The 103,111-nt window shown below is 38.0% G+C and overlaps 4 protein-coding genes and 1 pseudogene across 8 annotated transcripts; 2 read left to right on the top strand and 3 right to left on the bottom strand.

Moving 5' to 3' along the window:
* Positions 1-5,829: 5,829 nt before the first annotated feature.
* Positions 5,830-28,775, bottom strand: umodl1 (uromodulin-like 1). Its single transcript, XM_028465976.1, is given in 16 exon segments — positions 5,830-6,170; positions 9,113-9,197; positions 9,285-9,441; positions 11,155-11,391; positions 11,486-11,646; positions 11,739-12,429; positions 12,431-12,581; positions 12,704-12,841; positions 12,964-13,183; positions 16,838-16,950; positions 18,588-18,845; positions 18,916-19,182; positions 21,796-21,936; positions 24,099-24,282; positions 24,409-24,536; positions 28,685-28,775. Coding segments are annotated over 16 exon segments (3,207 nt in total). The 3' UTR covers positions 5,830-5,985.
* Positions 28,776-40,392: 11,617 nt separating this feature from the next.
* Positions 40,393-49,511, top strand: zbtb21 (zinc finger and BTB domain containing 21). Of its 2 annotated transcripts, none has more exons than XM_028467600.1 (2): positions 40,393-40,513; positions 45,676-49,511. In XM_028467600.1, the coding sequence occupies exons 1-2, from the start codon at positions 40,405-40,407 to the stop codon at positions 48,708-48,710; spliced, it is 3,144 nt and encodes a 1,047-aa protein (XP_028323401.1). In that variant the 5' UTR covers positions 40,393-40,404; the 3' UTR covers positions 48,711-49,511. The 2 variants fall into 2 exon arrangements, with proteins under 2 accessions (XP_028323401.1, XP_028323402.1); XM_028467601.1 differs by having other exon boundaries at positions 40,394-40,507.
* A 5,769-nt stretch (positions 49,512-55,280) lies between these two features.
* On the bottom strand, positions 55,281-58,426 carry atg101 (autophagy related 101). 2 transcript variants are annotated; one of them, XM_028466863.1, is made up of 3 exons: positions 58,266-58,426; positions 57,823-58,190; positions 55,281-55,841 (listed from the first exon to the last, which is right to left on the bottom strand). In XM_028466863.1, the coding sequence occupies exons 2-3, from the start codon at positions 58,072-58,074 to the stop codon at positions 55,437-55,439; spliced, it is 657 nt and encodes a 218-aa protein (XP_028322664.1). In that variant the 5' UTR covers positions 58,075-58,190; positions 58,266-58,426; the 3' UTR covers positions 55,281-55,436. The 2 variants fall into 2 exon arrangements, with proteins under 2 accessions (XP_028322664.1, XP_028322663.1); XM_028466862.1 differs by having other exon boundaries at positions 57,823-58,372.
* Positions 58,427-60,607: 2,181 nt separating this feature from the next.
* c2cd2 (C2 calcium dependent domain containing 2) lies at positions 60,608-101,207 on the top strand. Of its 3 annotated transcripts, none has more exons than XM_028467234.1 (13): positions 60,608-61,349; positions 61,578-61,673; positions 67,577-67,696; positions 76,981-77,082; positions 77,250-77,366; positions 83,246-83,354; positions 89,257-89,365; positions 90,608-90,672; positions 90,780-90,895; positions 91,005-91,167; positions 92,273-92,514; positions 92,723-92,990; positions 99,190-101,207. In XM_028467234.1, exons 1-13 carry the CDS (start codon positions 61,059-61,061, stop codon positions 99,405-99,407), a joined length of 2,016 nt encoding a protein of 671 aa, XP_028323035.1. In that variant the 5' UTR covers positions 60,608-61,058; the 3' UTR covers positions 99,408-101,207. The 3 variants fall into 3 exon arrangements, with proteins under 3 accessions (XP_028323035.1, XP_028323036.1, XP_028323037.1); XM_028467235.1 differs by having other exon boundaries at positions 77,250-77,360; XM_028467236.1 differs by having other exon boundaries at positions 61,055-61,383.
* Positions 64,770-64,887, bottom strand: LOC114476294 (uncharacterized; annotated as a pseudogene).
* Positions 101,208-103,111: the final 1,904 nt, after the last annotated feature.

Genomic DNA, 103,111 nt, shown 5'->3' on the forward strand with positions numbered 1-103,111 from the left:
GGCTCTATTGGGTTAAGGTCCAGTCATTGACTTGGCCAGTCTAAGACCTTCCACTTATTCCCCCTGATGAAGTCCTCGGGTCATTGTCTTGTTGCATGATGAAGCTTTTCCCGATTAGTTTGGATGCAATTTTCTGTAAATTGCCAAACAAAATGGTTTTGTAGACTTCAGAATTCATTCTGCTGCTACCATCATGAGTTACATCGCCAATAAAGCTAGTGCGTATGTTCCAGAAACAGCCATGCAAGCCCAAGCCATGACATTACCTCCACCATGCTTCACAGATGAGCTTGTGTGTTTTGGATCATAAGCAGATCCTTTCTTTCTCCATACTTTGGCCTTTCCATCACTTTGGTAGAGGTTCATCTTGGTCTCATCAGTCCATAAAACTTTGTTACAAAACGTTTGTAGCTCATGATTGTACTTCTTTGCAAAATCCATCTGGCCTTCTGATTCTTTTTGCTGATGAGTGGTTTGCATCTTGTGGTGTGGTCTAGAAGTGTGACAATACCCAGAGGTTCCCACCCCTAGTATGGTCTCTATATTTCTTCTCTTGAAGTCTTCTTCAAACAGTGGATTGTGATACCTTCGCCCCTGCCCTGTGGAGGTTGGCAGTGATGTCACTGACTGTTGTCTTTGGGTGATTCTTCACAGCTCTCACAATGATTTTGTCATCAACTGCTGTTGATACCCTTGGCCGACCTGTTCATGGTCTGCTGCTCAGTACACCAGTAGTTTCTTTCTTTTTCAGGACATTCCAAATTGTTGTATTGGCTATGCCCAATGTTTATGCAATAGCTCTGATCGTTTTCCCTCTTCTCTCAGCTTTTCTCCCACAGACATCTCTCTGGTGTTCATGTTTGCTTAACAGCAAATGCAGTTTTCACAGGTGAAACCCAAAGCCAGTAACAAAAACTATTTAATGTTTGAACAATCAATCTAAAAGGCAACACCTGAGCAAATACAAACACCCATCAGTCACATGTTCCAATACTTTTGCTCACTTGAAAAGTGGGTCGGTTCAAACAAAAGTTTCTCTGTCCTGAGTTGTTTAACACATCTCGATGTAAATACCATGAAATAAAAACTGGAATTGTGAACTTTTGTCCCATATTCATGTTTTAATCTGAAACCCAAATGTCTTCAGTATACAACAAAAACAAAGGAATTGACCTTGCCGTTCCAATACTTTTGGAGAGGACTGTAATTATTGTATTTCAGCAGTCTGCGTGGGTTCCATTCAACTGTATTAAGTTTTCTCTCTACCTACTAAAATCTAGTGATTTTATGTTTAGTGTTAGATTTTCTGCTCACTTGAAATTGTAATTTTAGTTATTCGGCAAATTAAAATTCAAAGTTCCCACTAAAGGACACGTGGTGGCCTAGTGGAATTTGAATTTGATTTTTTTTTTTTTTTTTTTAATTTGAAATACTTTATAAATCCCAGGGGGAAATTTGGGTTTTTAGAGACGTCAGAGTGGGGCTGCTTTTACTATGAAGGGAGCGTACCAGAGCAGTGTTGCGGTTTGGTGCCTTGCTCAAGGGCACCTCAGCAGTGCTCGAGAAGTGCCCTGGCACCTCTCCAGCTACTAGAACAACTTCCGTATTTTAGTTCCGCACTCGGACTTGAACCGGCGACCCTCCGGTTCCCAACCCACTGAGCTAGTGCCGCCCGTGGAGTTTGCATGTTCTCCCCATGCTTGTACCCCAGCTTGTACCCCAGCTTCCTCCTACAATATGTCAACTCAGAAATAAGTGTGGTAAAATTCTCATTATTACCTCCTTGGTGGATTTATTATTTTCACTGGTGTTTATTTATTTGTTTGTTTGTCTGTAAGCAGGATTACGCCAAAAGAAAAGATTTGGACAAATTTGAAACCAAAGATAGACCTTATGCCATGGAAGATTTTGTTAATTTTGGTGGAAAAAACAAACAAAGCATTTCTGGAAGTCATTTGTGATCATCCAATGAAAGATGGCTCATTAAACAAATCTACATGATTCACTCCTGACCTTCATTTGAGTCCCGGGTATAAAGCCGAGACAGAGATGAAAGCAGGGCTGAGAAACAAAGAAACAGCTGCTTCAAAGAAGCCATTTCCTCGTCTCCTTTCATGGCTGCTCTTTGCTTTGTACGCAACAACAAAACACGAGCATACTGACATTCCCCTCAGCCATTTGCATGTACATGTACTATATATACAGTATAGCTTGGGTTTAAATTATCAATATGTGGTCAGTGCTGCTCACTCACTACAATAACCTGATAGTCTAATGTATATATGGTATGAGTTTTCAAATTAATATTTCATCTTTTTGTGCATCAGGTATTTTCTATTATTCCACATTACAAAATAAGTAATTCAATTATTGTATATATGATTTGTGTGAATATCGTAATGCATCATATTGGCATTGGCCAACACAAGGTTGTAATTATTATATTGTATAACAAGTGGACATCGCTAATATTTGCATTCAGCTTTTGTGCTTTTAGAGTAAATGTGTTTTGTTGTCCTTAAGTGCATTGTTTTGAGTTATTTTGTGTACTTTTCTATATTTTTTTTTGTGTTTTTGGAGTCATTTTTTGTGTTTACTTTGGGGGCCAAATAACAGTAAACTAAGGGCCGGATGTAGCCCCCAGGAGCCAGTTGCCCATGTTTGCCTTAACATGTCAGGGTATGTTGGACACCACAATCACACTAAATAATAATGACAATGCATCACATTTATATAGCGCTTTTTTGGACACTCAAAGATGCTTTACAGAATTAAGGGATTATTCTTTCACTCCACACTTAGTGGTGGCAAACTACAATTGTAGCCACAGCTGCCCTGGGGCAGAATGACAGAGGTGAGGCTGCCAAACACCAACACTTACTCACACAAGGACACAATGACAGATACCACTGGGGTCACTGCCATCCCACTGTGGCCCCTGGAATTCTCAGTGGTCTCCCATCCACCTACTAACCAGACCTGCTTAGCTTCCCAGATCTAACGGGATCGGGCAATGACAGGCTGGTATGTCCACTAGCTTCTCAGTTCATCACAGTGACAGACACAAACCCCATCAACAAACAGTATTTGAATTGGCTGCAGCTGTGGAACGTGATTAATGGTCCCCTGTTGATAGTAAAAAGTGTTTATGTACCATGTGAGTACAAGTAGTCAAGTACTGCTTGTTTTGACCCACAAGGTTTATCATAGAGCTTTTATGTTATGTTATTAGTGATGACTTTGTGCACTTGTGTCAAATTCTGGCCCGAGAGCTTCCAATTTGGCTCGCAGGAGAAACTAAACATGACAGAGAAAACATGAAACATTGTCTCAGCCTCTCAAATACATAAATTCAAATGAAAATCCACAATAGTTGCAGGTCTCACAACCGTTTGCCTATCCTGACATTTTTAATCTGTAATTGTTGAAAGAACTTCCAAACTTTCCATGATTCAAAATTTCCATAAATCATATGGATATCGGTCATAGAATCAGGATATTTAAAGTGTAGATCCAGCAGGGACTGATATCAGTCACTATTGCTTGGATATGTCAGTGCTTTACATACTGTACATATCATTTATACATGGAAGTATAGAACACAATCATTTATAAATCAACACGTTTTCCCCGCCTAAAATCTGTGGCCTACTTGAGATCAAACTGCTCCGTATTTGTCGCCTGAGCTAAAATGAGTTTGACATGTGACTGTTGATATAGAAAATTATTGAGTTGGCTTTGGGTTTGGTGTGTTTGTATCTTAACATTAAAGACCATTACAGGACCAAGTGAGAAGAAAGGACGGAGCATCACTACATTTTCTAACCTTTGCTGCTAATATAAGATGTTCTGTTAAAACACAAGATGTTTAATTAGTAATGACCTGCGTGAGCCTTCAGAGCTCACCATCACACACAATAATAGTCAGAGCGTAAAGCACGATGGGGGTGTGTGGCCTGGATGGATAGAGGGAGACGAGGAGGTGGAGGAGGGGAAAGAGGAAGAACCAGGCAGACATGGATCATATTGCAACCATTAGTCTATGGAAAAAACTAATGATGTTCATATAGACTTCATCTTCAGCCTGAATCTCTTCATGTTTTCATGTTTTAAACATTTAAAACACAACTTTTGCTTTTGCGTTCTTTCATCCATTCTGAACAGCTAGTTGAAAATAATCATGGAAACAACAAATTCCATCATGACACAACGATATATTGTGTTCCTCAGCCGCGCTCGTTCCTCACTGTCTTTGATCTTTGCTATTCTCCCGCTTCTTCCTAGCATCAAACCCTCCCTCCATCTTAGCACTGTTACCATAGAGACAGGTTGCTAGGATGGCAGCGAGGCTGAATGGGTTAATTAGGAGGAGGAGGGAGCATAAGCCCGTCCTTCACTGCAGGTCCCCAGAGGCCATCTACAGTATGAGAGAGAAAAAGCCTCTCGTGTTCAGCATCCCCTCCTCAGCAGCAGAGCATCACCATCCATGAGCCTGCAGTCAACAGTGAGGGAATAAAACCCACTCTCCATCTTTGCTTCACTGACAAGACCATTGTCCTGACCCTTGTAAATGTGAAGCATGGAAAGTGTTTATTTACATGTTTCAGGTTTCCTTAGTGCAGGGGTTCTCAACCTTGGGATCAGGACCTCATTTGGGGTCGCGAGACACCTGGTCGCCAGATGCCTTCAAGAAACTGAACATTTTTAGCCATTTTTGCTTATTCTTACAATTTTTCTGCATCTACACCAAACTTGCCATATTTTAACCTATTTTGATTACTTTTTTTGCTATATTTTTGCTCTTTTTAGTGGATTTTTGTTACATTACTCCCATTTCTGCCACTTCTCCCTCTTATTTCAAAGCCTTTTATGCACATTTTTTCCACTTTCAAGACATTTCCGACATTTATAAACCCTTCCACACTTTTTCCACTTAAGGTCGCATGTGTTGACCCATTATTGTCACTTTTAAAAACCTCTTTTTGTTTTTTTTTTTGCCAAGTTAATCACATTCACAATTTGTCATGGCCCATTATTTGCCAGTTTAAACATAAAATATTGACAACTTTGACCCTTTTTTTTAACCACTTTTCTGTCCGTTTTGGCCACTCTAATTGCAGCTTTTAACCATGTAAAACCCACAGGGTTTTTAAATCCATTTCATCACACTTCACCACCTTTTCCACCATTTTTGATCACTTTTGAGCCATTTTATTTCTGATTCAAACAAGGATTTACATCTTTAATATACTATAGTGCAAATAATGAGAAATAAATGTGGTTATCACAGATTCATAGAACAATGGACCATCATTTTGCTGACTTTATGGATGGTCCCCAAAAATCTCTCCCCTTTATTTTTATAGATGGTCCTGTCTCATCATGACTGTTCTTCAATGTTCACGTCTGTGTTCAACCACCTTCAGCTAGAGTGGGGGTCACCACCATAGTGAATGACTGGTGGATTGTTTTTTACGATATTCCTACATGTCCCTGTTATAGATGTGACCCTTTTAAGGATTAGTAGTAGGTATAGAATATATAGTATTGTTGCATAACTCACACACAAAACCCAATGTATTAACTCTAAACATCCTTAGAAAATAACAGATGAAATAACAATGAAGCATGAATGATTTTACATGTGTGCTTAAGGAATATTTGATCAGTGAAAAGCACAATGTAACATATCAAATATTTAAAATGACAAAGTTACAAATGAGAAAAATTGACATTTTGTGTTATTTTGTACACTTTTATTGATACATACAGTCTCCATACAATAAAGCAGCAGTTATTTCTAAACTAAAATATATTTAAAAAGGCAGTTTATCTGTAAATACAACTGCATATATTGTACAATTGATTGTTTCTTGTGCAAATAAGTGCAGTGTGCTAAAAAAGATGTGCAGTAGTGACACCTAGCGGTAAAAGTGCTGCATTAGTCAAATCCAGAGTTTCTTGATCCAGCTGCTGATCAACTAATCAATCATACACAATGTAGGTGAAGTTCTGCGTTTTGGGTTTGTTGCTGAAGTTGTAGTGGCCGATGCGGTTCCTCTGGTAGAAGAAGAGGCAGACTAAGCCAACGATGAAGAGGATCATCAAGCCCACACCAAGACAAGAGAAGCCCACCACATAGGCAAGGTCAACGGTCTCCTCCAGGGGCTCTGCAGGAACAAGAAGAAACACAGCATTAGCACAACATTTAAACACATGCTAAACGGAAGGATAAGAGTCTGTGTTACACTTTGATGAATCTCGCCAACGTTGGCACGATGAATGAAGTTGCATTGGCAAGACGTATTATGGAGAGTGTTTGCTCATTGGTCAGACGTCGCGGAGACATCGGTATCTGGACGATGTTGGACGATAAATTAAAGATGCTCAGCGCACCCTCTCTGCAGTTTATTTGACCTTTATTTAGCTTGAATTATTCAATTATTATAAATATCTCCATATCCATAAAGAGAGACACAGTTCATGATCATAAAAGTATTTTCAGCAGCATAGCCAAAAGAGCCCCAGCACCAAAACAGCTTCATGGAAGTAACTTTTTACAGTTCTATAATTTTATAAGTGGTATCTCCGATTTGGGGGGAAAAACACACAAAATGACACATTCGGAGTAGAATGCTGATGCACGATCTGAGGCCGACATCGGTGAGAAGTATGCGTGCTATCTGGAAAGTAATGCTGCGGAATGAAAAGTGCGTGTGGAAATTCGTTTGAGCATAAATTCTATATCTCTAAAGCTCTAGTGCTCAGATTTGGAGTAAATTCCCCCATTTTGTTTTACAAGTGAACGAGTAGAATTCCACTGAAGTAAAAAGTGTCACTAGTAGAGGATTTTCAGATTTTTAAAACTCAAAACCGAGACAGTAATTTACGAAGAAGACGACAGATTTTCAAAAGTAACCATTTGCATATGGTTTTATTTGTAATGGAAAAAAAGGTCACATAAATTCCATTTCTTTTTTCTTCCTTTTGGATGAAATGTAATATGACAACGACTGAGCCAAATTCAAAGTGGCAAACAGTCAAAAAAAGCAACATTATAAGTTAACATAAAATTGTTTTCAATAATCCAAAAAAATTGTTTTTCTTTTTGGCACGTTGAAGGAGAAAGCATGAGAGTAATATTGTCAATGCCAATCGACCAATCAGCATCGAGTTTTGAGCTATTGAATTGGTTTTTATTGCGAGCGCTACCATGGCAACTGTGTAATTGACAGCTCACAGTGCACACACATCACATTTTTAAGCAAATGCACTGCTTTAGGGGTTCTTTTCTGTCAGCGGCAACAGACGTTCATTTCTTAAAGGGCCCGTGTTACGACAAATCAACTTTTCTGTGCTTTAAACATAATAAAGGTGCTATTAGGGCTTCATACACATGCCCAAAGTGCTTTATTCATTGATTCCCTCAATCGTTAGTTAGAGGGTGATTTGCTCCTTTCTTACTGCAGGGTGAGCCCAAACACCTCGCTCCAATTTGATGTCGCGTTCCCACTTTCATGACGAATTTGATGCGACACTGAGCTGGAGAAGCCGCGCCTCCAGGAAGCTCTCTGTCATGATTGACATGTAAACAGACACGCCCACAAAGGTGAGCATTTCAGTGTCTTTCGCGCAGTGCTACGTATGTATTTTCTACAGTCTATGTATGTACCGAACGCCCCGCCCTCACGCTATGTCTCATGTTGATAAAGCAACATGAGCTCAGCTATGGAGTGGGTGGGAGGAGGGCGGGCCGTCCTCTGACTCTACGTCACCATGCGGGGAGGAGGAAGTCAGTGTTCCGTCTATAGACACGCCCACTCATGAATATGCATAAGTAGGCCGCAAATCAGCCTGTTTGTGTAGAGTTGCTCAGAAAGTGACTTTTCAGAGGCTAAAACTCTGGAAAACAGGTGAGTTTGGTAAAATAAACCTCAAATACTATGTTTTTGGGGTTCTTAGAACAAATGGAGATGGGTGAAAAATAGCATGATATGGGACCTTTAATAAACGGGACAAATGGGACTGTGCTTGTGAAAAACTGGGACAAATCAATAGTTTGGGGAAAATTGACCGGGACAAGGGATGCAACTCTGACAATGGGGCAACTCTGACAATGGGGATGTCTGGTCACCCTAGGCTACACTAGTAAACTAGTGAAGTAAAAAGTGTTGCTGTTACATAGCCTTATATGCTAGTTAGGGGGCGGGGGAAATTCAGGCTAGTAATTGGTTTTCTAAATTATTACAACCAATCAGGGAGCTGGATTTTTCAGCGTCCCCTAAAGGGACATGCAAAAAGTGTATTAAAAAAATTAAAGTAAGAAAAAACAAAAACAAATCTATTGCAGGATCTTGCAAAACGAGCCCCAGAATTCAACCAGGATTCCAAGCTCTAAGTATTCTTTTTGACGACTTTGTCCCCTTAAACAAAGTGTCGTCTTTACTTCTCTGTCACTAAGATGAAAGCTGTGCCGACGAGCAAGCAAATCCTTAATATCTTTATATTTTGACCTGATTTCAAAGTAAAAATCAATAAACTGATTAATATCCTGCGCTGGCCCCGCCTGACGGCCATTGAGAGCTGGAGATAGGCTCTAGCAGACCCCCACGACCCTGAAAAAAAGGAGCAAGCGGGTCAGAAAATAGATGGATGGATATTCTGCACTGTGGATGACTCACTTGGGATGAACTCTGACTTGGAACCATCGGGGGGTGGGGCTCTTTTTCTTTATTTCAGTTTTTTTTTTTTTGTTGCAAGCCCTAGTTTTGCCAGATCGCACAAACATTATTTATTTATTTATTTATTTATTTTGCATGTCCCTTAAGGAGCTCTGTAGGATATTGAATGCACTATAGTACTAGTAAACAAATATTTTGTCTTACAGGTAGGTATTTGGAACTGTATCTATATCAGAACTATATCAGGTGACACAACCTGAATAACCCAATTAAATCACTTATTGCTACCTTTTCTCTAAAAGGCTACAAACCTTTTTCACCACATCTTTTTATTGATCTCTGACTTCATTTCATTTGCAAACATTCAAAAGATGCACTTTTGAGTTTTGCACCATTTTTTCTCTCTTTTTTTGTCTTTCCAAATACTTCACCTTCATCCTCCTTGTAAATAGGCCCTAAAGAGCCAAACGTTCTTCCAATAATCTTTCCTGAGCGTGCAGCTCTCTGTCCACAGTCCTGATGATGGAACACAGCAATCATCCAAATGTACAACAGCAAAGAGGTGTTTTCAGCTTGGGTTCAGATGAATGTGAAAGCACTCACAGGCAAACAGGTGTCCAACCCAGTCTGCAGGCAGATCTGGATCTGACAGTGCAGGTAGATCACATCCAGGCTGACGAAGGCGAATATCTGCACGGACACGCGGGCTGTGCTGGAGTTACCGTTCATGAGCACGTTGGTGAACACATTCAGAGCACAGCTATAGAGACACAGAGTGGAAATAATCCACCAATAAGGGACAAACAAAAGTTTCATCCATCTATCCATCAACCCATGTATGGACGCATTAAAACACACACATTCATGTCTGGATTGGTGCATAAAAAACTAAATACACTTTCTTGGATATTAGATTTGAAAAACAAATTCTATGACATGAGTAATGTTCAGATTAGAAAAGTAATTGTTTTTGTGAGAGAAATTTACATAATTCTGTGATTGTCAGTATTTGTTCATTAAGGGGTCTATTCTCCTGTCTGGACTTAAGCGCTCTTTTACACGCCTGCGGTTACATGCTTCTCTCCTACGCGTATTCTCCAGTTGAGGCTGCTGACACGCCCACCGCACTTAAGGTAGACCAAAAGCGCATATGTGTGAATGAAGGCGGGTTGAAGTTAAGGAGAAATCATGGAACATGGAGTTTTCCCAACGCTTGTAAATGTCATTGAAAACTGTGAAAATGATAAATGTTCACTTTTAATTTGAAACGCCTTCATTGATACAGGTTGATTTGATCAGATTATTGCAGTATGACTGAGTCATCATCATCATCATCATCATCATCATCATCATCATCATCATCATCGCTGTAAAGCATGACAGAGTTAGATGAGCTGGAGATATGAGGAAATAACCCGGCCGCAGAACGTCCTGCTTTAACAGAGGGATGTTTGCAGTGAAACAGAACTATTGGATTCCATAATACGCAGTTTTAAATATAAATAGTTTAAAGCGGCCTGAGCTGAGCCTCATTAAAATATGTGTGGGAACAGTTTATGATCCATCCTCATCCGCATATGACAACTTGTTTCACTCTGTAGTGGCTCAAACTGTGACTTTACATTGGACATAGTATGAAAATCGTTGAATCACTGTGACCAACGTGGACAGAAGTCTGCGACTGTCAGAGTTTTAATTAATCGCGCAGCAGCAGCTGAGTGATCACAGCTGCTGCTGCGTGACGCACGAGTCCGTGTGGTTTCAAATGTAACTACGTCCATATTTCTAGTGCAATATAATGTTTCACCTTATTGGGGCGGGTTAGAAGCGCGTAAGATGAAAAGGGCTTACGCACACTGGAGAATGCGCGTAAAGACAGGTGGGAATGGGAACACCCACATTTCAGGGCTCCACCCACAGTGCGTAACTGGGATGAAGGCGCACAGCGACTGACTTAAGTACAGGGAGAGAATAGCGAGCAGCCAAAAACAGCGCCGCTGCACAGCTTTTTGGACTTACGCACATGGGAGAATAGAGCCCTGATAGAATAGGGCGCAGCCAAAAACAGCCCTTTTTTTACTTAAGCGCATGGGAGAATAGCGCCCTAAATCATTTAAACCGAGAGTTAAAATTAGTTTGGAAAAATTACAGAAATTTCAAAAAGATGAAGCGTGAATACTTTATTTTTTGTGTCACTTTTCAGTGGAGTAGAGGTTATAATGCTACCTCCGAGTTTTGGAAAGTTTACCTACGGCATGCTCTCACTGTTGTGGCTTTTGACAGCAGTTTCCACTCTAAGTCCAACCACAAAAACACTACTGACTGTAAACAATTATTTTCAACTATGGAAACATGCAGTGCAGTAAACCCTCCAGGACCACCTCTCAATGTATCACCTTAGACAATCTGTAACTTCTAGTAATTCTTTCTTTCTTTCTTTGTGCGTGCGTGCGTTTGTGTGGCTGTAGCACACCTGTTCTCCAGGAAGGTGTAGCTGTTGGGGTCCAGGGCGTTTCGGCTGGCCGTGACCCAGCACTTGTCGATGACCAGTTTGATCAGCTCTAAGGAGGTGTTGAGACGGACATCCAGCACCACAGCCTCTTTGGAGGACAGGCTATAGTTTTGAGGTAGAGGCATCGTACCATTCATTAGCTGAACAATTACCTGGAATGACCCCAAACCAGTGATATTCTCTTCAATCATGGTATACCTGGAGAAAGAAAGAAGCCAAACTAACCATGATCATATTGTTATTGAACTACGAGGAAGGAAATATATTCATATTACAACAGTAGGACGTATACCCCATGGAGGCATAATCTGCAGAAACAATTATTTTCTTCATGAAAGTGCACATGATCGGGACCGCAAACTTTGCAAGGTTTGCTGTGGGAACCACTACTTTTCCATTTGCTGTGTTTGATTCAATGTACAGGTGCACAGAGGCCGTGTAGGAGGTTTTATTCTAAAAAAAATAAAAAGCATGTTGAAAATAGGTGAAATCACTCAATTGTTGATTTGATAATGGTGAATCAGAATAACAAACCTGTCACTGACCTGCACAAGGGTGGTGGTACACTCATCCAAGCCCACAGTCAGTTGGACATGAGAACCATTGCCTCCTTTGACTCCACACTCTGGGAGGCCCAAGTACAGAGCGCTCTCCTGAATGTTGGCCCTCACAAGGAAACTTCTGGCAACAGTCACAGTGATGGCAGCATCTCTGCACTCAACTGAAACGTCTCCCATCAAAAGTCTCAGTGAAGTAGTGCTGGGGACAAGAGGAGGACTGGTGGAGGTTGTGGTAGTTTTGGTGGTGCTAATTATCTGGCTTTTTGGCATCTTTGGAGTTTTTAATAGACTAATTGTAGTTGATGTAGCAGTGGTTGTTAAAGTACTGGTAGTAGTTGTGCCAGTGGTTGTTGGTGGACTAGAAATTGGTGAACCAGAGGTTGTTGGTGTATTAGTAGTTGTGCCAGTGGTTGTTTCAGGACTAGTAGTTGCACCAGTGGTTGTTGGTGGACTAGAAGTTGTTGAACCAGTAGTTGTTGTACCAGTAGTTGTCGGAGGACTAGTTGTTGTTGTTATTGTAACAGTGGTTGTTGTAGCACTAGTAGTTGTTGTACCAGTGGTTGTTGTATCACTAGTAGTTGTTGTACCAGTGATTGTCGGTGCACTGGTACTTGTACCTGTGTGAGGTGAGGCCTGTCTAGTAGCAATCGTGCTTGTTGAGACAGTCGTGCTTCTTGAGTCAGATGTAACCATTGGTAGGACAGCAATTTTGGTTGTTGTTGAATCCATTGGGGTTGTGGCTGCAGCAGCAGTTGTAATGGTTCCAACACCACTGCTTGTTGTTGTTGTTTGTGTTGTTTTGGTTGTGGTTGGTTGTGGTAGTAATTGCTACACAAGGAAAAATATATATATATGTATATATTAAAGACCTGAATGTTTTTGTTGTTAAGGCATAAAATGTTTTTTTTTTTTGTTTTTTTGTATATATTTCCGTTAGTAACAGACATTACCTTGACAAACTCGTCCAGGCCTTTCTGGGGTTTCGTCCATAAATCCACCCAGACATTCACAAGTGTACGATGCCCAGGTGTTAATACAGGTAGCTTCTTGGGAACAATCATTATTACCTGATTCACATTCATCAAAATCTAAAACAAATATCAGTCAGTCATAATGTTGTAAGTATTAAAGAAATATACACTGCCAAGTCATGCACTGGTGATGCAGAATTACATTGAGTTATAATATACTTATTGCTTAAGTTGGATACCATTTACTCTTGTGCTGTTTTCGTCCACTGTGTAATTCTCGCTGTTGATCAGGGACTCCAGCAACAGTGTGGACACATTTCTGATGCCCTGGCTTTGGTTTGGACTGTATATGAGGTTGAAGTTGACCATGACGCTTCCTGAAGAAAAGCCTGTGATCACAATAGTCATCTGCCCTGAATCCACCATGGTCTTCATATCCTGAGACAGGGAGCTGTAGATCTGTAGGGAAGATTTGGACGAATATTTAATTCAAAATAGTTCTTTAAGCTACACAAAGCTCCTATTATCCATTAACTATTACCCATTAGCACAGTCATGTAGACAAAAGCAGAATTGGGGTCAATTACACTTTTCAGTTACAATTACGTCTTCAATTGTCCATGTTCAATTACAACTCATTTACAATTACAGTGACATTTTTTTTCCAATTACTATTAAATTATAATAATTATTTTTTCCTTTGAAAGTCAGTTCTAATTACGGTTTCAATTACAAAAGTGGAATTACAATTAATTACAATTACTGAGCCTGGAATAAATAATAATTGACATTTTTTTCTAGAATGTTAATGCCAATTACGATTACAAACTCAATTATCTGAACTCAAAACATATTTTTCAATTACAATTACAATAGACCTTTTGCAAAACCCCGCCCACAAACAGTCATTGTACAATCAGACGTCCGAGCAACCGTTACTATGTAAGGCAGGTCCGACATGCTCAGAGCAGGCACAATGGTGTAGCGGTGTGCTCATGGCTTGTGCAAGTCAGATACCAGGTACCCCAAGAGTTTAGCTGGTTTGTCGTGCTCTTTCCATTCCCAAAGTCAAAAACACAATTGGAGCGATGTCTACAAAGGACTATAAAACTATAAAAATGTCTCAGGGATGTGTGTGTGTGTGTGTGTGTGTGTGTGTGTGTGTAGTATGGGAGACGTGTATGTTTTTAACGTTATCTCATCTTGTCTGCACTAATATGTGTTCAGCAAAATGACAATAATGCTTGATTTGATTTGATTTTGAATAAATAAGGTGTTGAAAGACATTACAGTGCATTGACATAACTATACATTAACGTACCTAGTGAAGGGTGGGGGGCGACGGCGACGACTGGGGTATAGAGGGTTTTCATCAACGTCACGTTCTGGACAGTAACCCGAATGCACGGCCATGTTAACGGTATACGAATGTAAACACTACATGTTGGAGGCACATGGAGAAAACCTCTGTGATGGATAAACCACACTAAAGCTTCTCAAAATACATTATAGATGCAAAGGCATACAGGGAAGTTCTTGGTCCGCAGGAAAGGGCACGCTTTTGGAAAAGTTACGCTTTATTGGTGGTGAAGATCCATACAAGTCGGCGTCCTCGTCTTGTATCAATGACAACCTGGAGAGTCTTCCGTCTATTATGTATCCAGATATTGTCACTACCTGGTTTTCTCACCAAGCCCATACACAGCGGAAGACCCTAAATCTTATGAAAGTTTGGAGGTCTATAATCAGATGGTGTGTGGATGGGTGATGGAGATGCAGTATCAAGTCATCAATGACAGATGTGTTGTGAAGGCCAAAGTAAGTAAAAGGTCAGACCTTTTACCTGGAATACAATGAGAAATACAGCACATTTTAGCTCTACATATTAAGAACTGTTGCTACTGTAACAGGCTATTAAATGTGATTATATTAAGTACATAATATTACATGCAGTAGCTTGATGTGAATTATTATCATCAAACTACAAAATTAGTTAAGAGCCGCTGCTATCAACAATTCACTTCGCTAACCACAAGCGCCTCCTTTCCTCTGATAACATTTGACATTGTTCTCCCTGATTTGTTACAACTTTTGGCAGTCTATAAAACTCCAAATGTTTTTCACAGTCTGACTGATTGGTACAGCCAAAAACACGGCAATAATTCACCATTTCCTCTCGAAATTCAGAATTTGCTTGTGTGCGTGAGGTTTGTTTACCTGCTGAATATCGCCAATATGGCGATTTCCGGGTTGATGTCGCGGTTGATGATGCGCCGTGCAAACCCTCTATACAGTTATTAGCAACTATCATATTACCATATTACTATCAATATTTCAGTCGACATCCTCCTGAAGCATACAACTCTCCCAATCTATATTAAAGCTGCACTACCTGAATTTTGAACAATGACAGAGGGGCGTGGCTGAATTTGAACCATAAATCCTGCCCCCCACTCTGATAATCCCTCCCAGTCTCCTCCTCTGGAAGTGCAAGAAGTAGTGCACGAGCGCTGAATGTGCACACACATAGGTTGACAGTCTGAAGTTGCATCCAAACATTTATTTTTTGTCTTCCTCTGATTTTCTCTTTTTGGGTTTTTTAGCAGTATATGCAGTAACAGTCCTGGTGGGTGTTCGGCAGCCATGCTTTGCTGAAAACAAATTTGCACTTTGCACACGCTTCCATATATATTGCGGCAGCCAATGAGGAGGTTCCTTCGTGGGCTCTGCTCACCCCTCCTTTTTCTAAATCCTGTGATTGGAGCTGGATGGGGTGACCGCCAAGACTTTGTCTTCTGGGGTTTTATTAACTGAAATACTTAATTTAAGGCACAGACAGCAAGCATTACTTTTACGAAATACTATATGATGCTTATGAAATTTTTTTTTATTAAAGAAAATAAATTGAGTATCTTATTAGCCTTGGATCACCTTTTGGTTCAGCTTGCTAGCTGATGTAACAGTTTGTTTTATTAAGATCCCCATTAACTGTGGTAACGCTCTTTTACTTTAAGTAAGATACAAACAATATAATATAAGACAACTTACCCAGCAGTGACTTCGGTAAAGTTAGAAAGATATTCACAGAAGTCAAGCACTTCAGGTGCATACATGTTTGTGATGTCTGTTAGAATAGAAAATGCTTATTGCAATGTACTCTACTTCATTAATGAATATTCTTTATTCTACATTTGATATTTTCAAAAAAACATATTTTTGGGGCTTGTTAGATTGCATGAAGTACATCTCTAAGATGGAAATGAAGTGTATCAAAGTATTTAACATCTCGATAATATAAGGTTTATACTCTTTTCAGCTAAGGTTAACTGTTTTCAATACATCACAGTGAAGAGCTTAAAAGCCTTCATTTTTGAGTCAGTATACCATTGAGATATATTTAAACTCAGGAGTCAAACAACAAGCTCCCTGTTTCACTGATTTATAGGTTGTCTTTTTCTCCAACTATTTCTAGAGTAAGGTAATTCCATATATGGTGATGAGCTAAGGTTAGAGATATAACCCTGTAGGATGACCTTTCTCTTGCCTATATAGGCACTAGCTTGCTGGGAAATGCTTTGGAGTTTTGCAGAGATTGCTGTGTTTGCAATGATCTGGCAAGCAGCTCTCAGCAGGTTTTGACACCCTGTGTTTGGACTCTAATTGTACAATAAATGTCATAATATTTGCAATTCAGTTGTCCCGCAGATTTCTTCCACACCACCTTTTTTGTCATCACCATCCACACCATCAGATGCAACATGCATGCTTTCACTTCGATTTATCCCTTCACAGCATATTGTAACCCCTTTTGCCTGGATCTGGAGGATATCGGGTAGGTATTGCTCCAAAAAGAGTCACTAACAAGCACCAGGAGACTTGTCCTAGCCATTAAAGACAAGACCAACTCAGGAAGTTGACGGACATAGCAAAAGTAAATAAGGGGGGTGGGGCTTTTGCGAAAGGTCCATTATGCCATCATTGAAATTAATTATCAATTATGTGTTTACAATTTTAATTGACCCCAACCCTGGACAGAGGTAAGCTACATATGTAGCTAAACCGGAATTTCATGAGAGATCCATGTCACCTCATAATCCATCCTAATCTAAATACCTCATCTATGATACTCTGGCTGAGGTCTTTATAGGCTGGGCTGTTGGGGTCCTGCAGGTCTGCTGTGAACTGGATGTTGGTAAGACGAGCGCTGACGTCAACAGTCTGAGCATCTAAAAAGAAAAGGATTTTTTCATAATGCAATCACATTTTCCAAACATAAAGTTTAAGATCATATATATCAATAAAGGGATTCCTGTCTTGGTCTCCCTTGAGCAGTTTAGTGTCAATTTATCCCTCATTTATCAAACGTGCGTTCGACCAAATTCATGCAAGCTTTGGTATTAATCAATTCTGACGTGATCGTACGCTACAATCAGATCTCACATCTGGTCTGACCTCGTGTACGCAAACCTGAGTGTGTGAATTTGTGGTGCAGCAAAGCATGTTAATGATGATTAAAGTCAGCCGCCGCATTTATCAACACCTGATCATTTGTGTGCTGGGATTGGTCAGTTACGAATGTACACAATGTGCACTCAGATCTGCACCCGTTTTCACACAAGGTTAATAAATGAGGGCCATTGTATGTATTATTTATGTAGTAAATGTATAATAGAAAATATTATTTTTAAACATGTTTCTAAAGTTTTGCAGCTTTATTTGTGACTCAAACAAACCCATATGGAGTTAATCAGCATAGCTGTCATGATTAATTATATTGTTCCTCAACAGGATAGGTAAGTGACAAATTTCCCTGTAGGGCTACATTGTATGTGACATTACATCAGTGGTTTACAACTTTTTGGTTGTGACCCCATTTTTAATATTACACATTTTTGGCATCTCCAGAGACTTATTTTTTCTTTCTAGAATTAGCTTTTAATAATGTTTGTTGTTGCCAGGATTAGTGCACAAAGTGACAAGCTGTGCCAGCGCAGATATTTTTATGCTGCATTTTATTTGAACTAGATTTATATTTGAGAAAGTGAAAGTATAAAATACAGTTTCTTAAAGGCACACTGTGTAACTTTTGGCCACTAGGGGCGCTAGACCTGTAACTTTCACACAAGCGTGCCTAGTGGCCACAAGCGCCGCAGCACAGTCAGTCAGTCGGGCCAGCCTCCACGCTTTGCACCCCAGCCCGATCGACCCAGCCCTTAGAACCAATCCTTATACCGAAGTTATGGATCTGACTTACCGACTTCCCTTACTAAAAAATCCATGTTTAACTGAACTATCACGGCAATTAGTGCACCATTAACCCAACACAAAACTACCATATTGTGCTCTTTAGGTTGTAAACAGAGGCTAGCTTGTTTCAGCTGCCCACAGTAATGGCGCTGGGTTGGGAAATGCCCGTATGTTGTGACTTAATGTGGGAGCTATGTATATCCGAGCCTGTGGTCACGTGACTGCCATGAAGTGAAACTTCTCCAGGCATTCTCCAGGTCACATGACCTGGCCAAAGACGGTCCGTCTCCTCCAACTGTCAAGTGCTGTATATTGGCCTGAGGAATCATTTAAAATAACTCTTTAGGTCAAAAAGTCAGCGGTGTGCCTTTAAGATTGTTTTGTGTGTGTGATGTTATAATTTGAAAAAGAATGATAATTAAAACATTTAAAAACTATTTTTAATTGTTCTTATAAATTATTAGACATATCAGGGGACCCCAATTGAATTACAGGCAACCCTATGGTTGAAACACAATGCATTACATTACGTTTTTTTAAGTGTGCAGCGGTTGGGGTACATGGCTTCAGGAAAAATGTCTGAAGGGGTACCCCAAACGGATGAATATTTTCTTACCTGTTTTTACTGATGTATTTAAGGCAATCCCTTGGTTTCCACAAGCAGAAGATGTGACTGAAACAATGTAAAGAAGCCCCAGCTTCAGTCCTGTCACCTCCGTCCTGCTCTGATTGGTTTTTACTGAAAAAACCACCTCCGAGCTGCTACTAACAACAACTTGGAAGGTTTGTTTCTCCGTGGACTGACTGATCCAGTAGACAGTGAAGGAGGTTCCCGTAACATTACCTGCCCAAAGGCTGCTGATGCTGGGAGGAACTGCAGATAGGAGTGAGATGATCATTTATCAGTGTGCTTGTCTCCACAATCTCCGGCCCTCTTTCCTTACCACATAAGGTTGTTGCTTCTGGCGGCTCCACAGATGAGCTCATGCTGCTATGAGGTGTTGAACTTGTCCACAGTGAAGCATCTGATGAATTATAAAGTGCAGAGCTTGTATTACTCAGAGCTGTAGTCATGTTGCTCCCAGTGGTGCTGAGGACCCCCATGGTGATGCTGCCTTCAGGGTCCTGTGTGGAGGTCGAGTCAGTGTAGGTGCTCATTGATGTGTAGATGGTTGACAGACGTTCTGTGGTGGTCCATACACTAACGTTGGCTAAAAACAAACATAAAATGAAATTAAAGACTTCTAATTTCAAAGATTATCCATCTGGCCACAGTGGTCTGATATGGGCGTTTTTAGCAGTTTTAAGACCTCATGTGATCTGACCTTGTATTGGGCTGATTTTTTTATTTATACTTGTTTCTGAAAGTTTTTCTCATTGCCTTAGAGGAGACTTTAACAGGTTTATCTCTCCTGTGTTTCCATTATAGGTGTTTGTTCATTGTTTTTCAGTTGTTTTTTTTTCTTTGAGGTGTTTTGTGGAGGTGTTTGGCTGGAAGACTTACTGTTTTTCCATATGTGTTTATTTTCAGCTTCAATCAAAAGTGAGAGACCCTCCAGACGTGGGCTAAAGTTTGGTGTTTTAACTCATTAAACGTTCCTTTCCCCTGGTAGGAATGAGTGTATGCTATAGGTTTGGGGTTGATGGTATTTTACACAGTCAGCATTATTGTTACTGCCTCTTATTGTTACATTAACAGTCAGTTGTCATTGGCTGTGGAGTTTATGAGCTTTTACTTATTTCGCTTCAACACATTTTAGTTCAATGCCTGAGGAATGGGTGGTTTTGGTTTAGCTTTATTGAGCTAGGAGTAATATACAACAAGAAATGCTATGTGTAGTTATTACTGCGAGAAAGATTTGTCACCTATGTCTATGAGGAACTCTCTTGCATACACGATACTAATGATAATCTAATTGGTGGTTAATTACTCGCAAAACACAGAAGATGAATACAAAAATAGACAAAATGACTGTAAGAACCTGTACAACAAAGCTGGATAAGTATAGCTTATCTCTCCGTTAGCAGGCTCACCTAACCCAGGGGTCTGCAACCTGCGGCTCTGGAGCCTCATGTGGCTCTTTGACTCTTTTTGCAATGGCTCCCTGAAGCTTTAAAAAAATATAATATAATAATTATTATTATTTCCTACTGGTGATTCATGACATTAACTTCAAATAAAATGATGATAGAAACAATTGGTTAACCAAAAATAAATCACATTGGGCAATAACTCTGCCACCTTCCTACTCCAACTCCTGCAACATCTACAGACCATCAACTTTCACTGCACCTGTGGCTAATCTTAAATTTTAAATCCCTTGTAAGACAATTTAAATAACAAAGACTATTCTGGAAGAAAATACAGGACTTTATTGCTTGATATGTTGCAAGAAATTAGCACGTGTTGATAGAGATTTTTTTTTAATTATTTATTCAGTTTGTATAGAATTGTATACGCTGTATTGTTTTCATTGAGAAGGTTTTTTTTTCAGCTCTGGAAGGATTTTAATCCAGGCGAGATTAGGCAAAATGGCTCCTTTAAGAATAAGGTTGCAGACCCCTGACCTAACCAACATTCACCATCATGGAGCAGCTGTACTATGAAGCAGGATATCAAAACGATCACTTCAGCCTGGCAATGTGCTTGCTCCAGTGACAGGGGTGGAGATTACAGCGTCTGACCAATCACAAACACGGAGAAACTGTGCAGACTTGAATAAAACTTGAAGGATAATTCTTTGAAAATATGAAGAATTAAAATCCATAATTCAGACCAAAAACAACACTGTTACTGCAGCATAAGCAGGAAGGAAGGAATGCTCAAATTAGTGAGATTATACAATATGAATTAATGGGAGAATTTAATCGGTCTGAAAGCTCCAACGCGTGCAGGCTTTATCAGCTGACTAATGTTGATCAGTCCATCAGATAAAAATCTATATATTTCCTATATGTCATCGAGTAAATGAAAGGATTGCATCAATCCATAAATATTCTCTCTCTCCTGTCATCTGTAAGATCAGATCCACGCAGTAACATGTCCACAGAATGATCCTCCTTTTATTGAGCAGGTCGTTTTCCAAGAGAACTTAATGGTCGGGAGGCGGGACTTTCATATGCGCTCACATCCTAGCCAGAACAGAATTTACTCCTAACCAGGTTAGATGTTCAGTCTAAGTTACCATGGTAATTTAGCCCCGTAAGAAGTTACTCAGTGTCGCAGTACAGCACACAGCGGAATAAATCCAGGAAGCTAACGGAATCAGTGGAAATCCAGCTTCATAGTGCAGGCTCAAGATGACTATAAAAAACAAAAGAAAGTGTCTATTCGTATGGTTGCCGTACGGACAACCCCCGGTGCTATTGTTACGTTTACCAAAGTACACGTACGTAGCGTCTTAGGGTTAGGGTTAGATTATAACTCTATAACTGGCCAATGAGGGGCACTGCATAGAATGTTGGTATAGTGATACGGCAACTGTACGGATAGCCATGCCAAAACAAAAACACAAAACAACAAAAGCAAAAAATAAAAATTTTTAAAATGCAAACAAAAATACATAAAATGGCTGGAAAATAAGAAACGACTATAAAGATATGAAAATTGACTCCTAAACCTCACAAAATAACAAAATGGAAATCACAAAATTACTCACACACAAAATGAGACAAAAACACACAAAATGAGACAAAAACACACAAAAAAAACAACAAAAACACACAAACCCCTTTATTTCCTGTTATTTCCTGTATTCCTGATCCACAGAGATATTTGAGGAACACACACACACACACACACACACACACGCACACAGTCTAACCTGAACAATTGGCGCCAGGGTTCTCAGGATCAACATCCAAGTATCCTTGAGGACACACACAGAGATAGGAGCCCATTGTGTTGTTACAGTCTGCCTGAGAGGAGCATGGGTTCAGAGCAGCGTGTGCACACTCATCGATATCTGTAAATGACAAAACAAGTACTTATGAATCAAAAAATATAAGATCATAGGAGCAAAACATTGCATTACTTATCCAAATGTCTTTTGTTTATTTTTACATCCAGGATAACAAAAAAATCAAGTTAGCTGCAGTTCAAACTAAACAAGAGCCTACAACATTTCTTCTTCAGACTTCCACAATTGTCATTTAAGACATCGACTTTGACTCAAATGACTTTTCACATTCATGTGTATGAGTTACATCATTATGGATATCTGTAATTACATTTTAACCTAACAGAATGAAAGTCAATTATCTATATTCATTGTGACTTTGCCTGGTCAAAATTTGAGCTCAAGATACCCTCAACTCAACTCAGGTAAAGATATTTATATTGTTTGGTTGAGATATCTGAAATTAAGTTTTGACTATAAAGCTGTTATCTTCAGCTTTCATTACACCAAGTCAATAAGTAATTACAGATATCTGTAATGACTTACCACATGCACACCAATGGAAAAAGTGATGTAATCTCTCCTGGTCAGAATGATGTTTAGGATTTCTGTAATGTTAATTCTGAATAGGCAAATTTACATATTAAATGTTGAAGATGGTAATTTTTTTATCAGATAGACATAGGCCTCATGGTTCAAAAAAAGATGTAAAAGGTTCAAATTACAGTGTATTTTTTTTAAGTCCACTGTAAACACTATCTTCTTGACATTGTCAGAAAAGTTTCACGCATTGCATCATGAGATGTGTCGTCCCGTAGACGGACGCATCAATGTAATACTTACTGTGATTTCATGTGTTTGAACCTAAAACTCTGCCAAAGTGACTTCCCAACACATTTCTGGTGATTCCACTGAAGGTTGTGGCAAAAAATAGGCAGATGTGAATTTTTAGTCTTCCCAAATAAGACAATAAAAGCAAACAAAAAGTGAAAAAAAAAAATCTAATATTTAAAAAAAAAAAACATAAAATGACCGACTACTGACAAATTGAGTCAGAAAGTGACAATAAGAGAAATCACAACAAAAAAAAAACACTCAGAACTCTGCACAGAAGACAAATTTGAGACAAAAACACACAAAACCCTTTATTATTTCCTGTATTAAAGCTCAGATTGGTTAATATTCTAAATGTTGATAATGTGGCCCCGGATCAGACTAGGCTTGGGGACAATTATAATTACAATCGCTAACTGATAAAAATTTACAATTATGATGTAATTGTAGTTGTAATTGTAATTTAAAAAAAATATGTAAATGTAATTGAGTTTAGATAATTTTCTTTTTGTAAATTTAATTGCCATGAAAATCCTATAAAAAAAAATTGTCAATTATAATCTAACGCAAAACTGGCGAACGATGTTATAGTTCTATGCATATGTAGTTAATTATGAAAAATATGTTTCATATCAAGCTTTCCCACATTTTACCATTTAAATTTTTTTTAAATCGAGGGGTATACTGCCACAAAAAAGGCTCAGAGACCCACACCAAAAATATGAAAACCTATATTTTCATTGATTAGGAAGCTGATTTACAACCCTGATTTAGGACCCATTATCATAAGAGATGCTAACAGAAAGCTAACACAAGAGGAAGGTTTAACTTTTATTGGGTTATTTATTCAGGCCTCAGTAATTGTATCATATTTTTGTGTCCCCTGATAAAAGTTGCCCCTCTCTCCCTTGTTTGGAGAAGAAAACACAAGACATCTGGATAAAAAATGAAGTTAAAACACTCCCATGCATCCATCTACAGGGACTTCACATCCCACAATGCATGCATGAAACTTTTCAGAAATTGTGAATAAACAGTGTTTACAGTAAAGATGGAAACTTCTGAGCAGCATTTTCAACCTTCTACATCTTTTTTTGAACTAATGATCTTTGATTAATCAATCTATGAGGCTTACACCACGTCTTTATGTGATAAAAATGAAAAAGTCGTCTCCAGCAGCTTTAAAACAGCTTGCTGGGTTATTTTTTCCTGCCCTTGCAGGAAACACAGATGACATCTCACACACAGAAGGGGACGGAGAAGGAAACTGTGGTACGACTGAGTCATTCTTTTACTGAACGCCGTGTTCTCTGCTTCATGAATCATCAGCAGAACTCAAGCAGATTGTCATTTCCGTAAAGAAGGAAAGCTAAGAAAAGCTTTGATGGCCGCACCTTGCACTGTCACATCTGACACCTCGTCTATGTGAGTGAGAAGAAGGTGCAGCCTCGCTGTGACATGTTGCAGAGACAGGGGAGGGCTGTAGGGCATCAGCAGCGAGGTGGCAGTCCTGTGGGGATGCACAGGCCACGAGCTGAGGTAATAGATCACAGACTCTGCCTGCATCGCTCCAGACACCTACAGTTATAATAAAGATTAAAACATAACTACTCACAGTAGATAGCGTCACTTTCATCCTCAGAAACAGATATTGGAGCTAAAAGTCGTTAACTTCATAAAGTTAAAGAGGAAATACGTTCTCACCATTGCATGAAGTAGCCTGAGATGATTCAATAATGATTCTTTCTCAGACACCAGCTGCTGGTATCCTGTCTTTACTGTTACTGTAGCATTCAGGCGACTTCCTCCTTTTTCAGATATAGATGTGATACCTGCATGTAAAATCAATTTAAGCATGAACATCATAAAACACTGGTGTAAGATGTCCAAAAATAGATATTTGGACATTTGAACAATAATGTCCACATATCTATTTTATGTAGTTTAGGAAAGCTTAGAGCCATGGTTCCCAAAGTGGGGTACGGGTACCCCCAGGGTTATGCAAATTATCATAGGGGTATGTGTATAGAAATTGAAAAACAGTGTGACAACATTGGAAACTAGAATATAAATCAGCCAGCAGTCAGGAGACTCCATGCATTGCCTCAAATGACACCTTGGCCTCTGTAAGACAACCCTCTGGTGGTGACAGAGAAACAATCTCATCAAAAAAGTGCAAATACTGTATAGTGAGAGCTAGCAAAACGTGCTGTCAAGAATTTGATGCACTTTGCTACTGTCAGTGTCTGATCCTTTCGCAGGGCCTGATCCTTTCTAATCTCTTCAGTGCTTATGCTAAACGCATTTACTTCCAGTCGGCCTATTTTACGGCAGTTCATGTACTATTTAAAGGGGCAGTATTATCAGAGCTGCCAAGCCTCACGCTATGAGTGTGACGGTCACGCAATTTGACGCATTCTCACACCACACGCCACACTTGACATTTCTCACGCTTATATTTCCCCATTCACTACTATTTTTATTTTTTTCATGATAATGAACTTTGATCTTCGCGGCTTGCCATAGCTCGAGTAACTCTGATTGACTGACAGAGATAACCAATCTCAGACCAATCCATGTCTCCTTGTGCCTAAATCTAACCAACCACGGCAGGCATCACACAATAATAAACCAATCAGAAACAACGTAAAGCGGGTCTTGATGGGCTGGTCTCTAACATCATTGAAATGCTCCAGTGCATGGACACACACAGTCAGCTGTGTTTGCGACTGTCTGTCAGAGGCTCAGTGCAGATGTCTGTCTATCCTGTAAAACTCTATCAGTTCTGAGTGTTGAAGCACTGAGAGATGTTTGAGGAAACACTGCATGTGTTTCTCTTCTATAACTAACTCTCTGTCGCTCCTCAGCAGAGATCTGCTGCTGCTGAAGATAACGGGGTGTTTCCACATTCTTAAAGACACAGTGTCCTGAATGTGATTTACTTTAAAAATGACTTTCAGCAACTCAGAGCAGCCCTGAAAAAAAGCAACACTACATAATTTAATCATATTTCAGCCTTAATGAAGGAAAAAGTCAAAAGACACAAAATGTTGTTATTGTGCTGCTAGTGATTAATAAAATGGTCTTTGTGGCATTTTTCTCCACTGACTTTGACCCATTATTGTTTTTCTTGTAAAACTATTGTATTGTATTGCCTAATGTAACCAAAGCAGTAACATTTTATCTAGTAAAGGATATGATTGTCTAAACTGTGTGAAATGGGGCGTTCAAACACTGCTTAAAGTAGGATTTTATTAATATGAGTGTGTTACCTCAATAACAAATAGAAATCACTAGACTGATATGCTGCCTTGTTATGTAGCGAGTAATGCTAATGCTAATTCTAATTGTAATTGAACATAGATAATTGAAGATGTAATTGTGACTGAAAAATGTAATTGACCCCAACCCTGCTTGGAACAAATTGGTTCGCTCAGCCAGCAGGACCATTGGCTGTACTTTGCTCACACATAAAGCTAGACTCTTAAATTGAGCATGACATACTGTTAATGACGCCTCAGGCCACCCTGCCTGGGCCATTTTTAAAATGCTTCATTCAGAGAAAAGGTATCGCTCTATCAAATGTTCTACTCCTCGCCATTTCGAACAGTTTCTTTCTACAATCTGTGACTCTAAACAAGGCACTTTATTTTAGAATGGAACTGTTATTGTACACTATTTTACCCTATAATATTTTATGTGCCATTGATTGTTTGTTTTTGTTATGAAATGTCTTTTTATATCTTTACAGTGCACTTTGAGCTGCTCGCACAGTTTTTCCAATGTGGTTTTTATACTGGAAATGGCTAATAAACTGAACTGAACTGAACTGAACCTCCTGTCTTCATTCAGGTGTGCCTAATCTTTTGATTATCCTTACTGTACTACTTAAGGTACTCAAACACAGAGTGTTTGTCAGTGTATTGTCTTTTATCAGGTCTATCCCTTCATGTCCCTGTCTCAGTGTTTCCACATTTAGTCGAGTTTGGAGTCTTTGCATTATTCTCTTGTTCCTACCGTTCATTGGAGGGACTTTTAAAATGCATCTCTTGGTTGGTCTCTATGACTGTTACCATGTTGGTTTTCTGCATCTAGAATTGTCGTCATTAAGCAGACTTTTAAGCTGCTTTCACACCGGTATTGTCCTGCACTCAGGCTTAATAGGCGGAGAAAGCTGATCATTTTATCACCTTGTTTTGGCTCGGTTTGCGTCCATATTGTACTTTTTTTATCTGGTCTAAACAGCCTCTGATACTGTTACATGAGCTATTCGCTTGGGGCACCATTACTGGAGTCGAGACTTCTCTGGGCAGACAAACAGAAATGTGAAGAAGAGGTTCTCATCTATTGGTCAAAGCAAGCGAGTAAGAGTGCCCAGAAAGTCTTGATGAGCATCTGTCAGATCTCAGATGTCAATGATTGTCTTCACCTCCTCGTTGCTCCAAGTTTGTTTAAGTCATTTCCAAAAAAAATGTGTTCTTGTTTTGCTTCTTTGCCAGTTCTCCTGCACACCCACAATGTCGTTCACTCTACGTCGTCTTTGACACGTCCTGTTTGGTCCGAGCCGAGAGTGTTTTATGTTCACAGAGCAACCGAATCGCTAGACTTTGATTGGAAATGCCCCAAATTTGGCCAAAATAAACATTCTAAATCTTACCTGCTTGTTTTTTTTTTACACAGGCCCGAACGCAGTAGACTTTCTGGCTCTAGGATTCACCAGTGTAAATGCTAGACCTGGACAATATATCAAGATTTCTATTTTGCCAATATAGAAAATTGCTTATAACAACATGCTTTTTTTATTTTACAAGTTATTTGGTATTAAAACACTCTTGTTTTAGGAGTCATTGTTTTCACTACTTCTCATAACAGCATGAAAAGCACAGTTAGATGGATTGCTGAGTGCATCATAACCCAGACCTTCTCCTAAACAAGCCACACTATCTATAGAACTCACTCACACATGATGTCCCTTATAGGAGAAAAAGCCAAAAATGGCACATATTGTGGAGCTGTTTGTTAATAAATGGGACTATGTTTGTCTTTAAAAAAATATTTCGATATATGTCGTATATCGCTATTTTGAGAAAAAATATCGAGATATGAGTTTTGGTCCATATCACCCAGCACTAGTGAAAGTCCGCTTACTTTACTCACATTGCCTGCCTGCCTCTTCTTTTCCTGCAATTGGGTTCTAGATTGTAGCTCTACCCTTCAACCATCTCTAACCCCTGACAAGTAGATTAATGTTCACTGATTAATTGACATACATTTAAGTTTTGCACCAGTTCATTGTTTTCTTTTGGGTCTTTTTTATTTACCAACTCTAAAGTTCTGAATTATTATTACAAAAATCAGAGTTTAAAAACGGATACTAACTTGTAGGATCAGTGCAGACGAAGCATTCTTGTATTTGGCAGCATCTCTGCCAGCCTGGACAGTCCACATCCAGCTCACACTCCTGTGAACTATGAGTGCATCCCTGAGCTGGTGGACAGGACCCTGGCTTTGTAGTGAACTCTCTGCTCCCGTTTACAGCTCCAATGAAAGAAGAAAACATTTTAGAAGCAGATATATATGTAGCAGTGCACTGAGCACTCGAGTTTCAAACACTGAAAGGTCACACTGGCTCGGTGTGTGTGTGTGTGATGTGACAAATACAGAGCTGTTTCTGTAGTGCAAATACATTTTCAACCTGTAGAACAGACATAGAAAATTGAGGGGCCCTTGGTCTAATATATAATAATTAAAGTTAATGTCCAAAATGAGAAAAAAATTGACAAAATTATATATAACACACAAAAAACTGTAAAAATACACATAATTTAGGCAAAAATGTACAGAATTTAAGCCAAATTATACAGAAAAAAGCAATACACAATGACTTCAAAGCATATACAAAGTTATCGAGAAATACACAAAAGAACAGCAAAACTACAATGTCCCATCTTTGTTGTAGATAAACAAAGGTTCCACTTACACAGAACGCAGTAACGGCCAGCTTGGACATAGCCATCGCAGCACCTGGTCACCTGCTCGGTCACTGTCTTGTACTCAGTCTGATGGACCATCTTGGAAACAGTGACTGTACATGTTGTCAAGGGGAGCCAGCCTCCACAAGACTTTGTCACAGTCTGAGAAACCACACGCACCACCAAGGAGCTCACATTTCTGCTTTGATTGCGAGTGCAGAGATGGAAGCCAGTGGGAGACAGTTGGTTTCCTACGATCAAAGAGTGGATTGATTGTTTGGTCTTATGTAGTACTCTGAGATATTTTATTTTAATAGAAAGAACTCAGTAAAGAAGTAGTACAATTTTTATTCATCCATATGAAAGAGTTTTGCATTTACTCAAATAAAATTACAAATAAAATACCTCTATATCTGCATTGATGTTTTTTTTTATTTTTTTAGTAACCAGATGAAGTTGAAATAACAGTACCTTATTGTTTATTTAATGCAATAATTACTATCATTTTGGAGGGAAGCAGTCCTTTATTTATTCATTTATTTATTGCTATTTCATTTTCAATAAATACTAAAATCCATTGGGCTGGAAGGTGGCCACTGTCTCACCAAGTTTTAAATCTGGAGACAAGACTCTACTACCAGTAGTGTCCAACGTGGTGGAAAAGTGGGTAGCCCAGCTGCTCAACCAACATCTCAGCCATGACCACTCCCCACTGCACTCCATGCAGTTTGGCTTCCACCAGTACCACAACACAGAAACAGCCAATTGTGCCTTTGTAGAAACTGTCAAATCCATGCTTGACAAAAACACCTGTGTTGGTGCTGTCTTTTTAGATTTGAAGAAGGCATTTGATACAGTCGACCTTCAAGCCCTTCTTTCTAAATTGACTCACTGTAGCTTGGCCGAGGAAACTCTTGAAAACAGTGTGTGAGTGTGGGTGCCACCGTGTCATCATTTCTAGAATGCCCTGCAGGGATCCCACAAGATTCTGTATTAGGACCTATACTTTTTTCTGTGTACATCCATGACCTGCCAAATGTTTGTCAAAATGTCCACTTTCAAATGTTCGCAGATGATGCTGTAGTTTTTACTCCTGCTAAAACAACTGAGGAGGCATCATCTACCCTCACAGCAGCCCTGATAGACATATAGCAGTGGCACACCAACTCATCCTTACAATTAAATGAAATGAAAACCGTGTCAATGATGTTCACAAAAAAAATTCTATTAAACTGGATTGGTCCAATGTGTTCCTTGGAGACTCTGAGCTTGACTTTGTTGAGGAGTTCAAGTATCTCTGGGTCACTCTGGATTCCACTGGAATCCAATGATACTTTCACACGTAGATTACTGTATTACAACCAGTCCATAAAAATTCTGGTTCAAAAGCTTTGATCATATCATTACTGCAATATTTCAGAAAAATATCAAATGCTCAATTTTCAAAATTTCATAAATTTCAAAAACTGTTGCCTTGTTTACAAAGGACTTCATGGTCTTGCTCCTCCCCCACTCTCTAACTACATTTAACCTAAAGCAGTGAGGGGTCTCCGCACCAGAGCCTCCTCCAGAGGAGATGTGGAGATTTGGACATTTGGAGAAAAACTGTACTGTCCATTAAAGGAGCTCAGTTTTGGAACAGCCTTCCAACAGACATAAGAGAATGCCCGACTTATAACTCTTTTAAAAAACAACTTAAACATCATCTTAAGGTAAATCAGTCCTGCACTCATTTTAATTAAAATGTAATTTGCATAGTTTTTATATTGTGTTTGTATTCTTGTATACTGTACATTGTGTGACCTGCCTCAGGACTACAGATCTAAATTAGCAGTTTTGCTATAATCTGGCATATTTACAATTTGTGTACAACTTGTATATGATTGTTTATTGATGTGCGTTGTCCCAATCAAATAAATAGATAATTACATAAATAAACCAATCAAATTAATAGATTAAACAGTGAAGTAAATATTCTTCTGTTATTTCAGGTAGTGGTTACACTTTTTGCTCTAATGTGCATAATTCCTCTTTAAAACATCTTTTAATAGTAATTCCTAGATTAGATGAAAGCTTAAGGTCTTGGCTTGAAATGTGCCTGCCTTTCAAACTGACAACATATTATAATACAAGGTACTAAACTATTGTTATATTCTTCTTATTATCTTTCAGTCAATTATTTTGGTTCCCCAATAAATCTACTTTATTTACCAATTTCCATAGCTGAAAAAGATGCTTTGTTTGAAAGATATTTGAATAATCAGAAGAATTACCAGTTTATTACCATTATCATTCTTAGCCAAATGTTTTATATTCTTAAATCAGCACCAAATTTGGTTTCTGTTATGAATGACTTCAAACTTTACCTGAAATAATTGAAAATAATCAAAAATATAAAAACACAACAAATATTTGATAATTCTATATCGTTCATAAATTAGTCCAAAACCATGTGCTTGGCTACTAAACTTCTCACTAATGACTTTTTGTATTTTACCTGCTATCATAAGGTATTTTTCTCCTTTAAAAGTCATTTTAGTTTTATATCTTATGCTTCTCTTTATTCCCTTTGTATGAAGGTATATCTATAGTGAATCCTCTTCAGTATCTGAATTGATTGATGTATTATTGATGTTGTACCGGTGTTGAAAATGCCATTTTTGTTAAATCAATAAAGCATTAAAAAAAAAAAAAAAAAAAAAAAAAATTTAAGCTTGCTATCTAAAAGTTGATTCAAATGAAAGCTAATACAATTGACTTTTTACAACCATTAGATTTATGTGGCTAATAATCTGCATGGTTTTAATAAAAAATTAAAAAAAACAATATCAACCTGAAACATTCCTCTGAATCAAAATTATCTCCCTAGCCCATTTTTTTGTTCTTTGTTTATGAAATGAACAAAGGGGGGGGGAGAAAATCATGATATCGGTTTGATGTAAAAAAAAATATCATCATAGCACCTTCTAATGTAGCATCAATAATTAATGTGAAAACCAAGCAGGTGAGACAATCATCCATAGTTTGCCCTTTATATAAAATATTTCATTATTAAAAACCTGTAAGAAAAAGCACTTCTTAAACAAAGCTAACAAAGAAGCTAACTAATCAAATGCGATAAGCCCTAATAGCTCAAGCATATCGCAAGAATTCAGTTCAGCTCAATTTAATCCATTCATTTGTGGATTTTGTTCAAATTACTAAAAAAGACAAGAAATTAAATGTATAAAAAAGAAATGATAATTTATTTGTGGTCAATATGGCTTCAAATGAGCTATAAAACTATTGGTAATGACATCCAAACCAGGTGAGGATGAGGCTTTAAAATGATCCAATGTGAACAAAACAGTAAACGCTCACCTTGATACGTGGCCTGTTGTTTCCCACAGAGAGCGAGCAGAACCACAGACAGACAGAAGGACACAGTCCACGCCATGTTCCACTGATCACAATCCACAGCAGATATTCATCCACCACATTGTGCCCACGTGGTTTTCCTTACAATGATTCTGTCCAAATATTCAGAATGAAAGACTAAAGACTCTGTGCGTCCATGGCTTCCTCCTCCCCTCCTTAACAGCAGTCCCTCATGACCTGAGAACTCATGGAAACCAACAGGAAAGCAATAACCGAAGGGCTTTCATTTGAAAATACGATACAAATACATTCATTCACTCAATGTTATAATGATATTTTAAACATGAATATGCTCTAATATTACTCATTCACATTGTAGTACTGATCATTTGAGTAAAACAATGGCACTTGTCATTTTTCTGTTGAGTTTCACTTATAAAGATTTAGCGGTACATGTTTGGTTTTTTTTATAAATACAAAGTTGGGTTTTATTAATTTCATAATTCATTGAATTTATTGAGTCAGAGTCAGTAAACATGTTTTTGATCGCAGGCAGAGAGAGATAACGAAGTGGAGGAGACCCAGTCCCCAATGGTGTGGTTTCCACACAGGTAACCATGACAGTTCCTGCTATGCAACATCAGCCTCAGCTTCCCACAATCCTCAATTCTATTATACAAAGCAATGGCAAGGCAAAGCAAATGTATTTGTATAGCGCATTTCATACACCAGGCAACTCAATGTGCTTTACATGATGAAAAAGTGCAACAGAAAACATTCAACAGCTTAAAAATCAACAAGAACATTAGAATCATCAGCAAAAACATTTAAAATCATCAACAAACACATTACATCAACGACAACCTGACCATAAATCTCCCTCTCAGTCATACACAGTAGAGAAAACAGGCACTGAGTTAATCTTATTTAATGAATATTTTACAATAAGCCACCCAGACTGTTTGAACTAACAGTTTGTTCTGCTTGGATGGAATAAATGTGTTTATAAAACAACAAACTCTTCTAATAGAGCTCATGCTATGTTAATGAGGTGTGAAATCAAACCTGATTAAACTTCCTTTACTTAGTGATAGGTGGGTTTACTCTGAGCCACTGTGCTGAAACTGATGCATGTCGATCGTCACACATGAAGTCACGCAAATGCACTTGTTTCTGCAGCCACAGCTCACTGCTTCCTCTGTGTGTTGCCATGTATGGTGAACTGAACTCCCCAGGGTGCAGAGCCTAATGATACCAATGTGCTGCTGTGCTAGAGTGGCTTTTGCTCACTCACACACGCCTAATTAGTTTCACTGGGCTTGGAGGAACGTGTAGGTACACGCACATCATATCTACACAATTAAACACACTAAAGACTATTTAATCTGTACTTGGATGACTTGTGTGTATTATCTCTACAAACCCGAACATGAAGTCCACTATCACTTTTAAAATACTGTTTTGGACTTACACATACTTTTATTGACAACACAAAACGTACGTACAAAGGATAACAATATTTCTGAGATTAGGCCCAAGAGCTCAGTAAATTATAATTATATTTGCAATAAAGGACAAGAAAAAAAGAATAAACATGCTTCAAGAATAATAAAGAATAAAACAGAGGCATAAGTAGCCTATCCAACAAAGCTTAAAGGGGCAGTATTATGAAAAAAAAAATCACTTTATAATGGTTTTGAAACAGTGATATACTGTACATTCCTTTAGACTCATTCAGAGGGTTAAAGTTGAAAAAACTTTTTTCTCCCTCCCTTGTTATTCCACATTTTATAAAAAGTCAGCTCCAAATGAGAAAGTTGGATTTTTGCCCCCTAATGAGTCATAAGGGGGAAACTCCTCCTCCTGACAACCCTGGCTCCTCCTACCCTACATAAGAATGTGACCTCCTCCCTCTCAAACTATCTCACAGATAAAAGAAACATAGCAAAGGCAGGTTGATATTACAGTTAATATCTTTACGTTCAGAATATAGATAATCCAGCACATAGATAAACCGAAGAGGGCTCAAATCAGTTTCACTTTTAGTAGCCGTTATACCACCTTGTATCGCCTTTATGGAATGATCAAACGTATTTGTGACCCAATGCGATGCAGCGGTCAGACAAAACAATGGACTATCATCTTAAATTGGCTATTCCTGTGGTCAGACTAGTAAGGAGGAGAAGGAAGACTGTTACAGTTTTTTCCAATTGCTAACACACTAAAATGACTTCCATAGCACAATTATTTTAACTGACACACAGAGAACAAAACCTTCTCTCAAGTTTCCAAAAGTCTTAACACATTTTCTGCTTTACACACATTCATGCAATTCAAAATGGCACTGAACACAGTTCTCTGCATAAGACACAACAATCTGACATAAAATCACGTTTGCAATATCAAAACACTGCCATTCAAAATGACACTACATGAGCTAATTAGCCAACATATGTCCCACCTGGCCAAACACCTGAATGCTTAATTGTTAACACTTCAATCAGGAAATAAACACTATAAAAAGACCACAGGTGAGCACCGCTTTCTTTTACAACAACAATGGAAGATGTTGCAGAGAGAGGAAGAGGAAGAGGGAGGATGAGAATGAGAGGGGGCTCAAGCTGGTTAGAGGAGTTAATGGCCAAAGAAGACAACATTAGTTGATCATGTCATCAACCATGGGCTGACAATGCGAGAAGCTGGACAGAGAGTGCAGCCCAACTTGAACCGTTTTACTGGTCATTTAGACTGGAGCACAGGTATGTAACCAAAATTTCTTTCACACTATGTAGTACACCCCATGTCAGTGCATCAGTTGGTGACACCAGTTTACTTCATGAATGGCTGATGTCATACACTAACTGTACAAGTTTCCTGTAAAATGTACTCTACTGTGGAGGAAATCGATTAAGGCTGCATTGTCCAAGCCCCATATATTTGGGGTTTTTTTTGTTTTTCTAGAAGACTGAGACGGATCTGGATAAGCATAATGCTTTTTTCCGTCGCCCTTTCCGGCATGCAAAAGGACAAAAAAAAAAAAAAAAAAAAAAAAAAACCAATGATGTGATTTTGCTCTGAATGTCAAAATGAATTTCTGTGATTGCAACCATGTCGGAAATGAACTGAATAAATAAATTAAAAAAAATAAATGCAACCATGGTGGAGAAAGGGGCCAAATGTTCACCGGGGTACAGGAAGCTACCATTGTAAACTTGGTTTTGGAAAATAATGAAATCAGATTACGTGAAATTCAAAGCCACATCATCCAAGACAACACCATACTCAACAACATTCAACGAGTCAGTCTGTCCACATTGGCTCGCATTCTCAAGTGAAACCAAATCAGACTGAAACAACTTTATAAGGTGCCTTTTGAGAGAAATTCTCAAAGAAACTAAGAGCGCAGACATGCATATGTGGATGGAAGTACAATATTGACTGCAGTACACTACAAGCAACATGTTTTCCAGTGTACTGGATAACACCATATTGACTTTTTGTTTTTTGTTTTCAGGGAATACTGGAAATCGATGCTCATGCAATCCCACATGAGTTCATCTTCATAAATGAGGCTCGCTTCAACCTAGCAAAGACCAGAAGAAGGGGAAGAAACATCACTGGCAACAGAGCCATTATAGATGTTCCTGACCAACGTGGTGGGAACACAATGTGCGCTGCCATCTCCAATATGCATGGTGTCCTCCACCGTCATGCCAACCTTGGACCATACAACACAGTCCATATTCTCACATTTCTGGACAGACTCCACATCATTCTCATCACACCAAAGCATATGAATGATGCAGACCGTCAAAGAAACCGGTATGTTGTAGTATGGGACAACGTGAGCTTTCATCGTGCAGCCCCAGTCCAAAATTGGTTTGCTGACCACCCACCATTTCATGTGCAATACCTCCCACCATAGAGTGCTTTACATTATGCCCAACAGTGAGTAGTTGGTTAGACAAACATCTGGTAATATGCATGACGTGTGTGCCACTTGGTCCAAAAGTTTGATTTTGACAATGCTATATGCAGTTTTGGTTGCAGTGCTTCGTTTTGCTGGCTATAGGAGGTATTTTGCAGTTTGGGTGTGTGGTTTTGTAAATTGTGTTAAGTATTTTGATAAAACCACACTAGTTTGCAAAATTGTGTTTTAGCAATTGGAAAAAACTGTAATGATTTACTGATGGTGCTGTGATAAACACACAAGCTGAAGCAACGCTGAAGTAGCGTGTGTGTTTACGTCTACTTATGCATATGCATGAAGGCCCAAAAAACTTTTCAGAGGGCTAAAACTCCAGAAAACGGCGAGTTTGGGAAAATAAACCTCAAATTCTATGTTGTTGGGGTTTTTAGAACAAATAGAAATGTGTGAAAAAATACATAATACAGGACCTTTAAAACTGATCCCCATCTTTTTTCAAAGATGTGAGTCTTCAGTTGTAGTTATGCTGTCAACTGTTCCATTGAGTATACCTGTCTGATATTTTGTATCCATTGTGAGACAGTAGGTGGTTCAGGTTTCAACCAGCAGGTTGTTATCATTTTTCTTGCAGTTCTTAGAAGGAGATGCAACAAAAACTTCTGATCATTGGAAAGATCATCCGGGAATATGTCCAGTAAAAACGTTAAAGGGTCCCGGGAAAGGTTCACTTTAAGGAGCTTTTCTTAGTCCTTTAACTTCAGTCCAAAGGTGTTGTACAGTGGGGCAATCCCAAAATATGTGTTTGATCACCCACAAGTTCACAGTTTCTCCACCACATACTGTTACCCCAGCTCCCATAACAAAAAGACTTTAGTCTTAGTTTAGAGTCCTGAAAAATCAGATTTTTGTCTTCCAGTAAAACTCCTTCGACATTTGACTCCCTGCCCCCTTATGACAGCCAGAGAAAACATTTTGCCAAGTATCATCGTCCAATGTGTTTTTGATATGTTTTGATGGTTGGATTTTAGTGTTTTGCATGATTTTATTATTTGTCTTGCTGTGTGTTGATGGTCTTGTTTTGACGCTGTAATCGACTTTAATTTTTTGACTTTTATTATTATGCACTTCCTGCCTAGCACAGAGTCATTATTAGTGAATTAATTACATCTGGCCTCCATGTCTCCACAGTAAGTCCACCACAGTTATTACTGAAAGGTTTTATTTTTTTTCACAACAAACTCTCTGCTTTTAATGTTAAAAGTGATGTGTGATTACAGAATTTCTCCTGGTCCTGGTCACACAGCCCTAAGCAGGCCAGATACCATTGTACACTGATAACATTAGCCAAGGTCTTTTCTCAGAAACTCTGTCATTGTTATGCTTAGTGCTGTCAGCAGCATACAAAACCCTGAAAGCACAAAACAATTACAGATTTATTGGGACACACACATATGGAAACCTCTGAATCCCAGGCCTGTGTGCCTCTAAAACCCTTTCACCTAAAAAAAACCCTGTGTCCGCATCTGACCAATAAACACTACAACTTCACTCCGTCTCATTCCATTCCTTGTTTCATTCAAAACCACCACAACAAAAAGTGTTTTCATGACAGGTCAGGACCAATTTATTGTTGCTTGGTGAGATCCAAACTTTAAACTACAGAGAAACACTGAGGCTGCATCCAAATAGTCTCTTCTATCTCCTTTCCTATCAACTTTTCCTTAACCCCGTGACATCATCCATGAAAGGTGTTAGGAGCCTTCCTAAAGGAGTTAGGGAAATGTGATCTTGTTGTTTTTACAATCAATCAAATGCACTTCCACGAGATGACGTAATAATCCAACGGCATTGAAGGTTAGTGACATCTGCCATGTTGAAAAAACAACAAATTTCTGAAAATGGACTACTAAAAACACCTTTTTAACACTTCCCCTGTGCCTCTAACCACTGATATAATCTCAAATATCACATGGTTTGAATTTAAATCACAGGAAAAGTGGCTACCAGGCTACGAGGAACAAAAGTGAAACTAAAAGAACATCACATTGAGAATGGTTGCTCACACCCACCTTCCACTCAGAAATCAACATTAGTCCAAAAGTATGATTTAAAAAAAATTGTTCCATTTATTCAAGATAAAGGCCTACATAATGTTGCAGGCATATGCATGTGCAACTGCACAAAGCATTCCTAGGTGAATGAAACATGTTGAATAAAACATAATGTGGCTAAAATGTCTCTGATCCCTTTTTCTTTAACCACAGAGTGCTCTGTTTTATGTCTTTGTGAGTTTCCTTGAATGAGCGGGTCCCTTTAAATGTTGACGCGGCAAGGAATTTTAGGACAGCATTATCTAATTTCCTTTGGCAAATGATGCATCAGTGTTTCCTAGGCTAAATTAGGTTATGAAGGAATCATTGAGCTTCATTTCCTTAGCTTTTAGAGAATTGGAACACTCCTTATCATGGCCGCCACTTAAAAACTCCCAGGGGTTAAGGAAAAGTGGATAGGAAAGGAGCTAGGAGGGACTATTTGGATGAACTCAAACACTTCCAGCTTGGTGAAGAGGGCTCACTAGCGCCTCTACTTCCTGAGGAGGCTGCAGCGTGCGGTTTGGGGGGGGGGCTCAGTCCTCAAGTCCTTCTACAGATGTGTGGTGGAGAGTGTCCTGTGCTTCTGCATCACTGTGTGCTGTGGAAGCTGCTCTGTGGTAGAGAAGAAGTCTCCGGAGAGAGTAGTGGAGGCCACATAGAAGACTGTGGGGAGCAGCCTACCCACCACCGTGGACATCTACTCCACTAGATGCAGGAAAAGGCTCTCCTGCATGGTGAAGGACCCCACTCACCCTGCACACAAATACTTAACCCCCTCCCCTCTGGATGACGGCGAGGGAGCATAAAAAGCAGGGCTCCCAGAGTGAGGAACTGCTTTTTTACTGAAGCTGTAGGACTACTGAACTCTGGTGGAGCTCTGTAGCCATGCAACCCTCACGTGCACATTGTGGGTCGCAATTTTTTTTTATTGCTGCTGCTGCTGCTGGGGTTCAGTTGTTTTGTATATTATTGTAATAATACTCTATATTTGTATATTTTTTTATATTTACTGGTGTTTTTCTATTGTATCTGTTTTTATTCTTTTATTCTTTACTCTATTTTTTATTTAAGGGCTTAACAGAGAACTTGGAGACTCTTTCATTATGTACATGTTCATACACATAACAATTAATAATCTTTGAATCAGAGAAACATCCATTTATTTATTTTTTTATCCAGTTAACATGATTCCTGTTGCAAAATGTCTATAGTGGAACTCAATGATGAACTTACCTGAGAAAAATCCTAATCTATTTAACCTCTATATCAGACATGGGCAACTTTTATCACTGCAGGGGCAACAAAAATGTGATTGTCTGATCTGAGGCCCACATTTTCAACATTATCAGCTTTTAGGATAGTGGTCAATCTGAGCATTCATACAGGAAATAGAGTTTGTCAGGGTTTTTCCAGGTCATGTTGTGAGTTTTTGTTGTCAATTTGTCCATTTTTTTCTTTCATTTTATATGTTTTTGTTGTAGTTTTGTGTGCTTTTGGAGTCATTTCTGCATTTACCTTAAGCATAAACCTTACAAGCTAGGCAGAGGTTCGCATATGGCCCTCTGTCCAATTTTGTGTGATCACTAACTGTAGAGAAATATTTGCAGAGCTCCAGTATTTCTATCACATGATAGCAGTCAATTTTAATCTCACTTTGTTGAAAGAACTTGTTTTTTTTTCCAAAATGTGGCTAATTTCCCCCAGGTAGTCCACAAAATTTACCTGAATTTACAATTTCAGGAATATCCTACAGGGTTTGATATACTCACATACTTTATCATTTTTACGTGGTAGTGCAAACGAGGGCACAATAATGTTGACTTTGCTCTTTTTTTTCCACCTAAAATCTGTGGCCCACTAAGGCTCAAACTGGCCCATATTTGGCCCCTTAAATAAAATTAGTTTCACATCCCTGAGTTACTCTTCACAGACAAATAAATAAATAAACAAATAAATAAATAAACCCCGACAAAAAGACTAACCTCCATGTTGGAAGTAATAGATAGCTTTAAAGTTAATACATTTGAACAAATTTATAATAAAAAATAAAACACAGCATTATAAAGAATTACTCACATGATTATACAAACAGCATAAATAAGAAATGTAAAGGCATACTGAAGACATATTTTAATAAATACAGATAATAAATACTTGTTCATTAAAATATTATTAGGAAATAGTTATATAGTTAATGGAATAAAACAATTTAGGAAAAAACATGTGGTATCTCTTTAAATTATCTTATGATTACGTCATGGTTTGCCCCGCCCTCTACCTCCACCCCAGCCTATTAGCGCACAGTGCACGTGACGAGCGTTCTTTTGGATGACCTCATCTCTGGTGTGGGATGACGTCAAATTCAAGATGGATGGGATCACGACCAGCGCGCACAAACCAGCACAACACTGAGCAAAGTCCCGCTGCGAGGCGGAGAGCCCGCGCCCGGCCCGGTGAGGGTAAGTCCGGCTTCACCGAGACACAAGTTAACGGTAACCGGAGCGGTCGTGAGGAGCGCGTGAAGCTGTTGAAGAAAAGCGTTACTCCTTTTCCTCCCTGACGTAACTCCGACAAGAGGAGGAGGAGGGCTAAAAAAAAACCCAGACCAGTTCCAACCTGTTTATGAACAGGAACTGTGCTACGTCTGTCCGGTGTTTTAAACAAATTAACAACACTTGTACCGGCAGCAGCAGCGGCGGCCGCGCTCTGCGTCCGGCTGCGTGTATTCTCAGACCGGGATTACGTGGAGGAGTCAGCGCTCAACTTCCTCTGTGTGTTGAAGGATCGGGTGTAGTTCAGATTAAAGCTGTGAGCTTGTTTACACAAGAGAATGTATCACGTCACGTCTCACAGATGATCCAATGTGTTAAAGCGCTCACTTTGTGTGTGTTCACTGTTCATCCCTGTAGGTTACTGCAATGACCCGCTGCTGCTGCTTTAAATGACACGTTGAGTTTATCATGAATGAATGAAGCTCCTGTGACTGACTGTCTGTAGGCGTTTATGTCCAATGTGCGTTAGAAAGCAGACACAACAATGTGTCATCCGGCTTTCAAAATAAACGTCCTAAAATTACCACCGCCAAGGAATATTTACTATTTAATAATCAAGTACTGTTTCCACTGCTGTATAACTTATTTGTTTGTCTGTTTGCAGAATTACGTTAAAAGTACTTCACGGATTTTAACACAGTTTAAATCAAAGCGCCATTGAAGATTCCATTATATTTTGAATGAAATCTAGATCAGTGTTTCTCAAATAGGGTTATGTGGAAAAATTATCGAATGCAAATATAGGGTTTTAGAATATTTATTTTTAGTTAAAAATGATATCCATAATAATTATGATGGAAATGATCTTGATTAGAACATGATAAAAACTATAGAAATAAATATATTCACGAGACACTAAATAGTTTCATTCCACTTAGTTACTATATTTATATATATATATATATATATATATATATATATCAGGGATGTAACGATTAATCGTAAGGCAGTTAAAAATCGATTCATAGGTATCACGGTTGACATGATACTTTGAAAATTGAATTGCAGTACTTTTTATAAAAGCAGAGGGCTATATATATATATATTTATATTCACACATTAAACCTGGATGTGTTAGAATAATAAGCTTTTGTTTTTCTGCTTTGGGTGATCTGGAAGCGAAAACAGAACAAATGTCATGTGATAATTAGAGTTAAATTCTCCTTCATTCATTCCTTCTGTGCTCCTCTACCTTTATTTAACTTGAAGCTCCAAACAGCTGAAAATATAACATTGATAAATACAACATCTCACTTTATAATGTGTGTTATCACTCATTCATTCCATCATTAAGCTCTATAGTTGTTTTTTACATAGTATTCTGAGAAAAATATTGTCGTCAGACAAAGGAGGGTACTTGGATTCAGAAATAAACAAAGCTACTTGAGCCAAAAAAGTTAGAGAACCACTGATTTAGATCAATACACTGATTCTGGATCAGTTAGAAAAAATAATTTAAAAATCTCTACCTCTCATCATTTGTAAAATTTCAAAAATTAATATCTCTGTAATTGACCCATCTTCATGAAATTTGGCTAAGTTATGTCGGGTTGGTACGTGAATTATCCCGAGTTGGTTTCATCCTGATTAGAACTGTATTGCACATTTCATTGGGACTTATTAAATAGGTATTTATTAATAGGTATTAAAATTTCTTCCAAGCCTTTAAAGTGTAAATTTGAATTGTACTGAGTGGGTCGTGGGCAGCTGTAAATTTACAGCTGCCCACGACCCACTCAGTACAATTCCGTGACCCACTTTTGGGTTCCGACCCACCAGTTGAGAAACACTGAATTAGAGGAATCAGAACATTATCATTTTTAGTTTGTATGCTTTCCTTGGGCTTGCTTATATTTTTCCTGGATGGAAGTTGACAACGTTTGGAAAAAAACACACACGTCAGTCAAACGTAGGATTGTAGATGTAGAAGTTGAACAGGTTTATAAAAATACATTTCTGGGCTTATTCATTAGTCAAATACTCAGTAGGAAACCACACACATATTATTGTTATGAACAAAATGTGTAACACTTCAGCAATTTTCCATAGAGCCAAAGTTCATTATATACTCTTTATTGTTTCTTAAGTGATACCTAACGTGTGGAGGTTTGGGGACACACTGATTAAAACTAACACTGAACACAAATTTAAATGACAAAATAAATGTATACTTAAATCCTTATAATATCTAGGTCCTACAAACACCAGATTATATACAGCAGTTAAACCTTTTATTCCCAACATGTATTCAGTCATAGATTGTTCAAAATTAGGGAGTTTAGAGGAAAAGCTTTCATCAACTAATGTAAGACTCCAACAAACTTCAAGCAGAGATATTTGTCAGTCAAAGACTTCATCAGTGGAATAGTTACATAAAAAATGTGCAGTTCACTCCCTGAATTTAAAACGGACCCTAAAAACATGTTGCTTGTAAGATATGGATATAAAATATGCAGAGTTGTTTTGAAGTCTTTATCTATTTAGACTTTTAGATTTTTTATTTTTTTGTTTCCTTTCATTTTCAATCAACTGCTTCAGCCCACACCTACTGGGGTTGGTGGACGGTTATTGTCTGCATTATCTGACATTTATGTCTGAGTCATATATTTAAACTTTCAATTCTGCCTATGGCATTGATGCAGCGCTGGCTGAGCAATACTGAATATGAAAACAGAAATTGTTTTTCGAGGTCAGTGTGTGCATTCGGTTTCGTTCTCAGCTGTAGTCTCACAGTTGTGTAATCGCTGTGCTTTTGGGCATGTATTACTGTAAATGACCGCCCCCACTATTTTAAATGAGGAATTGCTTTTTTAAACTAAAGTGAACCTCCAATAAAAAATAATGTAGATAAATAATTCAGTGAATTAGGAAAGTGATTTATTCCTCATGTTAATGTGTTTTGTTTTTGTGTAAATGCTTGGATGCAGAGCTGCCACTAACGGTTATTTTTGTAGTCGACTATCTATTGATAATTTTTTCAATTAGTTGACTCTTTTATGATTATTTTTCTGTTTTGAAGCACATATTTTGGACTGCTTTTTTAAAGCACCTGTGAACGTGTCCCTTTTGTACTGTGACAGCATGTTTTACAGAGAGGAATTAAAACAATGACATAAAACATGTTTTTGTAACGTCCATCCATCCATCCATCCATCTTCTCCCGCTTAGCCGTTTCCGGGTCGCGGGGGCAGCATCCTCAGTAGGGAGGCCCAGACTTCCCTCTCCCCGGCCACTTCCTCCAGCTCTTCCGGGGGGACCCCGAGACGTTCCCAGGCCAGCCGAGAGACATAGTCTCTCCAGCGTGTCCTGGGTCTTCCCCAACGTAGTTTATATATTTATCCATACCTGTCAAGTATCCCGTTTTGGCCAGGAAACTCCCGAATGTTACCCCTCTTTCTCGCCATCGTGCTGTATTAGTAGAAGTCAGCATGAAAAATCAGCCAATCACAAGCGCTATAAATACACGGCTTTCAAAAAGTCTTAAAGGATGTAAAGTCTGCAACAAATGTGTCTAATAAGTCATTAGTGAATACCAGAGAACCACATGAGTGAGCATGAGAAATTATACAAAAATATGTAATAAAATAAAATGTAAATGTCTGACTTAAAGACAAGCAACGTGAAATTAACAGTAAATATTAGGGGTGTTGAAAATAATCGATTCTGCAATATCACGTCGCGTGATTCTCGGATTGAATCTAAATGCATCTTTATCGATTTTTTAAATTTAAAATATATATACTGTATATACATATTTATTTTTTAACCTTTATTTAACCAGTAAAGTCTTTTCCACTGCAGGAGACATTGTAACTGCACAAAGAAGTGCACTGAAACCTGGGCATGTTGACCAGCTTGTGTTTTTTCAATAAAATCTAAAAAGAAAGTACTAACTTTCTGCATTTATTTTTCATTCTAGGCTTGTATCTCAGTTAAGTTGCACTAAAGTCAAAGTTGGTTTAAAAGCCACAGGCAGATTGTATGTTATTTCTTATTTTAAGTTGTTGGCACATGGCATGTTTTCATTTTCAATTCACTGCCTCAGCACAGTTGTGTAATCGCTGTGCCTTTGGGCAAGTATTGCTGTAAATAACCGCCCCCACTATTTTAAATGAGGAATTACTTTTTTAAACTAAAGTGAACCTCCAAAAAAAATTATGTAAATAAATACTTCAATGAATTAGGAAAGTGAGTTATTCCTCAGGTCTGTGTGTTTTGTTTTTGTGTAAATGCTTGGATGCAGAGCTGCAACTAACGGTTATTTTTGTATGTAGTGAGGTTTAAACCAATCACAGTTTCTTTTGAATCAAGTCCATAAAGTAATAATAATAATATCTTGTTTTAAAAAATCCTTACAGGTTAAGAAATGTCTAATTAATGTTATCCGAATCACATAGTTGATAATACATTAAAGAGGTTTACTGTTCAGAATAAACACTAGTATCAGCAGAATATGATATTTCAAAGCAGCGCTAACTCTCTGAGTGCAGAGTTAAACATGCTTTCAGACGTACACACAGACCTGATAAAACCTATTATTAATTAATACTTATTTGAATCACAGACTATCGGGTAACAAACACATTTGCATGTGATTAGAAATGAAAGATTGGGTAAATATCAGTAGTAGTGTACAAACCTGTTTATGTTTCAAGTGTCTGTGTATCTCCGTCGTGTTTTAATGATTGAGAGTTAAACTTCAGAGTTCACGATTAAACTGTTTTACTCGTTTGTTTTTGGTGAAAAGTTCTGAAGCTTTAGAAACTTTATGTTGCGTTAAGCTTCTTCTGTTTTCCCTCTCTCCGTCATTCTTCTAAACTGTTTAGTTGCTCAAAGGCAATGGGGCGACACTTACTCAATGTAAGGTACTGCAGCAGAAAGAAAGCAGGAAGCGGCCTCGGGCTGGTTTTTGTCAATAATTTACAAGATTAAACAACGCGTCGATGATACAAAATTTGCGTCGACAAATTTTTGTAGTCCACATAATCGATTATGTCAACTAATCATTGCAGCCATACTTGGATGTGTTGTTGTGTCATTGTTTAATATTTGGATTTCTTGTTTTCCAGCCATGGAGAGCCTCGTGCACTACAGTAACCCCTCCCATGCCCTTTCCATGCTAGGGGTTCTCAATGAGCAGAGGCTGCGGGGTCAGATGTGCGACGTGGTCCTGGTGGTGGCCGACCAGAAGTACCAGGCCCATAAGAGTGTTCTGGCTGCCAGCAGCGAGTATTTCCAGTCGCTTTTCACACAGATGAACACGGAGTCACTCAGAGTTGTTAACCTGGACTTCTGTGAGCCCGACGCCTTCGAGATCGTTTTGAATTACATTTACTCCTCCTCACTCTTTGTGGACAAAGGCAGTCTGGCAGCCATTCAGGAGCTGGGCTACAGCCTTGGAATCCCTTTCCTCACCAACATTGTGTCAGCAAGGCCGCACGCATCTTACTGTGTGTCAAGAAAAAGGCTCTCTGTGTCAGAGGAGGACGACAACGACGTCCACACAAGGAGCGTTATTGTCTGTCGGGTCCAAAACGACACAGAGCATCACTCTCGCTCCAATTATCCAAGAAAAACTTCAGTCAGGCCATCATCTCCTCTCTTAAAGGAAGACTTAGCCCCTCCTCCTTTGGAGTACAACTCTAATAATTCACTCAGGAATTCTGAGCCACGCTGGAAGTCACCAGAACAGAGCAAGCCCCCTGAAAGGTCATCTACTTATCCATACATCTCCATCCTAAAAGGGAATTCCTCTCTTGTGTCATGTGTCAGGCCCCAGCTGACGTCATCTGTATCCTTCAGCGATGTAGATGTGCAACACAGCCAGTTGCACTCTGATGCCGACCACGACATGAAAGAGGAGGCTGAGGAGCAGGAACCCAGCACTGATACCAAAGCACTCCTCCTGGGTCGGGCCAGTAAGCCAAGCCAGACCATTGACAGGAGTGGGCCTCTCATCAAAAGTCTGCTCCGAAGATCTTTATCCATGGACAGTCCCATTCCAGTCTTTTCACCCACTTTGGAGCTCAATCGAGAGCAATCTGTTGTTAAAATGGCATCAAAATCCAGTGAGACTGAAGTGTCAACACACAGCAATCCAACAAGAACATCTCCATTGGTTCTCAGGTCCAAGTGCCCCAGTAGGTGTGAAAAGGAATCTCAGGTGGAAAGAGACTTTGTGAAGGCTGAGCCCAGCAGTCCCCTCGCCGACCCCATGGACATGATCCGCATGACGGTCGCAGAGGCTCTGCCAGTCGACCTCAAAGATTTACAGGATAATTATGATCACGAGTTTAGATCTGACGTTGCTCCTCTGAGCAAAAGAAAAAACAGGCCAGACAACAGACGATACCCGTTCAAGAAGAGCAAAATATTCAAAGAACACACTTCTACCGCCCACGTGCCAGACACGCTGCCACTGCCTGAGAGCAAAGAGTTCACCGAGAGCAGCGAGGAGCCTCTGCAGAACAAGGTCTTTAAATGCTGGAACTGTTTGAAGGTTTTCCGCTCCAGCACCGGGCTACACCGTCACGTAAACATGTACCACAATCCAGAGAAGCCGTATGCTTGTGACATCTGCCACAAGCGCTTCCACACCAACTTCAAAGTGTGGACGCACTGCCAGACTCAGCATGGTGTCGTGCAGAACCCAGCTTCATCTGCGAGCTCGCCTGTGCTCGATGACAAGTTTCAGAAAAGGTTAATAGATATTGTGAGAGAAAGGGAAATTAAGAAAGCTTTGCTTTGGAAGCTGAAGAGGAACAAGCAGAGTCTGCAGTCTCCTGGGCTCAGCAAAAAGAGACTGAGGCCCAGTTTCATCTGTCCTTACTGTGGGAAGGTGTTTGTGTTCCAGTCGCAGTACAGGCAACATTTACGGAGCCATCCTGCAGACAAAGCTGAGCAGAACATGGAGCATGAATGGACAGAATGGGAACAGGATGGGATGATTGAACAGAAGAGCGCAGACAGTGAGGTCTACACCTGCAGGCTTTGTAACATGAAGCTACCCTCGCTCATTGAACACAGCGACCATGAGAGAGACTGTCAGCACTCCACCGTGTGCCCGTACTGCGGGCTGAGGTTCTCCAGTTCACTTGTCAAAAGGGACCACGAGGCTCATTGCAAGTACAAGAAGCTCACATGCCTGGAATGCATGCGGACTTTTAAAACCTCTTTCAGCATTTGGCGCCACCAGGTGGAGGTGCACAACCATAACATTATGAGCGTGAAAGACCAGATGCAGCTAAGACATCAGGAGAACAGTGACGAGGGATCCAAAATATTCAAGGAGGATTGTTTCTGTGACGAGCCGTTAGCCACCAGCAGCTCCAGAGAAAACCTGAACTACAGCGACTCTTCTGGTGCTCCCATGTACGATTCTGAGGACTCCTTGTCTTATGTGCCTGAGGACCTGAGCATGGCTCACCACGGCAAACTAGTGGTGAAAGAAGAGCCTTTGGAGGAAGCCGTGTGTGATGCAGAGGATGTCAAGTCTGGGCTGGAGGAGCCGGGTGTGTGGCCCTGTGAGAAATGTGGAAATCTGTTCAGCTCTCGCAAAGACCTGGAACGCCACCAGGAGCTGCTGTGCCACATCAAACCCTTTATCTGTCACATCTGCAACAAAGCTTACAGGACCAACTTCCGCCTTTGGAGCCACTTCCAGTCGCACATGCCGACTGCTAATGAACCAGGGGCCAAAGAGATCAGCAGGCAGCCGTCGCCACGCTCTCCATCACCTCCTCTGACCCCTCAGACATCAGAGCAGCCCACCCAGCAGGCCTCAGTGCTCAAGTCCACTCAGGCCGGACCCGTGGCCGTAGCGGTGGTGGAGGAGTCCAGCAGCCCAGAGCCATGCAGCTCCAACGCGAGCAAGACAAATCTGCCTGAGCTGGAGGAACAGGCCTGCAGCCACAGCCCTGTTTCAAGGTCCAACAGCGTGGACAACAACGCCAGCGGCCCTCAGGAACCAGATGCCCTCTTCTACCATGCGCCTTCTCTCTCCGTGCTCACGTTCAAGAGGCAGTACATGTGCAAACTATGCCACAGAACCTTCAAGACCGCCTTCAGTCTGTGGAGCCACGAGCAGAGCCACAGCCACAGTTAAACTTAAGCCCCGCCTCCAAACACGGGACAGTGAATGTATCGCTTCAGTGCTTGCCTTTGTTTGTTAGAGGTGTAAATGTGAATGTGCAATCAAGTGCTAGATTCCTCAGCGAGTCCAGATGATAATAGACGTGTTTTTTCTCAGTTGTCTTTTTGTATCTATTAACTAACGGAGAGAACCGGGTGCAGAGTTGTAGCCTTTAATAATTCATTGGACGTGTGACGACTGTGCGCGATGCGTTTTTCTCTTTGACGAAGTAAAAAGTGCTTTTCAAGTTTTTGAGTCTGCAGTTTAGTATATCATAAGTGCTTTAGTTTTTTCTATCAAATTCTATTAAGTATAGTTCATCCTTGAAAGATAGCATTGTTGACCTTGACAATGTACAAAATATGCACTTTGTTCACTAGATTCATTCTTTTATTGAATAACAAAATGAGCTCTACAGATGCAGGGATACATTTGACTAATTCAGGGTTCATGCTGCAGAAAATTGGCTTTAATAGTTTATTTATATTGCATATATATATACTGTCCCACACACCTCATACCAGGGTTGGAGTCAATTACATTTTTCAATTACCATTATGTCTTCAGTTATCGACAACATTATGATGACCGGCATTTTTTTCCAATTTCAATTACGATTAAAATTATGATTTTTCCCTTGAAAGGAAATTACACTTATTTTCTCAATTACTAAAGTTCAAATTCAATTACTCACAATTACCAAAACTGAAATAAACAAACCCATAAAACATAACCATCCTCTTGTATTAGCTTCTCTTATGATAACAGCTCAGTTTTGACCCATGGCTTAAATCAGCTGTAAAAAACAAAGACACAATATTATCTATCATCCAATTTGTTTCTCATCTCTTGGTTCCCTTGTCAGGCTTCCTTATCAATGAAAAATATTGGTATTAATATTTTTGATGTGGGCATCTAAGCACTTTTTTTTTGTCAAGAATGGTAAAATGATCCTGAAGAGAACAGACGGGTAGTGGGAAAAGTTGATATGAAACATATTTTGATAATTAACTACATACAGTGTGTGTGTAAGCCATAGAACTGTAACATTGTTCCCCAGTTTTGTGTTTAATTAAATTGTAATGGACAGTTTTTGTAGAATTTGTATGGCAATTACAAAATCAAATACCTGAACTCGTTTACAATTACAACAGCAACATGTTCTTTCAATTGTAATTGACCCCAACCCTACCTCATACACACACACACACACACACACACACACACACACACACACGTGAGTTGACTTCTATTTCAAATCATCTAAGAGTGCAGCGACAGTGTTAATGTGCTCAGGACAGAATCCTTCCAAACTGATCAAATAAGTAATTCCCTGAGCTTTAAAGCGTTTAGATGGCCTTATGCAACTTTAAGAAAAACTATCATTTAATGTGAAAGCACAAACGACTGATGAATCAGGCATTCATTCAGAAGTGATGAAGTCCCTGAAGGATCGAGTGAGAGGATGAATATTCAACTCCTGCTTCCTAAAGATTTGTCATGACAAACAATGTTTTGATTGTATCTCAGTGGTTTAACAATCGTATAACTGTACAAGTATATATTTCAGCTTTTGCTCGGTGGACTAGAAGTTTGTCAGACATTTTTTAGGATTGCTAATATATTTGGAAAGTACCGTAAGCGTCGGTGTGCTCCTTTAATCTGAGTGCGTTTCCCCCGTGAATGCAGAGATCGTATCGATATTAGTGCGCGTAAAACTCCTCAAAGTTTCAAAGACATGCTTAGACTCGTGTACACGGACGTATTTGTAATTGGAATTTTTGTACTAACTTTATTAGTGAACAGAAGTTTTATCTTTTTAGTATTCCTGTGCTCTTACTGCAAACATGGATATTTGTATCGGCAGTGGTCAGTTGCATTATTGTTGCTTTGGAAAATTTGCAACTGTTTTGTGTTTAGATTTTTCTACAGGTTTTTTTTTTGTGCTTTATTTCTGCAATAAAGAGCGACGATGGAGAATGTGTTTAATAATTTTTATTTTGTCTTTGCCAAACACTTGTGCTTTTGAAATCATGTTTAATCATAAACATTTTTATCTGTTAGATCATTTTATATTCCATATGAGACTAACAATATGACACATTACCAGGGTTGTGGTCAATTATATTTTTAATCACGTAATTGATAATAATTACAATTATGACGTTATAATTTTATATTTTTTAACTGTTAATGTAATTTAGTTGTAATTAACTTTGTAATTGGCATAGAAATTATGTAAAAACTAATTTACAATTTAATTAAACGCAAATCTAGGGAACTATGTTACAGTTCTGTCTTATGTAGTTTACAGATAAGTTATACAGTAATGAGACATGGTTAACAATTATTGAAATGTGTTTTATATGAACTTTCCCTCTCAGTTCTCTTAAACATAATTTTGCCAGTTCGTTTTTTAAGAATTTAAATCAAGGGCAGAAAATAGGCTACGACACCAACACCCAAAATATTAATACCAATATTTTCAATAATTAGGAAGCCGAACAAGGTAACGAAGAAATGACAAATTAGATAAATATTATTTTTTGTGTATGTTATAGCTGATTTAGGACATTGGTCTGATAACTGACCCGTTATCATAATAGATGCTAACACAATGGGAAGGTTACATTTAATGGGATTTTTTAATAAAGGCTCAGTAATTGCAATTGATGAATGTAATTGTAATTTATTTAAGAGCTAAAACATTAATTGTACATGGGGAAAAATGCTGGTGACCGTAATCGTAATTGAGTTGCAATTGAACATGGATAATTGAAGACGTAATTGTAATTGACCCCAACTTTGCACATTACTAACATTAATTTGAATTAAACTATTAAAAAAAAAACTGCTGGAGACGATAACTTTTCATCAGATAAAGACAAAGTGTAGCCAGGCGTGATACATTTATCAATCTATCTCTAATCTTCTCTCTCAAAGCACATTGCATTGTGGGACACGGAGTCCTGTAGATGGATACATAGAAGGGATTTTACTGTATTCTTAGTGTAATTTTTTGCGTTTGCCTCGGAAAATTCTGCTATATTTTACTCTAAATGACTATTTTTATACTTCATATAGACCTATATTTTACGCTAAATGTATATTTTTGTACTTCATATAGAGCTACAGTATATTTCTACTCTAAATGGATATTTCTATACTTCATATAGAGCTATATTTCTACTCTAAATGGATATTTCTATACTTCATATAGAGCTATATTTTACTCTAAATGGATATTTCTATACTTCATATGGAGCTATATTTTACTCTAAATGGATATTTCTATACTTCATATAGAGCTATATTTCTACTCTAAATGGATATTTCTATACTTCATATAGAGCTATATTTTACTCTAAATGTATATTTTTGTACTTCATATAGAGCTATATTTCTAGGAAAAATGACAGCTTTTAACAGATGAGAGACCAACACCTGAGCTACCAGACCTTCAGCAAAGGTCAGAAAGTTGTTTGCATTTTCCACAGTGAAAGGAAGGATTGGCTTCGTGAATGCGCCTCACTGAGGCTGTTCTGAGTAGTTGTTGTTGTCATTTTCTCTGTGTTTCTGTGTTTCCAACACAAACAACGGATGCGCTGCCGTGTCATGAGATATATCTTGTTAGGTGAGTATGGAGGCTATATTAAATAATTGTTTATGTTTCTTTAAGACTATAAGTTGAGAAAAGCTGGTAAAATGGGAATGGATGAAGCATTCATAACAAAACACTGAAGCTGTTTTACATGTGGTTCATTTATTAGGATTTAATAAACCCTGTCATTACATGTTTGTTACACACTGATTTCTCTTCATACACAAGATGAGCTGGAACATTCACACACGCACGCATGCACACACACACACATTGTTTTCCTGCTGGCACAAAAGTCAGGGGGATGTTTTTCAAGCTCAGGGCCACTGTGACAGTTCTTGCCTGGAATTAGGGAGTGAACTTTAGGGAAGTGATGACTTTTATTTGGAAAAATGGCAAATTGGAAATCCGGTTCTTTTCCTCTGTGTCAGGTCACACTCCTGGTGATGCTGTGAGATAAGAAGTGTCTAAAAATCAGGCACTAATCGTGTTTTCAGCACCTTTACAATAACTATAGAGCAGAGATGGGCCACTTGGAAATGTGAAGGTCTGATCCAGGGGCAGAGCTATAGGGGGGGTTGGGAGGCCGGTTCGCCCCCGGCCTGGGCCCCAGAGGGGCCCGGATAGGAGGAATGGACTTAAGGGAGCTGGGCCTCTACCAAGGCTCAGGGGAGCTGGAGAAAGAGGGCCCTCCCATGACTTGTGCCCAGAGGTGCACAGAGTAATTCTTCACCCATTATGCAGATTTATACAGGGGTTATATAAATGTATTTTGTGTGACGTATGCATACTAAATTAGGTGCATGCACGAGCAGGCTCGGTGTAAAACCACCGGAGGACTGCTGAGGCAATGGTGCACGGGAGCAGACGGAGCGCTATCTCAGTCTGGATCCAGTAAAAAGTGACCATAAAAAGCTGTAAATGGACTGATATGCAGACGTGGGACAGTGAGGAGGAGACTTTATGTAGAGATGGAAACTCATCCAGTGAAACTGATCAGAATACATGGAAACACACGGAAATCTTCGTTAACAGGAGTACAGCAGCCCGCCTACCTGCCCGTTCATAACAAGTAGTTATAAGCATCTAGAGACTTAATGCTTTTAGGTTTTCTTTCGTTTATACACTGGGTTTTTCTATCAGATATGTATGAATATCTGGCCAGTGAACATCTGGCCAGGAGCACACATCTGATCACCACTCGTTTTCAGGAATGCTGCATGGGTGCAACAATCGTTCACCTGTATTTAAAGTGAGTTTCCTTAAATAAGCGGCCGCGTCCTCAGGTGACAAGCTTTCTACATACTACAAAGGATAAGACTGAAATGAGAGTTTCAACATGGCTGCTGCTTGGTTCAAGGGTGTACAACGTCGGATTTGTTTGGACGCTCCACCACCACACCCCACCTGCTGAGTTAACAGGACTCAGTGATGATGTCATCAGTCTTACCTCTACAGTGATGATGTCATCAGTTAGAACATTAGAACATGGTCCTCTGCTGTGATGATGTCATCAGTTAGAACATCAGAACATTGGTTTTACCTCTACAGTGATGATGTCATCAGTCCTACCTCCACAGTGATGATGTCATCAGTCTTTACCTCTACAGTGATGATGTCATCAGTTAGAACATTGGAACATTGGTCCTATCTTTACAGTGATGATGTCATCAGTCCTACCTCCACAGTGATGACGTCCCACCTTCAAACACAACCTAATTTGGCCCTCCCACTTTTTTATAGCAATACATACTTACGGGCACTGTTCTAGTTTAGAATAATGAACAATCTGAGCTTTAATACAGGAGGAAAAAAATGTGTTTGTGATTTTTGAAGTCATTGTTTGAATTTTTGTGTTCGTTTATTATTTTTTATTTTGTGATTTTTGAGTCATTTTGTATATTTTTGTTCACATTTTGTGTAATTTATTGTCATTTTGTGTATTTCTGTTATTTTTGTAATAATTTCTTGTGTCCACAACCTTGAAAATAGGAGCAAGTGGATCAGAAAATGGGTGGATGGATGTACATTTTTCTGTTATTTTAGTGTATTTTTGTAGTTCTGTATTATTTCTGATATATTTGTGGCCATCTTGATTGTTTTTAAAGTAATTTTGACAATTTTACTTTTATTTTGTGTTTTTGTTGTCATTTTGTATATTTTTCTACACAAAATTAGTCTGGGGGTCACTAGTTGCCCATGACTGTGGGCAACTGGTCAAACTTTTTTGGCTGAAGTACCCTTTTCTGTTATTTCTGAATCCAGTACCCCCTTTGTCCGACTACAACATTTTACTCAAAATTCTGTGAAAAAACACCTATAGAGCATAATGATGGAATGAATGAGTGATAACACATTTTAAAGAATCTCATTTTGTAAATAAGTGAATGAAACAGTATTTAGTTCCTCCTGAATAGATTTATTTCTATAGTTTTCAGCATATCCTGTCACTCCCTCCTGATGACTGATCCTTGTATTTTCAGTGTGTCTTTGGTGTAATCATGTGTATTTTTATTATTCGCTATTTTTTTTCTCTTATTTTGTGTCTTTGTTGTCATCTTTGTGTGTTGCTGGTAACAGTATTTTTCTCTTTGTGTGTGTTTTTGGTGTCATTTTATTGTTGTTTGTCTGTTCTTTTTATTATTCAGTACATTTTTCTCTAATTTGTGTTTTTGTTGTCATTTTGTGAGTTGCTGGTAATATTTAGTATTATCATTTTTAACTAAAGATAAACACTATAAAACCCCATATTTTTTTAATGCTTTCATTTGTTAATTTTCCTCAATCTCTCTCTCTCAAGTACCCCCTGTAGTGCCATCGTGTATCCGGATAAGAGGATGGCTTATCAGCAACACATGTTTTTAAAGCATTGACTGATATACAAGTGTATTTATTTTTTGATGATCAAATTAAAGACTGATCAAGACAGTTTAAAAACAAAATCACATGAGAATAAAATACTTTAATAATTAAATGACAATGAACAATATTTAGAAGCGAGCTATACAGCAGTAGATGCATCAAAATCTTAGGAGGACAAACACAACATAATTGAGTCAGATTGTCTTTATAGTAGAATAAAGAGGTCAAACATGTGCTCACAGCGCCAACGTGTCCTTGATCAGCCGTCTCATGGTGGTGCTGACGGAGGTGCCCAGTGTGTCGGTGATCTGGTAGGAGATCTTGTAAAGATAAGGCTGGACATCTTTGAGGCTGGTGTCAAAAACATTGTCCACCTCAGACTGGGTGGGCATCTTTGGGAGGTACTCGTGGCGGTTTATGACCTCCACCACGTTGATCACCTTCTCCCCCAGCTTCTCCCCCACTTTCTCCAGGCAGATCTGCCTCTCCTGCTCATTGGCCAGGTTGACCACGTTGACCTTGATGCTCCACACCTCCCAGGGGATGCACTCGTCAGAGAACGGCCACCGGGACTTCTTCTTCTGGTAGAACTCCAAGGAGATCTGACCCATGCCGTCACTGCCCGAGTTGCTCAATGCGTCCTGTAATCACAATTGAGTTGTAATTGAGTTAAGATAATTGAGTTTGTAATTGTAATTGACTAAAAACTAGTGCAAATATGATGAACACCCTTAAACTGTGGTGAAGATCCAGTAATGAAAAATAACAAAAATGTGGAAAAACACCCACATTTCAGAGATAAGGTTATATAGTAAGGCATTAAATGGAGAAAAAAAAATCATCTTTTTTTCTGCTGAGACCATTTAAATAATTGGAAAAAAAAAATGAAATCTAGATGTACTGATAGAAAAAAGGCTGAGACGCCCACACCAAGAACATTAATACCATTAGTTTCATGGATAATTTGGTCTAACGCGATAACCAAGAGATGAGAAACAAAAGTGTATTTTACAGCTGATTTACATGGGTCAAAACTGACCCGTTTATCATAAGAGATGCTAACAGAAAGCTAACACAATTTTGTCACATTTTATGGGGTTATTCATTAAAGGCTCAGTAATTTGGCTAATTGAATTTGAATTTTAGTAATTGAGAACGTAATTACAATTGACTTTCAGGGGAAAAAAAATTATAATTTTAATTGTAATTGGAAAAAATGCTGGTCAGTCGTCACCGTGTATTGCCCCAACCCCGTTGACATATAACTTCAGCAATAAAGTAGAATACTTTTTGGCTCTATTACTCAACAGCAAATGCGTGTAAGTAAATGTTTAGACATGTTATATCGCGCTTTATCATAGACACTCAAAGTCGCTTTACAGAATTATGGTGTTATTCTTTCACTCCAGACTTAGTGGTGGTAAACTACTATTGTAGCCACAGCTACCCTGGGGCAGACTGACGGAGGCGAGGCTGCCATAGTGCGCCATCGGCCCCTCACACACACTACATTCATACTAGGCAATGTGGGTGAAGTGTCTTGCCCAAGGACACAATAACAGATTCATTATAAATATTATATTTTATGACAAACATGGACAACTGGTGGCCCCGGGGCTAATTTCATGTGGCCCCCCCAGAGTAAATGCAAATGTCTTCAAAAAACTCAAACAAAATTAAAAAAATAAATAAACAAAATGACAGCAGTAATACACACAGTTACACAAACAAAACTAACACAAATAAACAAAAATGACTTATAACACACAAAACGACAACAAAATTATACAGAATGACCAAAAAAAAACACAAAACAAAAATGAAAACAAACAAAACGTTAAAGAACACACTAAATAACAGAATTTACACAAAAAATACAGAAAAATGACTTATAACACAAAACAACAAAAGTATGCAGAATGACTCCAAAAACACGCAAAAACGTTAAACAGCAATGAAAACACAAAAAAGTTAAACGACAGAATTTACACAACAATGACTTACAACACACAAAAAACTAAATTATACAAAATGACAAAAAAAAAAACATTAAAAATGAAAATACACAAAAAGTTAACTCACAAATTGACAACAGAATGTCCACAAAAATGACTTATAACACACCAAAAAAAACAACAAAATTATACCAAAAACACAAAAAACGCCAAACGACAATGAAAATACACAAAAAGATAAACAATGAACAAACCAACAACAGAATGTACAGTACAATATACACAAAAATGACCACAGAATTACACAGAATGACTTCCAAAACACACAAAACAATGAAATTACACAAAAGGCCAGAGAAATAAACACAAAACCCTCAGTTTTTCCCCTATGTTAATGATCAGAGAGGTAATTATTCTAAACACTGAGAGGAATTGTGATAATGTGGCCCTTAGATCATATTGTGATGAAAGTTGTCCATCTCTGTTCTATGATATTATAACAAACATAAAATACAATATGATTTGCACAAGTGTGATCAAGTGTGATGTTTTACTTACTGACACTAAAACAAATGTACAATAGTCATTATTTCTAAGTTTTGATGCCAGGATGTTAGTGGTTTAAAGAACAAATGGAGGTGTTTGTGTTTTGAGAACCTGTAAATACCTTGAATTCATTCACAGCCTTCCTGATCATCCTGTCCAGCTCCTCTGAGGAAACCCTGACGAAGGTGAAGTCTATGAAGTCACAGTCTATGTCCAGGGTCCCCACAGTGCCTATGGAGTAGGTGCCCTCCTTCTTGTAGTGGAACTTGCCCGTGCTGCGGTGCAGTAGGACGGTGTGAAGTAAAGCCAGCATGGCCTCCTCCACCTGCCTGGCCTCCACAGTCACCTCCAGAACCTCCGAGCGACAATTCATTGTTCTGCGGGGTTTGTTGTTGTCATGTGAGGCAGAACAGCCGAGGTTGGGGAAGCTAATACGTGTTAGCACGAATGCGCAGGTTGACCAGGATTTGTAGTTTATCTCGATTAAATCTGTAGTGAAGGATATTTATTATAGTACAACTACCGAGAAACTAATTCGTTGATTAAAAAACAACAACATCCTACCTCCATGTGAGAGTTGAATAGAAAACAAATAAACCCTGTCCACGGTTAGAAGCTGGCTAAAAACAATGGCGATGCTCTGCGTTGCCAGGTAAGGCAAATAATTTCCCGTATGTAAAATGCTCAGGAAAAACTGAACTCTAGAAAATTCTGGCAGTTTAGTATGGAAGCATATTTCCACAAGGAGAAAAAGGCAAAAATGTTGGGAAAAAATATATATTAATGACTAGAAAAACAATGTGAGCGCAAACCTTTGCCAAGCAGCTCAAGCTCAGCCAACAAGCTACGGTCACAGTAACATAGTAAACTTAAAATTACCATGACTACCTGTCGAGCTGTGTTACCCGACTACCTGTCAACATTGAGCTGTGTTACCATGACTACCTGTCTGAGCCGTGTTACCCGACTACCTGTCAACATTGAGCTGTGTTACCATGACTACCTGTCTGAGCTGTGTTACCTTGACTACCTGTCAACATTGAGCTGTTTGACTCTGAGAGAACCTATGGCATCAACAACAAGAAGTTCCACAGTGTGGATGGGAAAATGAATGGGATATACAGTATATATATAGATATATATATATATATTTTTTTTTTTTTTTTTTTTTTCTCTTTAGGTAGCGAGAACATCACCAATATTTAATCACCTGTTCCTTGTCCCATTTAGCAATTTACTTGAAAATTTCATCCAAATCCATTCATAAATTTTCAAGTTGTCTTGCTAACAGTCTGACAGATAAACGGAGGGTAAAACATTACCTTAACGCTCTGTGCGTGGTGGAGGTAATAGTAATAATAATAATAATAATAATAATAATACATTCTTAAGACCTAAACTTATGACTTAGATATTAAGTCACAATTATAAAATAGCCAGTAAAAACAACCAACCTATGAATAGTAAAAATAAAAAAGTATCTAATAATGATGAGATACTAACAGTCGTATTTACAGGATACTATTTGATAATTATGACTTAGTAGCTTAGACTTGAATTATTATTTTACCATTCCTAGTTTGTTTTGTTTTTTGTTTTTTTGGGGGGTTTTTTACTGGCAGAAATGGGCTTCCATAGTTTAGCATTAAAATGGATGGATCAAAAAAAGTTATAGGAATAAATAAGCAAACAAAAGAAACACAAATGCAACGTATCACTTGGGGTTTATTTGTTGTTATAAACAACATGGAAAATTCTAGATAAAAGTGTGTTAATCTAGACCTCAAGAAATTGATTTTTATTGTTTTATTGAACTTTGATTCAATACAAAAAATACAGACAAAATTCGATATCAAATCAAATCAAAATGCAGACATCAGTTTGAGCAATTATAAAAATAAACAAGGGGTTTTCAAGAAAATGAAGAAACAAACAAACACATAAATAAGGGCTATCTAATATGTAAAATCAAATGAAATAGTAAAGCAAAGAAATGTATGTCTTTGACAAGTTTCAGAGATTTACTGAACAGTTTTAACTCATCCTTCCAGTTTAGTTTTAAAGTACCTGCACTTGAGAAAACGTAAATTTCCCACCAAAATCAAAGTGTTAATGGCAAATTCCAAGTTTCCATCATAAACAAAAATACCAAACCTAAAATCTTTCTCTTTAGACTACAAAGTAAACTGATTGTGTCTGCGTCCATATGAACGACAACTCATGTGTTTTTTAATAACGCACTGACCACATCTACTCTGTATGTGTTTAAATTTAAACATTAATAACGATTCTCAACTGGTGGGTCGGGACCCAAAAGTGTGTCACGTACAGCTGGTCAAAAATAAATAAATACTTAACGTCTCTCATGTTGGACTTGCCTTTTATTTTGAAAGAAACTTCTCTTTTGACAGGCATGCAGTGAAATGCATGTTGAACAGGAAAATATATAAATTCATCTTTTAAAAAATATTGTATGTGTTTTCAACAAGTTTTTTTTTATTTTGAAAAACTAAATTTTGTTGGTTGAATTCTAAAAAAATAAAATAAACAAAAAGTGGGGCAAAATGTGTGTCCCGGCGTGAGACCAGTTGAGAACCCTCAACCCAAATTACCTTTTGCCAGTAAAAGCAATTCCTTAATAACCTATTCGTGTTGTCACCCAACCTGGCAACACAACAACAGGCGATTACGACTCTGGGAATATCTACGTGAAGCCGCGGAGCACAAAAAGAATGTTTAGTGCCACGTTTTCTTTAATTCTCATTTTAAATGATACACAAATACTTCTCAATACGATGCACAGCCCACGCGAACAATGCCTTTGCCACTAAAGTGCTAAAACCATTAGCTTTGACACTGTAACAGTAGGTAAACAGAAGTGGCATCATTCCGTGGTGCATTGTGGGAATTGTAGTTTCGTGCCACGTATTCCTTTCAGGTGCAGTAGTAACTCAGTCCAGTCTGACTCGTCACTCTGCTGCGTCCACTAGTTCACTTCACCATCGCGCCACAGGATTTCCACTCCACACCTGGAACATTTATGGACTATACTCAAACACTGTGTTAATAAGTCAGAGGGTGAACTTTTCTGTCGCTGTATTTGATGAAGTTTAAGATCGTGAAGCGCCCCGCGGTAAAGATTAGCCCAGTGAGCTAACACAGGCGGACTCATTGAGAGGAGCTGAGCAGGTTTCTGTTCCCACCGTGGACTTGTACAGCATGGCTGGTTCCAGTGTGTGTACTGGGAGTTGCTGTGTGTTGGTGGGTGACTGGCCGTGTTGATTTATACCGTGCCTTTAGCCAAACAAACCCACACTATGAGGCAGCAGTGCTAAACTGTGACTGTTTGTGCAAAGGATGTCCGCCTCCCAAAGCTCCACTTTGTCTCTCGGTTCGGGGGACCCGCAGTGGCTATGCATGGTGACGCTGTTCATAGCGTCCCTTGTGACCCTGGTACTGTATCTGGTACAGTATTTCCAACAGGGGAGCCGGCATGGAGCAGCGGGTTTCACCGCGGAGCAGCAGCAGGAGGAGGAGGAGGAGGAAGCGGCGGCTCTGCTGGGATGGGCGCTGTCACTCAGCGGCTGGAGGAGCCAGTGGAGGGGCTCCTGGTGCAGGGCTCTGGATGAACAGGCCAGGAAGCAGGAGGTGGGTCAGGTCTCATGATGACACACGGAGGCAGGTGACTTCAATAAACAAGTCCCATAATGGCTCTGATTGGTTACACAATATTCATAAAAGAGTGAAGTTTCAGTGACAGACACCGCCCTGTGTGCTGAGACTCTGATACTTAGATTGTTGCACATTTTCACAGACCTCCACAATCTCTCTCTCTCTCTCTGATCCCTGTTTTAACCTGTTTTTCTTCCTCCTCAGGGTGAGCTTGTATTTTCATTTCCAGAGAATGGCCTTGAGGCGACAGAGCTCAAAGTCCACCAAGTGTCCAGCTTTCAGAAGTCTGCCAGGAAAAAGGTAGAGTGAATATATATAAATATAATGTCATTCATTAACAGGCTTATTGTTCACTTTTCAAATGTATTGGGCAGAATGACAATCACCAATCTGCTGCATCTCACTGACTTACTGTTCGAAATGTCCCCTAACGTATTATTCACTACAAACCCAATGAGTATCAGGTGTCAAGTGTCTACCCAAGGGTTCATTGAAATGAATGAAATATTCATTTTGATTATTTTTTTTTAGTTAGAATATAATTATAATTTATTTTTCAAAGCATACAGTTCCTACATGAGGGGAGACCATGTCTCTGTGGTAGAGTGGGTTGTCCAGTAGGGTTGTGGGTTCAAAGCCCGCTCTATCCGAGTCATTGTCTTAGTGCTCTTGGGCAAGGCACTTTACCCACATTGCCTTGTATGAATGGGTATGAATTCTGCATGGATGTTGGTGGTGGTCAAAAGGGCCGTAGGCACAAAATTGCAGCCACGCTTCTGTTAGTTAGCCCCAGGGCAGCTGTGGTGACATTGTAGCTTACCACCACCGGTATGACTGTGTGAATGAATAATGGTTTCTGTAACGGGCTTTGAGTTTCCTCGAAAAAAGTGCCATATAAATCAAAGCCATTATTATTATTATACGTGTGAAAGTGTCAGCATTTTGTGCTTTTCATAGCTCAACACCAATATTTCCTGGTACGGCAAGGATGCTACACAAGCCACTCACTCCAGCGCTGTATTACGGTGAAGGACACACCCTCTCCCAAAGGCACACTGATCCTATGCAGAGCAGCAGATCAGTGTATGGATGTGTTTGCGCATGTGCAGTCAGTTCCCCATAGGGAAACCATTTACGTTAAAAGGAAGATTGCTACGCTGCCTTTGGACGTAACCGTGCAATGCTAAATGCTATACGTACGTTCACAGCGCATTAGTGAATTGATACAGTGCTGTCGCTGCTACGTTCTCTTTAGCTAGTTGGCAGCATAATGGCACATTCACACCAAATGCGTCCAAAGTGTCAGCAGCATCAGGTTTACATAGACAATATATGGTGGACACGCTTCTAGGGAGCGTCGGGAGGTCCCGCTGCGCGTCCCGCACCTCCTGTAGCCCTATAGCACTCTAACATCACAGTGCACACACTGAATCACACCAAAATACATCCGACCGGAAACACAGCCTTCTCAACACAATAATGTTCCTCACCACATCACAGTCATTGGGTGAATTATGAACGTAACTGATCGCCACAATAGCATTTGTTGTGTGAACATCACCGGCAACAGAGAAGCCCCTCCCCTTGACGTGCTCTCTTCCCAACTTGGTTGGACACGTGTCCCGAGCATCTTTGACGCTGGTGACAAGCGTGCTGATTCAATGAGCACAAGTGTCCAACTAGGGGCGTGAGGCGCGATTTTGATGCCAGGAAGGCGTCTGGTGTGAACGTACCATAACACTACAGGCATTTGAGACTGAGAGACTTTTAAAACTAAAAGAAGATAAGGAGAACTTTTACAACAAAGTCATGGATATTTTTGTACAGACGGATAGATGAAAGGACTTCATTTACAAATAAAGGTGAAATCTAACCAAAATTGTTCTCGTTACTGCCTAAAAACCCCTTGAGGTTAAACTGGTCTGTATTTGGCCCCTGAACTCAAATTGGTTTGACACTGTTGAACTACATTAAAGCAAAGCAGCTTTGGTGAAATAACGCAGCGGTTTGTTTTTTTTAATATATTTATAGTATAGTGCTACTTGTGTCTGTGGACTCATTCATCTTTGAGCTTCGGGTTTCCTGTTCTTAGCCATCTCATCACTGGAAGTGCTACTGTAGAATTGAATGTGTTGGCAACTTTCGTAACAGTTGCATGAGTTGAATCACATTTGCTGTATGAGGAAGAGAGACGAGTAAAATAAATGAATGATGTGGGAGTAATATGGAAGGGAGTGTGGAAATGTGTGTGATGTTTGTGTGCTGACAAAGTGGCTCTGAAAATGGATGGATGGATGGATATTTGTGTGTGTGCTGCCTGATGGAGCGCTGCATTGCGAGTGTGTGTGTGCGCGCCTGTTGCTGTGATTGCTGTGTGTTGCTGCTTCTCTGCTGTTTTTTTGCTGGCTCTGCCATGATATAAGTTTTAGAAAAATGTCTTTGTAGACACCTGTGTGCAGGTCATAATCTAGCATTAGTTTGTATTGGGCTGCCGTAAAGCAGTACGTCTTGCCACTGGGTCTGAGGCAGGGAAAGTTGCAAGTGCTGTTTTCTGGCCAGAGACAGCAGGGGGGGATGAATCACCCTGCACTCACCCCATAAACACTTGTAGTACCCTCACAGGGACTATGAGAAGGATTCATTAAGGTGGAAAAGTTACTTAGTTCTGCTTTAAGATAAATAGAGTTCTCTATTTTGGTGACAGAAAATTACAATATTGCCTATATCGATATACATATATATTTTTATCGCGTAATTTGTTTTGAACACTATTTTTTAGCAGTGGCTGCTGCTTTCACTACTTCTCAGTACATGAAAAGCTCGTGTAGATGGATTTCTGAGTGCGTCCTAACCCAGACCTTCTCCTAAACAAGCCACACTACAGAACTCACTCACATGTGCTGTCCCTTAAAGGAGAAAAAGACAAAAATGGCACATATTGTACTGCTGTTTGTTAATAAATGTGCAAATTTAACCCAGAATTCTCTTTCAGATCAGACATTATTTGAATTAAAATGATCTAGATTTATATCGTATATTGCCGTTTTGAGAAAAAATACTGTGATATGAGTTTTGGTCCATATCGCCCAGCCCTAACATGATAATAATAATAATAATAATAATGCATCAGTTTTATATAGCGCTTTATCATAGACACTCAAAGTCGCTTTACAGAATTAAGGCATTATTCTTTCACTCCACACTTAGTGGTGGTAAACTACTATTGTAGCCACAGCTGCCCTGGGGCAGCCTGACGGAAGCGAGGCTGCCATAGTGCGCCATCGGCCCCTCCGACCACCACCAACACGCACTCACACACTACATTCATACTAGGCAATGTAGGTGAAGTGCCTTGCCCAAGGGTACAATGACAGATACCACTGGGTGACTGCCACCCCACTGTGGCACCTGGAATTCTCAGTGGTCTCCCATCCAACTACTAACCAGGCCCAGACCTGCTTAGCTTCCGAGATCTAACGGGATCGGGCAATGACAGGCTGGTATGGCCATGATGAAAAACTAATTCCAGAAAGAAAAGAAAAATGTCCCCGTGGTCGCCAGAAATTTGTCCAGTCAAAATGTTGTCACAACCCAAAAAAGGGGAACCACTGACTGCCCTAAACTGAACCATTTCATACTGTAGCAGCTGTAACATAATCTTAATATCATAGTAAATAAGAATTATTTATCACCTAAAATAGACCGTAAACATTTATTTATCTCCGAGTCATCATATGAAACCTTTGATTAGAAGTCAAAATTTCATTTGTAATCACTGCCCATTTTAATAATAAGTGTCAGATTGTTGCAGAATGTATTTTACCTGCCATTAAAATACCCAAAGAGGTCAGAGAGGGCATGACAGGGTTGTCTTTGTTGTGTGGTCATTGTTTATTCAGCGTTTTCTTTGTGATGATTGTGATATTGACTCAACTATCAGGTGCTTCTTTGGTAAATGCAGCCAGTTTAAATAACAGAGGCTTACGTGCGCAGGCATTTTTTAAGAAGCTTATGCAGTTGTCGAGCTCAGCACTAAGGATGAGCAGGCAGGAATGCACTGGAACCTGCGTTACATTCAGCGTGTTCCTTCCAACATGCCAAAGACAGCACAGTGAAATCAGCAAAACACCTCGGCTGCTGCATTCCATTCCTGAAAAGGTGATTTATGGTGCTCGCTCCCTGATGATGATGATGATGATGATGATGATGATGATGATAGAGACTGCAGCAGCTATTCGCTTTTTTTGGAAACAAGTGCAGATGCCCGTCCTATTTCAGAGATTCTACTGTTGGTTTTGGATCACAGTTTATCTCTAAATAAACAATCTTACATATTTTCAATAATTAAGAAATACCTGATTTTGTGTTTGTTGGAAAGAATAGAAATAGCAATGTCACTACATTAATTTGATTATTTTTTTATACAAATAAGCTCTCCTCATTAAGAATGTCTTTTGTATAAAATATGGATTGAGAATGACTTAAAACACGTTCTACCTCAGGTGTGCACTGGTTTATTATTTACAAAATGAGCTGCACATTTATTTATTGTCCATATTTGTACATTTAACAGTTTTTTTTTTTTAATTTTTTTAAATTGAAGTTTTTTTTCCATAGTTTTGTTTTAAATGTTTAAGATTACGTTTAAAATAAAGGTATTTATATTTGGCCTGTTTTCTTCTGGTCCTTGTTTTGAATAGGTAAAAAAACAAAAAACAAATCAATAATTATCAATATCGACTGATATGAAACACTTATATCGTGATACATTTTTCTGGCATATCGCCCAGCCCTAATACTAATCACATTTAATCTCAATAAAACAATTTTATTCATGCATTCTGATACTTTCTGTCACACCGACAGTACACGCTATACATCTATACGGTAGTTTCTGTTTTTGTAGATGCTTTTACGTTGACTACAATTGACTTTTTTATTCATTCTTTTAAAAAAGGTGTCATTATTTGGTTTAGGAGTGTTAGGAAGATGAGAAATTGTGTGAAATGTGATCTAAAGCAGTGGTTCTCAACCTTTTCAGCCCACAACCACCAAAATAAAGGTCCTAGAGACCAGGGACCCCCACTGTAGCTGACGGTGGTTGAACACAGACATGAACATTGAAGAACAGTCATGTGGAGACAGAGTCATCTATAAGGGGGAATAAAGGGGAGAGCTTTTTTGGGGTCCATCCATAAAGTCAGCAAAATGATGGTTCATTGTTCTATGAATCTGTGATAATCACATTAAAAGTGACAATAATGGGTCTACATGTGCAAAATAAGGTGGGAAAAGTGGTGGAGTTTATAAGTGCTGAAAATATCTTGGAAGTGGAAAAAATGTGCAGTAAAAACATTGAAATTTGATGGCGAAGTGTCAGGAATGGAAGTAATGTAGCAAAAATGCATTGAAATTAAAAGGAGCAAAAATACAGTATATCAAGAAAAAGTGATGAAAATAGGTTTAAAAATGGCAAGTTTGGTGTAGTTGCAGAAAAAAGGTAAAAATAAGCAAAACTAGGCTCAAATTGTTCAAAAAACATTCTTAGTTTTTTTTTTTAAGGCATCTGGCGACCCCCTCCGAGTGATGAATTTACAAGACGTCCAATTTCGGCCCGATCCTGATTTCTCCGTGTATTCCTCAAAATGAGCTATTGCCATCGTTTTGCTGCAACTTTCAGTTAAAACATCAGAAATGTTTGGGGAAGCCACACCAGCCCCAGAGTTTATGGGGCAAACAAAAAAAATCATGTTAAGAATGAAGTAAAAACACTTTTTTGCATCCATCTATTGGACTCCACATCCCACAATGCAAAGCACAAAACTTCAAACATTAGAGAGTTTACAATACAGATGAAAAAAAAAAAAAAACAACTTTCCAGTGGCAATTTCAACCTTTTTTGAGCAAATGATCTTCAATTTATTGATCAATCAGGCCTACGTTATGTCTTTATTTGATAAATAAAAAAGGTCTCCACCAGCTTTAAAAAAATAAAAAAAAACCTGTTCTTTTTTTGTCACAGTGTAGTAAAATAAAACACACAAAAACATGAATGTTTCAAAATTTTAACAGAAATGTCCGCTATGTATTTGTGGAAGGATGAGCTACTTTTATGTTTTTCTATATTTTGTGTCATAACTTCAACATGTTTATGGTTATAAAAGCACTTCCTAATTTCATTGCCTGGTCTTGTTCTCTTGCAGGTTGTTGTTTGCACTGTGGTTGCAGAGAGCCTTCACTTCTCAGTCAGTGCAGCACCAACAGCCTTATCTACAGCAGAGCCTTGTCAATATGCAGTGTGTATAGCCCCACTCCAGCTCCAGGTAAATACTCCTCTTTTGTGTCATTTTTTTGATTTGAATCAAACTGAATGGACTCTACATCATTGTTTCTCAAATGGCCACTTCAGGGGGTACTTGAGAGAGAGAGTGTGGGAAATGTACAAAAATATGGGGTTTTATAATGTTTATTTTTAGTTAGAAAAGGTAATCATACTAAATTTTACCAGCAACTCACAAAACGACGACAAAAACACACAAAATAAGAGAAAAATATACTGAATAATAAAAAGAACAGACAAACAATAACAAAATACACAAAATGACACCAAAAACACACGCACTAAGAGAGAAAAATGCTTGCTATTACCAGCAACACACAAAACGACACGAAAGACACATAAAATGAGAGAAAAATACACAAGATCACTCCAAAATACACAAAAATAACAGGGAAACATACAAAATGACATAAGTAACAACCAAACGACACCAAAAATACAGAATTGTTCAAATAATACCAACAACACACAAAAAGGACACCAAAAACACATGAGATAAGAAAAAAAATACTCAATAATAAACACAAATTGACACAAAAACACACAAAATGATATTGATTAGACCATGAACTGGAAATACAGAGGTCAGTGTTGGTCCATCATCAGGAGGGAGATGACTGTAAATCATAAAAACTATAGAAATAAAAAAAAATTCAGGAGGCACTAAATAGTGTTTTATTCACTAAATGAAATTCTTTAAAATGTTTATCACTCATTTATTCCATCATTATTCTCTATAGAGACTTGCATTCAAAAGTTAGAGAAAGGGAATTCTAGAGTTAACAGTGTTTGAGAACCACTGCTCTACATTGTGTGTGAGTTGGAACTTTCTGGTTTAGTTTGATGGGAGCATTCCGTGAAATGCGCTGCCCAGTGTGAGCTCTCTGATGGCTGGAATGGATGAAATAGTCTGGGTGGCTTTGTGTGCTTGGCAAATGTCCCAAAGACCTCATTAGCATCCCTGTCAGGCCTTGTTTCAGTGAAACAGAGCCCAGCTTTTCTGCATTCTCAACACTCAAGGTTGTGGGCATGGATGATTAAACACTGAAGTACAAATGATGACCACTGGTTGCTTGTTTCGGCCTGAAAATGATAGTTGTTTACAGACTGAGCTGTGCCCACAGCTGACTGTGCTTTCTACAATATCATTACTCTGGCTCTTTGTTGTACAGACACTCCTTGTTGCTCTGTATGGTAAAATAAATACAGACAAACACTGACGTCAACTGACACTTGGTAGAGTAAGATCATCTGATTTCATCATTGTTTTCATCTTATTTTTATTTTTTAAGTGACTAACTAGATTATAGCTCTATTAGCATGGGATTAATTTTACCTAGGGACCACATGTAATAAATAAATGACCCCCCAACGTCTGCTTTTTATGTGGCGCATTCGCACGGAATAACTGAAGCCTGAGATTTTGCTGAATTGTACGGACATCTGAAAACGTGAAACAGTGTGTGAGCTGATGTTAAAACAACTTTGCATGCTTCTTAACACAGCTCAGTGCTGTGTCACTGCTAGCGCTAACCAGCTGTATTAAATAGAAGGCTGCAAACAGACAAAAAAAGATTCCTACTGTGTCACGGTCTGAGTTTACCTCGTACTGAGATTGATGAGCATACAGTATATGCGCATGTGCACTACCGGAAAATGCATTTTTGCTTTTTGTTTATTTTTGTTTTCAAAGTGAACGGACACGAGTTTTATTAGTTTATTTGATTAGGTTAGGGTTAGGGTTATGGTTGTGGTTGCATGCGTAAATCTAAAATCTGTATAATGTGAAGAAGCAATAAAACAATGAACAAGTATGTGAACTGTCTCATAAAATTAAAGAAAGATCAGCTATCAGCTCTCGATCCTCATCTCCCATAGCGTTGACCTAAATTTAAACAAGGAGAATCACTCTCTGACTATTTTTGTTCATAAATGACTCTAACAACCTTTTTCTAACAATCTGTGGAGGCAAATTTCAACATCCTGGCTTTACGGTGAAGAAAAATGACTTTGTTTCGGTCATATCACTGGCTGCTGTGCTAAAAAGACACCACCCACTGTCTCCAAATCCTCGCTTCTGATTGGTCAATCCCACACGTGGGGGAGCGGGGAGGGGAGGGGCCATTTCTACGAGTGTGAATCAGTTTTGCTACAGACGTCTCGCAAAACTCAAGCAGCGCAGATTCACAAGAGAAAAGTAATTTGTGCATCTGTAGCGGCAGATTTGAGAAGTAGTAACCGGAGAGTTGTGGTTGTAAACGATCATTTATGCAAGTAATTAAAAAACATGTGAAAAAATGTTGGATTACAAGTTTGCAGCTGTAACTTTATGTAAATATCAGTCTCTAATTTTTTTCCGTCATTTGTGACATTAAATTTATTTCACGTGTGGATTTTTTATGCGCAAGCTCACATCTACAAGCTAACATTTTGCAACATATCTACCTTCATACATTTCTATCCATATCACAGAGATGCCTATTGGCATTGGATTACTATTATCACAGGATCTCAGTGTTCAGCAAGATATAGTAGGTCATTTGTGGGAGAATTTTTACTTTACAAGTTACTGACATGGCTGATTCGCACAGGATCGACGTCACAGACATTCTCCACAATTATTACAAATCGCATGTGGTCCCTAGGTAAAATTAATCTCGTGCGAATAGGGCTTATTATGACTAATTTTTAAAACGTACATATGAACGAAAGCTATATAAAAATATATAGATATTTTTGTTAACTAATAAAATTCCATCACATGAGATGATATCCAATCAGAACTCAAGTGATCAGGTGGTTTTATGCATTGATCACATTTAATCTGTCTGCGTGTATCTACAAATATTAATACCATCCATTATCAGGTTCATCAATGCTAACTGAATTTTGGGCAATATATCGAGATTCAAGATATATCGAGTTTTCTATTTTGGCGATATAGAAAATTAGAATATTGCTTATATCGACGCATGTTTTCCTAGTTTATTTTATATTAAAATATTTGTTTTAGGGGGTTTAGGTACTTTAATTAAAAAAGTAGGAACAGTTAGTTTAAACTGGCAAATAAAGGGCATGACAAAACGTGAATGTGGTTAAATTGGCAAAAATAAGCATGATATATGGTGAAAAGAGGTTAAAAGTGACAAAAATGGGTCAATATATACAACATTAGGTGGTAAAAGACTTAAAGTGGTGGAAAGGATTTAAGTGCGTAAAATGTCTTTGAAGGCATTTAAATTTGATAGAGAAGTGGCAGAAATAGGAGAAATGTAGCTAAAATGCATTAAAAGTAGCAAAAATATGGTAAGAAAAAGTGATGAAAATTGGTTAAAATATGACAAGTTTGGTGTCGTTGCAGAAAAATGGTACAAATAATCAATAATGGGCTCAAATAGTTCAGAAAATATTCTTAGTTTCTTGAAGGCGTCTGGTGACTCCCTCCCAGTATCTCGCTACCCTAAATGGGGACCTGACCCCAAGGTTGCCTAATCAAGCCCCACTACAGAACTCACTCACACGTGCTGTCCCTGACAGGTGAAAAGGCCAAGAGTGGCACATATTGTGCTGCTGTTAATAAATGTGCCTGTGTGGCATTTTGCGTCATCAAATTTAATCCTGAATTGTTTTTCTTGTAAGACTTTATTTGAATTCAAAATATCGAGATTTATATCGTATATCGCCATTTTCAGAAAAAATATCGAGATATGAGATTTCGTCCATCTCGCCCAGCCTTATTATGCTGTATATTTTAGTCAACTATACCTGAATTATAACGTCCTTTAGTCAACAGAAGCAAGACCAAAGCTGAAATAGACCTGATGACCACATTTTGACTAAGACTAAGTTACATTTTATTCCAAAGACCATGACTGCGTCGTAAATCACATTCTAACGTACGACTCATACCAAGTTTGACATTAAAATTAGTATGTAGTGCGTTCACATTAGATAGTATGTGAGAAATACCTTGATATATACTATTGTATATATTGGGACATTTTTGAAGTATGCACGGTCGCCACACTAGTCATACTTAACCGCCCCATGATGCATTGTGAGCGGAATGTAAATTTGTTTTGGGACCAGCTTCAAGCTGAAAGACAAACATCCTCTTTTCAAAAAAAAAAAGCATCTCTTCTTGTCTTTCATTAGTTTTTAACGCTTTGTAAATTGGGCTTGAAGTTAACTTGAAGGTTTTGTCAGTAGCACAATGTGTCGAAATGTGTTTCAGTGAGTTTTAGGGATCAAATCACCACATGTTGATGTTCTGCTTTCAAAGGTGGAGAATCAACAGAGATATTTAGCCTCTGTGTTCTTCAGGATTTTGTCGTTGTAGGTTCCAAATGCATCTTGGGAAACTTGGAAGTATACTTCAGTGGGAACGCTCATCATCCTAATTATACTTATAGAATATAGAAGACAGTATATACTCATTTAATTTGCATAGTGTTGAGTATGCCATTTTGAACAGAGCACAGGACTAAAACTAAATAAATTGTCAGAATTAACTCTGGTACAAATGTTGGAGACTCTTGCCCAGTCAATAAGTCGGTACGAGTCATTTTTGTCTGAAACTCTGGTCCTATCAATTACATCATTAGATAACTCACATTGTTAAATTAATCAAGCAAAACTACTGATTTAATTATTTTAATTATAAAAGGCTGTGTTCACTATTGATTAGCCACTGGCCAACTCTGACTCTGAATAACAGTAGGTATGATTAAAAAATTGACCTATTTATTATTAACCAATGTGTAACAACAATTTTAACCTTAAAAATTAGAATCTTATGCATTTGAATAAAATAAGTATGAAGTTAATTAAAAAACCCTCAGAAATAACCTCAATAAATCCAATAAAAACAAATTTTAGATGTATGCCTATATAATCTGATATTTGATATTGGATCAGGACACCCTTAACATTGTTAGTCAATAATTGTGATGTACATGAAACTAGGGATGTCCCGATACAACTTTTTCCCTTCCGATACGATACCGATATTGCAGCCTTGAGTATTGGTTGATATTGATCCGAGATGATATCAACATGATTCATACATACTTTTATTACTTATTTTGTAGTGTTGAATGTTAGAGAAGGTTTGATTATTAAAAAAACAGACCCATTTATTATAAACCAATTACATATAATTAACCTTTTAGAATAAAAATAATCTATGATTGAATACAATAAATTAGAAAATAAAATAGAAGATAGAAACCAATATATATTATATTGGAGATTTTAGATGCAGTCCGATAAAATCCGATATTTATTTTCTGGCTGATATCGGACCAATAATCAATATCAATATCGGATTGGGACACCTTTACATGAAATGATGTAAGCTCTCCATCTCTTTTCTGCTGCAGTGAGTGTTAAATCATTACTAATGTATGGATGCAACAGGCTATATAAGCCAACCCAATTGTGTTGAAGCTATTTTTAAGCCACTAAGGTGCTTGTCACCTCACTGGGCTCATTGTGCCAGAAATACAAGCTGGGTGAGAGACTAGGAGGCTAAACACAGGATTAGAGTAGCTGGGGTTTTGTTTTGGTGCTGGATTTGTTGCTGTTATCGCTGCAGGGTTATGGAAGCAGATCCTGGCTCTGTTTCACTCTCACTGTGTTTAGGCTCTAGTCGGGAAAAGTCGGAGAGCCCTACTTGTTCCAGAATCCAGACCATGCAGTGCAACATTTGTCACTTTTTGTCTGGACTCCAATCTAGAATCCTCATGGCTCATCATGTAATGAATGTTCACCAGTAGCTCTGGGTATTTACAGCATAGGGTACAATAGACGTGCGCTGCTGTGTCATGCACTTTGGACTTTTACATTGTACATGACCTGCTGTGTGTAATGAGGGATGAACATGAGTGAGTGGCATCTTAAGGGAGATTATTATTATTATTTCATGTAGATTTCTATAGTGTTAACACAACAGTGTAAGATAGTCAGACTTAGGGTATTTAACAAGGACAGGGAGTTTAACTTTGTGGGTTTAAGTTGTGATTGTGATATTATTTTGGATCCATCTAAGCATTGGCCGTGTTATCTGATGAGTCCTTTGTTTGGAATAACAGAGACGCCTGTTCAGCCTTACACTGGAATTCAGACATGTTGGGGCAGGGTGGCTCAATCTGTGACCTCTCTTTTCTTCCTCCGTTTCCTTCAAGTTTCCAATTCCAATTGCTTTACGTTCATCATTAATCTGTTGTTAGAATAAATAATTAGACATACAGTCCTCTCCAAAAGTATTGGAACGGCAAGGGCACTTCCTTTGTTTTTGTTGTATACTGAAGACATTTGGGTTTCAGATCAAAACATGAATATGGGACAAAAGTTCACAATTCCAGCTTTTATTTCATGGTATTTACATCGAGATGTGTTAAACAACTCAGGACAGAGAAACTTTTGTTTGAACCCACCCACTTTTCAAGTGAGCAAAAGTATTGGAACATGTGACTGATGGGTGTTTGTATTTGCTCAGGTGTTGCCTTTTAGATTGATTGTTCAAACATTAAATAGTTTTTGTTACTGGCTTTGGGTTTCACCTGTGAAAACTGCATTTGCTGTTAAGCAAACATGAAGACCAGAGAGATGTCTGTGGGAGAAAAGCTGAGAGAAGAGGGAAAACGATCAGAGCTATTGCATAAACATTGGGCATAGCCAATACAACAATTTGGAATGTCCTGAAAAAGAAAGAAACTACTGGTGTACTGAGCAGCAGACCATGAACAGGTCGGCCAAGGGTATCAACAGCAGTTGATGACAAAATCATTGTGAGAGCTGTGAAGAATCACCCAAAGACAACAGTCAGTGACATCACTGCCAACCTCCACAGGGCAGGGGCGAAGGTATCACAATCCACTGTTTGAAGAAGACTTCGAGAGAAGAAATATAGAGACCATACTAGGGGTGGGAACCTCTGGGTACCACAAGATACGCGCTACAAAGGTCGCAATAACGATATCACAATATGACGATACTGCGATTATCGATATATTGGTCAGACATCAATCTACGATAATCTATGATATAACAAGAAAAAACAGATTAAGTGAAAAATTAAATTTTTATTTTATATCTGAAAGACAATAAATTGAAAAAGTATCCTATGAACAGTAACAGTATTTTAGTGCAACATTTCTGTAAATAAGTGTCAACATACCAATGTAAACAAATAAGTATCTCCAATAGTGCTTTCTGTAAACAAAAAATAGGGTCTTTCTTACCAGTGACACCATTTTAGTGCAATATTCTAGTAAACAATAAATTGGTTCCTTTAACAAACAGTGACAAAATTTCTGTGAAGACGTACCTGCACATTTTAGTAAAAAAGCAGAAAAGGTTTTGGAAAAAAAAAAAAAAAAAAAAAAAAAAATGATACTTAGCAGGAGCATATCGATAATCGATCGTGCGGAAAAATATCGCGATATTTTCACACTTCTGGACCATATCACAAGATGCAAACTACTCATCAGCAAAAAGAATCAGAAGGCCAGATGGATTTTGCAAAGAAGTACAATCATGAGCTACAAATGTTTTGTAACAAAGTTTTATGGACTGATGAGACCAAGATGAACCTCTACCAAAGTGATGGAAAGGCTAAAGTATGGAGAAAGAAAGGATCTGCTTATGATCCAAAACACACAAGCTCATCTGTGAAGCATGGTGGAGGTAATGTCATGGCTTGGGCTTGCATGGCTGCTTCTGGAATGGACTCACTAGTCTTTATTGACGATGTAACTCATGATGGTAGCAGCAGAATTAATTCTGAAGTCTACAAAACCATTTTGTTTGGCAATTTACAGAAAATTGCATCCAAACGAATCGGGAAAAGCTTCATCATGCAACAAGACAATGACCCGAGGACTTCATCAGGGGGAATAAGTGGAAGGTCTTAGACTGGCCAAGTCAATGACTGGACCTTAACCCAATAGAGCCTGAAAGGAGAAACCCCCAGAAACAAACAAGAACTGAAAGGCTGCAGTAAAGGCCTGGAAAAGCATTTCAAATGAAGAATGCAACAGTCTGGTGAAGTCAGTGGGTCACAGGCTTGATGTATTTATTGCAAGTAAGGGTTATGCCATTAAATATTAAATGTTAATCACTTTAAGTTCATTTAATAATGTCTGTTCCAATACTTTTGCTCACTTGAAAAGTGGGTGGGTTCAAATAAAAAGTAGCTATATCCTGAGTTGTTTAACACATCTAGATGTAAATACCATAAAATAATATTTGGAATTCTGAACTTTTGTCTCATATTCATGTTTTGATCTGAAACCCAAATGTCTTCAGTATACAAAAAAAACCAATGGAAATCCAATACTTTCAGAGGGGACTGTAGCTTGTGCTGGCTCATAGAGAATCTACTAACATTATACAGATTATTCTTGGTAAAGTAAGAAATAGTTAAACGTATAAAAATTATACTATTTTTAATAAACTGCTCCAAAGCCAAATTAATTAATAGTTATGGCAGGAGAGTGTCACCCATGCAGTAGGAAAATGATGGTTCTCCCATTCAATCAGGGACCAGGGCACCTCAAGGACCTAAACATTAGGGGTGTGCATTGCCATGAATCTGACGATATGATACGATTCACTATTTGCATGTCACGAGACGATATATCGCAATACTATACAATACGATATACATTGCGATATGTCACAATATCAATAATTACAAATTTCACCAAGTACAAAATACAATTTCTTTCATTTTTTTTAAACAACTAAATGGTAACTAACTGTAATTTACCTACCAATATTTTCATAAAAGTTTAACATTTGCTTCTACAACAGATTCTGTTAAGTTCTTTAAATTATATATATAAGTATCCACATACAGTTATTAAAGTGCCCAGTATGTTTTATGAAAATAAAGCTAAAATGCATTGAGGAGTGAGGTAGTTTTAACAATGTCTGATATGGTTTACTGACACCTAGTGACCGGGTGTTTACGTGCTATACATACTGCATGTTAGCGCAATTAAATGTTTTTAACATAATTAGAAACATCAATTTAGACTATTTTTGAATTCATACGATAATCATGTGGTGAATGTTGGCAATATATTGCCAAATTGATTTTTTCCCAACACCATTACTAAATAAATAAATATATATATATATATATATTTTTTTTTTTTAATTCAAGAGAAGCAGTTTTAAATATACATGGAAGCTGCTTTCAGGACTAAAAAATTTCTGTTGAATGAAATTATATTTTACGTCAACATTTTCCTTCCTCAGCTTCATCTGCACATGCAAGAAGCTGAAGATGAGGTGAAGGTGAGCTGGGAGGTGTCTCACCTGGAGACGGCCGAGCTGCAACTGAAGCCCATCCGCAACCAGGTAACTTTCATGGCGTGTGCGTGTGCATGTGTGTGTTCTTTAGGGAGGTAACAAAACATCTGACACAGTTATGCACTTTCATAAACATGATTGCATGACCCAAGCCTCCTATGATGAAAACGTCGGTGTGTGTGTTACGTGTCTAACGGTGTTGTATCTCTTTTCAGGACGTTACACATCCTTGTAGTGTATCATCCCTGACGGAGCAGCTGAAGCAGCTGTTGTGTGCGACCAGTCCCTCTGTGCTGCTGAGCTGCAGGCCTGCTCAGGCCTCAGAGGTCAGGGTGAGCATCACACTAAGGCTGGGCGATATATAGAGTTTTTAAGAAATATCAATATATTTATTTAAGAGATATAGCATAGGGTGATATCGTAATATCGCTATAATTCATGTAACATCAAAAGTTTCTTCTGTAGAGCCGTCAGTATGCCTTTTTAACCCCGCCCCCTCTCTCCCGCTCTGTCCCTGAGTGAAACTCAACACACACATGTGCTGACTAAACACCCCCCTCCTCCACTCACTCACCTCAGCAGCCGCAGTGACAACATTATGAGACCGAGTCAAACAAAGAGTCAGTAAAAAAAAAAGTGTTAGTAGTGGTAACTGTTATATTATAATACTTTTGATAATAGTATCTGATAAATGTGCACAAATACACAGAATTTGTTTGATAAATGATGATATTGTTCTTTACACTTATGTTAATAACGGTCCGTGTGTGAGATTTGGCATGTGGCTTTAACTGACTTACCTGAAATATTGTAAAATATTGGTTTAATGCTTCATTAAATTAATGGGTTTTAAGATTTACTATGGGGTTTACCTCTGAAAAAAGAAACTAACAGGTACGCTATGGTATATTAGTTGGGGGAACCCCCAATTACATCACAGAGAAAACATCAATATACAGTTGTGTGCGAAAGTCAGGGCACCCCTTTAAAAACAGCATATTTTATATATTTAAAAAGTTATATTTATATTTACTGTCTCTCTGGTATATGTGAAAAAAGACAATATTGTCAGGAAACATTAATGCATAGTTACATTTTATTTTATAAATTGAACAAAATTACAAAAATGAAAAACATAATTTTGGCATGTGCAAAAGTCGGGGCACCCTGAGAGTTTCAAAGTGTCAGATTCTTTTTACAAGCTCAGACCTCTACCAGCTCATTGGTCCTGAAGCATGTGTCAACAATTGTCATTAGGGAGTGCCAGCTGGTGCCAATTTGAGGGTTTCTTAAATACGGCGACTCCACAAACCTTGTACAAACACTCAGCAACCATGGGTTCCTCTAAGAAGCTGTGTAAGACAGAAAAAATGAAAGTAATTGATGCCCACAATGCCGGGGAGGGCTACAAGAAGATAGCAAAGCGTTTTCAGCTTGCAGTTTCCACAGTGCGAGGCATAATTAAGAGATGGCAGGTGAGGAGAACTGTGGAGGTCAAGAAGAGATCTGGAAGACCAAGGAAACTCTCGGAGAGAACAGCTCGTAGTCTGGTCAGAAAGGTAAACCAAAACCCACATTTGACTTCAAAAGACCTCCAGGAAGATTTAGCAGACTCAGGAGTGGTGGTGCACCCTTCCACTGTGCGCCGATACTTGCACAAACAAGACCTTCATGGAAGAGTCTGTAGAAAAAAACCTTATCTACGACCTCATCATAAAATACAACGTCAAAAATATGCAACAGAACATCTACAGAAGCCTGATGACTTTTGGAAACAAGTGCTGTGGACTGATGAAGTTAAAATAGAACTCTTTGGCCACAATAAGCAAAGGTATGTTTGGAGAAAAAAAGGAGCAGCATTTCATGAAAAGAACACCTTGCCAACTGTTAAATATGGGGGTGGATCCATCATGCTTTGGGGTTGTGTTGCAGCCAGTGGGACAGGAAACATTGCTCGGGTGGAGGGAAGAATGGATTCAATTAAATACCAGCAAATTCCGGAGGCAAATATCACAGCATCTGTAAAAAAGCTAAAGCTGAAAAGAGGATGGCTTCTACAACAGGATAATGATCCTAAACATACCTCCAAATCCACCATGGACTACTTCAAGAAACGCAAGCTGAAGGTTTTGGAATGGCCTTCACAGTCTCCCGACTTAAACATTATCGAAAATCTGTGGGTAGATCTTAAAAGAGCTGTGCATGCAAGACGTCCTAGGAATATTGCAGAACTGGAAGCCTTTTGCAAGGAAGAATGGGGAAAAATCCCAAATAATAGAATCCAGAGACTTGTTGTTGGCTATAAGAAGCGTTTACAAGCTGTGATATCTGCCAGAGGGGGTGTTACTAAGTACTGAAGGTACTGATGCTGTATGGTGCCCCGACTTTTGCACATGCCAAAATTATGTTTTTCATTTTTGTAATTTTGTTCAATTTATAAAATAAAATGTAACTATGCATTAATGTTTCCTAACAATATTGTCTTTTTTTCCCATATACCAGAGAGACAGTAAATATGAATAAAACTTTTTAAATATATAAAATATGCTGTTTTTAAAGGGGTGCCCTGACTTTCGCACACAACTGTATATTGAGTATTGCCATTCTGGTTCGATTGTACGCATCAAAGCATCATCTCAAGGCAAGGGTAAAATATTGACATATATATCGTATATTGTCGTATAGCTTGAAAATATTGAGATATTAAAAAAAAAGGCCATATCGCCCAGCCCTACATCACACCACATCAGCCATGACCAATCAAAGCTAATCTGCAAACTAAAAGATTTGGACTCCGGATGCTGATGTTTAATTGGGACGTTTATCTTTATCGGTGCTTAATGAAAGTAAAAGTTCAGCTGAATTAAGAAGCATCCTACAGTTGTCTGATAATAAACTGAAAGGAAAACGTCATCATGTTTTTCAACAGTTTTTGTTCTAATTCCAGCAAATTCGTTTTAAGGTTTCATTTATTCAGACAACTTTTACTTTGATCTTCTGACATGTTTCAACTGCCAACTGTCAGTCTTCCTCGGGTGTGTGCTGATCACTTACATCTGAGTTCTTTCTGGAATCTCTTTTCCAGAGAACATAAGGCGATAGGGGGGCGTGGCCGGCCAGATGCCTCTGAGAAAGACTGACAGTCGAAAAACATGTCGGGAGATTTTAGTACATTTCCTGAAAAAAGTTGTCAGAAAAAAATAAACCTTAACGTATTCGTTTTTGTTCTGACTTTAAGGAATGGATGATTGTACATAAAATACAAAACAAAGAATATAACTGACTTCTTCAGTTGGGAAGGAGACTTGGGAGGGTCACGGTTATTTCAGGAGTGTGTTTGAACAACATTATATAACACTGTGTCACCTGGATAAACTTGAGTAACCTGATAGAGGCTGTAAAGGTAGTAAAGTAAAACCAGTGGGCGGGGTTGAATAAACTGTGGCTTCTCGATTAGTGTATGTTTTTGTCATTAGGTTATCCATTCAGAAAAGTGCTTTAATGATTTTCATTTTAAAATTCCAGTTATTATTGAAATTTAAGTATTTTTCTTTATAAGGGTAAAAAAAATGGTTGATTTTAATTTTGTGTTTTTAAAAACAAAAAATTAAATGTTAGAAGACAGAAGAAGCAAAAAACAATAGTTTTTTTTTCATATGGAGTGCCTGAAAGTTGCCATTTTCAAAGTTCGAGGAACTTGAATAACTAATTTTTGAAATCCTATTGTGAAAGGATGCAGCCAATGTCTAAAATACACTGATCCTTCATGTGTTTTTAAACTGCAGAGTAGGACACTGAACTATTCAACTCACCAGGACAAACAATGTGTTTCTCTAAGATCGGGTTTCTTACTTCTTTCTTTATTTTCCCAAATGCTCCACTGACTAAGTGGGCTGAGGTGCACTGTGCTGTGAATAGGGGTGGGCGACATGGAAATATTTTCACATTGTGAATCGCTTTTTTTTCTATTTGCAAAATCACTATTTTTTCCATTCAGATTATTCCGACTATTTTTAAAGACATTTACCAATAAAACAAACTAATTTACCTATTTAAAATCATAGCCCCAAATGGCAAAAATGAATAAAGATCATTTAGGTTAGGTAAAGGTACTACTGGAGGTAAGCAATTTACCAAACTTGTTATCATACAAAAATATTGCCATGCTAAACGTAATGTTCTTTTAGTCACACAAGTTATTTTTCTTTTTTTTCTGGCCAGAATTGGAAAAACAACTTAAACACAACAACATTAAAGTAAGGTGCTCACTTGCTACATTGAGGGCTGGATTCACAAAGATCTGAAATAAAGGGTGGTAATTCATTGCTTGCCTGAATTATTTTGGTGACGCAGTTTCCTCACCTGCTGCACAGAATTCACTAAGATTGCAGCAATCATTAGTGCACGAGCAGAACTGGTGCAGACCGCCTGGCATTTGAGGAAGTTAAATTTGAGGCAGAATGAATTATCTGTCTGCTGAACAAACATGTAATAATGAAGAAAACTAAATGAACAAATAAAAAGGTTTTTTTTTTTTGTTTATTGTTTTTAAAACAACATATATAAAACCTAATTATATTTTTTCCCTCTCATTTAATGTGGACGCTCAGTTCAGTCCTGTAACTTTGATTTGATCAGTGCATGCAAAATAGGCAGATTAGAACAGAACCATCTTGAATCTTGAACCATGACTAGTCCTTACCTCATGGGTAAGGACACTGGGCTTGTAATCGGAGGGTTGCTGGTTCGAATCTCACCCGGGCCAACACTGTGGAATGTTGAGCAAGTTCCTTAACCCCTAACTGCTCCCCAGGTACCGCAAAATGACTGCCCACTGTGCCTCAGGGATGGGTTAAATGCAGAGGACAAATTTCATATCTGTTATAACATTCAGTTTATGACCAATAAAGGCAAAAGCCCTGGTTTAATCTTTAATTTGAAATACCTTGCATCAATGATTTACAAAGTCCAATTTTGAAGATTGTCCGAACTTGCAGACATGTTCTGTGTGATTAAAGATATAAAAGTATAATGAGTTCCTTTTGTTCTGACCATTAGTTGAGGTTTTGTTTTTATCGTTAAAGTGTCCAACTTGGATGCAAATCCAACAAAGCCAGTCATAGAATTGCACGCAAACATCAGGCTAGTTTTGCATCAGGCCTTTCAATCTCATTCAAAGTGCCTGCGAATACACTTTGCAACAATTATCTTTGGTTTGGAAATGTATTTCCTCTCTTTTTTATCGATTTCTATTTAATAATATCTGAATGGTAAGTGCATCAGTCCAGTGCAACATATTTATACGTTCATTTAGCTCTGCATCACCTGTACCTATAAATAACAGCCATGACACGAGGACCACTGTGAGGGGAGGTGAATAACACTGATATTCACTTAGTCACAGCTTCAGTTCAGAGGTGACCTTGTTGTAAAGGTTGATGTTTTAGAAGCAGAACAAATGGAGGCGAGTATGAAGAACTGGGATTTATGACAGATTTAGATCATCTCTTAAACTACACTCTATGCATTTCTCTCTGTAAAGCAAACATAGGCAACAGGCAACCTTCAGTCTAATTTTTTACGGCCCTTAAAGTAAATGTACAAAATGATAGAAAAATACACAAAACAAGAGCAAGAATACATTAAAAAATACAATGAATTACAACATTGCAGGAAAATACAGTAAAAGACGAGAGAAAATCACACAAAACTACAACAAAAATTAACAAAATGACAACAGTAATACATAAAATTACTTGGAAAAATATACAAATTTACAAAAAATTACAACAAAAGAACACAAAAAGACAAGAAAAGACTCGGCAAACCCACAGTACTAACAAACAAGCAAAACGACATCAGAAATGCACGAAAATTACTCCAAAATATGTAAAATGGCAGCACAAATACACAATATGACTCCAAAAATCCTATATTTTACAGGAAAAATGCACAAAAGAACTACAGAAATGCACAAAATGCCTCACAACAAGCAAGAGAACATACACAGGACAGAAAAACACACAAAATTTCTCTAAAAACTTTCCTGTATTAATGCTCAGATCCCTCATTATTCTAAACTCTGACATGATTCGGTCAAACACACACATTTTTGTGGCCCCGCTGTGATAAAAGTGGCCTACCTTTGCTGTAAAGCATTATAAAGTGACTTTGTATCGTTATGAACACATTTTGTTCTGTCTCCTAATAGGACGTCCTCAACAAAGTGGTGTCCCCCCCAAAGCCCCCACGTGCCCATGAATGGAAGCTGCTAGTGAAAAACATCCGGCTTGCTCTCAATCAGCAGGACGAAGCTGCAGGTTGGTTACATGTATCCAAATATATTATATATATTGGTTCATAACATAACTAATACTTTGATAAACTTAATGACTAACTTTCTTCACAGAAGAATTTTCAAAACAATTACAAGTGCTTTCAGACAGAAAGGAAACAGTTAAAAAAGAAATGTAAAAAAAAACTAGTATTTAACAAAAATTGGAGCCTAATCTACTCTTAGATTCATCCATCTGTTTTGAGTTGATCCTTTCAAATCAGAAGTTTTACAGATGTTTAAAATATGAGAAACTATTTTAAGCTTTTGCTTTCAATTTTACAAACAAGTTACTCTGCAAAGTACAGACGTCTGAGTCTTTAAGGCTAAATCACTAACATGGGCCTGGATGTGACATTGTGCAACAAAAGCAATAAAATCATAAGCAGAGACGGTCACTTTGTACTTCCTTGTAGGCCATTTATAAACAGAATATCTGCTTGTTCACCAAAGTAAAATCTGCATGTTTGAGCTCTACAGAATTCTCATACTGTTTAATATAGATCACATGCTAATAAATATTCGACATTAGACTATAAAATTGGTACTTTAGGACAATGAAACTAATCTTTAGATTACAAAGTGTAATGATAATTATTGTAATTGTAATTATTTTACCTGTGAGGTGAAAACTGCTTCTTTTATTTATTTTTTAATTGAAATTTTGATTTCAATCTTTAATGAAAAAAAAGCAATTCAATATCAGAATCAGAATCAGATTCAGAATCATCTTTATTGGCCAAGTGTATGTTGTACACACGAGGAATTTGACTCGGTCAACTGTGAACACAAATGTCAAACACAAAATCTTTAATGAAAGAAGAATAATCTCCTGTAATCTTCCCTCTTTGCAATATTAAATCAGTTTACAAAGAACACAACATAGAAACAACAATACAATGAGCAACAAAAAACCAACAATAACAATACAAATAGAATAGGACAACACTGACGGTCACATTCCATTATAATTCCAAGGTACAATTCAGCCTTTAAAAAAAAAAAAAAAAAAGTTTTTATAGCTTTCACGACATCACACAACATATTTCATTATATATATGTTTTTTTTTCCAAATACTTTATTGCATTAATTAACAAACAAAATGTCATTTTCACAGACAACTGTCATCAAAAGTACACTGCATTTTTTTTTAAAGAGAACAAAACAGACCAAAACTCAACAGAACAAAATTATAAATAAATAGATAATAAAAAAGGACATACATAAATGGAAATTGTGGATGAATAAAAACTTAGAGTAAATTTTATAAATTTTTTGCAAGTTATCTCTAATCTTTAATGTTTTTTTTTTCATCATCTTATGTTTAGAAAATTAAAATGTTCACTTGGATTCTTTGTTTTCTTTGTCTCGATTGTTCCATAAACACAACGTCCCAACAGTTTTGTCCTGAATCTTTTAAACATCTGTTGCTTTTAAGTTATACTTACTTTATCTTGTTCTATTATTAATTGGTGACATTGTTTTAGGAGCTTTAAACATAATTTGCAGAATACTCTCATTTTCTAATTCATGAACGTTCAACAATTTTATCTGAAGGAATAATGACTTTGTTGGATCTTTATATTGTCTATACCTGTATGTCTTGTTTTACAAGCATTTCCCCAAACGTCAACACAGGAGGTCAGATATTAAACAATCATAGTGTTGTATAAAATATACAATGCTTCGTTATCTAAATAATAATTTACCTTGTGTAGCATAGCAATGGATTCTCATCCAGCACGACACCCAAAAATCTATTAATTTCAATTCCATCTATATTAATTGAAGCGTCAGTGCCTTTATCTGTTACTAAATAACAAATAACACCATCATCCTCATGTTTAAAACTGAGTATGACCTTAAACTTTCCATCCTTAAACTGATCACATGTGGTATCTTCTTTGATAGCATAATTTTTTTTTTTGGTCTCTTGATAGCAGCAGCATAATGCTTTTCAGCCTGGTCACTGTTTACATTGGAAACTCACACTTTAACATCCTCTTCAGAGAGCAGGAAGGATATTACCAGGAAATCTCCTCATAAAAGCAAACCAGCTTTTATTAGGCAGAGAAATTAATACATTAGGACTGCAGCAGTAAGCAACCCTTTAATAATCAATTAATTTATCCATTTTTAAATGATTAATCGATTCATCATAGAAAAGTCACGTTTTACTGTCTTTATGCTTCGTGATTGTATTCCATAACTAGCAGTTTTACATGACATAGGGGCGTGACTTAATTTGAACCGTAAATCCCGTCCCCCACTCTGATAATCCCTCCCAAGCTGCTCCTCCTCACGGAAGTGCACAAAATTGCGCACGAGAACTGATCGTGCACTGCCGGTAAAATACGTCGTTACACAAAAGTATGCACACAAAATATAGGAAAATGGAACATTAGATTGTCATTCTAGAAGGAAAACAGCCACTTGTGCATCCAAAGTTAGTCCAAGGCTGAAAACAAGTTTGCACCGTGCACACGCTTCACTATATATCAAGGCAGCCAATGAGGAGGCTCCGTCATGGGCTCTGCTCACCCTCCTTTCTCTAAATCCTGTGATTGGAGCTGGAGGGAGTGACCGCCAAGACTTTGTCTTCTGGGGTTTTATTAACTAAAATATTTAATTATAAAACACAGACAGCATGCAGACATACAATTTTTTCAGAAATTATTACTTTTACGGTAAGCTATATAATGCTAATAAGAATTTATCTTTTAATTACAGTTGTCTACTTTATTTTGTAATATTGTAAATATAAGTGGTTATTCATTTGTTTGCAATTAAGTTTTTGTTTTTATTGTTATTCATTTATCAACATATAAAGTATGTTTTGAAACATTTAGAAGTACACAGGGGACATGTGAGTTAATACCTCAGAGCATTGTTTTATTTTATGAGCAATTAAATTGACAAACTTAAAACTTACTCCATATTTACCGCTATAGCTCAGCCTTTATGTAGAAAAGTGATCAATTTGACCTGTGGTTCAGCTGCTTTAAATAGATTCTCCTGCTGAGCAGCTATGAAATGCTAAAACTGTATTACAGTGATATCCTTATTGTTCTATTAATTCTAGATTATAATTAATTCATTTCAAAGTTTTACGTAGGTTACGTTATTTAAGAACTAAGTTGCTCCCCCAAACATCATCTCTCCGTGAAAGATGGGAATGCCCAAAAATGAAATACTTTTGTTGTTCAATATTTAAATGGTTTTCCTCTATTTTTAAAATTAATCTTGTTCCAGACCCTGAATCTGTCTTGTTGGACATTTCTAGAACATTGGAAAAGAAGGACAAAAAAAAAAAAAAAACCTGTACAATGTTTGCTTATGGTATACTTATTGCAAAGAGAGGTGTTTTGAAAATGTGGACATCTGATGCCCCACCTGTGTTTGAAGCTTGACTGAGAGAATTTATTGGAGTTCTTTACATTGAAAAACTGAGATATGAAGTGACATTTTACAACATGTAGAACCCTATTTTGGAGTATTTAAAACTTTAGATGACCCCCATTACACTTAGATTGTTTGTGGCTAAATTGAGGATATTTTACTATGATGTTGTTTATAGCGTCATTGTTAGTATTGTGTATGTTGTTGTTTTGTGTAGTAGTTTTGTGTTTGTTTATCCAAGTTTACTTGTGGTTAGGATAAGCTCATGTATACTTAGTGCCTGGCTGTATGTCTTTTTCTGTCTTAATGTGTTACATGTAAAATGTTCAGAAACTCATAAACAAAGTTGGAAAAAAAAAAAAAACTATGACAATCATCACACCACACAGTGCTATGTATTTGTTCAGATGTAATGATCCCACACATTCAGTCACTGTCTAAACTTTCATTTACCACCGGTGGAAACCATTGCCGTGGTTACAGGCACCCTGCAGGCTCCATACAGCCTGCAGGGTGCCTGTAACCACGGCAATGGTTCTATAGTGGAAGAAAGGGTAGCGCTTCAAGAAAAGCAGTCCGGGCAGAGCGCTGTGTGCTGGGAATGAAAATCAGTGGCTTCAGTAACATGATTTAAACAAGACATTGACTCAGATAGTTAGCATAAAATTATTTTCTTAAATGGTTTAATCGAGGAATCGTTTTGTTTTTGAAATACACCCCCACACGTGTCAAACCCAAGGCTCGGGGCCCAAATCCGGCCCTTTAAAGCATCCAATTTAGCCTGACATGAATCATTGTGTAATTCAGTTGTAGATCTCTCCAAATTAATGCAGAAATTCAATGACACACCATAATTATTAATAATAATAATAATAATAATAATATTAGCAGAGCTCACATTTTCCCCATGTTTATATCACGAGGAGAGTTAATTTTAATCTTCTCATGTCTTATATCAGCTCCAAAATACACAAAAATATATTATCTATTTGATTTGTTTCTCATCTCTTGGTAACCTTGTTAGTCAGGATGTAACGATTCACTCAACTCCCGATACGATTCTCTCACGATTTATTTTACAAAATGGGACTGTAGTCAAATGATGACTGAAAAATATTCCTTTATTTTTTGGGGGGAAAAAATACTGTATTATTTTCCTTTTATTTTTCATTGTCAAAAGAATCCCTTGATAAACTATTCAAAACAATGCAATTTAACTAAAAATAAATCTTGAATGAAATAAATAAAGGAATAATACAAATGAAAAAGAAGCCTATTAATTTAAATTCTGGTTCTATAGTAAACAATGCAAAACTGCATAATAGTTCTTTTTTTTTTAAAGTGCAACTGAAAATGTTTTTTGTGCCTTAACAATTTAGGTCAGATATTTGTTCGGACCAGCAGAGGGCGCTGTTAACCCAGTGGTCAGTTGGCATGCAGATATCTTGCAGTGAAGAAGAAATGCTATGCTAGCAGTGACTTTTACAGATATTCACGTAATATTACAGAGATTATTTCGGTGCTAAAGGGGTAAGGAATCATTTATCAACATGTTTAACGGCCAGAAAGAAAGTAGTTGCAGAGTCCGCCCACCACGTACACTGCTGGACAAGAGAAGGGATAAATATATAGTATATATAATAAAAGTACTGCGATTCAATTTTCAAAGTATCGATGTCAACCGTGATACCTATGAATCGATTTTTAACTGCCTTACGATTAATCGTTACATCCCTACTTGTTAGGCTTCCTTATCCATGAAAATATTGATGTTAATATAACTATGGGTCAGTATACCCCTAGATTTTAACTATTTTAATGGTAAAATTATCCTCAAGAGAACTGACAGGTAAACTTGATCTGAAACTAATGTTGTGCCGATACCGATACGAGTATTGGTAGGAGTCCCAATACGGCACTAAAAGGCTGGCATCGGTATTGGCAAGTAGTAAGTATTAACATGCCAATACCGTGTACAGCATCAAACTTCTTCAAACTGCTATCGATACTCCGCCAAACAGAAGAATAAGCTGCCGAACACCAACAAAGAAGAATCCACCGAAAGTGTTTGCGTTACAGTGTAACTCGGCAGTCCTCCCCCTCCTCACCGAGGGGTCAAGGGCCGCCTTGCTCCCTCCGGGGAGGTCCGGAACTCAATTACAATTCAATTACGATTACTACAGCAACATATTTTTTTCAATTAGTTATAATTATAATTAATTACCAATTATGCAATTACAAGTATATTTGACCCCAATCCTGGAACACGCTAGAGGTGAATTTAAATATGCAACAAGAAAAATTCAACTTGATATTCCTGCTCAATTTACATTTTACACAAATGACACACTAAGCCCTGCCCCGCCCTTCAAACCCAGTGATTAGCAGCATGTTTTACGATCTATTGTATGTTTTTATGAAGGTTTCTGATTGAAATGAAAGTGTTTTTGTGTGTAGCTGATTGTGGTGCTTCCTGTCATGTGTGCAGGCAGCATGAATCCTGTGTGTGTGCTGCAGTTGGATGATCCTCCACAGAAGTTCAGCACCTCTGTGTTGAAGAGCACAGCCTGTTTTTCCTGGGACCAGCCTTTTATCTTGTAAGTTTGATAGAGACACTCACTACCGCTGGCCTTAAGATAGGAACTCACATTCAATTGTTGGTCATTAGAGATATCACTGAATCAGCGTGTCATGTCATACTTATCGTGTACTTTGATGTTTCTTATTTTTTGTTGGGAAATTTTTTCAGCAGTCTGAAGATTATTTGTATGTCCGAGTTAAAAGCTCTCTTTTTCTCTACTGCATATGACTGAGAGGGAGATTTTTAATCATATTGTTGATTTAATGTTTTTACTACTGATTTTATTGTTCTTATTGATTTTTAAACTGTTAAATGTTTTCTGTTGCACTTTTAAATCAGGTAAAGCACATTGAATTGCGTTGTTTATATATAAAGTCCCATATTCTTTTTAAAAACTTAACCAGTAGCAAAACAAAAAAATACAATACACTGTTACTGCGTAAATGTAGTGAGCATAGGTTATGTGTGTGCATGCAGTAAGAACATAAAAATACACATTTAGAATAAAATAAAACATCCACCTTGTTTTGTGCTTATTAGTGAGGACGCAGGAGGCATTTCTACTTTTTCAATCCATTTCAACGTTTTCAACCTTATTGCTAATTTTCAGCAAGGGTAAAGTTAATGTTCGGTTAATGCTAGGTTAGTGTTAATGTTAAATTAGTGCTATTGCTTGGTTAGTGTTATTGCAAGGTTATGGTAATGCTATGCTAATGCTAATAATAATGCTAATGCTAGACAATGTTAATCTTAATGTTAGTTCATGTTAATGCTAGCCAATGCTAATACTAGCTAACACTAATGCTAATACAATTTTATGTTGATGCTAGTTGATAATTAATGCTAACGCTAATGCAGTGCGACTCGGGCCAGCACCTGCATCCTCACTTGCAGTTTCTTCAGGCAATGCAAATATTCTCATTAGTTTAAGTTTCAATTAGGGCTTGTGTTTTTTGTTCTTTTTTTGCCGTATATTGTGTTTTCAACTTTGCTAAACTAACATTGAACTGTTCCTGCCTGCGAGGCTTCTTCTGAACTACAGTAACCGTTAAGATGAGAGGAAAAGTTTAACCAGATGCAGTTTACAAGCTTTGGCTGTCGTTCTAAAAATATCAAGTAATCAAGAGTATTAAACAAACTGGATTAAATTAAGCCAGCCCATCTCTGATCCGCAGTGTTAATACAACCTCTAAAATCTGAATGAAAACAAAAATAATACTGGTTACTGCAGTTACTGCTTTTTATTTTGTCTTACCAGTGAATTAAATGGCCAATCAAGAGAGCTCAACATTCAGGTGATGAATGAAGGACAGCTTCAAGAGAGTAAGAAAACCTGTGATATTTGTGTGACAAACAGTGGATTGTTCATGAGCACTGGCTGTAATATGATGCGGCTCCTGCACTAAACGAGAAGTGTTTCTCTGTTTCAGGTTTTCTATTTGGACAGGTGTCAGTGCCTTTTGATCTTGTGAAAAAGCAGCCCAAAGGACAGCAAACATTTGCACTTATGACCAAAAACTCAGTGACTGGATCTTTGACTTCTGACGTAAGACCCTGATCTTTGTAAAACGCACAGACACACACATTCAACTGTGTTCTTTGTGTCCATCTGAGACACATATCAAGCATTGTACCAAAGGTTTTGTGTCTTTCAGTTCACTTACCTGGATCCCAGTGAGGTGAGGTCCTGGCACCCCCCAACCCCAGCATCTAGTAAGAGGGTGGAGATGGATCGCACAGTCATGCCCTGTGGCACGGTTGTCACCACCATCACTGCAGTGAAGAGCAAGCCTGGTAGAGCACTCCCTCCTCACCTGGGTAGGCCCTGTTCCCAAGTTTCTACCAACAAATTCTGAAAGCATAAGGTTTTCACAAGAACAGAATAAGGCTGCAATGATTAGTTATGATAATCAATTATGTCGACTACAAAAATTTGTCTAAGCAGATTTTATAGCATCGACGCGTCATTTAATCTTGTAAATCAATGATGAAATCCAGCTCGCAGCCACTTCCTGCTTTCTTTCTGCTGCGGTACCTACATTGATTGCTAGGGGAAGTGTCTCCCAACTAACTTTTCCTCTGAGAGAGGAAAACACTGAAAAAGCTTAACGCGACCTAAAGTTTCTAAAGCTTCAGAACTTTTGGTGTGAACCCTGAAGTTCCGCTGTCAATCATTAAAGCACGACGTAGATACACGGATACTGAAACACAGTGGAGCTGTTGAGGAGTCTAATGATAGAGGGAAAAAAGGAGTTCCTCAGTCCTGCATTTTACACTCTGCATTGTACCTCCGTCCTGAGGGTAGAAGTGTGAACAGTCCGTGTTGCGGGTGTGTGGGGTCTTTCATGATGGAGCTAGCTCTCCTGTGAAGCCTGCACTTGTAGATGCTCTGCAGAAAGGGGAGTCCTGGTGTCTTCACCGCTTTGTTAGACAACTTACACTTAAAGTCTGTGATATTTGATTTATTCATGATTTTATTGTAATGTCAATAATATTTAGTGTGTTAAATATAACAACTACACTACAAATATATGTTTTATGTCATTGTTTTAATTCCTCTCTGTAAAACATGCTGTCACAGTAGTCCAAAATATGTGCTTCAAAACAGAAAAATAATCACGACGAGTCGACTAATCAAAAAAATTGAGGATGGATTAGTCGACTACAAAAATAATCGTTAGTTGCAACTCTGGAACAGAGAAACATCATTTTTTGTTTTGTGCCCAGTTTTTAAAAATATCTGTTCTTGTTTTTGGCTGCGTTTTGTGATCAGAAATCAGATCACATCTTCTCAAAAAGAAAAATGCTTAAACATTGATTTCTTTAAGTAAGAATGCCACTTGGTGTCACAGTTGGACTCGTGATCATGTTATCCTCTGTTTTTTATTTATTTATTGATTGATTGATTTGTTTGTTCTGTCAGAATTGACCCCTAAGGCCATGGTCAGCAGGCCCAAGCTGTCGGAGCGCCGCGTGTCGGAGCAGGTGTCCATGTTGGGGCCCACAGTGAGCAAAGCCCTGTCCTCTTCCGACACGGAGCTGCTGATGCTCAACGGAACCGACCCTGTGGCCGAGGCCGCCATCAGGCAGCTCCACCAGTCCGCCAAGCAGAAACTCAAGTCCCCCGTGAAGAAGAGCACTATCATCATCTCTGGCATCGCCAAGGTAACGAGCGGAATGTCAACACAAGCAGGGTTGGGGTCAATTACGTCTGGAAATAAATCCACTGCTGTAGAGGTTATCATTGTTAAAAGGAAGCATGTTGCATAAATAGGAGTTTATTGTATCAGGGCAAAGAAAACCTGAGCCTTATTCAGGGCTGGATCTTATTTCACAGTAAGTACTGAGCTGATTCTGATGCTCTGTCCTTCAGACTCCCTTGTCCCAGGACGATGAGCTGACCCTGATGGCAGGCTACGCCGCTGCGATGGACGCCTCCATGTCCGTGAGCAGCTCCACTCAGGATGTGACCACAGCAGTCGTGTCAGGGCCCAACAGCCTCCCAGAGGAGTCGGAGCCCCAGGAAGGAACCATCAGAACTGGGAACCCTCCAGAGGACTGGGAAAGCCAGACTGGAGAGGAACTGGACCAGAGCTCACTGTCTATGTGTGTGTCTGAGGCCAGCTGTAAAAAGAGCAGAGGTGAGGGGCCGTAAATGGACTGATGTGTTGCTGTGGTAGTGATAGTGTGTGTATGTATGTGTGTCATGTAAATGCTGAGTGTCTGCTAGGAATGTCACGTAATCACGATACCGCGGTATTACAAATGCCTCGATATCGTTGTGGTTATTTCACGGTATGAAAAATAAGCCATTGCGCTAAAAAAAAGTTTTGGGTTGGCTGTAGCCGATCGTTTCAGAGTAAACTACAACTACCATAATGCTTTGGGGCGTCGTCATAAGTTACAGGATAAGTTAGTGTCAATTAAATTTTTCAGTTACGATTACAGTGACCAACATTTTATCCAATTACAATTAATCACAATTACTGAGCCTGAAATAAATAACCAAATAAAAGTTAACCTTCCTCCTGTGTGTGTTAGCATCTCTTATGATAACAGGCCCTAAATCAGCTGTAAAATACAGTAAATATAAATATTTGTCATATCTATTGGTTCCCTTGTTATGCCACCTTATCAATGTAAATATAGGTTTTAATATTTTTTTAAATGGTAAAATGTGGGAAAGCTTGATATTAAACATATTTTGATAATTGCTCACTACATATGTGTAGAACTGTACATAAACTGTAACATGGTTCCTCAGTTTAGCATTAAATTATATTTGACATTTATATATATATTTTCATGGCAATTTCAATTACAAAGCCAATTAACTGAACTCAATTACAATTTAATTACGATTATGACAGCAACAGGTTTTTGAAATCATAATTATGCCATAATTGCAATTAGTTATCAATTACACAATTACAATTATAATTGACCCCAACCCTGCCTGTAGCAGACCGTTTCAGAGTAAACTACAAGTACCATCATGCTTTGGGGCATCGTCATAGGTTACAGGCTGATGAGCCAATGGCGTGTGGATGGTGGCAGCCAGGGTTGGGGTCAGTTATATTTTTCAATTACCCATGATCAATGACAACTCAATTCTGATTATGATAACCGTCATTTTTTCCAATTTCAATTTTAATTACAATTATTATTTTTCCCAAAAGTCGATTACTACTATGTTCTTAATTACTAAAGTTCAATTACAATTAATCACAAGTACTGAGCCTGAAATAAATAACCTATTAAAAGTTAACCTTCCTCTTGTGTTATCTTTCTGTTAGCATCTGTTATGATAGCACTTTTAAACCAATTGCAGAGCTACTGATGTGCGCATGCGCAGTGTTCAAACAAGACTGTGGAGAAAATGTAAGAAGCCAAATGAGTTCTCTGAACGCAAACACACTTGATTGGCTGATGAATCTGTCAATCAGTTTTATCAGCCAATGTTGACGTTCGTTGACCCACGTCGTCAAGGCAGTCTCAAAATTCACCACACACATTTTTTTCACAAATACACAGAGGTTTCACAGCACAGAAGCAGTTTGTAAATGCACATTCAGCAATTTGCATTATCTGTGGATTTATATTACAAGTGTGCCTCAAAATAATATCTGTGAAGTAGAGCGTGTGCATTTCAGAATTTATATTACAAGTTTGCATAAAATATATTTTGCGAAACAGATCGTGTGCATTTGTGAATCTGAAATACAACTTTGAAACAAAGCAGGTGCATTTGTGAAAAACCCTGCAAGAGTTCATTCATTATGATACTGTTCTGATTCTATACACAGTTAATCAAATTTGAATTGTGATCAAGATTTTGGTTGCCATAATTAAATGATCCTGATCGTCGTCAATATTTACATTTATTATATGGGCTCTGCACTCTGTAATAGCGTATTCATCCAGTTCGCCTTTGGTACATTTTAAAGCTTTATTTTGCACTGTAAACTGTACATATTGTTTGTTTAAAAGTAGTGTAATTTAAAAAAAAAAAAACTTTTTTCTTTGCAATTTAGAACATACAAGAAACTTAGAAGTGTAAACAAAATTTAAAAAAAAAACAAATTAGTAATTTAACAAACAGAAAACAGAAAAACAGTTTTTTACCAGATATGATAAATGTGATTATAACCATGATTATCATTTTGGCCATAATCGTGCAGCACTAGCATTGCTGCAAACTGTGTGCTATCCTGTAAAACTGTGAGCTTTCCCCACAATATCGCAATTATCATACGGTGAGGTTACTACAGTGATTATAGCGAACCATGACATTTACATATCGTTCATCCCTAGTGCCTTCCTGTTGCTGCCTACAGTCTGATTTTCTGCTCTTCTCTTTCCCTCCTACTGTTTGAACCTTTTTCATCTCTGCCATCTTAGAGGAAAGCTGTGCTAAGCATGCAATATGTTCTGATGAGTAAGTGAACTCATGAGCTAGCTGTAGTATCCTTAGTAATCTGATACATGTAGTTCCCGTTAGTAATAAAGTAGAAAACATCTTGTCCACAGTATATCTGATTAAGAATATACTTAATATTCTTAATCAGATCCATAATACTAGCACGTTTTTTTTGTTTATATGTCAAAGGTACAAGATGTGGAATTTTCTTTTACTTTTAAATATGTCTTAAATACCTAAAAAAAAAGTTGAGTGTTGACAAACATGTTCTTAGCTGTCATGCCATATGTGATTTTTTTATTTTTTTTTTTAGACTACATAGTTATATATACATTAATAAATGTTGCTGGCCCGGCCAACCTGTAGTAACTATTTTCATCCTTATCAGTGTCTTTTGACTCCACGTCCGCAGAACTGGGCGGGAAAATCAGACTCCGAAAAGCAGAACAAAATGTGTCACACAATCTTTTCACGACAATATGTAGAAATATGTTGTTTACTCATTGTCTTTGGTTTAGAGCGCTTCATCACCCATCAGCATTAAAATAAGTTAAAATTATTTTTATTTTTTTTTCTTAAATCCTGCCCTATGCTCCTTTAAGGTTTCATTTATTTAGAGAATTTTTTCAGGAAATGTGCTTTGATCTCCTGACACGTTTTGGCTGTCAACTGCCAGTCTTCTTCAGAGGCGTCTGCTGATCGCTTTGATTTGTCCTTGACCTTTTTTTCAGTATTTACTACTGATAATATTTATGTTTACTTGTTCAGTTCATGGTTTTGATTTAGTTGTTTTATTTTTGCGGGAAAAAAAAGAAAAATAATACAGCATATTTTATTTCTAACGTATATATTTTATTTCTAAAAGTCACAGACTTAATCAAAAGCCAAGGGATGATAGATGTGGAGAAAATAACATTAGTACATCTTTAAATCTATTCTCGACACAGCATTTTTATTCATATTTATTTTTTTGTAGTCTGCATAAATAAACAAATTCAATGTATTCACAAAAAAAGTGTTTGTGCAGCTCAGAGCAGAGAGAGAACATGCACATGCTTGCTTCAATTTGAATTTAGCCTTTTGCAATGAACAAAATGCTCATTTAAATAGAGTTCTACCACGTCTGCATGTGCATCAGTTTTAGTAATCTTAGTAAATGAGTCCCAGCAGATGAGGAAATGTCACAACCAAAGTATTTCAACGCACAAGAGATTTTGCACCCCTTATTGGAGATCTTAGTAAATCTGAAAGACTGGTCCAATATTAATTTTGGTTTGAATGAGTCTCAAAACCAGCTTTTTTTAAAAATCAAAAACATAAACATAACATGCAAGATGTACAAAAAACAGACAAACCGCAACAATAGATGAAGCGATATAATGTGTAATGAAACTCAAAGTTTGAGTTTTCTGCTGTCCACAGTAATCCACTCTGCTTTATGCGCTCACAGGGATCTATAAATATCATTGTACTTAACATTTTGTTTTATTTGGTTTTTTTAATTCACTTTTTTATTTAGAAAACACATGGGTAGGAACAATCTCACTTGTACAACTTCACAGAGTTTCCTTGGCCCTATTTTTTATTATTATATATTGTGTTGGTTTCCTTTTTGTATTCTTATTTCTTGTAGTAGTCTGAATGTTAGGTTAATTAGAGTTTCTTCTTTAGACCCTAAGGTGTGTGCGTGTGTTCCAGTTTATCTGTGTGTGTGTGACGTCAGTGGACCCAATGTGTGCCCTGTATAAACACCAGCTGACGTGAATGATTGGACCAAGGTTTTTTTTTTAAGTGTTGTAAAAGCTGAAAGTTGATGTATGAATATAGTTTTTATATATTAACCAGCAACACTAAAATAACACCTGTTCAGTCACATTATCACTGCTCATGGGTTACAGGGTTCCTACGCAAGTATGGAATTTTATTTTGTAACTTTTCAGATCTGGAAAAGTATGGAAAACGGAAACTAATGTGTGGGGAAATAATCATGTTCCCTAGAATGTTACCACTGTTCTATTTTCTAAAGCAGTCTTTGTCAAATGGGGGTACGTGTACCTCTAGGGCAGTGGTTCTCTGAATTCAAGTCCCCCCTTTGTCCGACTACAACATTTTGCTCAGAATACTATGAAAAAAATAACAATAGAGAATAATGACGGAATGAATGAGAGATTACGCACATTTTAAGTAATTTAAAATTGTAAATAAATGGAATTAGAAACAGTATTTCGTAGGGGTGCTGAAAAAAAATCAGTTACGTCTTGCGATTCCCAGATCGATTCTAAATGCATCCAACCTTTATTTAGCCAGGAAAGGCTTTTCCACTGCAGGAGACATTGTAACTGGACAAAGAAGTGCACTGACTTTCTACATTTATTTGTGTTCTAGGCATATACCTCAGTCATATTGCACTAAAGTCAGAGTTGGTTTAAAAACCACAGGCAGATTGTATGTTATTTTTTTATTTTAAGTTGTTGGCATATGGCATGTTAAAGCCAATGTTTTGAGTGTAAAATATGCCAATAAAATATATTACATAAATAATTTTCTCATGGTGTACACATTTACAAATTAGTTGTTTCTTAAGTCATATATAAAATAAATCGCAATAATTGCCTTATACTTTAATATTGGGATATATCGTATCGTATTGTGACCTACGTATCGGGATACAAACCGTATCGCCAGATGTCACACCCCTAGCATTTAGTGCCTCCTGAATAGATTTGTCTATAGTTTTTATCATTTTTCGTTGTCTCCCGCCTTGTGTGGGACCAAGACTGTTCAGTTCATGTTCTAATCAACATCATTTCCATTATCATTTTTAAATTTAAAAAATACATGAAAAACCCCACATTTTTAATGCTTTCATTTATGTTTCTTCTATCTCTCAAGTACTCCCGTCGTGCCATGGCGTATCCCTAGAGCAGTGGTTCCCAAATGGGGTACAGGAGCACAGGGGATACTCGGAAAGTTTAAGTTTAATAATTAGTAAATGTTCCCAGTTGCTTTCGGGGCTATTTAAATTTTTTTTTTGACAAATTCACCACAAACTAACAGTTTATTGCTCAATAAAATACTATAATTTATTGAAACAGGAATATTTTATGCTATTGAGGCCATTTTATCACACTTCTGACAATAGCTACAATTTACAAAGTAGACCATATTTACTTACTATTAAAGTAATCACATTAAAGTGCACGGTATTTAAAAAATAAAAAAATCCACTTTAAATTCCGCTCATTGTAGATTAAGCCTTAGGGCAGTGTTTCTCAAATGGGGGTACGTGTACCCAAAGGTTTTACGCAATGGCACTACAGGGGATATTTGAGATAAAAATAAAGAGGAAAATGAACAAATGAAAGCAATAAAAATATGGGTTTATAATGTGTATTTTTAGTTGTTTTTAATCATGATGGAAATGATCTTGATTAGAACATGAACTGAAAACACAAAGGGTGTGGCAGGAGATGACTGCAAATGATAAAAACTATAGGAATAAATCTATTTAGGAGACACTAGATATTGTTTTGTTCCACTTATTTACAAAATGAGATTCTTTAAAATGTGTGTTGTCAATCATTTATTCCATTATTAGGCACAATGGTTGTTTTTTCATAGTATTCTGAGCAAAATGTTGTAGTCGGACAAAGGGGGTACTTGGATTCAGAAATAAGAGAAAGGGGGTACTTGAGCCAAAAAGAACCAATGTTTGAGACAAAAATGCAAAGTGGAAACGCGGGACAAAAAAGCTTAGGAACCACTGGTCTGGAAGTTAGCATCTGTAAAAAGTATGAAATCTTTAAACTTTTTAAATGCGTAGGCATCGTGTAAACCTATGAATCATACATGCTTTGCATTGATCCGTGTTGTTGTGATTGTTGGCTGACCTCTCTCTCTCTCTTTCACACATGCTACAGGCAGCTTCCTGCAAAAGAGCGCCAAGCTGTTCTTCCGACGGCGCCACCAGAGGAAAGAGCCGGGGATGAGCCAGTCCCACAACGACCTGGTGTACCTGGAGTCTCCTGCGGCGGTGGAACGAGCCAGTCGGACAGCCACGCTGAGCCGGATGCTCCACCGCAGGAGCAGGAATAAGAGCAAAGCTAATGGTTCCACCTCCATGGAGCCACATTCGTGAGCTCAGTCCATCAATAAAGCAATCTGTCCTCATCCTCTTCCTCTTTTAAAGCCTGTCCTGCTCACTGACTGACGCATTCTCTTCCTCAGCGGCTTGTTTCTGAAAGAATTGAGTGTGCACGTGTAGATGATGCATTCTGGGAGTTAGACACACGCAGGAACCTCGAATGCATGTGTTTTTATCAGTTTTTATGCAGCTTTTAGAATTTTTTTTTTTTTTTTTCTTCTTTTAAATGATGGTCATGGACAGAAGGCCGTCACTTCCTGCTATAAACTGTTCCTCCCATGGTGCATCAGCACAACCAAAGATGAAGAAAAGCATAGCTGTGTTTGAATGAGTGTCACAGTTTAATCCAGTTTTATTTTTTTATTTTGAAAGGGCAATGACCGAAGATGTTCCCTCGATCTGTGGGACATTGTCTTTGGAACATTCTCAAAGCAAATCTGTTTTCATTGAAAATGGCAGAATATGAAATGAATTTTAACTGTAATGTAATGAAATCCCTCCATGTTTGGTCCAAATTGAAGATGCGATGTGTTTATGAAAGCTATGAAATCCAGGTTGAGCAGACGTCCGCCTGAAGTTAAACAAAAAAAGCGTGATCTTCGTTTTTAGGTGATTTCAAACTATTATGCAACTTGGTCCTCTGTCTTCCTGAGACAACTCTTGTACACTACTGCCATCACCAGGGCTGTGCGTGTGTGACAAAGGAGCGGGCTGAGATGGTAACCAGGGATTGTGATTCTCAGCCCAGTGAGTGTGAATGAAATGAACCGAGACTCTGTTTTTGTTGTTTTTAACAAACGTAGCGTTGGAGCATCCTGGTAGTTGAAAATCCAACTATGATTGTATTTTTGTGCTGAGGAGCTTGTTTCCTGCCCACCTCATTCACTACTGTTGATCCATAAGTTATTCTGATGCAGTGACTGACTTAGCAACAAGTTGCCTTATGGCACACGTGTCAAACTCAAGGCCTGGGGGCCAAATCTGGCCCCTTAAGCATCCAGCGTGGCCCGCAAGACAAAGTAAAAATGACATGTAACATGGGAACATTGCTTAAATTACCAACTATTTCAGTTCTAGATGCAGTATCTAAGAACCTCCAAATACACTAAATCAAACAAACTTTACAATCTTTGCAGGGGTTTACAGTTTTCCCATACTTTTATTACATGATGCAAGTCACTTTTAATCACAAATTGTTGAAAGAACTCTCACTTTCTTCAAATTTCTGCCTTACGTACTTTATTATTTATACGTGCTAGTGCAAACTAGAGCACATTATTGTAGAAATAGATTTTTTCATCCCCCAGCTTGAATCTGGCCCACATTAGATCAAACTGGTCCTTATTTGGCCCCTGAACTAAGATGAGTTTGACATTTGTGCCTTATGGGATGATGTCATTGATGCACTTGATGAAAACACCTTGTAGTGACGTGCTGGACTGGCTCCGTGGTTCAGGTGTGCTACTTTTGTTTCTGCTCCATTAGCGGTGTTTGTCCTCCCAAAGCCTCCTATGCACATAAATATCTGCTAACTGAGTGTTTACATGGTTTTACTACCTGAGGATTACGGAAAACTCTTCATCTCTGGTATTTACAATGTGGTCCCATCAGGCTTCAGCTGCTGTGCTGCTTGACTGGGATTAATGAACTCCTTCCTGGTGTGATTTTTTTTTTTTATTATTATTATTGCATTTGCTCCGTGCACAGAAATCAGCTGACTTGCAGCAGAATGTTTCCTTGCAGGGACTGTAACTAATCTTCATTTTCAGCAATAAACAAAGTCTGAGTAACATATGTTTGAATGTTTCACTGAAGTTTTCCTGAAAAGTTAAAAGTTTAAATACTATCTTTTTTTATTTCAAAGTAGATACATTTTTACACACGTTTTTCAAACGTATTCCATTTTCTAAAATTCTTACAGCTGCATCCATAGTGTTTGTGATTAACAGATGGTAACAATCAGATGTTAAGATGGTCAAAAATTGTAGAAAATGCATACCAACTGAAATGAGGAAAATATTAGTGTAATCAATAGTTTTGTCACGTTTAGAATATTGTTCAATTATTTGGTCGAATACAACAGAGGCACATTTAAACAAATAACATGTTTGCACAAAATAAAGCAGCTCGGCTTGTGCTAAATTGCTCATTTAGAACAAGTATCGGTGAGATGCATCACCAGTCGGCCTGGCTGCCTGTAAAAGATCAGATAAAGTACACACTAATTACATTTATTAGGAATATGATCACTGTTTACAAAGACACCTGAAATCCTTTATAATAACTTGACTTTTTTTTTCGAGATAAGCATCAGTATTTCACACGACAGGTAGGTTAGAGTCGTTTTGTGTTACCTGTCTGTCGCTCCAATCCGACACAGGGCCCTTTATTATTAGGGGCGTCCTGATCCGATATCGGTTCGGTATTAGCCTGAAAACGAATATCGGATACAAATTTCCGGATTTTCCGAATTCTTGTTTTTTTTTTTCCAATTCATTTATTTATTCATTTTATTCAATTGTAGAACACTGTAGATATTATGTTGAAGGATAAAATGTATGTAACCAATTGGTCAATAATAAATGTGTCAGTTTTCCTCATACCTACTGTTGCTGACTATTGATCTCTGTTTGAGTGACATCACTTGATCAAGTCTTTTCTAACTTTCCACACTTCAAAATTAGTTATTGATATTATTTTGTTAAAGAAAAGAGAGAGAGAGAAAAAAAAAGTATGTATGATTCATGTTGATATCTGATCAATATCGGTATCGGCCGATACACAAAGCTGCCATATCGGTATCATATCGCAAATGAAAAAGTTGTATCAGGACATCCCTATTTATTATTTCTAATACATATAAATGATCTACCACATTTTCTTCCTGTATTACTTGATGACACCACTCATTAAACAACGTACAATGACTTTAATCACTTGATAGAATATACAAATTATGAACTATCATCAATCTCTAAATGGATTCAACTCAATACATTAACACTTAACATTAAGAAATAAAACTTCATGGTATTTTGCAATATAAACAAATAGTATCCTAAACAGAAAACAAAGTTATACATTAAAGCTGATATCCGGAGTTTCTGAGAAACGTCTCGAAGTCCCGCCCTAAACAGCTCCACTTCCTCCCACTGCCTCTGCCAACCTACCAGAAGCCACGCCCCTACTTTTCTGCACACGCATCATGGAACATAACAAGGTCGCACTGATATAGATCTATGGATGAGGTAAGAGCCAAAAATCATATTTCCCTGTTTTCTGTTGTGACGCGCGGCCTTGTTTCCGTGCACAGTTCCACATTCACTTTGATTGACAGTCTCAAAAACAGGAAGTCAAAGCCGATTGGCTGGGCGCGCTAGGAGATTGTTTCTATTTGTATAGGGGTCTATAGGATGAAGGAGGGACTTATATACATTAATGTATATGAATGACCACCAGCAATAAACCATAGTAAAAGACTAGTTAGGTATTTTTTTGCATTTCAAAAGATATAAATATAGATTTCTCAGAAACTCTAGATATCAGGTTTAATTAATTTTAAATTTTGGAACTCAATACCACTACATTTTTGGGAATATTAGTCGACAAAATGCTGAATTGGTAAAATCACATAGACTTCGTGTGCAAAAGAACTGCAGAGATGACTGGTATTTTACACAAAGTGTGTCCTTTAATTC

This window comes from Gouania willdenowi, chromosome 14 (assembly GCF_900634775.1).
Source record: "Gouania willdenowi chromosome 14, fGouWil2.1, whole genome shotgun sequence".
NCBI lineage: Eukaryota > Metazoa > Chordata > Actinopteri > Blenniiformes > Gobiesocidae > Gouania > Gouania willdenowi.

Excerpts from the sequence above, each read along its gene's own strand:
- zbtb21 (XM_028467600.1), top strand. The coding sequence starts at position 40,405 with ATGACGTCAAATTCAAGATGGATGGGATCACGACCAGCGCGCACAAAC. Across the intron at positions 40,514-45,675 it reads CCGCGCCCGGCCCGGTGAGG|CCATGGAGAGCCTCGTGCAC; the intron begins GTAAGTCCGGCT and ends CTTGTTTTCCAG.
- atg101 (XM_028466863.1), bottom strand. The coding sequence starts at position 58,074 with ATGAATTGTCGCTCGGAGGTTCTGGAGGTGACTGTGGAGGCCAGGCAG. Across the intron at positions 55,842-57,822 it reads AGGCTGTGAATGAATTCAAG|GACGCATTGAGCAACTCGGG; the intron begins GTATTTACAGGT and ends TTGTGATTACAG.
- c2cd2 (XM_028467234.1), top strand. The coding sequence starts at position 61,059 with ATGTCCGCCTCCCAAAGCTCCACTTTGTCTCTCGGTTCGGGGGACCCG. Across the intron at positions 61,350-61,577 it reads AACAGGCCAGGAAGCAGGAG|GGTGAGCTTGTATTTTCATT; the intron begins GTGGGTCAGGTC and ends CTTCCTCCTCAG. Across the intron at positions 83,355-89,256 it reads TCAGCAGGACGAAGCTGCAG|GCAGCATGAATCCTGTGTGT; the intron begins GTTGGTTACATG and ends TCATGTGTGCAG.